Source organism: Peromyscus eremicus, chromosome 11 (genome assembly GCF_949786415.1).
Source record: "Peromyscus eremicus chromosome 11, PerEre_H2_v1, whole genome shotgun sequence".
Taxonomy (NCBI): Eukaryota; Metazoa; Chordata; class Mammalia; order Rodentia; family Cricetidae; genus Peromyscus; species Peromyscus eremicus.
In genome coordinates, this window is record NC_081427.1 from 4899184 (window position 1) to 5043362 (window position 144179).

At 44.2% G+C, this 144179-nt stretch overlaps 3 long non-coding RNA genes across 3 annotated transcripts; 2 read left to right on the forward strand and 1 right to left on the reverse strand.

The window, feature by feature from the left end:
- Nucleotides 1-20919: 20919 nt before the first annotated feature.
- LOC131922047 (uncharacterized) lies at nt 20920-92199 on the forward strand. The gene is made up of 3 exons (XR_009382166.1): nt 20920-21021; nt 84370-84489; nt 92027-92199. It is a non-coding gene; the product is annotated as an uncharacterized LOC131922047 (long non-coding RNA).
- LOC131922045 (uncharacterized) lies at nt 37116-47774 on the reverse strand. Its single transcript, XR_009382165.1, has 3 exons — nt 47219-47774; nt 43261-43474; nt 37116-37313 (listed from the first exon to the last, which is right to left on the reverse strand). It is a non-coding gene; the product is annotated as an uncharacterized LOC131922045 (long non-coding RNA).
- Nucleotides 48047-48795, forward strand: LOC131922048 (uncharacterized). Its single transcript, XR_009382167.1, has 2 exons — nt 48047-48154; nt 48500-48795. It is a non-coding gene; the product is annotated as an uncharacterized LOC131922048 (long non-coding RNA).
- Nucleotides 92200-144179: the final 51980 nt, after the last annotated feature.

Here is a 144179-nt window from a genome sequence, read left to right on the forward strand (position 1 = left end):
GCAGAATTCCTTCTTTTTTTTTTTTTTTTTTTGGTTTTTCGAGACAGGGTTTCTCCGTGTAGCTTTGCGCCTTTCCTGGAACTCACTTGGTAGCCCAAGCTGGCCTCGAACTCACAGAGATCAGCCTGGCTCTGCCTCCCGAGTGCTGGGATTAAAGGCATGCGCCACCACCACCTGGCGTTAGAATTCCTTCTTGCTGAGGAGAATGTAGCCTTTGTTCAGTCCAGGCCATTAACTGATCAGGTGAGATCACCTCTGTCATGGAGGTTCATTTGCTTTACTCAATGTTTATTGACAGAAAGTGTTCTCTCAGTCATAGAACACTGTCACAGAAATGGAGTGATATATTGTGTACCCTAATAAAACTTGCCTGAGGATCAGAGGACAGAGCCAGCCACTAGATTAGACATAGAGGCCAGACAGTGATGGCACACAGCTTTAATCCCAGCACTTGAGATCTCATGCCTTTGCTTGGGAAGCACACACGTCTTTTTTTTTTTTTTCCTCTTTTTTTAATTTTTTTATTTTTATTTTGCAATACAATTCAGTTCTACATATCAGCCACGGATTCCCTTGTTCTCCCCACTCCCGTCCCCCTCACCTTTCCCCCAGCCCGCCCCCCATTCCCACCTCCTCCAGGGCAAAGCCTTCCCCGAGGACTGAGATCAACCTGGTAGACTCAGTCCAGGTAGGTCCAGTCCCCTCCTCCCAGGCCGAGCCAAGCGATCCTGCATAGGCCCCAGGTTTCAAACAGCCGACTCATGCAATGAGCACAGGACCCGGTCCCACTGCCTGGATGCCTCCCAAATAGATCAAGCCAATCAACTGTCTCACCCATTCAGAGGGCCTGATCCAGTTGGTGACCCCTCAGCCATTGGTTCATAGTTCATGTGTTTCCATCTGTTTGGCTATTTGTCCCTGTGCTTTATCCAACCTTGGTTTCAACAATTCTCGCTCATATAAACCCTCCCAGAGATCCACCCGGGGCCTAGCCATGGATCTCTGCATCCAGATCCCTCAGTAGTTGGATGAGGTTTCCAGCACGACAATTAGGGTGTTTGGCCATCCCATCACCAGAGTAGGTCAGTTTGGGCTGTCTCTCCACCATTGCCAGTAGTCTGTTGTGGGGGTATCTTTGTGGATTTCTGAGCACACACGTCTTTAATTCCAGGAAGTGATGTCTTGGCAGAGAAAGGTATATAAGGCACGAGGAAACAGGAATTCACTATCTTTAGGCTGAGGATTTACTAGAGGTAAGAACTAGAGGCTGGCTGTTCTGCTTCTCTGATCTTTCAGCTTTCACACTGATATCTGGCTCTGGGTTTTTTATTAAAAGACCATCTAAGATTCAAACAACACAGAGACACCCAGAGGAATGTTTGAGAGAGAATCTGAACCATATTGTTCAGACAAGTTCAAACACAGAGTTAATTTATACACTCTTTCTTAAAAGCAGAGAAAGATTATGATGAGGACTTGGCCAATGAGATGTTCAAGGACTCCACAGCAGAGATACTGCCCACTCAGTGTCAGAGGCTCCCCCATTCCACAGCCCCCTTGAAGTCAGCAACCTTCTCATATATGAATCATTTCAGCATCTAAATGTCCTTGCCTTGGAGCAGGGACGTGCGGACAGAGTGGAGTTGAAAGATTGTTGCTCTTGGCATCTTCTGTGAAAAGGGGAAATAATTGCAATAATATAGAGTCACTGAGGTTTTAGGCATAACCTCTACTGTCCTGAACCAACACTTCCCAAGCTGTGTATGTGAGTGTGCATGAGTGTGAGTGTGCAGATATGCATGGGTTATACATCTTTCAGTATGCCTGTGTGTGCATGTGCCACATTTGCATGTATAGACTTTAGTGTGCACACATGTGTGCATAACTGTGTATGTGTGCATGTGCAAGAATATCTACACCTTTAAATGCATGTATATAACTCTGTGTGTGTGTGTGTGTGTGTGTGTGTATGTGTGTGTGTGTGAACATCTGCACATGTGTAAGTGTTTCTGACTGTGGAATTTTCCCTGAACCCTATATATTGGAGCTCACTCAGCAGCATCATAAAAAATCGTTTCAAAATAGGTCAGTCCCATTCACTATGGCTTCTCTTGCTGATTTTAATGGCTTTCTAGAGCTGCATTGTTTAACTTTTGCATGGCACAGTGTTTTGATGATCTAGAACACAAGGCAGTGTTGTTACGGGCTACCCTGGAAGTCACTTGTACAGCGGCCCTTGATTTCCTGCCTACATCACTCCTAAGCACCATCTTCCTAAGACAGATACCCCATGGGACCTGCAGTCACCCCCTTGCCCACGCATTTCATTAGTTTGGAAGGTGCTAGGACACTGACAGTTCCTGCCTTGTGGCATCTTACTGATGTAGCACCACAGAAGCAGCTTCCTGGGCGTGGATGGGAAGGGGCTCATAGCTAGTGTGTAGATGGTCATATTCGGGGCTGGCAGCTGACAGCAAGTACATACTTTTCCGCTCACTGGAGTTAGAGACATTGACCAGCATGATAAAGTGAAGAGAGATGGCAGGGTTTGGGGGATGGAGGACATGCCCTAACATCAGTGTGTTAGCCTCCAGAGTCAACTCATCAGCTTCACCACAGGCTTCACAGTTAGCTGAGCTAATAGGTCCCTTCTGTCACTTTGTTAGTTAATGGGGGGTTCTGTCACTCAACAAGAAGATGCCTTGACACTTATGGCAATGATCATTGGCCTGTGACCCACGATCTTCCTGTCATTTGCTGCTGTAATCGTGGGACAGCAAGGGCCAGAAAGCAGGGGGTCCTTTCTAAACAGCAGGCAGTGGTCCACTGTTGTGTGGCTGCTTCCTCTAAATCAAAACATTCTCTCTCAGAAGGAGGCTCATAAGGCTCATAAGACTCATGAAGCCAAGCAGACACACGCACAAGGCTCAGGAAGCATGAGTCACATGGTTCACAAAGTTTTACAAACAGTGACTGGGGAGAAGAGAGTCTTCTCCAGTGGAGCTGCTTGACAATTGAGTGGGGAGCCCTCAGGATGCCCTTGTCATGAGTCATTTACCACAGCAGGTTATCTTTGCAGTGATGCAGCCTCCTTTGGGTTGCCGTGCTCCTGTGAGCCACCCCGCTCCTGTGAGCCACCCCAGTGAACTCTTTGGCTACCATGATGGACTCCAGTGGAATTACTTCTTTGGCTGTTGTGGAAACCTGATTATGCACTGCCATGTTCTTCGTGAGCCACTCCCTATGAGCTTATGGGGGCCAATTATATTCAAACTACCACATTCCACTCCCTGGCTCCCATAAGCTTGTAACAATATCATAATGCAAAATGCATTTAGCCCAACTTCAAAAGTTCCCATAGTCTATCACAGTTTCAATACTTAAAAGCCCAAAGTCCACAGTCTCTTTTGAGATTCATGTAATCTTTTAACTGTAATCACCTATAAATCAAGATTAAAAAAACATATCACATACTTCCAACATACAATGGCACAGGATATTCACTACCATTATAAAACACTGGGAAGGGAGCATGGCAAGGAAATACTGGACCAAAGCAAGACTGGAAACATGCTGGGTAAACTCCAAACTCTACATCTCTTTGATGTCAAAACGCTTTTCAGATCTCCAAATTCTGTCAGCTCTGTTGTCTGCAACATACTTTTTTCTTTTGGGCTGGCTTTACTCCTTGTTAGCAGCTCTTTTCAGGTATCCCACAGTTCTGGCATCACCAACATTTTAGGGTCTCCAAGGCAATCCAGGCTTCAACTTCACAGCTCCATGCAATGGCCTCTATTTAGGGATACCCCTGACACATGACTGGCCTTAGCGGTTTTCTTTAGTCCTGGAGGGAGATTCCACAACCCTTTCCTTCTATCCTTAACTCTAAAGACAGAACCACATAGCTGAAGCTGCCAAGTTCTGCTGCTTGCTGGGGCTGGAACATGGCCCCTTGTTCAGTTACATCTTCACTAGCTTTCTGTTTTTGATGGCTACCTTCACTGTCTAAGCTTGGCTGTCCTTGAAATTCCTCTATATACCAGGCTGTTCCTCAAATTCAGGCACCAGCCGGTCTCTACCTCTGGAGTGCTGGGATTAAAGGCAAGCACCGTCACACCAGCTCTAAGCTTTTCTTTAATTCCTTTTCACAAGTTGGAAACTTAGCTGGGTAAGGTCTTGCCATGAAGTCACCACTACCTTTATTCTATTTCTTAATCCATTTGTTTCCTTGAACACAGGACTTAGCTCTATTCCACTTCCTGGTGCCCCCTTTCTCCTCAAATTGTACATTTTGTATTTTTCTTTGTTCAGCTTGCTCCTTTTCATTATAAATTTTTATAAGCATGAACACTAATAACCACACAACAGAGTCTATATTAGGCTGTTTTGAGATTTCTTCTGTCAATGGAATTAATCTAAATCTTTTTACTTTGGCCTCAGGCAGACTCTTCAGACATAGGCAAAAAATAGCCACATTCTTCACCAAAATATCACAAGAATGATCTTTAGGCAACATACTAAAATTCTTCTCCTCTGAAACCTCTTGAGCCAGGCTCCCACAGTTCATAAAATCATACCACCATTGTTGTCCATGTTCCTAATGGTATGGCCTATTAAACAGCACTTAAAACATTCAACTGCTTTTCTAATCCACAATCCCAAGGTCCATATTATTTCAAACAAAAGCATAGTCAGGCCTGTCACAGCAATACCCCAGTCCCTGGTAAATGGTATCTAAGACAACTTCTGTCTTAGGGTTTCAATTGCTGTGAGGAGATACCTTGACCATGGCAACTCTTATATAGAAAACATTTAATTGGGGTGGTGGCTTACAGTTTCAGAGGTTTAGTCCGTTATCATCATGACAGGGAGCATGGTGGCATGCAGGCAGACATGGTGCTGGAGAAGGAGCTACTACATCTTGATTCACAGACAACAGGAAGTAGACTGAACCACTGGGAGTGGCTTCAGCAAATATGAGACCTCAAAGCCCACCGCCACAGTGACACCCTTCTTCCATCAAGTCCATACCTACTCCAACAAAGCCACACCTCCTAATAATGACACTCCCTATAAGCTTATGGGTGCCAATTACATTCAAACTACCACAATGGGTTTAAGCACAAATGTTTAGAAGACAATTTGAAAGTGTGACCAGTTAGCAAAATAATAACAGCAGATTTTGCTCTAGGGACTATGACTTCCCAGTCATGGACTTTTGACAAGGATCACAGAGCAGGCATGAAATTCCCCTCTGTGGAACAGGCCTCCGGTCTAGTCAGAAAAGACTCAGTTGTAACAGCTGTACTGCTACTGTACAGTGGGCTCATCTTCCTAGCAGGTCAGTCTTACAGCATGCAAGGTTCAGCTCTGGGCAGGACCCGCTAGCAGCCTGCAAAGCACCTTCCAGCACCATGAAAGCTAGCCAGCATAGAGGAAGTTCCTGGCGCATTTGAGGTTAATTTGTCTTTATCCTGTAGCTAAACTGTCTGGTATCTTCAGCACATCATGTACTTATAGTGGATGACCAAGAGCAATGACAGTAGCCTGCAATGTTTTGGAGACCTCTGGGGCCTTCCTGACCAATACCTCATAGAAAGGTAAGTACTGCAATTTTTAAGTAACACCCTATGTCTTCTGGGTGTGGCGTTGCCTACCCATGCAGGGTAAGTCAATTTTAACTCTTAAAGTTGTATTTTGAAATTAGTTTACTACCTAGTGAGTTTACATAAGGCTTCTTAGTTTTGGTTACCTTCCCCCCACTACTTCCTTTCTTCCCCATCTCCACTTAATCCTTTAACCTCAGTGTCCCCCCCCCCCACACCCTTCTTTTTTTTATATGTGTTCCAAAAATAAGCTAAGGGAGAGTTTGTTTCTGAGACAAGGTCCCATTGTAGCTCAGGCTGGCCTCAAACTCAATATGTAGTTAAATATGGTCTAGAACTGTTGTTCTTGTGTCTACCTCCTAGGTGCTGGGATTACAGGCATGAGTTACCACACCACCTTCTCATTACAGTCTACTCTCTCTTTTTTCTGGCCATAAGAGTTAAGGGTCTTCTTCTGCTGAGCAGAGACATTTGTTTTCTGTCCTCAAAATCTCATAGAAGGCTTCCTGGCTCCCAGGTGACGTCATCCTGGACGAAGGAGGCAATGTCTCTCCCAAGCTTGGAGAATAAGTTGAGGTACTTTAAGATCTTCGAGCTCTCAGAAACTGGTTCTGTCCTCACACCAGAGTCCCTGACAAGGCGGCTCTCTTAGGGCACCAATGCCCACACTTGGGTATATACTCCCCTTTCATTACACATCCATTTCTTCCTTAAATCTAGTGCTTAAACTTATGCGAAGGTTTCCTCTTAATGAATCTGACTTTGCTTCACTAAAAAAGCCCCAAAGATTGCATAACAATCACCAGGGGTGACGTCCACAAAGGTGCAGGTGCTTTCTAACTCGTACACTAGGCAGGAGCTCCTGGAGGGAGGGCCAGCATGGGGGTGGCTTCACGAGAAATGCTGTATCCCTCTTCAGTTTCTTTGACTGAGTGTAGTCCCTTGAGAAGATGTTATGGAAGTGTCAGGAGAGAGATAATAGCTCCTCTCAATAGCAGGTGTGCCAAGCCGCCTTCTGACACACACAGATGAGCTTCTGTGGATACTTCTGTTCCATTAAATAAAGGGCCATCTTCTCCCTCATCCCTGTCCCTTAACTCTTGGTGGCTCAGTCCTGGCATCAGCCCATGGGGCTCGGGACCACGATGCCATGTTGTCAGGTGTCCCACTTCAAAGGAACTGGTCCATCCTGAGGAGTTGAGAGCAGGAAGGGACACTCAGGGTGCTGTCATCAAATGAGCCCTCCATTGTTTGGTCCCAATAATTAAATATTCTCAGACAGTAGCACCGGCTTTTATTCAAATGCAAATATAAATTGCCTTTCCTGGCCCAATCTAAGCAACCTTTTAGCATATCTGATTTTGAATTACCTGCCTCTCTTCTCTGGCATTAGTGGAGATAATTGAAAAATTGCAGTACTTATATTCATGTTTTAAAAACTGGTTTAGGAAGCATGTTTCTGTCTCCAGATTACCAGAGTAATTATTCTTGCAAATTATTCTTGCCACTTATTCTTGCAAAGAGGACTGAATCAAGCCATTTTTTCTTCCTTCCTTCTTTTTTTTCTCTTTTCTTTTTTCTTTTGGTGGAGAAAACATTTACATGTTTTTGAGTTGACACATAAAATAACATATATTATGGTATACCATTTTTTGTTTTTGTTAGTTTTTTTTTTTTTTTAGTCAGAGTTTCTCTGTGTAGCCCTGGCTGTCCTGGAACTCACTCTGTAGACCAAGCTGGCGTGAACTCAGAGATCCACTTGCCTCTGCCTCCCAAGTGATGGGATTAAAGTCATGTACCAACCACCACCTACCCCCTCCCCTTTTTTTTCTTTTTTTAAGACAGTGCTTCACTTAGTCACAAGCTGGTCTAGAACAAGCTATGTAGCCTAGCCTAGCTTTGAATTTGTGGGTATCCCTCAGCCTCAGACGCCCAGGCACTGAGATTACAGGCCTAAGTCATATGTGCCACCATAGTGTTCTGTTGCATGTATACACACAATATTCCAATCAGAGTGGACTCAGCAGGTTGTATTTATATATATTTGTGCATGTACATACATATATACATACACAAATTTGTATGTAACAAAACTAATCAAAGAAAAGGAGGCTGTTAATTTAAGGGTGGGAGGAGAGGGGAGAAAGTGATGTAATTCTATTTCAACTAAAAACATATTTTTAAAAAAATCCTCTCTGTCTTCTCTGGCCTCCCAGGAGACCCAGATGACTTTGCTCTGTGTCTGGGTCTCTCCTGCAGTATTGAACACAGGCTTCCTTTGTGTGAGGGCTACAGTGATTTACTGAACTGAGGAATTGTATTAGCTCAGTTCTACATGTCCTGTTGGTCCCCAGGGCTTGTGTCCCGGGAATGAAATATGGCAGTGAGAGCCTAGGCAACTCTGGAAGGCTCCTAGTTCCGTGACTGGAGGACCGTTCAGCCTGGGAGGGAGCCTGGCTTGGCTTGGCGCTGGGGTCATGGGGGGCTCAGAGAGGAACCCTTTGACTCTTCTGCCTAATGAAGCTTTGTCATGCTTTCAGACTAAAGCACTGAAGCCAGGAACTGCTACTAATTAGGGCTGATAAAAGCATTAAGGAAATCCTCAATCACTTGTTTTGGGTGGCGGATGTTTTCTCAGCCTGTCATCCATGGACAAGAACAGCTAGTGTTAATTGATCTGGCATGTCACGATTGCTAATTAGGAAGACCCTGTTTGCTGAGGTTCTGCAAGCCAGCCCACCCTGACAGATCTTCTGGGATGATGCTTGTCAATGTCCTGGCTGCTTCTGATCTGCCTAAAAGGAACCCCTCCACACCCTCCTCTCCCAGGAAGCCACTATTCAGAAGGACTTTTTTGAAAAAAAAGCCCCCACAACTGGTCATTTCTCTCAGGCATAGGAACTTGGATGCTTACGCTCCAATTCTTCTTTCTTAGAGTTCACTCTTCAATTGACCTTCTATTAATTGATTTAAAGTCCCCCCTCCTTTAAATATTTTATATTTCATTTCATATTAGCATGAATCTTAAAGGTACTTATTAATAAAATCAAACCTGAGGCCAGTTATTGGGGTGAATGCTGGAAGATCAGAGAAGCAGAACAAGCCACAGCTACCTCACCTTGCCAGTTCCTCAGCTGGTCCTGTTTCCTCAGACTGGATGCCTCTGAGTCCTTATCCAAATGGATCTCAGCTGAACTGCTTCTTGAAAGCCTGAATGCTTAACTGGTCAAAAGCTTCTAGTTTCTGGTCTTCACGCCTTAAATACCTTTCTGCTTTCTGCCCTCACTTCTTGGGATTAAAGGCATGAGTCACCATGCCCGGCTGTTTCCAATGTGGCCTTGAACTCACAGAGATCCAGAGGGATTTCTGCCTCTGGAATGCTAGGATTACAGGCGGGTGCTACCACTGCCTAACCTCTATGTTTAATATTGTGACTGTTCTGTTCTCTGACCCCAGATAAGTTTATCAGCGTGCACAGTATTTCAGGGAACACAGTACCACCACATTAGACCACAGTATAATGCTTTGAAAACTAATTTTAATTATCAAATGCTTTGCCCAACTTGGCTCTTCGAGTCATTTGGTACTCTTTTGTGTGTGTTTGTGTGTCTGTATGCCTCCCATGTGTGCAGCTGTGTGTTGAGGCCAGCACGGGGTATCCGATCCCCTGGAGTTAGAGTTACAGGTGGTTGGGAGCTGCCTGATGTGGGTGTGGGGATCTGAACTTGGGTCCTCTGGAAGAGCAGCAACTGCTCTTAATTAACCACGGAGCCATCTTTTCCGGCCTGGTATGTGATTTGGGAAACCGCCCCTGGGTTGGTTGCTGATGGAGGAATTCTGAGATGTTACCTGGGCAAAGGCAGGGAGTCGAGGTGCTGACAGTTTAACCATTGAGTCTGACAGTGACATTGGCTGTTCGGTCTCAGACCTGGTGACACCTTTGTCTGTACAGCTCTTAAAGGAGAGCTTTTCTAGTGTGGCTGGACTAATACTACAGGCGACCTGGACTCAGGTCTTTCTCGGCTCATCCACCTCCATTGCTCTAGTATCTCACAAGTCGGGGCTTTGCCAGAGAAATCATCCTGCTCTCTCCACGTCATTTACAGTCAGGTTGCCTGCTTGCCCAGTGTATTCCCGTCTTTCAAGACCTTGGCATAATTTTTCTTTTCTTTTTTTTTTTTTTTAAAGATTTATTTATTTATTATGTATACCATATTCTGCGTGCATGTATCCCTGCAGGCCAGAAGAGGGCGCCGGATTTCATTACAGATGGTTGCGAGCCTCCATGTGGTTGTTGGGAATTGAACTCAGGACCTTTGGAAGAGCAAGCAGTGCTCTTAACCTCTGAGCCATCTCTCCAGCCCTCTTTTTGTTTTTTTTTTAAGACTAGGTTTCTCTGTGTAGCTTTTGGAGCCTATCCTGGAACTCGCTCTGTAGACCAGGCCTTGAACTCACAGAGATCTGCCTGCCTCTGCCTCCCAAGTGCTGGGATTAAAGGTGTGCACCAACACTACCCAGCTGATCTCACATTTTTTAACTGAAAACCAGATGCTATAACTTCTTATGTAATTATTGAATATTTTATGCAAATCACTCAATGACTTTGATAGACTAAGTGGACTAACCCTGCTCTGGGGTGTATTTCCCCACAGGCATTGACTTGCCTATAGCTTTAGTATGGTGGGGAATACCAAATCGCAGTAAAATGCAGGCATGTTTGTCTTTGACAACCAGAACACCCCACCAGGATGGACAAGCTAAGGAACATTGTAGCGGCTTTGCCTTGTTTTCATGGTGTGCTGAAGCGTGTGTGCTCGTAGTGCTGAGAGTACAGTGTACTTCAGTACTGCCCCAGAGGGGCTGTTAGAAAGCACAGCGAAGTTTCCGGCTTTTTAAAATTCTCTGTGTTACATACACAGATTTGCCCATCAGAGGTCATTCCACCTCTGTCTTCCTACTCCCTCAGTACCAGCAAAACTCTAGTCCATCTTTGGTGAAGGACTTTGGAGGTGAGAGCCCAGCAGATGGACTCTGACAGGGCGGAGTCACCTATCAGTCCTACTTCTCTGTGTTAGCCCAGAGGACTGTGTGGTCATCTGCTGTATGTCCCAAGCTCCCTGAGAGCATGTGGCTTACCAACAGCTTCCTGTGTGGGGCTCGACTTGGTCACACATCAGGAAGCTCCTCCACATCAAGCAAACCTGGAGACAGTAGGGGCCAGGCAGGGAGGAGGCTCAGGTGGAGGTGAGTCCACCATCCTGCCGCCTTGCCTGGGAGCCCCATGACTTCATAGTACCCCTGCTGTGTGATGCATTACCACTAACTTAGGTGAGGCAGACAGCACCTGACAACATCTTAGCTTGAGCACTGTTACTGGGTCCTCTACCTCAGGTCCTTCTTGAACTAGACAGGGCTGGAATCTCACCTGAGCAGTGGTGAGGATTCACACCGCCTGGGATGTATAATCAACACAAACTCATTTCTCATAGTTCTGAAGATTCGGAAGCTTAAGATGCCAGTCTATGGGCAAGGCTTCTTGCTGTGCCGTCACGTGGTGGTGGGCAGAAGAGCAAGAGATGGGAGAGAAGGCGGCTGCACTGATCCTACTCAGGTGGGAACAGCCACTGTGCCCCCCTCTTAAAGACAATTAATTTCAACATGAATTTCTCTGGGGGACAAGCTTTAGCACTGTAGCCGGAGTTAAGTCAGGGCATCTGAGCGGAATGGAGGGAACCTGCACCTTGTGAAGGAGAGTCATGGAATCTACACACATTTGCAGGTCTTGCTCCTGGAGGGAGTTGGGGTGTGTTGTTAGCTCTTCCCTTCCCTTTCTTCCTGGATATAGTTCTGAAGTGAAGCCTGGTGCTACAGCCACCATCCAGCACACAAGAGACCACCTGGGTGAGGAACAAGGGCTTAGTACCTCAGGGCCCTCTGCAAGACGGAGGAGTACATCTGACCACCTGGGTGAGGAACAAGGGTTAGTACCTCAGGGCCCTCTGCAAGACGGGGGAGTACATCTGACCACATCAGCAACTGGTCAGCTCTAGATTTCTCACTGTAAGAAAAACAACTAAGGTTAAAAAATAAACAAACAAATTTGGAAGTAGCTGAAGACTCATAAGGAGTTGAAGAAATGGTCGAAAGCATGATCTTGTAGTGTCCTCTCCTCTCCCCTCTGAACTTCCATACCCAGGGTCCACTGTTCAAGCTGGGGAAGTGGTACCACAGCAGATCTGTTATTTTCTCTGCATGCCCAGCTCAGATTTCTCTATACCTCTCTGCTGGTAAATGGCACTACTGCTGAATTTGTCTCTTATCTGCAGTCCAAAGCATGCTTTTCTGCAATACCATGCAATAAATATACTGACACAGATAACAATCTTGACTGAGAAACTGGCCTCATGTTTTGAATCTCTTCCTTGTACTATCCCACTTTGGGCATCAACCAGAGATCAGATCGAGGTACTATTAACAGAAAATCTGAAGTTCTTGTACAATGATATTAGATACACTATTCCTTGATAATTTTATATCTGTTGATGATGAACTAAGATCTTATCTTCCCCCTGGTTTAGTTCCACAGTTCCTGCATGGCACCCTATGGGCTCATGTATTTGAATACTTGGGCCCCAGTTGGTGAAACTGTTTGGCAAGGATTAGCAGGTGTGGCTTTATTGGAGGAGGTGTGTCACATGGGGGGCAGACTTTGAGGTTTCAAAATCCCACAGCATTCCTGGTTAGCTCTCTCTCTGTCTTGTGGTTGTATTGTGAGAGGCAAGCTCTCAGCTATTGCTCCAGTTTCACGCCTGCCTGGCTGCTGCCATGTTTCCCACCATGATGGTGGTGGACTCTAACCCCCTGGAACTGTGACCACCCAATTAAACGCCTTCTTTTATAAGTTGCCTTATCATGGTGTTTTGTCACAACAACAGAAAAGTAAGAAATTCCCCTCTCAACAACGCCCCCAGCTTCATCTCCTCTTCCATAACCTTCTAAGTCCATTTAGCGCTGTCCCCATGTGCATGGGTATGGCTCTTCCACAGGAACGTGGAAAACCTACTTGTGGGCATCTCCCCAAAGGAATGCTTCTCTCTCCCCTAGTGTTATTAACGGCCAATAGTTCCATAGTTAGTGGCCACTATGTCCCCCCACCCCACCCATCTATTCTGGAGCTCTGACTGGCTTGATGTCATGCAGGTCTTGTTCATGTAGCCACAGCAGTTGTTGAGTTCACGAATGTCACTACTGTGTTGTTTCCAGAAGAAAGCTTTTCACAGCACCCATCCCTCTCTTTTCTGTCTCCCCCTTTTCAGTGTTCCCCGAGCCTTGATGGGAGAGGCATGGTGTTGATAAAGATATCCTATTTAGGGCTGAGCAATTTTTCTTAGCTCTTTGGGCAGCCATGGGTCTCTGCATTGATTGTTGAAAGCTGCGCAGAAAAGCCTCTCTGACCAGGTAGAGAGCTGCACAGATCTACGAGGTTAAACATCCGTATGTAGAAGGCAGTTTGACAGCATGACTGTTTAGCAAAATAACGACGATGGATTCTACCACAGGGTCCATGATCTCCCCATCATGGACTTTTGACCAGGTTTATAGGAGTAGGCATGATTTCCATCCTGTTGACTAGGCCTCAGATCCAATAAAAAGCTGTCCGTTACCCCATGATGTTCCTGCTACTGCTGCTCCAGGGGCCACATACTGCACGGCAGGTTGGTATTGTGGCATGCAGGGTCCGGTGCTGAATAAGTCCACTGATGTCTGTTTCCCTAACAACCTGCACAGCACCTTCCATCACTATGAAAGCTAGTCAGCATGGAGGAAGTTTCTCGGTGAGCTTGCGATTGATTTCTCTCCATCCTGCAGCCAGAGTGTGTGGTGCCTTTAGCAACAGGGTCTCCCTATGTAGCTATAGTGGGCAACCAGAAATAATGACAATAGCCTGTGCTATTTTGGAGACTCCTGTGACCTCCCTGATCAATAACTTATAGAGAGGTATGCCATGCCGTACACTGATAATTTTCATTTAATGATCCATGGGTTTGATAGTATCTAGTATTGTTCGAACTTTGTTTTGTGTGTGTGTGGAAAAAAAATGTATTTTGAAGTTAGCTTATTTACTGGTGGGCATCTATAAAGATTTTCATATATCCTTAGTTTTGCTTAACTCATCTATCGCCCCCTCGCCACATCCCCTCCCTTTCCCCTATCTCTGCTCAAACCTCTAGTCCGCAGTCTCCCTTCCTTTCTTTCAGACTGTGTGTGGTCTGCTATCCCTCCAGTTATATTTTTAACTGGGCTGCAAGATAGCAGACTTCTGTAGAGCTTTTGGTATGCCCTTCCCTCAGGCTACTTCTCCTCCTCTTCTTCTCTCGCACCCCTCCTTGGTTAAGCACTTCCTCCTGTAATAATCTTGTTATCAGTGTAAGAATAGGTCAGCTGTGGCTCAGCCACACAACGGGCCCCGTCACTACAGTTGTGTCCCAGGAGGGAGGGGGAGATGTGCCGAGGGCATGAGCACCCATGTCAGCTCTGCCTGGTAGGATCACCAGAAGTCCTCTCCAGACGTCACCCACATCCATTGTCCATACTTGTCCCATGAGCACATCTTACCATGTTGACCTGGAGAATGAAGTTTCTGTTCTGGCTGAGCAATGCCTGGTTCTGATTCCGTCAGAGCAAGGTTCTGAAGGAGGGCTGTTTGGAGTTGTTGCCTGGGAATTAAAGCCAGGGTATCATTCACAGACTTGAAAAAATTGTCTCTGTGCTGTAGAGCTTTATGTCAACTTGACACAAGATAAAGTCGTCTGAGAAGAGGGAACCTCAATTAAGAAAATGACTCCATAAGATCAGGCAGTAGGTAAGACTGTAAGGCATTTTCTTAGTCAGTGATTGATGGGGGAGGGCCCAGCCCATTGTGGGTGGTGCTATCCCTGAGCTGGTGGTCCTGGGTTCTATAAGAAAGCAGGCTGAGCAAACCATGAGGAGCAAGCCAGTAAGCAGCACCCCTCTGTGATCTTTGCATCAGCTCTTCTCCAGGTTCCTGTCCTGTTTGAGTTTCTGTCCTGACTTCCTTCAATGAATAGCGATATGGAGGCATAAGCCAAATAAACCCTATCCTCCTCAGGTTGCTTTGATGATGGTATTTTTAATACAGCCATAGTAGCCCTAAGTGGGATTGTCCCAAATTGTCAGCTCAAGGTGTTGCCCTGCTTACAAGCTCAGTGTCAGTTTGCAGCTATTTCATGGATGCTGGTTGAAGACTTGAAACTCCTGGTCAGAAAAAGGGAATTTTCTTGTCCAGATCACAGTCACTGTCAGAGAATTAATATTGTGTGCACACACAAGCCCCAATTCCTATAAGGCCGTGTGTTCAGGTGAGGGAGCCTGAACCCAAATCCGTTTGACAACGGTCAGTAGGACACCTATCCTTTGGTCTGGATGGAGATAATGGCCTCAGAACTCCAAGGCAACCCACCCTTGCAGGGAGGAAAGCCAGAGCCAAGGCATTTTGGAGTAGCCTTGCTTCCTTTGGATCACACACCCTGGGGTCTTCAGAATACCACAGAGAAGAGACAGCAAGGGGTAAAGCTGGAAGGTTTTTCAACTCCAGCTTCTTCAGTCTGTCATTGATGCTCCGGTCCTCATGGGTACGTACCCTTGCCATGGCCGGTATAGCTTCCTCCTTCCAGGAAGTGGTCATCAGCAGAGGTGAGGCAGGCACTTACGTGATGCTGTGGAAGGTATCATTGGTCTCTTTGGAGAATTGCTAATTTGGGGGTTTGTCTTTGTGAAAGAACAGTTTCCATTATACATGCACGGCTGGCAATGTCATCTATTTATATTCTTCCAAAGTAATGCAAGCATTTGCATGTCACAGTGTTCCTTTAAAGCATTTTCAAGGCCTAGTTCACCCAACAGAGGGGCTGTGGACACATTTCTCCCGGAATTCTGGCTTCACAGTTCTTTCCTTCTCCTCTCTGAGTGTCCCCATACACAAGTGCCATCCAACATACACACTTCGTTTTCTATGTCACCTATGAAGAAGGTAGGGTGAGCAGCCTTCAGCAGCCCCAGCCATGACCTCCTGGAATAGGATACAGGTGACACCACCCCATGACCACTACCTCTGACCCCGGCTTCACAGCTTCACAGTGGCAGTGGGGTGGCAACTCCCCTTTGTGTTTTCCACCCATTCACAGCCAGCCCCCGGCATCCAGACTGAGGAGCAGTCCCAAATTAGATGCTGCTGTTCTCCCGTGTGTCTGTTAAAAATAGCTGCACCTCACCCCTTCTGCAGCTCCCTGGGGGCTGTTTGCAGCAAATGTTTGTGACACAGACAGACGTCTGCTAGTTTGATGATGCCCGTTCAAGGGTAGATCTCTCTTCTACTTCAGGGAGGGACCCAGGGTGGCCGTGGTGGTGTTTCATTTGCACTTCTGAATTTGTAGGGTTTAGTGTGTTACAGAAAAACAGCAAAGGGAAGGAGGGTCTGCATTAACAGGACTCTGTTAAAGAGCCAATTAGACTGGGCTCAGTGGGAGGGAGGCATGGGGCCGCCCGCTGGGTGAATCTGATACAAAGGAAATCACCAAGCCTTCCATTCAGACAGCCTGAGCTCCATGGAGCTGAGCCACCTTGCAGTTGCAGATCTGTGGCTGCCCTCCCAAGGTCCTGAGTCTGTTCTCAGTGCCGGTCGCAGCCTTCAGTGTAATGGTTAAGAGGCCTGTGCTACTCGGATTCAGAGCTTCCCTGTATTCTAGCTGGGTGTGCCTGTGTGTGAAAGGGGGCTCCAGTGCCCTCCCTGGCGCTGTCCTGTCTCTGTCCTTTCTTCTCTGTCCTTTGTGCTTCTGTATCTTCTAAGCTCAGCTGCTGGAAGAGAGCCTGAGGTGATGCTAGGTTAGTCATGGTGTCTCCACATAGGTTAGGTCTGTTCCAGTAACAGGGACATAAAACTCTTTTAGGTTAAATACCAGTGTTAGAAATTTTAAAGGTCAGCTTGCCAGGAGTAGAGTCTAAGGGCATTTATCTTTCAGGCAGTGTGAATGCTGAAATGTAGATGGACTAGTCTATGTTATAATCTACCCCCCGCCCCCCCCCCCCAACAAAAGGCTGGTGAAGCTGGGTTCAGTGCCAGTGGTGGACAGCAGCAGCAGAGCCACGACAAGGTGGGTGAACTCCCTAGCAGCAGGCAAAGCCAACAGCTTTTCCCTTGGACCGCCCTCTCCTGCACCACACTTGAAGGTGCTGTTAGCCCAGAGGTGTGTGTCTTATTTGATCACAGATTCAATCAAGTGAACCATCAGGACTGACCACCCCAAGAGCTGAAATACGTTCAGAAGTTTGAGGATCCATAGACAGCAATATGGGCAGGAAGCCATTATTCATATTAAGGAAGGGGTGAGGGCTGGGGATGTGGCTCAGTGGGAGGGCGATGGACTAGCATGTTTGAGGCCTAGAATTGATCTGCACTCACACACACACACACACACACACACACACACACACACACACACACGAGAGAGAGAGAGAGAGAGAGAGAGAGAGAGAGAGAGAGAGAGATATATCAACCAGTCAATTAACCAACAGAAGCAGCAGCGTGTTGTCCTTCTCTGAAGAGTGTCTGTGGTGATGCTGTGGTGTGTGGTAGATTGGGTGGAAGATCAGGTCGCCCCTGTTGGTGGCCATAGTACATGGAGGAAAAAAAGTACCTCACACAGGTTAGTCCTAGACACATGATCCCTGAAGAGGTCACAAAGACGCTTCATTGTCCTCAAACTCTTAGTAATGTCTGTATAAGAGGCCCCACAATTTATTTTGGAAATTGTATGTTGGGTCTTGGCTAAGCAACAGCAAGGGCAAAATCAGAGAGTGGGGAAGTGGAGAACTGGATGGCTGGGAAGCTGGAGAACATGGATTTTAGTGTTTAGTAGATCAGAAGAGGAAGACCCAGAGGAAACAATGCTCAATGCTTTTATGTCACAAAGAAAACATAAATATCCTGTTAGGTGACTTCCCAGGTACTTGTGGTGAAAGATGTAATGGATCCAGGCAAATATTAGACCCAAGATTTGAGTGTGTGTCCAAAGGTATAGTAACTAATATTCTGTTGCAGTAACAAAATCAAGGCTCTGTTTGCTCTTTTTATAACATTTCCTGGGAAGTAACTGGATCATTGGGAGAACTATATCAATCCCTGAGTGGGGCTCTCCAATGTCCACCAGCCCCTACCCCCTTCAAGACCCTCAACAGCTCAACAGCTCCCTCCCATGGCTGAGTTTACAGTGCACGGAACCCTTACCAGATAATCTGTCTACACCCACACGGAAGCAGGCGGCCTTGCTGCACACGTGCTGGCGCCAATGCGTGTTCACTCCCAAGGTCATTTCTCTTTGTTTCCAGTAAAAGCCATTTAGCAGACTGTCTTCTTCAAACTCTACCTGCGTCTTGATCTTTTTCTTAAGAAAGATTTGTTTCCTAAATGGCAGGTGACAGAAGGCCACGCAGGCTCTCCATTACGTTTAATTCAGGACGGTCCCATTTTTCAGGCCTTCCTGCAAAGGATTCCAATTGCATTTCCTTTGTTCTCCCCTGGGAGTTTTATAGTTCCCTGATTTATACTAAGGTCAGGGGAAGGTTTTCAAGCTGTTGCAGAACATAACTCACTGAACCCCCTGACATAATGGTGGGGTCGCCAGAGCACGGTAGAATACATTAACAGAGGGGTAGATTAACGTGCCGTTAATGCTGATTTATTCCTGAGAAGGACTGCTTGAAGGCTCCCTCTCTTTCTGCTCATCAGGCCCGAGGCTGAGGCTGGGTCTTCTCCATATTCATCAGGGCTCTGCTGTGGCAGGCACAGGCACTGACTTGTGAGAAGCAACTCATTGCTGGTGGGAATAATTCAGGAGATAAAATGAGTTGGGAGGAAGTGAGTGATCTTTGCATCCCAGGGATGCAGTTATCAAGAACTCAGAGCATGTATTTAGCTCTCCTTGGCATACATGCTAGGGCCTGGGGAGATGCCTGGGTCTCCAGAGTCTGCACCCTGCTGGGAGAGAAGACTTGCTTGTATGTTATTAAGTGTCATTTATGGCTGATGGCCTGCTGGAGAGAGAGAGAGAGAGAGAGAGAGAGAGAGAGAGAGAGAGAGAGAGAGAGAGACCCTGTCTGCCAAATTCTTTTGGTTGAAGGGTCTTGAGTAGACCTTGAGAAAAGAGGCCCATGAAGGCGGCTGGAAAGGACTGGGGAAAACCTGGGAAAAGAAACTCTAGGCATAAAGGATATATATGTGCTCCCAGCCAAAAGGAGGGTGGGGTGAGCGGCCAGGACAAGCATCCAAAGGAGCCAGTGGGCATGGGTGTGGCAGGCTGGCATGGTGGGCACTGTGGGTTTGGTCAGGGTCTTTCTCTCTTTAGTTTGCCCAAAGTTGATCTTCCTGAGGGCGCTGGGATCCCCAAAGCCACTTCTGTCTCTCAATTCTAAGTTGGCACTACCACATTGAGGTCTTGGGATTTTAGAATGACATGTGCTGATGTCCCTAGTCTCTGAAGTCATGCGTGGACATGGTTCGACGAATTCAACCACACCTTTGGCTGACATTAGTAGCTTTCACCTGGGCTCCTTTGGGTCCCAGGAGATGAGCTGTGCATAGAGATTGAGAGGGTCTTAAAGCTTGTTATGTGGCCAAGATGGTGATCCGGATGGAGAGAGGCACAACCACCATGTTAGGATAAACGTCAGATGACCTCTGGGGAGGAAAGGTGACTGAGCCGGAGTCAGGTGAAGAGCTGAAGTGAAGGCCAGAGGGGTCTTTTGTTCTGCTGAGTCAGCGCCACAGGAGTCAAGTTACAGTAGACACCAAAGAGGAATCAAGGGCTAGTGGGATTGCTTTTGTTTTGTTTAAGAAGCTTGCCACAAAAGTGAGATATGATCTGAGGAGAAAACTGGTTTCACAAGTGTCCCATTGGATGAGAGGTGGGACAGCATTAACCCAAAAGACCAAAAGACCAAGTTACCCTCTGACCTGAAAACATGATTATAGCACAACACACACACACACACACACACACACACACACACACACACACACTTGCACACATGCATACACGTGCACTCGCGCGCACACACACGTATACACACGCACACACACGTACATGCTCACGTACACACTCACAAGCACACATATGCACACACACACACACACACACACACACACACACACACGCACGCACACACAGCCTTGGCTGGCCTGGAACTCACTATGTCTATCTGACTCCTGGAGGTGGTGAGCACATGGCTGTCTTCTGTGTGGCACGTTGGGGAGGGCCCATCAGTTTTCTGTGAACTGGTAATGTTGACACATCTGGAAGGAACACTGTAGACCGCCCGGGTTTTCTTGGCCTTGGTGGATCCTCTGTCCAAGGAAAAGTCTTCTTCGGAGGTCACAGGCACAGAGGAGCTGTGTGTAGACAGAAGGGAGACCAGAGGACAGGGGGGCGTGTCCTGTGGGCCCTCCCCGCCAGGGTTGGGGGCGTGTCCTGTGGGCCCTCCCCTCCAGGGTTGGGGGCGTGTCCTATGGACCCTCCCCTCCAGGGTTGGGGGCGTGTCCTGTGGGCCCTCCCCTCCAGGGTTGGGGGTGTGCCCTGTGATAGATTCTTGACTCTCAGCCTGTAGAACTCAGGGAGGAGAAGCCTCCGCTGCTTCAGCCACTCTGTCTATGTCTCCCTCACACACCTCACCAGAGAGGACTCAGTTTCTGCAATGAAGTGACCCACGTGAGCTGTCACTCAAAACTGTCTCCCGCCTAACTCACAGGAAGCATGAGAGGACTGGAGCTGCCGCACAGCGAGACCCCAGCGGTGGCGGCTTTCCCGTGTTTCCTGAGAGCCGTGGGCCGAGCCATCGTGAGGTCCCTCGTGTTACTCGTCTTCCTCCAGGTCCTGCTTTTGGCATGTGTGCAGCGCCCAGTGAAATCATGGTGACTCAGTACTTCTGCTCATGCCCAGCGTCTCCTCTTCTCTCTGGCCGATGGCAGCAGACACAACAAGGACCTTGACATCAGACAATGTCCTAGTCTGATTTTATTTTTAAATTTAAACTTAATCTAACTTTTATTTGTGTGCATCTGTAGTAGTTTGAATGTAATTGGCCCCCATAAGCTCTTGGGAATGGCACTTTTAGGAGATGTGGCTTTGTTGGAGTGGGTATGGCCTTGTTGGAGGAAGTGTGTCACTGTGGAGGCGGGCTTTGAGGTCTCATATACTCCCAAGTCATGCCCAGTATCTCAGACCACTCCCTGTTGCCTGCAGGTCAAGATGTAAGGACTCTCAGCTCCTTCTCCAGCACCACATCTGCCTGCATGCTGCCTTGCTTCCTGCTGTGATGATAATGGACTAAAACCTCTGAAACTGTAAGCCAGCCACAATGAAATGTTTTCCTTCATAACAGTTGCTGTGGTCATGGTGTCTCTTCACAGCAATAGAAATCCTAATCAAGATAGCCACTGTTTGTATCACACTGTGAGACCGTTCCTGTGGAGGCCAGAAGATGGATTCAGGCTCTAGCCTCTTGGTCTGTTTTATATAGGATGACTTCTTGCCTGTGCCCCTCTTTACAGAAGAAGATACAGACTTCATCGCTATGGTCTGGGTCCTTTTAGTTGAGGTGTTAGTTATTTTTCTCATTGCTGTGGGAAAATTCCCCACTAAAGCAGTTTAAAGAAGGAAGGGTTTATTTTGACTTAGGTTTGAGGATGGAGTCCATGTGTGGGGAGGGTACGGCAGGGGGAGCTGAGGCTACTGGTCTGGAAGCAGAGAGAGATGGATGTTGAACCTCAACCCATAGGGTGGTACTACCCACATCCAGGATGACTTTATAGTTCTCTAGAAGACCTTCGTGGAAACACGCTGTCAGGCTCACTCAAGTGTGTCTTCTAGATGATCCTAAAGCCAATCAACTTGACAGTTAAAATTAACTGGGAAGTCCCAGGTCAAGGCACCAGCAGATCTGGTGTCTGGCGGGTTCCCTGGTGGGTTGGTCAATGACTGTCTTCTTGGTGTCTTTGCACACCAGAGGGTGGTGAGCAAAGCACCCAGCTCTAGTCTCACCTTTCATAACGGCCCTAACCTGATTCGTGGTCTCTACTCTAAATAATCTGATTATTTAATCACTCAACACCACCACATGAGGGGTTCAGCCTTCCACATCTGAATGAGGGACACAGACATTAAATCCTCGTGAAATTACATAAGCACAAAGTCCCATTGGCATTTTCCCAGACCAAGTGAATGACCTGAAAGGCACCCTCTTCGCCTCCACCCTGGGCTCTGTACAGAGACCAGCATTCCTTCCAGAGATGGGTCCTGTTGTGTAGAGGAAACATTAGTAGAATCATTGTATCTATGGTAAACATTAGAATGAAATAGTTGCTTTCAGTGTGTCTCGGCAAACATCAGAATGAATAGTTGTTTTCTAGAAGTACTTAGACCTTGAGGAAGTCATTGTGGCAAACAGTGATTGTTTTCTGTTATCTGTACAGTTGTTTTTCTGAAGCAGTTTTCTGGCCTTTGCAAGACTATCCTGGCACAGATGGATATCTTGAATTCTTGGGTACTGCAGACAGTGCACAGTAAGAACTACAGTGGCAGGGTGTGATGGTTTCCTTCAGAAAAGTGTAGATTAGATCAGGGGCTTTGGGATGTGGAACTTGTTTTACCCAAACAACAACTTTTGTGTAACAATCAATAAATAAGCCTTTGCATGACTGTTCAAGGTTCAGTTCATAGAAACTGTTCCTCCCTGCTGCCAGAGAGCCCCAAATTCATCTTGGAGTGACCCTCTTTCTTCAACTGACACACACAACACAGAGCACCTGTCATTATTACTTCCTTAAAAGTGTATGCAACTAAAAAGAGCATGTCATCCACTTGTTTACACTTGGGCTTTCTCTACTTGTCTGAAGGATCAAGGCCCAGGGATAGATACCTTTCTCCTTTCTGCACCTACCCAGCCTCTCAGCAGCCTGCTGGCTCATTTCCCAGTGGAGGCTCCCCAGCTCCCCAGCTCCCCGCTCCCCAGCTCCCCGCGAAACCCCTTTCTTTTGTTTCTTTGCACATGTTCTACAAATAATATTTTGCCTGGAGTTATCTTGTGCAAGCAGGCAAATGCTCTTAATTTTGCCAATCTCTGAGAAAGGAATCTGTAGAAAATCCCCAAGCAGCTGAAGATGTGTGGTGGTTTCTTTAGACCCGAGCAAGTAGGGGCTCTGAAGCCTTCCATCCCCCCTCCCCCACCCCCTCCCATCTTGAACAGCAGATATTCAATTTTACTCAGCCTCTCTCCTTTTTGAGCCAGGTCTCTGCACAGCCCCATCACACTGTGCGACTTAAACAGGCTGACAAAGTGCCAGCTTTTTCCACTTAGTGATCTGTTTTATTGGTTTGTCCTTGTGCCAGCTGGGAGGGATTGCTGCTGAGGACAGCACAGACCATCCTGGAGGAATGCAAATGTCCACCAGGTCAGCAGCCATATGGAGACTGCTCCAGCTTGTGCTAGTTCAAGGCTTCTGTCTTTTTGATTTGTGCTCAGCTGTCATACAGGAACTGATAAAGCTCCCAACTGATAGAGGCTCAAAGGGCTGGGAATGTGGCCACACCCACACACCAGGGCTTAGCAGAGGTGAGCACAGACGGCCCTTTTTCCTTGGTGGGAAGCAGGGAAGGAAAAAAGTGCCTCAGTGGGTATCAGTGAGCACAGAGCTGATGGATGGAGGAAAGGAGTGTGAGAGGGGTGCCTGTCCCTTCTTTGGATTTCTTTGGGTACGACAGAAGCCCTGCTGCTATCATCTGGTGTCCCTGTGATACACACTGGACCCGCAGGGCCTGCCCACAGCAGCCCACCTCCTCAGAGCATCTGATTCTAACAATATCATTAATCAGTGGATGTTTGCACCACAGCAGCTACTCCTTGAACTCTCCTGTAAGTACCCTGTTTAACTCAGGTGACCTTCGGTGCTTGTGGAGGTCACTAAGCCTGTCATGCACTGTGCTGATGAGGTTATCTGTAACATGGAGAAGTGAAATAAAAGGCTTTCCTTTCGGGCTAGGAAGTGAGGAAGCCACTGCTGTGCCCAGGTGGCTGACTCTAAATCTCCAGTGAGATGCCTGGGGATGAGCCGTGCTAACACATTAGTCCCACTTGTGAATAGGTGTGAACACTGAGAGGTCACAGATCACACACACACACACACACACACACACACACACACACACACACACACCCACCCACCCCTGCTTCTTGTTTAAGTGACCTTGAAGCCTTTATGGGCTAAACAATCATGTCTGCTCCCAGCTAAAAGAAAAAAGAGAGAAATTACATGAAATGTCTCTGTCTGAGGGGACATGAAAGCCCCTATTGGGGCTTCATATAGTCAGTGTTCCTTAATGCACAGGAAGCCTTTATGATAAGAAGTAAAGCCTCATCCGTACAGTGTTCATAGTAAGCAGAGGGCTGGCATTGTGCGGTGGGCAATGAACTTTAGAGTCTTGGGGTCATCCTGGTGTGCTCCTCAACCTTCCTGGATCTCAGTTGTCTCCTCCATAGGAAGGCAATCATAGTCTCTACCCACAGAGTTGTTGAACAAGTACAAATGTAAGTGCAGTGCCCTTATCACAGAGTCGGCATTGTGTGATTAGTGCCACACAAAGTTTGCCACCGTTGATAACTAAGGCTCATTGCACCATCCCACCCAGAGTCTTAATGGAGGCTCTCTACAGCTACATTCTATTTCTGTTAGAAATTTATATCGTTTGAGCTCCACTCACCAGGAAGTTTTCCTGAACCTGGACCTGGCATGTGGTGTCTGCCGCAGCTGCTGGGAAGCAAAGGGGACACCTGATGTGGGGAGTCAGTTCCAAGGACTCACTCTGACAGTGAGAGGCAGAAGAGAGGGGTGAGTGTAAAGCTCATTTACTGCTTAAATTCCTGAAGGTCTCTGATGAGAGAAAGCCAGGTTGGTAATTGCTACCAAGAATCACTTCTGATTTTCTTTCTACAGTGCGTGTCTTTGCCCTTAAATACCTCATGCAACTTTGTAGGTCAAAAAGCTTAAATGTAAGGCATTTAAATGAGTCCTCTGTATTCTGCCTAACAATGTAGATGAAGGAAACCTCCAAAAGGAATACAAATAAAAACAGTCAGATCTCACTTCACCCACCCCACTTTATCAGTTATCTGTCATTGGTCTGTCTGTCTGTCTGTCTCTATCTCTCTACCATCCATCTATCATCTATCATAGATCTATCAGTCTATCAATCATCAATCTGTCATCTGTCTGTCTCTCAGTTACATATCTATCATTAACTGTCTAATGTACAGTCTATGTCATTTCCATTTCATCAATATGCATACTTACATTTATTATTTATTGCCATTTGCTGATTTGTGTTTGGCTTTGCTTTGCTTTTCTAGAATCTTGAGATGTACTTATTAAGTTATTTGAGAATGTTCTAGATTTTAACATAATTCCTTACATCTGTAACCTTTCTTCTTACAACTACCTTAGCTATATCCAAGAAGTTCTGGTAGGTCGTGCTTTCATTTTTGTTTTATTTTTGGAATTTTAAAGCTTACCTCCTAAGTTTTTCAGTCACCCATAGTTCATTCAAAATTGTATCTTTCCAGTTTCCTAGATTTTGGGGTTTCTCTTGATGCTGATTTCTAAATCCATTATTTTGGGATTTCTCTTGATGCTGATTTCTAGAGCCATTATTCTACTATGATCTGATAAAACAGAAGGGATTATTTCCGTTTTCTTGTATGTGTTAATGCCTGCTTTGTGGCCTGTAATGTGACCAGCTTTAGAGATGGTTCTGTGGGCTGCTGAGGAGAGTATGTGCTGTGTCTGCTGGATGGGATATTCTGTAGCTATTTGTTAAATCCAATTAATCTACATTGTAGCAGAGTTGTAAAGTCTCTTTACTTCTAGTCTAGAAGGCTCACCAAAGGCTGGGAACGGGTACTAATGTACCCACCGTCCTTGTGTCAGGGTCCCTTGACCTTTCATGACTTTCAGTATCCATTCTATAAAGTGGGGGGCTGAACATCTGGTGCCTAAGTATCTGAATTTTTATATGTTCTTGGTAACTTTGTCCATTTGATGTGCAGTGGGTTTCTCCATCTCTTCTGACTAGTGCTGATTTGAATTCTGCTTTATCAGATGGAAGACTAGAGGCTCCAGATTTTTTTTTGGCATCCGTTTGCTTGGTAGGTTGATTTTATTTCCATCTTTTGGTTCTGTTTGTGGTTGTCTCTTCCGGTGAGGTGTGTTCTTTGTAGGTGATGGATACTTAGATCCTGGTTTTTGAATCTGGTCTGCGTCTTTTAAATGGTGGGTGGAGGCTGTTTACTTACATTTAAGGTTATTCTTGGGAGGCCTTCTCTCCTTCCTTGGGTTATGTTGGTTGTTCTGATTTGGTGGATTGTGGCTGGTCCTTTTCTCCTCTATTAGTATGAAGGGTTTTCTGTGTCAGACATGATGAATTAATTGTTAGACGTGATGGATTAGTTCTGAGCTATCATTTATTAACCCATCCCCTTCATAAGATTTGTTTCTTGTACTCTCACGGATGCAACCGTTTTCTCCTTTCATTTATATTATTCCTTTAGGCATTTCTGAATTTCCGGGTTGGGTGTCGTGCATGGACTTAATTATCTCCAAATATTATTATTTCCTTGTCCATCTTAAAAGATAACTTTGCTGGGTCTGGGCTTGGAATATACCATTCCATGCTCCTTGGCTTTGGGGTTGTTGATGAGATCTGAAGTTATTCTGACATTTCAGCCTTTGGATGTGAGTTATAACTTTCCCTTTGAAACTTTGTATTCCTTTCCCTTCTGTCTCTCTCTATATGTGAATACATAAGAACATTGATTGACAATAATTAAATAAAAATGATTGCTGAAATTGGTTCTTAGAAAATTTCACAGATGTTCACAAGGCTTGCTGACCACTCTCATCCCCACTTCCAAACCACCCCAGTTCACTTTCCCACCTCTCCAAAAAATTGTTCTCTCATGTTTGTATCTATTCGTTTTATTTTGTGACCCACTGAGATTAAGCAGGGATGTCTGTATGAACATGGGTTTGGAGCAATCTGTGAGAGCCTATGGGCTCAGGAGTGGGTACACTCTTGAAGATAGTGATTTCCCTGCTGTGGGATGGTCCTTCTGTAAGCTGTGAATATGTGTTGCTCTCACTGGTTAATAATAAAGCTGTTTTGGCCAATAGCCAGGCAGGATAAGTTTATGGTGGAAAAACCAAACTAAGGAGGGCATGAAGCAAGGTGGAGTCAAGAGAGATGCAAGCCAACCACCCAAGAAGCCAGATGCTAAAGAACCGGTAAGGCACGGGCCGTGTGGCAATGCATAGGTTAATAGAAATGGGTTAGTTGAAATGTAAGAGCTAATTAGTAATAAGCCTGAGCCATCAGCCAACCATTTAAAATTAATAAAAGCCTCTGAGTGATTATTTAGAAGCTGCTGTGGGATGGGGTGGGACAGAGAAAAGCCTCTGTTTACATTTCCCTCTCAGAAACTCTCAATAGCCAATACTTCACATGTAAAGGGCCTGGCCCGTCAGCCTCTCCTCTTTCAATGACTGATTGTTGGTAGGGCTAGTCTTGTGTGGTTCCAGTGCAGACACTTACAGTTGTGATTTAAGATTGTAATGGTTGCACACATCTAGAGGAGAATGTTTTTGCAGCCCTTCATCATATCTTCCAGTTCTTGTATAATTTCTGTGATGTTCCTTGAGAGTTAGAGGAGGTGGTATAAATGACTAGTGTAGAGCTGGGCCCACAATAGCCATGTGTTCTCTGCATCTCAGGAAGCTGTAAATCTCTACATCCAACACTGTTTACTGCAGAAGGGGTTTCTCTGACTAGGGCCGAGAGGCTCTTATCTATGAGAAATGCCTTTAGAAGGCGTTTCACTGTGATGTTACTTTAGTTATTTAACTGAGTTTGCCACCTGGGCCTACTACCTCCCTAGACCTGGGTTGTGAGACAGGTTTACAGGACCTACCCTGGGCCAGCCCCCTCCATGGGTAGTATTCTTGAATCTAATCAGAAGGCAGTTGGTTATCCCCACAACAGTCAAGCAATACTGCACCAGAAGTGGAGGTTTCATTTGGTGATGAGAGGTGTCTAGTCAGGACTTTTTCCCCCCTGTTGCTTGGTGATTCCACATGTATATGGAATTTATATCCCTAGGAAGGGGAAATAGAGTTTATTTATGGATGAACTGGGGCAGGGCTTGGAATGAGAGGATAAAACAGGGAGGGGGAAGCAAGAGGAGGAGGGTAGGGAATACAAAGAGGGACAGCTAAAACTAAGGGCCATTTGAAAACCTAATACAGTAGAATGATCTATATGTACATACAAATACATGCATATATACATATACATGTATATATACACATGCAGCACAAATCTTAAAAGATCTTATTAATAAAAACAAACCTGAAGCCAGGTATTGGGGTGAATGCTGGAAGATCAGAGAAGCAGAACAAGCCACAGCTAACCTCACCTTGCCAATTCCTCAGCTGATCCTGTTTCCCCAGACGGGAAGCCTCTGAGTCCTCATCCAGAATGAATCTCAGCTGAACTGCTGTTCAAAGGCCTAAAAGCTTAACCAGCTCTAGTTCCTTGTCCTCATGCCTTAAATACTTTTCTGCTTCCTGCCATCACTTCCTGGGATTAAAGGCTCTTGTTACCACGCCTGGCTGTTTCCAGTGTGACTTTGAACTCACAGAGATCTGGATGGATCTCTGCCTCTGGAATGCTAGGATTAAAGGCGTGTGTGTGCCACCATTTTCTGACCTCTATATCTAGTGGCTGTTCTGTTCTCTGACCCCAGATAAGTTTATTTGGGTGCACAATATTTTGGGGAACACAATATCACCACATACACACATTTGTGTGTGTGTGTGTATATATATATATATATATATAAAATTCTACTATATTAGGTACATATATGCTATAGCTATATGTATGCTAATGTATTAGATTATATATGTATATATACACATCATTCTGTATTAAGTATACATACATTATTATTATAGGTATATATATTGCTGCATTAGGTATATATATATTAGATATATGTATATATATGATATATATGTATCTACATATATCATTCTACTGCATCATGGTCTACTGTATTAGGTATATATATTATATATACATATTTGTATCTTCCTACTGTGTTGGGTTTTCATATGACCCCCTTAAATGGCCCTTAGTTTTAGATGTCCCTCCCTGGATTCCCTACCCTTCCCCTCCTCTTCCTTCTCCCTCGCTAACTGATCCTGTCATTCTAACCCCCTGTCCCCATCCGTCCATAGCTATACTCTATTTCCCCTTCCTAGGGAGATCCATCCCTCCCCACTAGTACCTTAATGTATACCTAACCCCTGTGGTTATGCCAACTGTAGCTTGTAGACTTAACAAATGACATTCACATATAAATGAATACATACCATATTTGTCTTTTGGGGCCTGGGTCATCTCACTCAGGATGATTTTTCTAGTTCTATCCATTTATCTGCAAATTTCATGTTTTTTACTATCTAAGTAATAGTTCATTGTGTAAATATACCATGTTTTCTTAACCACTCTTCTGTTGACAGACGTCTAGGCCCTTTTCAGTTTCTGGGTATTATGCTGTTACCTCTGCTTTTTAAAGTAGGATTCTGACATATTTGTTTGGCATTTCCACCATTTCATTATCACTGGCTTCTAGTACTGAGGATCTGTGAGCCTGCAGAGGTGATTATTGGCTGCTGTCTTAATATTTTTTTTTATTTCTTTGCTGAGCTTTGCACATATTTTTGGGGCAGATATAGTTTATTCTCTCTCTCTCTCTGTCTCTCTGTCTCTCTGTCTCTCTCTCTGTCTCTCTCTCTGTCTCTCTCTCTGTCTCTCTCTCTCTCTCTCTCCATATATATCTTTGTTTGTTTAGCTTTACATGAATCCTCCTGGTGAGTTATCTTCTTTTGGACTTATGTTGCCTGCTGCTACATAGAGGAGAAATCAACTAGTAGAAGATACAGTGACTTAATGGTCCTAGTATGGATTAGAAGAAACTTGCAGACTTCACTCATGCCCTAAAAATGAGATCCAGAGAAAGCAGCACTGGTGAGGACGGCTGTGACATTTATGCATAGCTCCTCTCAGGCGACACAAAGGTCTTCTTTCATCCCAACTATCTGTGCTGTTTAGACTGTCCTTTTTCTGCACTGAGATAAGTGGAAAAGAATCCCAAATCTTTGTGGCTGTGCTTCACTGGAGGTATTAAAGAAAACCCATTTCTAGCTTTTATCTTTGTTTTCAAATTATATGCATATTCTTTTTTTTTAAATTAAGGAATGTTTTATTCATTTTACATACCAACCACAGATCCCCCTCTCTTCTCTCTTCCCGCCCCTCCAGTCTTCCCCTTCCAACCCACCCTCCAAGAAGATATGGCCTCCCATAGGGAGTCAGCAAAGCCTGGTACATTCAGTAGCGGCAGGTTCAAACCCTGTACAAGGTGTTCCACCATAGGAAATGGGCTCCAAAGAGCCAGCTCATGCACCAGGGATGGATCCTGATCCTACTGCCAGGGGACCCATAAGCAGATCAAGCTACACAACTGTCTCATTTATGCAGAGGGCCTAGCCCAGTCCCCTGGAGGCTCCATAGGTGTTGGTCTAAATTTCATGAGTTCCCACTAGTTTGGTTTGGTTGTCTCTGTAGTTTCTCCGTCATAATCTTGATGGCTCTTGCTCATAGAATCCCTCTTCACTCTCTTCGATTGAACTCTGGAGCTTGTCCTGGTGCTTGGTTGTGGATCTCTGCATCTGCTACCATCAGTTACTGGATGAAGGCTCTGTGATGACAGTTAAGGTATTCACCAATCTAATTACTGGGGTAGGCCAGTTCAAGCATCCTCTCCACTATTGCTAGTAGTCTAAGCAAGGGTCATCATTGTGGATTCCTGGAAACTTCCCTAGCACCCAGTAGTCTTGAACACATTGTCACAGGAGATCACTTTATATATATATATATATATATATATATATATATATATATATATATATATATATGTCACCAGTAGCACCAACACTGAGAGCAATAATTAATAAATGGGACCTCCTGAAACTGAGAAGCTCCAGTAAGGCAAAAGACATGGTAATAAGACAAGACAACAGCCTACAGAATGGGAAAAGATCTTCACCAATCCCACATCTGACAGAGGGCTGGTCTCCGATATATATAAAGAATTAAAGAAACTAGACATCAAAACACCGAACAATCCAATTAAAAAATGGGCTACAGAGCTAAATGAAGAATCTCAACAGAAGAATTTCAAATGGCTGAAAGACATTTAAGGAATTGCTCAACATCCTTAGTTACCAGAGAAATGCAAATCAAAACATCTCTGAGATACCACCTTACACAGAATGGCTAAGATAAAAAACACTGATAACAGCTTATGTTGAAGAGGATGCAGAGCAAGGGGAACACTCCTCCACTGTTGGTGGGAATGCAAACTTGTACAGCCACTTTGGAGATCAGTATGGTGGTTTCTCAGAAAATTAGTAATCAACCTCCCTCAAGTCCCAGCAATACCACTCTTGGGCTTACACCCAAGGAATGCTCAATCATACCATAAGGACACTTGCTCAAGTATGTTCATAGCAGCATTATTCATAATAGCCAGAACTTGGAAACAACCTAGATGCCCCTCAACCAAAGAATGGATAAAGAAAATGTGGTACATATACACAATGGAGTACTACTCAGCAGTTAAAAAAAAATGACATCATGAAATTTGCAGGCAAATGGATGGAACTAGAAAATATCATCCTGAGTGAGGTAACCCAGATTCACAAGGACAAACATGGTATGTACTCACTCATAAGTAGATACTAGATGTAAAGTAAAGGACAACCAGAATATAACTCTCAGCTCCAGAGAAGCTAGCTAACAAGGAGGACCCTAAGAGGAAAGCATGGATCATCCTGGGAAAAGGAAACAGATGAGATCTTCATGAGTAAACTGGAGATAAAGGGGGCAATGGAGAGTATGGTATAGGGGATGAGAACATAAGGGAATGGCATATTTGAGCTGGAACAGGGACAGAGTGGGAGAGCAATGAAAGAGATACCATGATAGAGGGAGGCATATTCTCTTTCAGTGGTAACAAGGTGCACACAGTATGATATTCCAAGCTTCTGACTTAGTAAATTTAATAATGAACACTGTCTTCTCTCCCTGCCACAAGCCTCCCACTTCACATTCCCATGCTGATCATACCTGCTACTGTGTTTCCTCCACCCTCCTGGAGATATTTGATGTCCTGTAACTGCCAGGGACACAGCACACTCACTGTTCTGGACTTTCTGTACTCTCTAATGACGAGTCTTGGGACTCACACTCTATAGGTTCACCGCGGTGCACAATTGCACATTCTCTCTTGCCCCTGTGCACACCTTGTAGCGGGAACCTCTTACCACTGTTCAGCGCGTCATTGTGAAGAGCCTTTGTTCTCAAGGGCCACTGTGAATATCTCTGCACACATAGAAGCATGCCTCCAGGACACATCCCCAGAGACAGACCTTCTGGATCAAAGTTACTTTGAGCAATGCTATGAATTTTTTAATTGTTCTCTGAAGAACTGGCCCCAGGTTATGTTCTGGCAATGTGTGGCCATGCCTGAATCCCCACTTGTCCACAATCATGCTGCTTTAGCCAGTATATTAGATTTTTGTGTTCTGATGGGTAAATAAAAATCATAGGGCATTAAAGTCTCAAATTGGAGTCCCTTATTCATGAGGTTCATTCCTTCATTTGTATATTTCTTCTATCGTTACCACCAGAGCACTTCTGGCCTCTCTACCTGTGGGTAGTCCTGAACCCATCAGTCGCAAGCTTTAATAGCCTTAATAGACTGGGATCTAAATAGACTGAGTCTTTGGGGAAGAGGGAATTCAGACTGCAGGTGCCGTTGACTATAGCTACAGCATCCTTGGGTCCTCTGGGAGTGCTGTATGCCTGTTTAGAGATCAGGCTATGAAACCTCCCTGAAGCTTCTGTCAGGTACTCCTGGGATATCTGCTGTAGGAATGATGCCTCAGACACCATTTGCCCTAGCAGGAGGGACAGGGCCACAGGGCCACAGGGGGCTCTGCTTAGCTGTCCTTGTTGAGGCCAGCCTTCAGGTCACTCTTGGTGCAACATCAGAGGAAAGAATTTCTGGGTGACTTCAGCCCCAACCTCAGGTTACTCTTGACCTTTGGATCTTTCTAGCTTGGACTCCAGATACCAGAAGAAAGAAGGGGGTCCTTGTCCAGACTGCCCAAATGACAGACACCCTGAAAGCTCAGCAATTTGGGAATGACCACTACTTTTCTGTGCTTAGTTTCAAAGCACGTTCAACCTTCTGACATTGTAGCTCAATCTTGTTGACTACAAAGAACAGTCACACACACAAAAAAATCATACAACCCCAAACTTTCCTACTGTTTTAAGTAAGTGTACGCTTTCCCATTGGCCCACATTCATAAGAGGCCCCACCCACTTCCCAGGGTTCATAAGTACATGCCTTCCTTCTGTTGTTGGTGCAAATCCTCATTTTAACTTCCTGAGCATAACATTTGGTTTTCTGTAGTTTATTCTACTCAAACCTTGAGAGCAGATCAGTTAACGCACATGTAAATGATGTTGGGCTGTGTGAAGCTTGGGGCTTCATGGAACACATGCTCTTGACAAATCACATATTCCTAAATGAATTGTGCACTTGTTTTATAAGCGTTCACTGTTGGGTGATTTGTATTGGGGACCAGTGACTAAAGGAGACTCAAACTGCCATGCTAGAAGGAGGTGTGAGTGGGGGACAGACTCCCCACTCCCTTGAGACTGGCTTATCATCAAGGACAGGCTGCAAGAGGGGAACTTCGGGTTTCAATAACTCTAACTTCAGACCATCACACCCGAGTGCTCCAGTTGCATTTCCTCTTTTTCTTGGTGATACTCTGAGCCCTAAAACTATAAATTCATACTTGTTCCACAATAAGAGAACCACGTCTCCAGCCAAGAATGGTAGTGCATACATGTATTCCTAACACTCTGGAGGTAGAAAGCAGGAGGATTAGAAGTTTAAGGCTAGCCTAGTCTACATTGTGAGTTTGAGGTAGCCTGGGATACATTTGAGTAGTAGTAGTAGGCTACATAAGACTCTATGTTAAAACACATAGATATAAGTCCCCAGTCCCCTATGATGGTTAGTGATAATTATCAACTTGACAGGTCTAGAACCCCTGGAAAATGGGCCTCTGGGTACTCCTGGGGATTGTCTTGATTAATTGATGTGTGAAGATCCCATCTTGGACTGTATTGAGCAGGGAAAGTGAGTTGAGGAGGAGCATTTGTGCATTCATTCCTCTCTACTTCCTGACTAGCTGTGATGGGACAAGTCACGTCAAGCACTGATGTTGCCCTAACTGCTCTGCTGTGATGGACTATCCCTTGCATTGTGAGCCAAGTGCTTCTCTCTTGAGTTGCTCATGTCGGGGTGTTTTATCACAGCAACAGGAAAAGAAGTGAAGGACCCCCTTGGACCAAAAGGATTTCTTCAGATAGGACAAGAAACTAAACAAGAGGAAAATAATGGACCCTTTGCTGTGGGATGTTCTGTATGGCATGTGTTGCTGATTAGTCAATAAATAAAACACTGATTGGCCATTGGCTAGGCAGGAAGTGTAGGCGGGACAAGGAGGAGAATAAAGCTGGGAAGTGGAAGCCTGAGTCAGACACTGCCAGCCACCACGATGACAAACAGCTTGTGAAGATGCCGGTAAGCCACGAGCCATGTGGCAAGGTATAGATTAATGGAAATGGATTAATTTAAGCTGTAAGAACAGTTAGCATGAAGCCTGTCATGGCCATACAGTTTGTAACCAATATAAGTCTCTGTGTTTACTTGGTTGGGTCTGAGTGGCTGTGAGACTGGCAGGTGAGAGAGATTTGCCCTGACCGTGGGCCAGGCAGGAAAACTCTAGCTACAACCCTTCATCATCTTTGTCCCAGATCTATCACAGTTGAGGTGTGCTCTGTGGTAATATATACCAAGGTTCTGTCGGAACTGTCATTGTGACCTTATTTCAAAATGGAGTCTTTGTAGATGTAACCAAGGCAAGATGAGGCCTTCTGAGATGGGGACTGGGAGCAGGGCTGAGTGCAGGGCCTGGTGTGCTATGAGCAGAGGCAGTTTGTACAAGAGAAGACCCCGTAAGGATCAGAGCAGAGACCAGAGTGACACCGGCACAGGCCTGGGGACAGAGCATTCCGAGGAGCCCTAGGAGGAGGTGGGCGTGTCCTCCTGCTGACACACACTCTTGCACAATGGCCTCCTGAACTGATAGAGGCTGACTGTGGGGTGTGGTGCTAGGGAATGAGGATGACGAACGCGTTCCAGAGGTCAACTTCAGAGGTCAGCGCGGTCAGGGTAAGGGAGACCCTGGTAGCTGGTAAAACAGTATTTCTCAGTGAATCTGCAAGAGTGTTTCTGGAAAGACTGACATTTCAATCAGGGTTTTAGGAAACATGTAAGCATGGAGCAGTTGTGAAGACTGATTTAAAGACCTTGAGGCAATGTTAACATTTCTGTTGATTTGACAGGGACCTAGACATCCCTGGGAAGTGGAAGTCTAAGTGGAGGAACTGTCTCCATCAGATTGGTCTGTGGTCACGTCTGTAGGGCATTTTCTTAATCTGATTGATGTGGGAGGGCCCAGACACTGTGGGCAGTTCCACCCTTGGCCAGGTGGGCCTGGGATATATAAGCAAGATAGCTGTAACAACAGTTAACAAAAAGAGATCATGAATTTGAAATAGCAGAGGGTGCATGGGAAGGGGGAAATGATGTAATTGTATTATAATCTCAAAAACCAAACAAAAAAAATAAACCAGACTTTTATTATTACTGGTGTGTGTGTGTGCATGGAAAATATATACATACAGCCTACTGAGTGAGTCTGTTTTTGTTGGTGGTGTGTATATGGTTTCAGGGCTGACCGCTCTGTATTGGACAACTGATAAGGAGATGTTAGTCCTCCTTCTCCCAGAAATAATTAGTTGCCTGTAATTCTCGTCTATATATGTATATAACAATAATAATAAGAGAAAGAGGCTATCAGCCTGAGAGGCTATCAGTGGAAGGGACTGGAGGGAGGGGACCTGGGAGGGGGCGGGAAGGAGGAAAGGGAAGAGGGAAGTGATATAATTCTATTTCAATTAAAACATAAGCAAAACAAAAATATCCAAGCAAGCCTGAGGAAGCACGTTAGTATGTAGAGTCCTTTTGTGGTCTTTTTCTGCCTCCATGTTCCAGCCTTGAGGACCTATCCTGACTTCCTCCAGTGATAAGCTGTGACCCGGAAATGTAAGCTGAAATGACCTTTCCTACCCAACTTGCTTTTGGTTATGGTGTTACCAGGGTAATAGGAAGTGAACTAGGACACGAGGTTTTGGAGAAATCTCTGAAGAAATACCAGAGAGGAGGTAGCTTAAGACGGCACTGTAGCCCGCCCAGCATCTGTCACCCAGCTGGCAGTGGCAGGACACAGGCCTCAAGTCCCCTGCCCCCATGTCCAGCCGGTCCCAGGGTCTGCCTCTGGCCTGTGATATATGATCCTGACTCCAGGCCACCGCTGACTTATCAGAGCCAGACAGCAGCACTAATGAGATTCCCTCCAGAAAGAGTCTGCAATTTGGGCTGGAGGAGCTCAGGGAATTGGATGCCCTGGGGTTGAGTGAGAACAGATCAGGAACCGGAGCACGGGCTCTTCCAGCAGCCCTAATGAGTTCACAGAAAGCAATTTCTTGGAATTCGAGTTTAAGAAATGCTAGAGATGCTTGTAAAGGGTGAGTACGGCCAAAGGGAAACACGAATGTGAGCTTTGCATTGACCTCTGCTCTGGAGTGGAGTGATGTGGGATGTGGGATGGAATCTGCTTCCTGTGCGGATGCCTTGACATATCAGTGAAGTAGTTCTTGCTGCCAGAGGACTGTGGAACCTCCATGGCTGTCTTTTCCCAGCATGCTTTGCAATCTGACACCATGCCTCTAGCCCTCCATCCTTCATTTGGTAGCCTTGGGTTCTCTTGGGCTGTACCCATCTTGGTGGGGCAAGAGTCTCTCCTGGCAGGATTGATATTTCTTCTGGCTCAGGAGTTTCATTCTCCACCAGTGCGGCTGGTTCAGTGTGAATAAACCATCAGTCGCCTTTCATGTGCTGATAGGAGCCTACAGTGTAGCTCAGGGGAGGGTTTGGCTGCAGTGGGCAGACAATCAAGTGCAGCAGCTTAATCAATGAACTTCAGTGCTCTTTATGTAACTGGAGACAGGAGCTGGGATGGTTCCAGGCTTCACAGCGCCAATGCCCAAGCTCCTCTCTCTTCTTGCTCCATGTCCGTAGGAGTGAGTCTCTTCCCCTTGGCCTTGGGACGCCTCCAGGGCCATGCTCCAGGTAGAGACGAGTCTGTCTTGTTAAGAAGTCAGGTGGCTTCCTGAATGTCACTTCTGTTCAGCGGCACCTATCTCCTCCGTGGAAATACGAGCAACCTGAAGGCATCCATCTGGTTTGGTCACACTGTGAGCAGAGACAGATCAAGGGACTGATACACGCATGCATCTTGGAAGCACATTAAATATGTGAGGGTCAGTGAGCTTTAGTGGTCTGGAGGGAGAACCCTGGACTGGAAATCCCCAACCTGAGCTCTCCTTCCTAGGGACATTGGTTAGAAGCCAGTTTGATTTTTTAAAAATTCTTCTATCATATATTACATCCCAAACACAGTTTCCCCTCCCTTATCCCCTCCCAGCAACCCCTGCCTACCTCCACTCCTCCTCCTTTCCCTTCAGAAAAAGGCAGGCCTCCCAGCGATATCAACTAAACATAGAGGCCAGGTGTTTGAACTCCTCATCTGCTGATTCTGCTTGTGGGGTCAGCAGGGACAGGCCCATCGTCTGGCATCTGGGAAACACTGTAGCAAGTATGTGTGCATGAGGTAAGTGTGAGACTGAATGTATGAGTATGTGTGTGCTTGGGTGGGTGTATATTGCCTAATCTTATATGTATGTGCGTGTCCGTGCCTAGGCATGTGTGCATATTAATGTGTGCACATCTCCGGACTGTGTGTCAGTACATGTGTATTTACATGAGTGCATGTGTTTGTGCGCTTGAGAGCATGTGTGCAAGTCTGCACAAGGGTGAGTGTGTATAGGTGTGTGTTTCTGCATAGGTGACTATGTGAGTTTGTGCGCCTGCCTGGGCACATATATTCATGAATGTGTTGTGTATGAGTGTGCATGTGTGCACATGTCTGAACACATGTGTGCATGAGTGGGTGAGTGTATGTGGTCAGGCTTTGATTCTGAGAGAACTGTGAAGAGATGATGATCCATTATTCTTGTTGTAACACGCAAGAAACTCATTCAGGGCCTCGAACAGAATGAGCTTTGTTTTTGTTTTGTTGTTTTGGTGTGTATGTGTGTGTGTGTGTGTGTGTGTGTGTGTGTGTGTGTGTGATTTTTTTTGTGTGTGTGTGGTTTTGTGTGTGTGTGTGTGTGTGTGTGTGTGTGTGTGTGTGTGTGGTTTTATTTTGTGGTGCAGAAGAATGGAATGCCAAATTGTGACTGCTCTGCCGGAAGCGTATGAAGCACAGCTTGGCTTTGGGAGGCTGTGTGCTGGGAAGCTCTCTCTGTGGCCACTGTTCATCTCAGCAGGTTCCGAGGTCAGCAGCTAATCCACACGGCTGGCAGCCATCCTTTGCCCAAATCTGCCAAGTGTGGCCAGGCAGCTGAGGAGGCTGTCCCGGGGCGTGGACCCCTTTGAAGCTCTGTTGTTTGTCCTCATGGTGGTTGGCACAGCACTTCTGCAGGAGCTGAGGTGACCCGGTTTTGATGACTGGACAACCGTTGGTCTAGGCTGTGTGTCTCCTCTCCTGCTTCACTATCACGGTCCCTGTCTAGCGACGCAAGAGTGGCTTCCATGGGTGGGCCGAGTTCCTGTTCCTATGAGCGTAGCAAGATGGTCCCTGTCACACCAAAGGGGTGCACAATATTGTCCTATTTCTTTTGTGGTTTGGCACCTGGCCGGTTCCCCACTTGTACTCCTTAGCTCCATAGTGCAGGGACAGGGCTGTTTCCCTAGAGTCACGATCACGTGTCCCGGCCCTGCTGGTGGTGCTGCACCCTTGCAGGCTATGGTCTGGCAGACAGAAGAACTGTCCAGGGCCCAGGGAGGGATGTGGTGGGATGTGATGGGAGATGACAGATTACAGCTTTATCACCGAGGTCTTGACTGGTGGGATGGATCCAGATGAACAGTTGCTCATCCATCCAGGCCTGGAAGAGGCATCCTGCCCATTTCCTGCCAGTGCGCTGACTTTTACTTATATCATGCTCTGATGGACTCAGAGGCTTTGCTTCCCATTACTGTTCATTTTGTACCTAATACAAAGGGGTTTTGCATTGGACTGGGCCCCAAATATTTTCTTTTGACATTTTTATGCACGTGTGTGTGGGGGGCATGTTTGCATGTGTTTCATCACACATGTGTAGATGTACTTGCATATAGGTGCATATATATGTGGAGGCTTGAGAGTATTACTGGGCATCATCCTTGACCATTCCTTCACATTACTCCTTGAGGCAGGATTTCTCAGTTGAACCAGAGCTTGCCAATATGACTAGTCTCCTAACCAGCTTGCTCTAGAGATCCTGTCACCACCTTCCTAGGCTGGAACTACAGGTCAGCCACCTCATGTCACCTGTTGTTTGATATTTACATGAGTTCTAGGAATCCAAACTTTGATCTTCATGCTTGCAGGGAAGTGAAAGCCCTGTAACCACTGATGTTTCCAGGCCGTGTTTACACACACACACACACACACACACACACACACACACACACACACGCACACACATGCACACACACACACACACACACACACGTATGCATGCATGTGCACGCGCGCGCACACACACACATGCATGCACACATGCATGTACACACACACATGTAGGCATGCTGGCACGCATACTCACACATGCATACACACACGCGCACACTTACACATGCATGCACACCTATTCATCTTTAAAAATATTTACTTTTGTAACTTTTCTGTGTGTAGGTGTAATTATGTGGGTATGTATATTTGGGTGCAGCTGCCCTCAGAGGCCAGAGGGGTTGGACCCTGAAGCTGGATTTACAGCCATCTGTGGGCTACGATGTGCATTCTGGGATCTGAGCTTGGGTCCTCTGAAAGAGCAACCAGTACTCTTAACTGCTGAACCATCTCTTCAGCTCCCTGTCCATCTTTTTTAACAATGTAGAAACCTGAGCCACAGATATGTGATTAACCAGATCTGGTACCAAAGCCCAGGCATTTGGAGCTCTAGGCAATGGATAATAGGTATGTGTTTATACTTATGTGCATATGAAATGTTAGTAGTATTGCTGATGTGTCTTAGAAAAGTAGGTCCAAGTTAATGGTGACAAGACATCCTTTTATCTCATATCACATGTATAGTGTAATTTGCTTTTTCATTTTCCTCAATATGTGTATTAACAACTCCGCAGCTTTTTGACAGGTTTTGGATTTGGAGGTAGACTTTGGTCTGAAGCATGTCACCTTCAATTACTCGATGGGGATACAGTGTGGACTGGTGACTTTCTTCCTCCCTCCTCCCCTCCCATGACTAGAGAATAGGGGTAGAGAAAGAGGCAGCAAGATAATCATTGATAACCAATTGGAAGATAGAATGTAAACTGTTCCCTACCAGGGCTACACGTTAGAAAACGGCACGATCCAGCAAAAGCCTGAGCATCTCACAGAGAAGGCGAGTGCTATGTAAAGGATCCATCACCCTAGGACATTAGGGCCACAGAGCCTAGTGTGACCTGGCCCAGCTCAAAGCCCACTTCCATCCTCAAGAGCACTTTTCTCTGTTGGATAAAGCCGCTCCATGTCCATCATGACCCCCGTGACTCTGGGGAACAAAAGCTCCCGAGGAGAGAAGCACCTTCCTTGAACCCTCTGCAGGGCTGGTTTGTCGAGGAGCACTTGAGTGACTGTGGGTAGGTTGGAATGCTGCAGGTCCAGAGCCCAACTACACTTTATCTTGGGCTGTCTTTAGCCCCCTTCATGAGCATTCCTGGCCATCCTCTGCATCTAACCTCACACCCTTGTGACCAACAGGTGAAAGCTATTAACTGAACAGACCACTGACTTCCCCCCACCAGGAGGCTAAGTGTGCCAACCCACAGCATCGGGGGCCTACGACAGAGTTCCCCTGCTCGGCTATAACACTCCTATCTCGTGTTTCCACCAATGTGTTTGAGGGCGTCTCTTGATTTATGACTGTCTTTGTTCTATTACTGTAAAAATCCCACCAAACGGTTACTACATTGAGACATGGAGTTAGATGTGATCTGAATCAGGGTTCCCAGGTCATGGTCACTCATATTTGGCTCCAGAATAAACTACCTCTTACCCCTCCGAGGTGAAAGCTGTGTTTTCACGGTGGCGTTTACATCCACACAAGCATCTGGAAATCTCAGCAATGCCTTCTGGACTCAGCTCCACCTGTAACATTTCTTTTTGCTTCCTCTTCCTCTCTTCTTGGTTTCATTTCATTTCATTGCTTCTCCTCCCTCTCCCATGCTTCTTTCTTCCCCCATGTCCATCTGTCCCTCCCCTCCCCTTTTTGGTGAGGAGCCCCTGACAGCCTTGAACTTGCTGTGTAGCCCAAGTGAACTTACACTTCCGGCTTTCCCGACCTACCTCCCAAAGGCTGGTGTCACATCTGACGCTTGGTTTGTACAACTTCTGTTTGAAAGAGGGGATTTGTGACTCAGTAGTTGAGGGCTCCCTCAGCAGGGCTCCTAATAGAATTCCAAGAGCTGTGTCTCCGAAGGCTTTCTAGATTGATTTCTCTTCTCTGAACTTAAGCAGCCACTGGCTGTGGTTTCACTGTGTAGGAAGGATTATTGGTAATCCTGATATTTAAAGTGAGCTTTTAATGGGCAAAAATCTCTAAAACATCTAGTATTTTGTGTTCTAATATCAAGTGGCTACATCAGAGTTCTCAGTAGACACAGGCTCCTTACCCCTCATCCTTGATGCTATTTCAGAAGCAAACTGTGTTTGTGATTTCCTCTGGCTTGGCTTCTTTTGAGAGCTTCCCCTCCGACTCTTGAGTTAGCTCAAGCCACCAACCACCTTTGCCTGTCTTTGTGTGGCTTCCTTCTCTTTTTAGTGTATGCCTTATGGGATCTTTTGTTCAGTTTCCCAGCATGCCAAGCTAGCACTTACTGGCCATGATGGTTTTACTACTGACCTCTGTAGGAATGCTGGTTGGGTTAGACCATAGTTTTGACCATTAGTTTAATAGCTATTCTTTATCACATTAAGCAAAATATTTAAAATGATTGTTTGGTTAAAATCTTATCTGTAATAAATGTTGAATCATATGACAATCTTAAGGAACTATGAAGGTATTTGTTTTATCCTGAAGTTATAGGTTAATAATGATTTAAACTCTTCACATTAAATTGTGTAAGGTATTTTGTTGTGATTGTGTGTGTGTGTGTGTGTGTGTGTGTTTGTACATGTGTGGGTATATGTTTGTACACAGCCAGAGGTCAAGGCCATCAGATGTGTTTCTCAGTCTTTCTTCACCTTATTTTTTGAGACAGGGTCTTTCAGGTGACCTGGCAGTGGTCATCAGTTCAGAATAGCATGTCACACTGTAAACCTCCCCAGAGGTGCCTCCTTTGGTGCTATGAGGGTGGCGAGGATTGTTCTGTATTTGGCATGTGACCTGCCATGACGTTAGTCAGTTGGGAAACGGGGCCAAGGAGGCCTGCAGTTGCTCCGGCCTCGAGTAGTGACTTTAGAGGTAGGCCCTTTACACCTGAGCCCAGACCCCTGATGATGGGCAGGACTGAGTCCCTGCTGCGTCACAGACACCAATGAAACCTGAGCTGAAATGGTCCTGAACTTTGCTGGGTCTTGTGATGACCGCTTTCCCCCATCTCTGATTCTACTGGTGACAAGTCTGAAAGTACAAAACCCTTAGCGTGGGGACACAGTTTATGTCAGTGTGAGAAATACACTAACAATGTTACATACATTTAAAGGCAGCCTATGTCAATAGTAAGCGGATATAGAATCTTTGTGTATGTTTTATCAACAACCAAGTATTTTTTCTTAATTGCCCAACACAGAAGCCTAGGCAGGTGTCAGCTGTCCTGCCATCAGGACAACAACGAAGCAGGAAAGATTTAGTTTGACTTGTTCTTTTAGAGGCTCCCTCCATGGTCACATGGTCATGTTGTTTCTGGGACACAGTGAAGTAGAACAGTATGGTGGGAATGTGTGGGTGGCAAAGGTGCTCCCATTATGGTGTGTGTGTGTGTGTGTGTGTGTGTGTGTGTGTGTGTGTGTGTGTGTGTGTGATCCTTCAAAGGTGTGCCCTTAGTAGCCTATAGTTTTCAACTAGGTCCATGTCTTAGTTGTCCAGCTTACCAGTAGATGAACCCATTGATGAAGTCAGTCTTCAGGACCCAGTTTCCTCTGAAGGGTCTACCTCGGAGCACAGCTGCAGTGAGGACCAGGCATTCATCTGAGGAGCCTTGTGCTGGGGATGCTTCATATCCAGATAGTAACATCAGGGTCATTTGGGGTGTGTGCTCAGGGTTGTAAGAGGTTGAAGCCAAGGGGTTGGTCCAATGAGGTTCTTCTGGAGGCACAGGGAAGAATTCCTTCAGGTTGCCAGCCAAGTTCATTTCCTTAAAGTTGTATGACTAAGTTTCTCTCTCATTCTAGGGTGTTGGACGGGTTTCCCTCAGCTCCTGGCATTCTACTCGGCTATTAGAAGCTGATCCTTCTCCCTTACAGTCACTCCCTCCCTAAAATGCAGCCTATTAATAGGACATTTGAGAATCAGGAACCAACTACCAATGAAAGGGTGGTTTGTCCTCCCAGTTTCCCAAAGGAGAGGGCAGGCCACGCCACACAGAGAGGAGTGTGAGTATTGGCAAGGAGGCAGAAAGGATGAGGGAGCTGTGGGCAGGAGCCTCCATGTGGGTTCCGTGGGAAGGAATGGGAGTTGAGTGCGAACCTGCTAGGGTGGGCAACCTTGAAGCATTTTAGCAAGTTTTCAGGTATAGGGACTGCCCCTGTTATCTGGTATTTGAGTGGTTAAGGCAGGTGCATGGCGGCCTGTTGTGTGAAGGCTCACTAAAACATGTGCTTGGTGTGTCGGCTCTGAATGGGTGGCTGTGCATTTGAAAATCATGCTCCAGCAAGCACTTTGGGAACTAGGGAGTCCCGGCAGGGCTAGTCCCTCCAGGGCCTCCAGTGAAGTCCCAGGTCTGCAACATCGGGCTACGGAGCAGAAATGAAAGGACATTGGGACAGAACACTGCAGTTTTCCCTGTTTTCAAACTCAGCCACCATTCAAGAATCATTCTCGCACTGCAGGTCTTCTTCTGTCTCCTGCAATGTGCCTCGGAGAGCACTTTGCTGTTCAGGGTTCCTGTGACTAGGGCAGACACACCTGCACCATGTCTGACCTGAGTTGTATAAAGTGAATTGGTTACTGACCTTAATTACACCCACAATATTCCCTTGGCCACGTATGCAGCCCCAGTGAGGTACCTCAGGGAGCCATTGTCCCAGGCTATAGGACCAGAAATCCTGATAGACCAGCCTAGAATCCTCCCTACAAATAAGATAGTGAAGTCATGTTTATTCATCGCTGACTGAATGGTTATAAAAAGAGAGAAAACCACAGAAGAAGATAAGAATTACTCACAATTTTATACTTATTAATATTTCTTTCATCTGTGGTTTTATCACCCATGCTACTTAATGTGTTCATAGCTATACATTCTTTTGAATTTCATAAAAATCCCCCATGACATTATCTCTGCAGTAATAATTGCCAGCAGCTGCATGGTGAGCTAGAACGGATCCTTTAATATTGGCCATGTAAGAGATTTCAAAGCTCTGCTAAGATTTACAATTATTTCCTTATGAGACTTTGCTAGAAATAGATACAAGCTTTCAAAATGGTTTTATTATTTGTACCGACAATGGTGGAATATCACATCTCTCCTCCTTCTTCCCTTCCCCTTCTGTTCTCCCTCCCTTTATTTCTTCTTTTCCTTCCTTTGTATCTCAGTCTTATGTAGTAAAATATGAAGGTGGAACATGGGCTGGTTGTTATTGTTATTATTATTAGTCAAATGGACACAGGCTAGAGTTATCTGGGATGAGAAACCTTGGAAAAATGCCTCCATGAGATTGCCTGTAGGCAAGTCTGTGGGGTCATTTTCTTTAAGAATGATTGGAGGGAGAGCTCAGCTCACTGTAGGTGGTGTCACCCTGGGCAGGTGGCCCTGGGTTTTATAGGAAAGCAGAATGAGCAAGCCACAGGAAGCAAGCCAGTAAGCAGCACTCCTCCATTGTCTCTGCCTCAGTTCCTACCTCCAGGTTCCTGTCTGAGTTCCTGCCCTAACTTTCCTTCAGTTGGACTTTACACTATTATCTGTAATAAACCTTCCCCTAGGCAAGTTGCTTTAGGTCATGGTGTTTTGTCACAGCAAAAGAAATCAAACTAATACAGGAAATATCCTAGTCTTTCCCCTTCCTTTCCTATAAGGGAGGAAGTCATTTTAAATCATTTTCCTGGTTTCATTTCTGCTGCTGTGAACAAACACCCTGACAAAAAGCAACACACACAAGGAGAGGGTTTGTTTGGTTTACAGTCAAGGTCACATTCCATCATTTGGGGATGTCAAGGCAGGAACTCAAGCAGCTGGTCACTTCAAAACCACAGTCAAAGAGAGAATATATACATGCTTGCTTGTAAGCTGCTAGTTTTCCCTGCTCTTATACTGTCCAGGACTCCCTGAGTAGGGAATGGTGCCACCCACAGTGGTTGGGTCTTCCAGTCCACCTCAATGAAGGCAATCCCTCACAGACAGAACCATGGCCATCCTGATCCAGGCACTTCCTTATTCAGGCTCTCTTCCCAGGTTGTTCTAGGCTGTGGCTAGTTAACACTTAAAACTAACCATCGCAGCCATCTATCTGAATCCCAGTTGCAACGAAACCTTTCAGAAACCCACCTGATTGCTTATCGCATCATTGGGATTGTGATGGAAGGAATACACTGAATCATGGGTTACCTAAAATCCCACGCATAGTTCTAACATCCTTCACCTGGATCACAGTGTTCCCTGGTAATCACTGCACACTCTTGCTGTGGCAATGGGACCTCAGCACTCCTATTCTGTAATCACTGTTCTCCATTCCTTCCTCATCAGCCTGTAGTTTTCCAGATGCACCCTGGGAGGATTAGAAATGTCTTATCTGAGTAGGTTACAGGTAAGAACTGTTTATCCCACCCTGAAAGCATTCAGTTATGGGCAGAGTGTTGTCTTCAAGGCAGAAACTTAGCCCACATGACAGATTCTGATGTTTTCTGTCATCTCTGTTGGAGACTGGGGTGTAGTTGGCAGGCAGACTCCTATGTAATGATGCATGTAGTGAATTAGCACACATGTTCATTAAGCAAAGCATGGGAATCCTGAAAACACGATTGTCATTGCTACTGGAGTGACAGTGATTTGGTACTCAAATTAGCTTTACTGTCTGGACAGGGCACTTGATATTTATCTATGACAAATACAAAGAGGAAACAAGGTTTTCTTACTTACTAAAATTTTACTACTCTTTGTGTTCCCCGAACACTGTGTGGGGAGATGAGCGCTGGGTTCCTGTAGAGTGTGAAGGTGGAGACCCTGGTGTGTAAGCTCTTTCTACATGGATCAGCCTAAGAAACTGTAGAGAAGGATGTTAGGAAATGTCCTTGCTGCACAGACTGCATCTCTCTCTGCAAAGCCTTCTGTTACTCGGAGGCCACCGTGCACAGCTAGAGATGGAGCTGTGGCCTGAGACATTAGTAAGAACAGCTAGCGGTTTCATTAATTGATTCATTAATTCATCAGTACTTCAATTATCAACTGCTTTTTGTGCGTCTGCTCCCGAAGCTTCCATGGCTCATTACTGCTGGTATTCTCAGAGAGGCAGTGCTTTGGAGGCATTGACTTTGTCCAAATGGCAGAGATTTTTTTATCTCCAATACACACTTGGCCTCATTAATATTTTAGAGTCATTGCAGTTCTCTTTAAGGCCCAGACCATTATTCATGCTAAAACTGATCACAGATCTAACACAAAGGGACAAAGTGACCATTGACTTAATTGATTCACTTTAAATTATGCTACAGTAAATTAATTTGGCTTGAAGTTTTAGGGAACAGTAATGAAAATCTGTTCACTTCTTGCCTGAACAGGCTTCACGTAGGACCCTAGCAATGGGGGAACAAACTTTGATTACGAGAACACTTTTGGGGTTGGGATGGTGCCATCTAGAAGCACACCTGCTCACTTCCATTCTCCTTCTTTCTGCTCACCTCATCCTGAGAATAAAAATCTTCCTGTACCCAGAAGCCTCTTCCAGCTGGTACAGAATAGAGGGGTCACGTGTTCTTTGTAGGTGGAACACCAAGTCAGGGAGAGGAGGGACTTCTCAGGAACACAGGCCCATAATTCATCTGAGAGAGAAGCCACTTTTCATCCTGTGTGGACAGTATAGGGGGTGGGCAAAACTCAGGGATTTTTCTAGGATCCTCACTGTCTGAAAACACACATTCCAGGCCTGAGAAGGTCTCTGTGATGCCCTCAGAGAGCATTTAGGAGCTGGCTGGTCACTGGTGTGGTTTAGAAAGCAGTTTGGGCAGCTGTTGTCCACACACGAGCTTTTCCTGATTCTGAGTTAGTTCATTCAGTCTGCAGCGCCTCTAAGATGGTTCATTCCCCTTTCCTCTTTCCCCTTTAGCCTCACAGCTGTATCTTATTTTTTACTGGCCTTAAGTGATCACATGACAGCATGTAGTAGGGTTTTCTGTGACAATCCTGTGCTTTAAACAGTTCTCAATGTCAGTGGCTCACAACGGTGGAATCTATCAGAGAGAGAGAGACAGACAGAGACAGAGACAGAGACAGAGAGAGAGACAGAGAGAGGAGAGAATGCTGAGAAGGTAGGAGAGGAAGCGGGCAAAGGCTGCGCTCGGTGGCCTACTTCCTCACTTCAGTAGCCCCCCTCTGGCTCCGGGATCAGGCCTGGGTTTGAATTTTCTCTGTAGATACATGAGCTAGACAGGTGATTCTTGAGTCATGACTGAAAAAAAAAACAAAACCCCAAACAAACAATGGAAATCGTCAGGTGATGTCACCGGGAACGGAATAGAATTCTACACAAAGGAGCCCCAAGGGATGAGACAGAGCAGCACATTTTGAGTATGGAGGTCTATGCAGTTCATGAAGAAGAACCAGAAATTGGCTGGGATGTGGGTTTGCGTACTTATGTATACATCTTTGTAGATTAGAAGATATCGAGGTTGTTTGTTGTCTCATGCGAAAGGTTCCAGGAGTTAGGGATATGAAGAGGCTCAGAAGAAAGTCCCCTGACTGGAGTGACATGTTGGTTGGTGAGGTAGGAAAACTTGAGGAACTTTCCAGATACAGAAGGGAGAGAATGCATTATTACCTGAGAGGTAGGGGGCAACAGTGTGCAAGGAGAGTGACAGGTTATGAATATGGACAAGTTGCAGAGAGTGGGGTGATGTCCTTGAGATAAGGAAGCATGGCTGACTCGGGACCCTAATTTATACATCTCTCCCTTTACCCATCAGTGCTCAGCTGCTGAATGTAGCTGCCAAGGAAGGATCTTGACTCCAACCTAGTTCATTCAGGGTCACAGGCAGTAGGCAGGAGCTGCTGTGGAAGGCCGGCTTTCAGATAGCCACCCCGACTGAGTGACTCAGCCCCTCAGCGTGGAACACCATCCACAATCCATCTCTCCTCGTCTTTTAGCATCTGATTCATCCTTCTTCAGATCTCAATACATGACTCTGGGGACCTGACACAAAGTTGAGAATCTCACAAATTAAGAACTGCAAGATGGGGACAGCAGCAGCCCACAAACTTCCCCTGCCTTCCTGTTCCTTCTCGGTTTGCATCTACTTCCCATTCTTCGCTTTTTTCTGCCACGCTTCGACCATGGGCTCAAAATCCACTTCATTTCTTTGTGCTTTCCCCAAGCCTCTGTCACAGTTGTTAGCATGGCCTTATCTTTTCTTGATTAAAATATACAGTAAATATGATGTCAAGTGAGAGCTCATGAATGAAGTGAGCTGCGCAAGGCCAGGTGTTCAGGAGAAGCCTTCAACCTTGTTTGGATCCACGACTGTGTCACTGTGAGGTAGTCACATCCTTGCTCACTGTCATCATGGGACAGACCAAGGGTGGGAACTGCAGGGGTCAGATTTGCCTCCAAGCCTGGAAAAGACAGGCAGCTTCACAAATTTTGGTGAAGTGACAGCCTTGACCTGAGGGATTCTATTTGGAGTCTAAGTGCCAAAAAAGAATGATACTGCATCTTGTCTTCATGAGCAAAAGGCCACCATCTACCAGCGGAGCAGCAGCACAGACTGATCATCTATTTATACCGCTGAATAAATAGCCACACCTGGAAATAGATCAGATCCCATTGGAAACACCAGACAAACGGGCTTATCAGTTGGACCAAGTATGGCCCCAAGGCCTGAGATGACAAAAGGATCTCTTCAAGGGAAAATGTGGCAGACACGCTGACTAGTTCAAGCCTCATCCAGGAAGATTGCCAGCGGAGATTCCTGCCTCTGTCCCCAGGCTCCTGCTGTCCTGCCTGTGACACCGAACCTGTCCCATGGCCCTCATCCCACAGGTCTGTGAATACTCAAGCCTCCTTACCTAGCCCCCAGCAGGCCCTCCTCTCTGCCTCTGTCAAGTTACATCCTGAACTCTGCACCTCTTTAACCATTTCTCAGCCATTCTGTGATTGTGTGAAGTGTGATGTTATGACCCGAGAGTTAGACTGGAATAAGAGAAATTGTGATTGCCGATGGCAAACTATTGGTAAAATCAGAAGGAGTTGGTGGATTGCAGCCCTTGGAACTGACAGAACTTGTGGATTTGTTGTCTAAAAAATTCCACTGTGGGGGCTGGAGAGATGGCTTAGAGGTTAAGAGCACCAACTGCTCTTCTAGAGGTCCTGAGTTCAATTCCCAGCAACCACATGGTGGCTCACAACCATTTGTAATGAGATCTGGCGCCCTCTTCTGTACACATAATAAATAAATAAATCTTTAAAAAAAATTCCTCTGTGGGACCATGGCCATATAGATTTCTTTTTAAACATGATTTTATTGTTGTGTGCGAGTGTGCATGTGTGTATGGCGTGCGTGGGTGTGTACATGCTACAGTTCATGGAAGGTAGACAGCAACTTTGTGGAATCAGTTCTCTCCTCCCTTTATGTGACTTTAGGGGATTAAAATCGAGTCAGTGTGTTTGTGTGACAAATACCTTTACCCACTGGCCATCTTGCTGGCCCTGGTCATTAATATCTTCGACACAAGATTACCACAAGGCCCAATAGTAGAGGGCGTCTAGGACAGACACTTGGGTAGAATGTGTCTAGATTACTTCTGGGGCCTTTCTTAGCTGATACCCACTTGGCTGGGCTTTGCTCATCAGCTCCAGGGAAGCTGATGCTGGGAGCCCAGTGCAGTCAGAACAGGCCCTGTGGATTTGTTTAACACAGGCGGAGGCTATCTTGCTGGGCCATCCTCTAGTGAGGGCCTGCCTGTGAAGTGCTGTGCACATGCCATCCACCATGCTATGTTCAGACCTTCTACCACAGTGCAGAGATGGTGAAAAAATCTTGAGAGGTGGGCAGGGTGCATCTCCTGTCTTCTCCCTTGAGACATGAGCAGGGTACATCTCCTATCTTCTCCCTTGAGACATGAGCAGGGCGCATCTTCTGTCTTTTTCACTTCAGTCCTTTCAAACACCAGAAATGGTGTAGCACAAAGCTGAGGGAAGTTGCATAGACACATTGGAGAGCTATGAAGTGAATATTCTGATCTTTTATGACCAGGTCATGACAGATGAGACAATCCTAGCATGTCTTTAAACATGTTGAAACATAACTGATCGCCAAGCGTGGTGGCTCACATCTGTAGTCCCAGCACTTGAGAGGCCAATTGTTCTGGGCTACTTAGCTCCAGGACAGCCTAAGTGACAGCTTGTGACACCCTCCTCAGCCCACCGAGGGACGGGGTGTGGGGATGGCTCGGTAGGTGTAGTGCTTGCTGTGCACAGGGATCTGATGTGTAGACACATGACAAGTGCCTGCAATCCCAGTGCTCAGCATGTAGAGACAGGGGGATAGCTTGAGCTAGCTGGCCAGCCAGGTTAACTAACCAGGGAACTCTCAATTCAGTGAGAACTACTACTGTGTTACAGAATAAGGTGGGACAGGACTTTAACCACACCACTCGGGAAGCAGAGGCAATTAGATCTCTTGGAAGGTCAGTCTGGTCTACACAGTGAGTACCAAACCAACCAGGGCTACATAATGAGACCCTGTCTCAGGAAACAACCAACCAAAAACAGACCCAAATTAACCTCCACATTCGTGTGTGCACACACAACCTCCACATTCATGTGAGTACATATAACCTCCTATATGCACAACTGAAAAAATAATATTTATGTGTAGTATATAATTTATATTCAAATGTTTCTTTTTTTTTTTTTGGAGGGGCCCTGCCACCCAGCTCCCAAATAAATCACACACAGAGGCTTATTCTTAATGATGAATGCCTGGCCTTAGCTTGACTTGTTTCTAGCCAGCTTTTTCTAACTTAGCCTGTCTACCTTTTGCCTCTGGGCTTTTCCCATTCTCTTCTGTAAATCTTACTCTTATTCTGTGGCTGGCTGTGTAGCTGGGTGGCTGCTGGTCCCTGGAGTCCTCCTCCTTCTCTGGCTCCTTCTTCTGTCCTCCCAAATTTCTCCTCCTATGTTGCAGAATATTATTTCAAGGCGTGTTACTTTTGTTTATGCTCTGGAACATTTATTTAATGATGCAAAGATGTATTTGATTAAATAAAATTCACCTGTGGTCAGGAGGCTGAGTCGGCAACTAGCTGACAGGAAGTAGTAGGGAGGAGCCAGGTGAGAAAGGGTTTATAAGGAGGGGCGAGGAGACGCAAGAGGGCTTCTGGGAGGATTCCAGCAAGGAGAGGAGGTGAGCTTCTTGCTATTCAGCCTCTGAAGAGCAGACTTCCACCTTAACCTTTGAATCTTGAGTTCTTTAGAGGGAGAGAGGTTTAGTTAAGTTCCCTTCATGGCTTTGCGAGATTCTGAGCCTGAGGGAACAGATTTCCCTGGGGCTACGGCCCCTGTAGCCTAACCAATGCTGGTAGTGGAGAAGCTGCATTTGCTGATTCAGACAGCTGTGGCTTAAAAGGCAGCAACCATTTAAATAAAGGACAACACTCCTATTTATTCTCTCTGCCTGCCAGCCCCACCTATCCTCTCTCCTGCCTTGCTATTGGCCGTTCAGTTCTTTATTAGATCATCAGGTGTTCTAGACAGGCAAAGTAACACAGCTTCACAGAGTTAAACAAATGCAGCATAAACAAAAGTAACACACCTTAAAATAGTATTATACATAAATAAATAACATAATAAAATAAATGTTCTTATAATGTGTTACATAGATATAAATACAGTACATACAATGCACATTGTAGTTTTGTATATGCTACATTATAAAATGCCATACTATGATGTAATAGAAGTTTCTTTAGGAGATAAAACCTCTATCATCTTTGGAGGATCCTAAGTAAGTAATGGAATGTTCTAGAATCTTCATGAAGTCAGTCTGCTGAGGTGATAATGGATGCGAAGCCTGGATTTCCTTAACCATGCAGCACCAAGGAGCCCAGAGCATGTCAAGGTCAGCGCTGCCTGTCTCCACATTTCCTTCTCCACTGTGTGGCTTTGTGACCTGAAAGGTAAACAATGACTGTCTCATTGTTATATGTAAAAACTGTAATGTTGTTTATCAGGACTGGTGTGAAGAGCCTGTGAGTTACCACGAAGGCCACATTGTTGTGTTTGTCTAAATCTGCTCTCTTCACTGCTAGGCAGGCACAGATGATACTGTGTTTCACCTGTTCAGGGTCTCCTGTTTGTGCACTCAGGGTAGGGCTGTGTGGAGTGCCTGTTTCCTTAAAGCGCATCTCTGTTTTACATCCTGGCTGGCTGTGCAATTGCATTTGGATTATATGATTAGGTATGTTGCCTGATTTCATAGACGTGAATTGGGAATATCATGGGTTAACAGTTTGGAGAGCTTTTATAGATTCTTATGTGGGGAAAATGTTCTGCGCCTATTAGAAGGTATTGCAATTGGGAAAAAATTAGGAATTAAGTATTGGCATGGCCACTTTTGGAATATGACCACTCATAAATGGAGGTGGTGAGCCTTGGTCACACAGAAGCATTTATACACTGTGCATCTTTCTTACCTGGAAGGTTAGATTCTGGCTTGAAGGTTAGAATAAAGTATCTATTTAACTGGCAATAAAATTTAGAGCAATTTAATAGGATCGATTCTTGTCATTGCTGTTTCTTCTTTTATTTTCTTTTAAAAAAATATTATGTACAGCTGGCTTTGTAGCCATCTGTTCGGGGCCAGTTTGTCTGCAGAAGAGCTAATTAGGGGGAAAAAGATTTGTCATGTTAAGGAATGCTGACAACTCTTACGGCTCTCGGGGGAGCGGAGTCTTGTTAGAAAAATGGTCTTGTTTTGTTGTTTGTGTTGCTGTTTATTTGATGTCTAATTTATACTCATTCTGCTGTGCCATCAGCATGGAAGTCAGCTTTCAAATAGCGTGTCTTCCTCAGAGTGGGGGCAACTCATTTCCGAGGGTCAGGTTTTCAGTTATTCCAAACATTCTCTTCTTGCTGTGGCCTGGTTTTCTGTCTTAGCGTATTGATTAATTTGTGCGTGTATATATTTGCATGTGCAGGTATTTGAACATGTGTGTTAAAGGGCTTGTGTGTGTAGGTTGGGAATTGGTTGTCCCCTCTGAGCCTGTGGGATGTGCAAATTGAACTCAGTGTCAGGCTCTATCCACTGAGCCGTCTTGCTGCCTCTATTGTGGCCAACTTTATTTCATTTTATTTTTATTTTTTTAGTGGTGGTTATATGTACATATATGCATGCATTTAACATAAAATTTGCCATTAAAACCATGTTTGAAGTATACATGCCACCGGCATGAAAACCATTCACAATTCTGTACAACCATCACCATTATCTGTTTGCAGCACATTGTCATCACTTAGTTACCAAGGACTGTTTCTGTCAGGAAGCCATGAGTCAACTGTGCACCAGGGGCCTCTGGATGTTGATCCCCTGGAGTGGCAGAGCCACTTGTGTTCCTTGAGGACAGCAGGGACGGGGTGGGAGGGGAGACTTCCTTAGGATTTTCATCCCATTTGCAAGGGATTTGGGATGGGCACCAGGGAGGGGCAAAGTTTTCTACAACACAAATGCTGTATTTTTGTGGAACACAGTGTGCTCTTCTGCACATTTCTTGGAGCTGGGGATCAAGTCAAATGTCTAATGCATACATCATTTTTCCATTTCATGGTCCCCCGGTTCTCCCATCCATTCAACATCTAACAAAACGTGGTTTGGCATGTTGGTTTTGGAGAATGGTAGTGAATTTTGGCCCCATTTTATCCTTGAGTTTCTGAGGTCCTTCAAATGGGGAGCTCTTGGCCATTCACGTGTGTTTTGGGGGTGACAATCAGGCGGACAAGAGGCTATGTTCTTTAAGGCCAATTGTTCCTTTTTGGTACAAATGTAGTTAAGTTATCATCTCATTGGTTCCTGGTGACAATTCTAACAAAAGCCGTGGGAGACCGTCTGCTTCATATTTCATTGGTAAAAAGTCTGTTAGCTGCGCATGCACACCACCTCCTTCAGCCTGGAGAGTTTGAAAATGAACCCTGGATACTTTAAAATCTCTGCTGCTTAAAAATTAATTAACCCTGCTTGTCCTGGTAAATTCCTTTAACAAGATGTTAATTAATATGAGGGCATAATGTACACTCTACTGTGTTATGTTCATTCGATATCTTTAGGAGTGGGGCCTCTATCTTAACGTTTTCTTCTCAGAAATGGTGGCCCACTAAGTGAGGTATTAATATTTATTAAGTGCTATGTGCTTAACACAATATTAACTTTAAAAAATTTTTTCAAGACAGGGTTTCTCTGTTTAGCTTTGGCTGTCCTGGAACTCACTCTGTAGATCAGGCTGGTCTTGAACTCACATAGATCCACCTGTCTGGCCTCCTGAGTGCTGGGATTAAAGGTGTGTGCCACCACCGCTTGGCCAATACTGACATTTTTATTAGAATATGTTTTGTAACAGAAATGCTAAGAGATTTTTTTTTTTTTGCTCTTGGAGAACTCATTTCTGGGGCACATTCATCAGTCTTGAGTGATATCTGTACCATAACCTTGGAAAGAAATTAATCAAGGTTTGCATAAGTCTACAGGAGGCAATGTGGTGAGCAATTGTAGGATTCTGAATTTACCCACCATGTGGAGCTTTGGGTAGACTTTGGAATGATACACTGTAAGGAGAAGAAAGGCCTGGGAGGTTATCATTCACGGTGGCTCTTGCTGTGACAGCCTGCCTTGTTCATGTCTTTGTTGCCAGTGGGCTCGGTTATCCACAGTCATCAAGAAGCAAGGTGAGTACCGTGACATTTGGAGGGATAGAAGGAGGGAGAGGAGGGAGGAGGAAGAGAAAGAGAATATTCACACTTTTATTAAAGTCTCATTATTATAATTTTTCTATTTTATCACAGTCCTCTGTCTACTACTGTGCCTAATTTAGAAGTTTTTTTTTATAATATATTTGCAGTAAGAAAACATAACACATGTGAATATATGCAGGTTGGTGCTTTTGACTGTTGCCATGGATTAACACCCTCAACATGACCCCTGTGGACACTGTTCCTTGTTTTGTCCGGTATTTTGTTGTAGTGACAAGATTAGTAACTAACACAAAGAGGAACTAGCACATTTTTAAAAACTTCCTTTCTATATCACCAGGGATATTAACATGGAGCATGGGCTTATGAAAACACAGTTGGGCTCAGGAGTGTAGAAATAATTCTGGAAACATGGGAAGAAAGAAAAGGAACAAAGAGGAGCAGGGCTCCAGAGACCTGGGCAGACCCGGGGACAGAAGAAAGGTCAGGTCCCCAGTGTGATAAAAGCCACTGTCGTGCTCAGCTGAAGCATGTCCCTCATGTATGCCACTTTGCTGGGCCATGCAAGCTCCTTCTTCGGCTGTCCTTCCTCCTAAGACTTGACCAGTACTGACTGGGCTCAGATGTGGAGTGTGTGGAGGCCCAAATTACTCAAGGTCCAAGAATCTGAGCTTGATTTACCCAGCAGGACTGCATAAGAGGATGATTTGACCATGGGCATCGTTACCAGGTGTTTGGAAGGGTCTACACTTGGCTGTGCGGTGTGCTTTGATCTAGCAAGGGGGAAATCTTTTGCCCCATGCCTTGGCATTGCCCTTTTGAATAGGCAGAAGGGGCCGTTGGGTTTTGATCCAGGTTTTCCTGAAGCTATCCTGTGTTTCTGTCTTTCTTATCAACTAGGTCTCTCTACCTAATATTTCTTATCCCTCTCTCCTCCTCATAGGAATTCTGGAGAAGGTGGGAGCTGGCCTCCTACAGGAGTGAAACCAGTCGAACTTGGTTTCTGGCTCAAGTGGAGCAGATACCACACACTATAGCAGGTTTTTTTCTTCAGAAACATGTAATTCATCAGCTGAAAATATCAAACAAGAGTGAGCATCACAGCCCAGCAGTAAAGTCCTGTTCACTCCAGTGGCTGTCTCCCCTGTCTCCCTTATGGTCCCCCGGGCCTTGCAGTTCCCTTCTGCAGTCCAGCAGAAGAAAGAAAGCACTGAACCACGTGTTTCTAACTCAGGAAAAAAGCCAAATTTATGGTTGGAAGTAGGGTTTCTTCTGCATACAACCACTTCAACACCACCACATATGAAACATTGTTAGCCAGACATGGTTCATCACTAGGAACTGAAAAATAAAATCAATGAGATTTTATCTTTGAGGATGATCATTGGTGTCTTTTTTTTTTTTAAACTCACGTTTTAGTGCTTTTTGTTTGTTTTTATTTTTTGAGACAGGGTCTCTTTATGTAGTCCTGGCTGGCCTGGAACTCACTCTGTAGACCAGGCCGGCCTTGAACTCATAGAGATCCACCTGCCTCTGCCTCTGAGCTCCGAATGCTGGGATTAAGGACATGTGCCACTGTTCCCAGCTGTGTCATTTTATCACGCTATATATAAATAAAGCTGATAGCATTTTAAAAGTCATTTAATTCTAGAATACATATATTAACAGAAATAATACATAATGCATTTTATCTAATTAGTATCTTTCATCTCTTAGAAGAAATATTATGTTTTCATCTTTATATTGAAATACCCTACATACCTAAAATAACACTTATTAATTATAGTCAATTTCTCTATTTTAAAGGTTAATTTGTCTTTATTATATAATACTATAATAAAAATATTTTCATTTAGATAAGTTGTGGCATTTGAAGTTGATCTATAACAAATCAGATTCTATTTAATTTCTAATATGAAGGATAACCTCTGAGATTCTAAAAATATCATTCTAAGCCATGAGCTGAAGGAAATCAGCAGTGTTCCCACCACCATATCAGAGCCCTGGGCTCTGCGGGTGTCACCCAGCCCTGCCAGGCACTCTGCACACTTTGTAATAATGTGCAATGTTTTGTTTTCTTTAATTGATTTATTCTAAATTTGATAACCCATGAACTTCAATTTTTGCTGCAGTATACTCCTGGTTGTGGGGCTAGCAACTGTCACCTGGTTGTAGACTTTTAAGGAAAACAGAGACTACCTCCCCTAGAAGCTATTCACTTTCCATAGCTGCTCCCTCAGGAGGAAGAACTTCTGGACCCCCTCCCACCCCAAGCTGGAATGCTGACTGGCTTGATCTTATGCAGACTATCATGGCCGCTGTGAGTTCCTGACATAGTGGTTGGTCATGTCCAGAAGCCACTGCTTCACTCTGGTCCTCCCTCACCTCTGGCTCTTACAACCTTTCCAGCCCCTCTTTTGCAGGGGCCATTGAGCCTTGGGGAGGGCTGTGATACAGATGTCCAGCTTGTGGCTGGACACTTCACTGAATACTTCACAGTATCCTCTGTACTGTGATCAGTTTCAGGTTTCTGCAATAACTGACTGACATCCACTGCACTCAGGAACTTCTCAGATGAGGTCTGAGAGCTGCACCAGGGAGATACAAATTTAGAGGGCAGTTTGATACTAAGTCTGTTTAGCACAATAATAGTGATAGATTCATCCCAAGGGCCTATGCATTCTCCACCCACCAGTTCTTGGCTATGTTTATAGTACCAGGCATCAGCTTCCTCCCATAGAGTAGGCCTTAAATCCAGCCAGGAAGCAGTTGGTTAGCTTTATAACATTCATGCTGCTCTTCCACCCATGGGTGTATCTTGCACATTGGTCGTTTATTGCAGTTCACAGCACTCATAGCTGGGCATAGAAGACTGCATAACACCTTCCAGGACTATGAGAGCTAGCCAATATGGAGGAAGCTTTCTAATAATTACTGATTCCCCCATGTCCTATGACCAGTGTGTATACCAGCATGACTACTGGACAGTCTACTTGCATGAGCCCCAATGGAAGCTTTGTTCATCCCCTTTGGATGGGATGCTGGAGATGAGGATGGCTTCTGAGACTGAGATTCCAAATGAAAGGTGCAGCTGTGGTGCTAAGTTAAGACTCAGGGCAGAGATGTGAACCAGGTGAGACTGAGTCAGATCTCAGTTCAAAAACCAGAGCTCTTGAAGCGTTATGGTGTCTGGGGTGGGAAGAGCTGGGGGCAGGAAGATCTGGAAAGGGTGAAATGGAGGGGTTGAGTTGGGCTTACGCATTTTAGACTGCAGTACTGGGCAGGCAGTCACAATTCAAGCTTATGGGAAGGTACTTGGAGAGTACAAGAGAGGCCACTGAGACCTGCGAAGCCACATGTTAGACTGTGGGGTATATTGAAATGCTCAACAGAAGGATGGGCTGCTGATGACCAAGAGGCCAATTGGGAGAAGAACCAGACATAGAGCAGTGTGGTAACAAGAACTGTCCAGAGCTACCACCTTATTGAGCCAGAAATTCCTCTGGACTTTTCAGTTCTCATTAGCTAGAGTCCCATGAAATACTGTGGAATATAGCTGCCTACTTACATGGGGACAGACGTCCTCAGACGATAACACATAACACGTAAGGAGACTTCTGAGTCCTGGTGTGTGGTTTGAGGAGTCATTTTTACCGAAATCATTCATTTATCTCTTGACTTGATCTAATTAAACATTAGGATGGTCACTCAGGATCAAGTCTGTATTTGAAGGGAGTGAGAGTAAGTCATGATATTAAAATGGTGCAGTGACCTCTGGGCCTGAGGTCATGCTGCTGGTGGCCAACAGGATCCCAGAGCAGGTGTGTGTCTTCTCCTGGGTGAGGGCTACTTAAGATGCCTTGAAAAAATAAGACAGAGGCCATGGCCCTGTAAATGACACTTGGGAGGAATGTCACAGGGTACAAGCATCTCCAAGGCTAAGAGAGCTCTGCCCCATGTCAGAGGACAACACCACAGACACAGGCGATGATGTTGGGCTCTGGATGGAGTTGGTTACTGGGAGTAGCAGTCAGAGGTGGGGAAGAGCTGGAACTTGAACATGCTGGCTAGGACCCTGAGGTCTGTCAGTGAGTGATGAGTGGTCCAGGACTTCTCTGAGCATTAGAGGGAAGATGGGGAACTGTCCTAGACACAACACTAGGGGGTTTGTGACTGTCCATTGCCATACATGCCAGGTGGCATTGTCTTGATACTTCTTGTTTCTCAAAAGGGTTTTCTCACAGTGCAGATATTCTGGTCTCTCCAGGATTTACATCATTCTACTTTTCTTCCATCTGAGGACAGTTAGAGATGCTTACGTGATCTTTCAAAGCATCACAATGGGAGACACACATTGATTCCAATCCTTGGTTCCATTAGGATTCTCAGCTTCTCAGGCTATGTCTCCCATTGTCTTCGAGATGGAATTCTTTGCCCAAGCAATCACAACACTATGTCTTTGTTAACACAAAAGGCTCTTAGAATTGGCAAGAGACCTCCTCCTGGTTGCCACAGAACTAGCCTACTTCACTATAGGAGCCAAATTGAAGCGTGTGGGTTCCATGGCTTGGAATATTTGAGCGTGCTTTTCGGCAGCTGTGTGTGTATACTGGAGAGTGAATAGTTCTGTTGAGAAACTATTCCCCTAAACCTGCATACTTGCTATATGTGGGCAGAGCTAATTTGTTAACTACTACTGAATGCCTTTCAGGAAGTACACAGGGTGGAAATGAAGAGGTGTGGAGAACAACCTTTCCCCAAACAATGTAACCATCTGTTAAAGAAAACATTTCAACAACAGGACACTTAATAAACATGAAGTCAGCGCTTCATAACCAGAGTGATGAGTTTACCGGCTTTCATACAGTCACGGTAACTTGATAGGACTCAGTAGTTTTAATTTGAAAAGCACGAGATGGACTCTACATCCAGAAACCACATCTCCCGTCCTCTCATCTTCTACCTTGGTTTCCTGGTGAGAAGGTTCAGGCAAGCCAGCCGTGCTGGGGATGTGCTTCTGCCCAATGCTAGTGTGTTGCCGCGTCCTGTAAGCCTGGCTTTATGATTGTTACCTGATGTCTCTGTGTAGCCTGGAAAATCCAATAGAGACATGACAGGACCCTCGGCAGCGCTCTGAGGGTGACAGGGGCAGGTCAGCTCCCTCCTCCAGCCACACAGCGACTGAGTACCAACTGTCCAAGCAGCCGTGTGTCCGGGGCTTTGAACTCAGCTTTCAGCGGTGTCTTTTCCAGAATGTGTGTGTGTGTGTGTGTGTGTGTGTGTGTGTGTTAATCAACAGTGGGGGTTGCAGAGGTGGCCCTTGATCTCTGGGGGGTTGTATTTTTCTCATGTGATGTACAAGGCAGCATCCTGACAAGTCCACACAAGGGAGCTGAGCCTTGTTTAACATCTCCAGGCAGCTGCACAGTAGGTCTCTTGTGGGAGAGACCACAGGCAACATCGTCACAGTCCCATCCAGTCCATTCCCAGAGGACACTGTCTGCCGATGTACTGGGTAGTACCGTGAAATCAAAGCCGAAGGCTCCGGAGAGCGGTACAGCAGGGAGGTCTTGTTCGAGGAGCATTCAGTGCTGTCTGGAGTGACAGCCGCTTCACACTACACTCCCTACTCTCCGGGTGTGGCCCAGGCATGGTGGACAGGCGTGGCCCAAACCCGGTGGGGTATTGAATCTGCACAGTGGGGCTGGCCTCTCTCTCCTCAAACCTTGTGGTTCCGCATTCTAATGGGTTCTCTTACAAGCGCCTACTGTCCACACTGCATGGATTACTGGGGGATGGATTCTCAGGCTCCCTGGGTATCTGACACTAGCCAGGCCCACAGCTGAGAAGGGCATAAGGGAGTCACAGATCTCTTCCCATTTTGATGTCATGACTGTGATGGCAACGGTGACCTCACAGCGAGGACAGCACTGTGCTCAGTGGGGAACAGACAGCACAGATGCTCAGCAACCTTCCTGTTAGACGCTGTCACAGTTCTGGTCCTGTGGGGGAATCCTCATTTCTTGGAGACCATTTCCAAATTGCACAGTTTCTTCTCCTATGTGGGGTTGTCTTAAGTGAGGATATTTGCTTAGGAATCATGCCAGTAAGTGGGTGTTTCTATAAAGGAAGGAAGGAATTCCCTCGTGGAAGGAAAATTTTCCTTTCTCTACAGTTAATAAGTTCTGTGTCCACACTGCTTTTTCCTCTAACAGGAAGTGCGTTATCTTCACACAGTGACACTTTGACATCTGCCTCTTCAATCCAATGAGTCATTTGATCTGTGGCTCTTTCTGGTATGAAATACTGATGCATGCCTCATTCCTAAGTGCAGCATTGAGCCCATCACCAGCTCACACACTGCACAGCCTCTACTTTGTGCCTCTGCCACGTGGAGGAGGCTGGAGGCCTCTCTTGGAATCCAGGTTTCTCACAGTTGTTTGCTATGTTTATATTTTTTTGGTGCTGAGATAGCAAAACTGAAGCAATTGTTCATCTGTCAATCAAGTTGAGTTCCTGTCAATCCAGCTGCACATGGATTTTCATCGCAGTTCTGGAGTTATCTTCGAGGGGGCATTTGACCTTTGGCTTCATTGGAAGATGTCATCCTTACATGTGCTAGGCGAGGCAGAACCATGCTTTGAACAATGGTGGAAATGATCTGGGTGAGGCCACTTCAGAACTATCTGCAGCAGAGCGGGTCAACTGGTCAACCTGGAAGGACAGAGGGGACAAGCTGGGGGCATCTGCTTTCCACCATCACCACAGCCTTGTCTGAATGGTGGTGTGAAAGAGACCATGTGCTGAGCTGGTGGTACAGTTGCCTGCTCTTCCTATCCCTCCTAAGAGGAAAGCGAAGACTCATCTAATACAAACAGTAGGTGTTTGCCTCTGCAGGAGGTCATTTACACTAAGTAGGAAGGATCAGATATCCATCAGCCCTCCTCACTGTCGGAAAACATGCTTCTTGCAGAAGAACAGTTTCACGGATTCCTGTGAGATGATTCTATGCTGTTTCACATACCGCTTCAATCCTGCCTTTATTACATTCACATTGTTTTGGGATTTAGGAGGGCATGTTTTGGGAGGAGCATTAACTTTAAAAATGTCTTTTATTTTTTGCAATTATAAAATTACATCATTTCCTTCTTCCCTTTCCTCACTCAAACCCTCCTATGCTCTTTCAAATTCATGGCCTCTTTTTTCACTGATTACTGAACATACATACACAGAGACAGACACACACATGGACACACATAGATGCACATACATGCACATACACACATATACACACAGACACACACAAAGACACATACACACATATACACAAACATACACACGAGCACACAGAGACACACATACATACAGATGCACACACACATATACTCACACAGACACATACACATATGCATACACATACACACAGAGGCACACACATTCATTAATACATAAATATAACCTGCTCACTTCCTGTAATGTTACTTGTGTGTACATTTCAGGACTGACACCTTGGTGTTGGATAACCAGTTGGCGTGCTCTTTCTGGGGCGACGACTTCTCACTCTCAGCAGCCTTCATTGCCTGTAGTTCTTTGTGTGGGTTGAAGCTTCATGGTCCTTCCCATCCGTCTTGGCATGTCTGTTGTTCTTGTCTTGTTCAGCTCATGTTTAGGCCGTCATGTGAGACTTCATGGGTGCAGCTTCTGACACTCTGAAGAGACACGGACTCACAGCAAACTCCCTGATCCTCTGGCTTTTTAGTCTTTCTGGCCCTTTTCCTCAACATTCCCTGAGCCTTCGATGTGGGAGCATTTGTAGATGTGTCCATTGGGACCAGGCTGCACAGCTCTGCATTTTGCTTGGTTGTGGTTTTCTGTGATGGTCTTTGTTGCAAAGAGAAGTTTCTTGGATGAGGGGTAGTTATGGTTTCTACTGCTGTGAAGAGACACCATGATCACAGCAACTCTTATAAATGAAAACTTTAACTGGGGCTGGCTTACAGTTTCAGAGGTTCAGATCATTGTCATCATAGTGGGAAGCATGGTGGCATGCAGGCAGACATGGTGCTAGAGAAGGAGCTGAAGATTCCTACATCTTAACCCACAGGCAACAGGATGTGAACTGTGACATTAGATGTAGCTTGAGCATAGGAGACCTCAAAGCTCACTCCCACAGTGACACACTTCCTCCAACAAGGCCATACCTTCTAATAGTGCCACTCCCTTGGGGGCCATTTTCTTTCAAATCATGATAGTGGTTTGAAAGAGTTACACCTATCTGTGGGTATAAGAATAAATGTTTAGACTGTAGTTAGGAATTATGTTGGCTTAGTAAAATGGGAATTGTAAGTTTTCCTCCAAGACCCCTGACTCCTAGCCCTGGGTAGTTGACCAGGTTTTCAGTACCAGGCATTGTTTCCCTCTTGTTGAGTGGATCCTGAGTCCAATTAGATGTTGGTTGCCAACAAGGTATGTGCGCCATTACTGCACCTCAGGATTATTGTGCCAGGCTGATGGCTATTGTGGCTTATGGGCATCATAGCTGGATAGAACTGTTTGTTGCTTCCCTTTTTTGGAAGTTTGCAAGGTGCTTTCTGGTTCAATGAAAGCTAGTTCCTGGAGAAGAGACATTCATGTCAGTTCCAGCTTTGGGGCCTCTAGGCCCTGTGTCCAAAGTTCATGGTGTCTTCAGCAGGGACTCACCTTTCACTTCTGAGAGACAGCCAAGGGCGATAGCAATAGGATGTATGTTAGGAGAGTCTCTTGGCCAGCCATGGCCAGCAACTCAATATAGGGCTTCACATGCCTGGTATTAGGGTTTTGTTAGGTGAGCTTTGGCTCTTGGAGGGAGCATGGTCAGCTCAGATGAGAAAATCTCATTTAAACTATATATGTATATTTATACACAGACTTACAGGTACTACAGGGTTTTTTTTTTGGTAGATAATAGTATGATTCCTTTTCAGGAATCCTTAATGTTATTTTACCCAAGGAGAGTTAACTTTTGAACCTGTGTGTGGCATTTTTGGTTGGTCATTTTGCTCTTATCGAATTTTCTAGCTTCTTTCATTTTGGGGGCACAACTCAGATTAGGAAGTGTTTCTCTGAGCTTCTAGAATCACCTACCAAGTGATGCCAAATGTCAACTCACCTGCTTTCAGGAGAATAGGATTATTATCTTGATATGCAATAGCAAAGACATGATGCTTGGGATGGGTTAAGATGAGGGATGGCATCATCTCCACCAACCATGAAGTTGTTGGTTGATCAACTTCATAAACCAAAGTAAAATTTTCACTTGGTCATCTGAGGCAGATCATCAGTTATGATAGAGGCTTTGGGTACCGTGACACATTGGATGTGCATTGTGTCACGCTCACATTCTTCTGACAAAGTCACAGTGGACATAATCATTACTCTCTGTCACCTTAGAAAGTTCATGTTATCCACAATGAGTGTAACAGACACCTTGTGGTAGTCTAACAGTGTCTAGAATTTTCTCTTGGGGTCTCTTTTGAAGTCAAAGATCTTAGTTAGTTGCATGAAACCCCTGGCTCTGAGGGAGCAGATTCTACCACACCATCTCCCCCTGCAAAGTATCTAATCCTACAGTCATAGGTGCTGTTCCCACAGCAGGCAATGACCCAGAGTACAGAGAAGTTATCTGCTTTTAAAGACTGTGTTAGAGGTTGTGGAGAGATGGCTCAGCCATTACAAGTACTTGCTGCTCTCTCGGAGGACCCAAGCCTGGTTCCCAGCACCCTCACTGGGCAGCTGACAACTGCTTGTAATTCCGTTCCAAGGGATATGGTACCCTTTTCTGGCCTCTCAGAGACTTGAACACACGTGGCATTCATTCACACAGGCACACACATACATTCATATAAATAAAAATAATAACATATATTAAAAAGACCTGTGTTAGAAACTGAAGCATGCTGGCATAACCAAGCGCATGACTAACTTTGTGAGATGTCTGAGGGAATATGTGTGTGGGAAGGTACTGCACTCAGGAAAAGATGAATCCATATTGGGTATTGCTTCACTGAAGAGTCTCTTGGCTTAGTTTGTTAAATATTTGTTAAGCGTCAGTTTACTTGCCACATATAATGCCAAACTGTGTAGTTAAGACACTGTGTGCTGTGAGAAGTTTTCTTAGTGTGGCGGGGTACCACTCAGTGAATAGAGTGCTCGCCTACCGCACACAAATCCCCGGGTTTGTTCCACAGCATTGCCAGAAACTGAGTGTGGTAGTGCATACCTATGATTTCAGTACTCAGTGGGGCCAGTGCCAGGAGGATCAGGAGTTCAAAGTGATTCTTATCTACTTATCAAGGTGAAAGCTGGTGTGGGTTCCATGAGACCCTGTCTCAACAACAGTGTTCTCGGTGGTGAAGATATGAGGGTGATGGTCATCACTATACAAGGAATAATGGGGAAGACATCTTGAGGGAGGAGGTGAGAGCTGGAAAAACCAATTACCATAAAGCACACTGAAAGAGGCCAGGGGACTGTGCCTTTACAAGAGGACAGATAGAGATGGACAATGGGGACAGATAGATTTTAATGCAGTAGTTCTCAGCCTTCCCAGTGCTGCAACCCTTTAATACAGCTCATGTTGTGCTGACCCCCAACCACAAGATCATTTCTTTGCTACTTCATAACTGTAATTTTGCTACTGTTATGAATTTTAAATATCTGATACTGTTATGAATTTTAAATATCTGATATGCAGGATATCTGATATGTGACTCCCAAGTTGAGAACCGCTGGGTGAGTTTGTGGGGTGCAGGTTACAGGGGCCTCCTCAGGGAAGGCAGTGATGGCAGGTTTAGCAGCCAGCAAGTGGTCTGTTGTTAAGGTTAAGATCTGCCCCTAGAGACTCAGGAGGGCATGTCAGGGTCAAAGTGGCTACTCAGATGCCATTTATCTCTTTTAACCAGGACAGCCTTCTTCTCACTGATTCTACTGCCTCTGTTCGTCAATATTATTAATGCTTTCTTTTTCCGAAAGAAGATTCTGCTTCAGACAGGCAGTGAGTGACAAGGATAAGGATAATTCCTTCATTGCTGCTGTCACAGCGATTTCCTTCTACCCTAAAAGGATTGTTTCCATAATAACCCCTGATTAATGATGACATGTAATTCTCTTGCCATTTCATGCTAATAGGGCCAAGTAGGAATTTTTATGATATGATTTGAAATTTCTTTTTTTTTTTTTTTTTTTTTTTGAGACAGGGTTTCTTTGTGTAGCTTTGCGCCTTTTCCTGGATCTCACTCTGTAGACCAGGCTGGCCTCGAACTCACAAAGATCCACCTGCCTCTGCCTCCGGAGTGCTGGGATTAAAGGCGTGCGCCACCACCGCCCGGCGATTTGAAATTTCTAAAAGGACTAAATTCCCAAATCTTTCCCGTAGAAGTACTTGACAGTCAGTAATAGTAATGACAACCAAGTTGATTGCCAACATTCAGGGCTCATCCGGTGCCTATCAGTTCTGATGCCATTGTAGCCGCTTACTGAGTGGTTTAATTTTGGAAGCCACCCAAGGCTAGGGATGTTGTTGCCCCCACCTGTTCGGAAGTGGAGGCTTGGAGGGGCCACTCATTTCACAAAGTGACAGAACTAATGTCAGCAGAGGTGGAACCTGAACTGTGGTGGCTGACCGTCAGAGCCCATGCCGTTAGCAGGGTGAGAAAGCTCTGTGGCCTGAACCTCCCCCCCTCTGCCTTGGCCTGTGGTCGTAGCTTCTGCATTGGGGAAGTGGCTACCAGGCCATTTTGCTCTCATTAATTTGTCGAAAGTTAAAACTAAAGTTAAAATAGCAATGAACCCGTTTTTCATCCATCCCTCTACTGAGTAAATAGGTATTTACAGAAGAAATGGAGTGTTTTAAACAAAATCCAACTCAGGGGTTAAGCTAAGAATATAGAGAAAAATAATATTGGGAAGTGATCCGGATAATTCTTCTGAAACTGTAAAATCAAAATATTAACCAATATGTGGGAGTAGAGAGTGAGCTGTAGTGTGTATTTGTGAAACCATGAAATGTGACGGGAAAAGCAATTATGAAATCCAAGTGTGGGCCAGCATGCTGGAGCAGCACGGGGGAAGGATCGTGGAGTGCCGCCTCTGTTCTTGTGGCTGTGGGGCATGGAAAAGGGATCGAAGAAGTGTGCCATTATTGTTGCTGCTGTAACGTCTATTCCGTGGCAGTTGCGCAGCAGGAGAGTAAGGAGTGGCTAACACATCCCCCGGATTGAGTCTCGGAGGATCCCAGAAGCCCGCAGAGGGATTCGGCTTTTCAGGGAGAGTTGACAGGAAAGCCCCTTAGCAAGGGCTAGATGCTTCTCTGCTGTCACCTTGTATTTTTTCTCATTGTATTTTATTTTGAAGACATGGTGCAGACCAGGCTGACCTCATACTCACAGCGGTTCTCCTGCCTCTGCCTCCTGAGTGCTGGGATTAAAGGTGTGCCCCCACTTTCCCCTCACTTTAGAAGATTTGACTGGCTGCAGCTCTGTGTCTAGGGCTGAGGCCCCGGGAGATTCCCCCTTCCGCATTAGCATGTCTGTTGTGCTGTCCAGGCTCAGGTCTTGTTTAGAACGCCATGATGATGAGATTTCATGGGTGCAGTTTCTCGGGCATTTCCAGGAGGTGCAACCTCACGGCAAACTTCCTGATCCTCTGGCCTTCCAGTCTCTCTGCCCCTCTTCCACCACGATCTCAGAGCCTCAGGTGCAGCTGTGTTGTAGATGTATTAGTTGGGGCTGGGCCTTGACATCATATACGTACAAGCAACATTGTATGCACTGAGCAAGATAAGTATACATACATACATACATACATACTTACATACATACATATATAATATATATGCAATAACATTAAAGAAATAGAGGCCATGAATTTGAGAGAGCAAGGGGCCATGCATGGGTAGGGTCAGAAAGGGGAGAGGAGAATGATATAATTACATTTTATTTAAAAAAAGCATTGAAAAAGATTTGAAGAGAGAAAGAAAATTTGTTGATGATAGAATTATGAAAACAATGGAACCCGGTGGCTGTCATGTTTATATTCACTCTTCCAGTGGCAACTCCTCACCCAGACCCCACCTGGGAAGCAAATACAGAGTCACCCACCCTCAGAGATTCCACTGTGGATGCCCCTACACCCTGGCTGCCAACGGCGTTTAGTAAATGGACATGTTAATGCTTAAACAAACCAACTAATTGTCTTCTAGCTTAACTTTGTGGTTACTATATCACCAGCAATATATCTTTTTTTTTCTTGCCATGAAAGTCAATATTTACTCAGTGCTCTAGGGTTCCTTTGTTTATGTTACCTGTGGATAGAGACTGGTAACTAACCATTGGTCACTGGCTTCCTCTCAGGAATACATCTTAGCAGCCAAAGAATAAGAGACAAAACATGTTGCCAGCACAGAGAGCTCAGCTGAGAAAATGAAATAAAATGTATCGGAAACCTGAGAAGGCAAGGTGTTTGTTCCCCACAGGAGGAAGAAATTGTACTGGGGACAGTAGATTACAGCCTTGCCTGGGAGACCAAGCCCTTTCCTCACTGTCCTCATGACTCTGGGTGAGGATGAGGTTGGAGCTGCAATACAGACAGGCCCAGCCTGCTATGTAAGGGGATACTCTACTTTTAACACGCAGACTTAGTAGATGGTCCTGTACAGGCTGGCAATCAAAACACTTGCCCACAAAAGCTACACTGATTTCCTTGTGCTGCCCAGAAGGCGCATTAGCCGCTATCATGGTGGCGGGGTGGTGGTGTTAGAAAATAATAATGCCAGCTAAAGGGAGAGGGTAATGATTAAGGGAGGACCTAGGTTATGGAGCCCTACCAGTGAGTAGAAGGTGAAAGAGGTGTGGGCCTGTATATATCTGTATCCTGTGTTTCAACTTTGCCTTACAAGTCATCCAGAGAATTGGCAAGAGAGGATGCCAGGACTCATGTCTGAGAGGAGAATGGTGCTCTGTGGGTCAGAAGAATAGCAGTTCTTTGTCCCAAGAGATGCCTCAATGAGTCTGTTCACACCTGCGCTTCTCCAGAGAAGTCAGAGTGCTTGGCCGGTCCCTGGCATTCTTCCACCCCTGGGGAGTAAGGACGAGTCCTCTGGGAACAGCTGAAGGACAAACAGAAAAGAACAACCTTGGGTAGGAAGACAAATCAACACTAGGACTAACATTTAAAACAAACACGGCAGGAATGCCCAGAGAGATGAGGTTGATAACCCAAGCAAATCAGATGCTCTCAAAGACAATGAAAATGGGAATATTTTAAAATAAAAATGCAAATAATGCAATACAAAGCAAAACACACAATGAACTGATTCTGTGGTCATGGTCAAATGAAGCACAGGTATTGGGCTGGGTGACTGGGAGTCAGTGCAAGGGATATGAAAGGGATGTGGGCATCGTAAACAGAAGAACAGAGTCATGGAAGAAAAGAAAGATGACTGGAAGAAACAATAGCCCAGTGGTTCTAAGAAGCCAAGAGACAGACAGCAATCAGTGTCCTCACAGAGAACCCAGTGGAAGAAGGAACAATAAACCCAGCTCATACCCCCTTACACACATTCCTGTGGAAACAGAACATCCAGACAGGGAGATAGCTACAGAGTTGTTCAGAGAGAAAAATCACATCTACAAAGAAATTCAAAAAGCAAGGTTGTTCTCAAAATGTCAGTAATGTAGATGGACACATGAAGAAAATGGGATAAAATATTCACATATTGAATGAAAAGAACTGAGTTGTCATTTAAATTACTGTGATAATACAGTCTAAAATATTTTAGGCATTTAAAAACTCATACAGCATATCCATGATCATTTATTAAAAATATCTTAGACCCATGATAGTAATAATAGAGATAAATCAAGAAGAAAACAACCAAGGAAATGGAACTATAGACGAGACGATACTCAGAAAAGGATACAGTTACCTAAATAAGCACTGAGCCCAAGAAGACATGAACACCATTAACAGACTTCAGTCACCTAGATACCAAAGTAATAATAGAGAGACACACGTTTTTCAAACCAACAGAAGAGGGTTTCCTATGTCAGATGGAAGATAAGAATAGAAAATCAGTAGGGGTGGAGGGGATTGCAAGGGACCCCACCCTACCCCTAGCCAGAGAACTTCAGGAAACTAAGAGATGCTGAGAGTGGGAGAAAGTCTTTCTCAGGGATGAGACCTCCTAAATAGTTAGCAAGTGGTCAGCTCTGAAATCATAGACATATAATCAATACTAAAAGACAAAGCAGGTTGTATTTATATGTGTAAGCATGCATGCGCACACCAATAACAGATAAACAGTGGCCATAATTTTGAGGAGGAGCAAGGGGAAGAGATGGGAGGGGTTGAAGGGAGGAGAGAGAAGGGGAAAGATATGTTTAATTTAAAAAAAATTAAAAAATACAGAATGAACATGGAAAGCTGAAAACGTGAATTATTAAAATAAATCACATTATGGGAAGATGGCTCACTGGGTAAAAGTGCTTGCAGGCAAGCCTGATGACGTAGGTTCAAATCCTCAGACCCTCCGAACCCGTGTAAAAGCTGGATGCATAGCACACATCAGTAACACCAGCTGCTCTTCTGGTGAGGTAGGAGTAGAGACAGGAGGATCTCCAGATGCTCCCAAGCCAGCTTATCCCCTACATTGTGGTCAGGAGACTCTGTCTCAGACAAGGTGGGGAGGCGAGGGAGAACTTAAACTAGGAGATTTTCTCTGACCTCCACACATCCACTGTGGCATGCACATGCCTGCACCCCATACATGAATAAGCATGCATACATACACATACATCACCATACAGAGTAAGTTATTGAATAATAATAATTATAGCAGATGTGTGTGTGAATGAAATACCCTTCTCAGAAGATGTATAGATTGAAGTTTGCAAAAGAGATATTAGAAGCAATGAATTAATTTTCATATCTAGACAGCAGAGACTGAACAAAAAACATACAAAAGTTAAAGAAAAGATGCAAAAAATGTGTAAAAAGTAGAAAAAAGCCAGCGTAGCAATTCCCATTTTTGACAAAGGTGGGCATCTAAAGAGAAAGACCCTATGAAGGAAAGATAAAAGCTATACATGGAGTTAGGAGTCTACACAACTGGTGTTCAGTTATGCTGCTGTAAAGAATCCAGAAAGTAAAATCAGAAGCCTATTGAAGTCAGGTAATATGGGATTAGATGCATAAGAACTGAGAGTCACTGGGAAGAACAGATAAATATTTGTAGTTAGAACTAACCTGTATTTTAAATGGTAGATCAGTGTATAATACCAGAGCAGAAATGTCGCATTGCCAAATTAAACAACAAAGTAGATTTGAAGAATTGTACTGAGTGAAAATGTCAAAAGCTGGTTCTTTACAAAGATTTAACATAGACCTTGGGCAAAATTGATGAAGTAATAAGACAAAAATATATAAAAAACCAAACCAAACCCTCTCACTGGAGTGGAATATATAGGCATTGCATTGCCCTATAACTCTCTCCTTTTACAACCTTGAAGAAGTCTGATCAGATTAGCAAGAGCTTGTTCTCTGCAGTAAAGAGGAGGGGCAGGAGCCCTGCTATAAGGGAATGGGTGTATATACGGTAACATGCAATGCAGACATTTATTATATATTTTTTAAAAACATATTTTTATTCTTTGAGAGCTTCATACATTGTATTTTGGTCATATTTACCCCCCTCTCAACTCTTCCTAGATCCAGCCCTTCCCTTACCTACTCAACTTCATGTTTTCTCTCTCTGTTTTTAAACACAGGGAGTCCAATTTTTTAAAAATTTATTTTACATACCAACCACAGTTTTCCCTCCCTCCTCTCCCCCATTCTCTCCCTCCACATCCTTTGTCCTCCCTCAATACCCCCTGCCTCCACCATCCATTCAACAAAGCACAGCATATCAAGTTGAGGCAGGACTAAGCTCCTCCCTTCTGCATCAAGGCTGAGGGAGGCATCCCATCATAGGAAGTAGGTTCCAAAAAGCCAGCTCATGCACCAGGGACAGATCCTTGTCCCATTGCTAGGGGCCCCATAAACAAACCAAGCTACACAACTGTCACCCACATGCAGAGGGTCTAGTCTGTTCCATGCAGGCTCCCTAGCTGTTAGTCTAGAGTTCATGAGCTCCCAAGAGCTCAGGTCAGCTGTCTCTGTGGGTTTCCCTATCATGATCTTGACATCCCCCAGCTCTTACAATCCTCCCTCTCTTCAACAGGACTTCTAGAGCTCAGCCCAGTGCTTGGCTGTGGATCTCTGTGTCTGCTTCCATCAGTTACTGGATAAAGGTTCTATGTTGACAATTAGGGTAGTCACCAATCTGATTCCAGGAGAAGGCCAGTTCAGACACCCTCTCCACTATTGCTGAGAGTCTTAGCTAGGGTCATCCTTGCGGATTCCTGGGATTTTCCCTCGCACCAGGTTTCTTCCTAGCCTCACTCTATCAAGATGTCTCTTTTGTTGCTCTTCCTCTCTGTCCTTCCTTCAACTCGACCATACCATCCCTCATGTTCCCATCCTCCATGCCCTCCCCTCTACCTCCTCCCCCTGCCCCCAATTTACCCAGGAGATCTCATCTACTTCCCCTTCCCAAGGTGACTCATGTGTCCCTCTTAGGATCCTCCTTGTTACCTAGTTTCTCTAGGGCTGTGACTTATAGCCTGATTATCCTTTGCTTTACATCTACTATCCACTTATAAGTGAGTACATACCATGTTCGGCTTTCTGGATCTGGGTTACCTCACTCAGGATGATTTTTTTCTAGTTCTATTTGCCTGAAAATTTCATGATGTCACTGTTTTTTTTTAACCGCTGAGTAGTACTCCATTGTGTAAATGAACCATATTTTCTTTATCCATTCTTCAGTTGAGGAACATCTAGGTTGTTTCCAGGTTCTGGCTATTATGAATACTTCTATTATGAACATAGTTGAGCAAGTGTCCTTGTGGTATGATTGAGCATTTGTTGGGTATATGCCCAAGAGTGGTATCACTGGGTCTTGAGGTAGATTGATTTCCAGTTTTCTAAGAAACTGCCACACTGATTTCCAAAGTGGCTGTACAAGTTTGCACTTACACAAGCAGTGGAGGAGTATCCAGGGAGTCTAAATTTATGTTGCACATGTTTATAAACTAAAACACATAGCCAACTGAAACCCTATGTGATAAATGTATGGCTTTTGGAAGGATATCTTGTCAATGAGAATGACTCCCAAGGAAAGATGGTTATACAATGATATTAAGGAATAGTTTAAAGGTGGGAAGAAATGTGCTAAAATTAAGCCAATGCTTTTCCATTTATCTTAACTCACAGATTGTGATCAACTAAATTTTGTGCTCCTTGGGGCTAACCTTAAAGAAAAAGAGAGAGGGGATGGATGAGAAGAGAAAAAAATGCCTAGATGTGTAAATTGTTCATCTGCCTCATTGACACACTGAAATTCAACATAAGCATATATAATATTTGCAACATATTTCTGAGGTGTCCTCCTTGAATATTTGGTGATAACTATCCCAATAAGAATAGAAGTGAGCATCCGTATTTTACCTTTTTTTAAAAATCCCAGCAGATGTTGGCATTGGGTTTTTGGAAAAACCAGCCAGCCAGAGTCATTGCTAAGCTCTCTTGTTGGTGACCTTGCTGAGGAGGAGTCAAGACTGAGGTTTAGGAACTGAGGTTTTCCAACACTGACCTGAAGCACCCCCTTTTCTTCCAAGGAGTGTGGTGGAACCCGCAGATTCAACCTTTGTTCTCTGAACTTATCCAAGAGGCAAGAACTTAGCTCTTTGCTGTAGTTTGAATTGTGTGTAGGTTCAATATTCCTCTCCGTCCACCTTCTACTTGTCTGCATATACATCTGTAAAAACGTTGTTTGTGCTAAGTTTTATTCAAATAAGGCTTATATAACAACTAACTCTGACTGACTTTTGTAAATGAGTGAGGTCCCCCTCCCATATGTTTTTTCATTTGCAAAACAAAGGTCTGGACACAGATCCATTCTGTGAACCTAAGAACATAATCTTGGAAATATTAAAGTTGGCCATCGTTTTTTATTCTATCCTGTGAAGTTTTTTTGAGTGTTTCAGTTCCCTGTGGATTCTGTACTATTATCATTTAATGTAAAAACAGCATGTTTCTGTGAGAACAAGAGGCCTGACATCGTGAAAAGAATCCTGGATTGTACTGCAATGTTCTCTGACTTCACTGAGCTCTCTGACAGACAGTTACTTAAGGGGTTGGAGGCTCTTTGGAAGCAGGTGCCTGGCCACCTGGCCCCGGCCCTTCTGTAACCACGACGGCCTGTTCTCACTGACCTTCCAGATGATCGCACATGGAGACATGTCCACTGGAGGCCACACTGCTAGCTGGAACTTGCCAGTATGAGGCATGCACCAAATGAGAATGAAGTTAACTGTCGGGGTTCTCCCGTGATGCCCCTCAACACTGATTTGTTGAGGGCTTTTGACACTGTGGCTTATTTGTGTGGAAATATGGGTGGCAGGCTTGAGTGGAAAACTAGCATTTCTGATGTAAACCATCTTTATTCCCCTTCTTTCACTTCACTCTCTCTCTTCTTGCTCACATCTTTCCTTTCTTTCCCTCTTTCCCTCCCTCCCTCCCTCTATCTCTCCCATCCTCCATCCCTCCTTTCCTCCCTCTCTTTTTCCTCCTTCCCTTCCTTCCTTCCTTCCTTCCTTCCTTCCTTCCTTCCTTCCTTCCTTCCTTCCTTCCTCCTTTAACCAAATGTAAGAAACAAACTTTAATTCATGCAAAGCAAGAGACCACTCCAGTCCTGTTAGCCTACATTTTTCTGGAGGATGTTTGTCTACCAAGAAAAGATTTACAATTTCGGAGCAGGGTTTATCCCAGTGGAATTCTGGTGCAGCCAAGGGACACTTTTCAGAATAAAGAAAGAGACTGGTCTCTAAGCTCCACAGCGGACTGTGGGGAGAGCTGGTGGCGCTCATGTTCATGTCTAAATATGCTGCTTACTGGTCATGTGACCTTGTCCAAGTCACTTTTCTAAACTGAAATTTTCCCATCTATTTAGGGCTTCCTTCCCAGAGGGGGCAGGAGGCTGGAAAAGTCCATACAAGGCATTTAGAACAATAGTTATTATTCACCAACCACTTAATTAATAGGGGCCTTCTTCATTTCTCATTATTGTGACTATGCTCTGTCAAGGGATGTGTTCCATGCTGTGGCAGGGTCATGAGACTTGCACACAATGATGCAAGATCTCCACCATTCCCAGTGACAGGCATCCCTTCTGATTTATTCCTTTATTTCTGAGCAATATTTCATAGTATGAGCATTCTGTAGTTTAGCTATTTAGCAGCTGAATGATATTCAAATTAAGTTTTGTGACTTAAAAAATTGTTGCTGTAAGACAAGATCTCATTTTTCGGCCCATGCTGGCTTAGAACTTAATATGTAACCCAGTTGGCTCTGGCTTCATGGCAGTTCTTCTGCCTCAACTTCCCAAGTGATGGCATTCCAGGCATGAGCACCCATGGTTGGCTTTAATTTCTTATTTTAAAATATAAGCACACAGAAAGTTACAGTGTGAGAATCTGCAGACTGTCTCCTGTTTCCTCTAAGAGTTACATCTCTCATTGCTCTTGAACGATGTCAAGACCAATAATTTTACATTGGCACACTGCACATGGATAGTGCTGTGTCACTTTCTTACATGGACAGGTTCTGGTGAGTACCACTACAGTGAAGACAAACTACTTCATTACCCAAATGTTCCTGTATTCATTATCTCTCTCCGCTCTGACCAAATACCTCACAAGAAGCAATATTGATATTCTACCCCTGGCTCCCATAGGCTCAAGATCATGTTTTTTGTTTGTTTGTTTTTTTGACAAAGTCTGGCCAAGGCTGGCCTGGAACTCACTATGTAGACCAGGCTGGCCTCAAATTCACAGAGATCTATTTGTTTAAATCCATTTATTTAACATGTTGATAATGCTGACCATGAATAATGGAGTTTCTCTGAAACACACACACACACACACACACACACACACACACACACACACTCACACACCCACCCCAGAGGCTGGGTTTGAACCTGACCTTGACATAGCATTGTTCTGTTCCACGGTCTCCATTCTGCTATTGTTTGTTGACAATAGTGTCACCACTCTCCCCTGTGACCTTCAGCTCTGCCCTAATATTCACACACGGTAATAAGTATCTTATGGGCAATTTAAGATGGAACTCAATTAGATAGTCGTCGTAGTTTCTTTATGACCTTCTGAGTAGAAACAAGGACACAGCAGAATGAATAAGACTATATTCCTACGAAGCTGCAAGTTTCCAGTTAATTATTAATACTAACTGTGAACATTTCTGCTCTGTCTCATGTCTTACTTTGCAAAAAAAAAAAAAAATCAGTACAATGTGGGATGTAGAATGACTTTCACATTTTCCTTTATATTGTGGATTTAAAAATTCTTGAGACATTCCACCTTTGTAAAAAACAGTCTTGTGGGTATTATGGTATGAAGTTCCTTTTCAAACTTATTTCACACAGGAATGCTTTATGCTCTCATTAGCATTAATAGACTTTGTGTGGCGAGGGCCATCTAGTGAGTACAGAGTTGTCCGTTTCCATGGTGGATTCAGAGTTGGGTTCACCATGAAATGTTAGCACGTCCTTCGTTTTTCGTGTGTGATCATCGTATCAGCTTTTACTCCTCAAGCCTTCAGTGCAGCTGCAGAGTGTGCATGTGCTTGCATGTATGTGCATGCTTTCAGTAGAACTTAATTTAAAACTGGTTTATCTTCATAGGAAAATGGGAAAAGAGTACAGAGCTCCTTCATGAGCTCCCTATCCATTCCATGTACATCCTATACACCCCTGACATCACCTGACTGATGTGTACTGACATCACCTGACTGTTGTCTACCGACATCACCTGACTGGTGTCTACCAGAGCAGTGACAAAGACACATTGGCATGCCATTCTGAATCCACAGTGGACATCAGGGTCATTTTATTTATCAACATGACTGTGTCACATAGGGTCACTCCACTCCAAACCCTCCTCTGCGCATGTTCATCCCTCTGCCCCCTCCCCTCATGCCTGGTACCACAGATGTCTTACTTTTTGATGTCATATGATTAGAGTCATGGTCTTCAGTTTTTTTCACTCAGTAATATATATTAGATTTTCTTTACCTATTTGTATCTCCTTTTTTTTCTTTCTCTTATCTTGTTGCTCTGGCTAAGATTTGAAGGACCATATTGAGTAAGAGTAGAGAGAGTCAATATTCTTGTGCCCAAGTTTTCAGGAAATATTTTTACTTTTTTTTTTTTTTTGAGACAGAGTTTCTCTGTGTAACAGCCCTGGCTATCTAGGAACTCAGTCTGTAGATCAGGTTAGTCTTGAACTCACAGAGATCCGCTGGTCTCTGCCTTCTGAGTGCTGGGATTAAAACGTATGCCACCACACCCAGCTGTGTTTTCACTTCGCATCTGTATAATGTGTACTGAAATTCTTCACATGATTTCTGTATTCACAAATCATTTTTAGGGCTGGGGAGATGGCTCAGTGAGAAAGAGTGCTTACTCCACAAGTGTGAGGCCCTCAGCTCAGATTCGAGCATCCACATAAAATGCTGAGCATGGCTGCACATGCCTGTAACCCCAGCATTGTAAGGGGAGACAGGTGGATCCTGAGAACTTGATGACTCTCTAGCCTGTGCCCTCCATAAAAACATTACCATCACCAACAAAAACAATGAAACGGTGAGCTCCATGTTCAGTGGGAGACCCTTCTCAAAGCAGTAAGGTGGAGAGCAGTAAAGACAGCTGGTGTCCTGCTCTGCCTTCTGTCTGTGAGTGTGTTGGCTCAGGCACCTATATACTCAGGTGCACATAACACACACGCACACACACACATTTTTGTTAATTCTTTAACAAATTAAAAAAGTCCCATTTTTAAGCTACTGGGGCTAGAACCTAGGGCCTTATGCATTCACTGTCTTTCTAAATGATTCATTTTTATAACTATGGATATTTAATATATGAGTAGCAGAAAGTGCTCCATTTAAAAGCCACTTTTCTTATTTTATAATTATTTCTGTTTGAGTTCATCTTATTCCTGCTGGTTGTGGTATGAGAAATCACTCTCGGTGACTGTGACCCTTGCTTTTACCTGCAGGTAGTATGGCCATTCCTTCCAAGCTCCCTCCCTTCTGAGCCAGCCCATCTGGTCACGTCCTGCTTTCTGCCATCAGATTTCCACAGCACACAGTCAAGACCCAGGAGCTGTCCCTAGTTGTCCCTGAATGTCTCTGATGCTGCCACAAAGCAGCATTGGTCCCCAGACTCCACCTGAGGCAGATCACTGCCTCTTGCCTTCTTGCTTCATGCCAGTTGCAGGGCACCTGAGAAGTGCCGTCTGAGCTTTAACTGAGGATGTTGGTTTTGGTCCTCAATGTCTCTCCTCACACAGCTCTGCCTCCAGCCATGCTCAGCCAGCAGTTAGCTTGGGATCAGCCGCCCTACCCACTTCCCCTTAGAGTGACAATTTCCTTTCTGGTTCACAAAGGGTCTTCCCTCATTTGTGCCCCCAATCTCCTTAATAACTTGTTCTCATCCATCCTTTCCTACTCAGCGGTGAATGGGGGACTTGAAGTTTGAACTCACCACAGTACCTGTGCGGGAAGTCCATGTGTTCCTCACAGAGCTCTACTGCAAACTCAAGCACTACTCCAAATGGCCTTGCATTACAAGGGAGATGAATCACAATGAATGAGAAAATACAGAATCCCACTGCCACCACTAAATCTCTGACTTTAGAAAATGTTCTGAAGACAGAAGGTTTTTCCTGATCCCTAACAGGAATTGAAGTCTGCAGGGATTAATACGGGAGGAGTATTAGACATTCATGGCTCTGGCTTGCTTCCGGAGACATCACAGCTTCAGGGAAACCTGTACTCTGATCAGTCTGAGGCTTTAGAGGGGAACTCTACAATGGCTGTGGAGTATCGGCAGAATTAGTGGCTGGCAATCTAGCATGGTTTTATTAACCCATTTGTTCCAACCGTATTCACTGGCATCAGTACCCAGAAAGGATGAAGATAAAGTAGCTACATGGAAGTTTAAAGGACTTCCGAGATTCGTCTGCCTCTTTCTTTGAGAGAATTTATATGAGGCTACGCCACTATAAAGTGTTCACTCACGAAACAGACACTGACATGTCTAATGTGTGCTGAGTTAGGAGACTCCAGGATACGAGAGGAAGGCTGAGCCATCTTCTCAGGCCCTGGGGTTCTTGTTCAGGCATCATACCTGTGCGTGCATATTTGTTTCAAGATTCAACCACATGTCTTTAAATTTGTGAGTCTAAATAAAAGCCTTGCACAGGACATGCCTAAGGGTTTCTTTTCCATTTTCCTATTCCTCCTTTTCTTCTTTCCCCTTCATCTTTTATTTCTTCTCACTTCCCTTTCCTTCTTCCTGTTCCCTTCCTTCTTTTCTCTCCCTCCCCTTTCCTCTATCCTTCCTTCCTTCCCTCTCTCTCATTCTCCATTTTTCATTTATTTTCCTTCCCTCCTTCTATCTTTCCTTTTCTGCTCCTCTCTCCATTTCTTTCTCTGATGTAGGATATCTTCCTATTTATGGTTGACTCTATAATGAATAAAACCTAAGGAATGGCTGCCTGTCTAAACGCAGGCTCCTTAGGTCTAGGTCTTATTCTGTCTCAGCTTTTCCCATCCCGTGTTCTTAGTTAATGAGACACTCTCTCATTTGAAGAGACTCCTTGGACTCAGAGATGAGGAAGCAGAGACAGAAAGACCCACATCTGGTACTCCTCATCTAACAACCCTTTTCTTAATTAGCTCCTTGAGATCCAGTGCTTGGCCTGACATCCTCTTTAACACTCCTGCTTATTGCTAGCTTCAGTTGCAGGGATGAGTAGTCATCAGGTGGAGAAAGAGCAGGAGGAAGCAGTGAGATGAGATGGTCTGCAAGGGTCTAACCAGCAGGCACAGGTGTGTGAGACGCTATCAGCAGCACTGCTGAGCAGTCTGCAGATGTGGAGCTAGGGTGCTGGCATTCAGAGCGTTTGAATCTCCCCTCTGAACTCCATCAGCATCTCAAGCCATGGACATGTGCTTTGTCAGCACAGTGATGTAGGGCTGCCAGCTCAGCCCTGTGTACAGACGGAGACATAAAGTACCCAGGGCAAAGACAGCATGGCCATGGGGCCAGACACCACATGAGTGACAGGTACGTAGGATGACCCCAGGTCGTAGGGAACAGGGACCTTCATTCTCACTCAGTGCTGCTTTATTCTGTAGAAAACAAGCAGTTTGGGCATTTTTCTTGAAGATGTTTGTGATGGTTAATATTGATTGTCAACTTCAGAGGCTCTTTAGTCACCATGGAAACAAACCTCTGGGTCTGTCTATGATGGAATTTCTAGATTGAGTTAATAGAAGTAGGAAGACCCACCCTAAATGCAGATGGCACCGTTTCTTGCTCAGGGGTCCTGGGCTGAGGAAATGGAGAAAAGGAGATGAGCACCACCACCCATCTGTCCTCTGTTTCCTGACTGTGGTATACAGCTCTGGTATATGTGTCTACTACCCAGACACAATCCCTGCCTGTGTGCAGTGATGGCCCAGCGGCCTGTGCCCACTACCCAGAGTGGTAGCTTTATAGGTTAGGGGTATCACCTCCTTTTCCTGAGGGCATGGACACATGAGGGAAGACTTCCTGACTTTTATTTTTGGATAACTCTCCATAGTTACCTATGCTCTGTGCCCTGCATGGTTGTGTTTACTGAGTTCCTACAGTTGCTGGCCTCAGATAACCCCCTTCCTGATGGCGATATAGCACATTTGTTTTCTCTGTGAATAAATGAGATCTAAAATGACCCAGCATCTGCAATGCTCTAGTTAACCCTGCCTTGCCCCCCTTCCCTGTCTTTCCCAGAATGAAATTAGTTTGCCATTTATGCTATTGATTCTGCCTTTTGAAATATCTATACACATGCTTCTTCCTAGAGAGTAAAGTCCCTGCTTTGTGGCATTATATCCAAAAAAGGCTGGGGCATGAACACTATGTGCAGTCCTGGACTATGTTAGAGCTTACACAAACTGCCATCTCCAGCCATAGCATAGATAATTTCCCAAACCTCTTAAGATCACAGGAAGTCACTGGGAAAATGTGGTGTACTCTTTAGAGAATCCCAGGATCAGGGCTTTGCTTATAAACTGTTGAATTTCTATGAAATAGGTAAAAATTTTCCCACCCCTAAATTTAACTGACTTTATTGTGCTTTCAAATATGTATACATATTGAACAACTGTTTAAAACATTAAAAACTGACATTTCGTTAAAATATCATCTGACAAAATTGGACATGGGCACAGTGGTGACTTCTGCACTAAGAGGCCTAGGAATGTTCCTTCCTGGGTATGTTGACTGTTGAGTCAGATATATACATAATGTATATCTGTATGTATTATATGTACGTGAGTGCATGTGTATATATAATTTCAGCCAGCTTTCCTCATCCCTCAAAATTTTACTTTTTGATTAGTGTTTCTAGTACACACACATTAGTGGTGTTTGGACTGGTATCTCAGCTTCCCCTCTCCCACCATGTCTGTAATTTGGACCCTGGGAGCTGCTCTGAGCACTCTGCCAGGTCCTCCCTGGACTGTGACAGGCTACTGGGAACTAGTCCGTGGAATGTCAGAACTTATTATTCTAAAGTTGTTCATATCCTACCATCTATTCTAGACTGTGAATCTTTTCTAATTATCCCTTGGAGAGGTGGAACCATTTTTTCCCTTCCCTCCTATGTAAACTGGACTCATTTACATTCTTGACTGACAGAATGCAGTGCAATAATGTCTTAGGACATCAATCACAACAGGATGAATGGCTTTGTTGGGACCTTTTCCTTGGGACTGTCTCTTCCATGCTCCAAGGAAGCCCAGAAACTTGCATGGAGGGGCTCATGGAGAGAAACAGTGAGGTTTCTGGCTCATTTGAGGTGGTCCCCTGATGAGTCTTTATCATCCAGGACACTGCAGTCATCCCATGGGTACAAGCTAAGAGCTCATTTGAACTGTGTTGACTCCAGATGAGGGAAACCTAGTAGACTACTTCCTAAATTCATGGACCCTCAGACTAAGGTCCCTCAGAGAGTGAATGGCTAGGATCCCAAGTGTGGGACTCTGATCTGAAAGCGAGCTCTACCACTGTACTGCATACTCATCAGCTGCAGGGAGAAGGGAGGCCGGTTTCAGGTTAATCAGGCCGTGAGTTGCTGTGTAGAGCTCCATCCATGGGAGGAGAGCACATTTGGTGCGAGGAATAAAACATGATCCAGATAAAAGGTACAGAGTAGGAGTCAGGTCTGGGGTGGCCCGAGAGTTTTAGAGGTGGGCACTGAGGGCAGAGCCACGTGTGGGCTGGTGGAGGGTTGCCCCTGTGAGCCCTCAGCTCTGGCTCTCAGCAGCTTTTCTGGGTGATCAATTGCTGACTCATATCTTTTGCCACCAAAAGGAGTTCAGAAACAGTAAAGGACCCTTGGTATCTCTGAGGGATGGAACATGTTGAGTCCTCGTGCTCAGGGCTCAGATGGTCACGGTGATATCTGGTTGGTTATGGGAACCCCGAGGGACGGGCTATGTCCATCCCGTGGTCCTCTTCTTCCAGCTGATGAATATAGAAGGAGAGGAGTCAGGTATCAGCTGGTCCTCCCCTCGGGCAGGGAGAAGCACCCACTCTTTTTCCGTCTGTGAACTTGTAAAGGCCACTGACCTGCCTCTGTCTCAATGCAAAATGGGCCAGAAGACATGGCTTTTGGCTCAGCAGCCATCCCTCAGCGGGTGACAATCTCTGTCTTCTGTAAGACATTCGCATCTAGGTTGGGAACCTCATTTAGAGGTCATTGCTAAGCCTTCTTCATGCCAAGTGTTCGTCATTGGCCACTGTTGATGAAGCTGGAACTGGTTGTTCTAATTCCTCTGTCACTCTGAATCCTCTTTTATTATTTTATTTTAAAAATTAATATAATATTAGATATCATTATGGAATTTTCAAATTACGTTTTGTATACCCTTCTCCCCACCCTTTCGACTCTTCTTCCTTTCCCCTGTTCCCTCTCTCCATCCTCCCCACTCATCTCCTCCACCCCCATCCCCTCTGCTTCTCCCCATCCTCCCCACACTTTCTCCCTCCTCCCCATTCCCTCTGCTTCTCCCCATCCTCCCCACATTTTCTCCCTCCTCCCATTCCCTCTGATTCTCCCCATCCTCCTCACACTTTCTCCCTCCTCCCCATTCCCTCTGATTCTCCCCATCCTCCTCACACTTTCTCCCTCCTCCCCATTCCCTCTGATTCTCCCCATCCTCCTCACACTTTCTCCCTCCTCCCCATTCCCTCTGATTCTTCCCATCCTCCTCACACTTTCTCCCTCCTCCCCATTCCCTCTGCTTCTCCCCATCCTCCCCACACTTTCTCCCTCTCCTGTTCCCTCTTTCTTCAGTCTCCTGTTTTCATGTTACATGGAGTCTACTTTCTCTTTTTTAAAATTTTTATTTATTGTATTCAATTTTTTGAGCATTTATACATGAGTGCTGTATTTACATAATTTCTTCCCTCCTCCTCCCATACAGCTCCTCTGTGTCCTTCTACTCCCTCTCAACTTCACGACCTTGTCTTTATTTATACATATGTATATAATGTAATTATAAATGTATAATACAATTATAAATGGACTCAGGAGGATATATATGTATATGTATATGTACATATATATATTCCATTTAGTGTTGCTTACATGTATATTTGTTCAGGGACAACAACTTGGGAGTGGATAGCCTATCCCTGGAGAAGACGGATTCTCCCTCTATCAGCAGTCAATAATTATAGCTCTTCATCTAGGAGCAAGGCCTTGTGAGATTTGCCTCATCCATGTGAGTATGCCAAATGCCATTGACATTGTTCAGATTTTGTTTTGACAACCATATTTTTGAGATTTCATGGGTGCAGCTTCCTTGTCATATGTATAAATCATGTTGCAGTAGGCACCCTGACCCTCTGGTTCTGACGATTTTTCTGTTTCCTCTTCCTCCGAGGTCTGATTCTTAGGCCTAGGGTTTGTATTGTAGATATATCAATAGGATTTGGGCACCATAGTCAGTATTCTCTGTTCATTGAATGGGTGTAGGTTATAGATTTTTGTAATGGTTTCTGTTTGCTACAAAAATAAGTTTGGGGGATGAGGGTCACATTTAATTGTGGGTGTAAGGATAAGTATGCAGAATGTAGTTAGAAATAATACTGGTTTAGGAAAGGGTCAGTAGTAGATTCTCCTCTAAGATCCATGACCTCACCAGCCATAGTTTGTAGCTAGAGTTTTTCTGCCTGGCCCACCTCAGGACAAATCTCTCTCACCTGCCAGACCCACAGCCGCTCAGACCCGACCAAGTAAACACAGAGACTTATATTGGTTACAAACTGTATGGCCGTGGCAGGCTTCTTGCTAACTGTTCTTACAGCTTAAATTAATCCATTTCTATAAATCTATACCTTGCCACGTGGCTTGTGGCTTACCGGTACTTTACATCTTCCTTGTCCTGATGGCGGCTGGCAGTGTCTCTCTCACCCAGCTTCCTGTTCTCTCAATTCTCCTCTCTGTTAGTCCCGCCTATACTTCCTGCCTGGCCACTGGCCAATCAGTGATTTATTTATTGACCTATCAGCAACACATTTGACATACAGACCATCCCACAGCAATAGTTGGTTAAGTTTATAGTACCAGGCTTGAATTCCCTCCTACTGAGTGGGGTGTGTGTTTCCCCTAAAGTATAAGTGTTACTATTGCACGCTGGGGGATATTTTGCCATGGTGGTCATCATGGTTCATAGACTTTATCCCCATCTTTAGAGCTCCTTTGTCTGATCCATCTCTGTCTCTTTTTATGCTCCTGGTTTCTGCTGTTACTCCAGGTTATAGAAACATATCTAAGGATTCAGAACCAGGGGCTACACATAAGAGAAAAATGTGGCCTTTTTCTTTCTGGGTCTGGGTTACCCCACTCAGTATAATATTTTCTAGTTCCATCTACTCACCTGAAAATTTTGTAATTTCACTTTTATTTACAGCCAAATAGTATTCTATTATGTGTGATATCACATTTCATGTTTTATCAGTTGAAGGACATTTAGGTTGTTTCCATTTCCCAGTTATAGAACAGAGCAGTAATGAATGTGGCTGAATCTGTGGAGTAGGGTCCCCCCCCAGAGCCTGTGGTCTGGCTCCTCTTCTCAGATGACCCGTCACTCTTGGCACACTGCTCTGAGTTACAGTATTCAGGCTTCTGTGTGTAGGAATTTCTACACTATGGCCCTCACCACTGCGGTCTGCTCTCCACTTCCCCACAATGGTCTTGTCTGCTAATAGGTTGCCTGGCTGATATGAAATTGCAACTTTCTGTTGAATTTGTGTGTTGTCGATGAGACAGAGCCCTCACCTCGACATCTCCACTCACTTTCTGAGCTCCACCAGCTGAGGAGACCCCTTAGGTATTTTGTGTATTAGAAGGGTGGCCAATCAAGTTCTTAGGTATTATGGACAAACCTCTGCCCTTAAGTGTCAGCTGCATCTTGGGCTGAATTCTGGCAGTATGTCTTGGTAACACTTAGATGTCTCATCACCCTGGTGACTCTCATGACCACTAACCAAGTCCAGGACTCTCTCTGAAGTTTCAAACAATGATGATTCTTATTCCAACATTTCTTTGTTTTAAGACCACATTGTCAGGGGACCATGTAACTTCTGGGGAGTCCTTGTCATCAAGGAGGCACCTGAGCTATGTCAAGAGACTTAGACAACTTCATGGTGATATCCAGGGAGCAGAGCAGGAATTCTGTGGATACAGGTTGCTGTATGACATTCTGGTGCACTCAGTCACCACCCATTTGGGTAAGCCAAATGAATGGTCAAGACAGATTTCATAGTAACCACCACTCAATAACTTCTTGATTTTCTTGGGTGCATCTAAGAATTTAATTGATTTTTCTGGTTTCTAATGCTTCCTTTGGTTCTTTTTTCTCTGTAAGAAGGATGAGTTTTCCACATAAGGTCACCTTGGAAGCTAATGAGATGTTTATGGAAGAAGAATGTGAAAATATCTTTTCACATTGTAAATGCCTTCACATTAATTTAAAATATTTTATACTGCACCAGAAGGAGATTCCCTACCTCCCTGCCCTGACAGTGACTGAGAAGACCAGTACATACATGGGCTAGACCAGTGGACCCCAAAATGTGAACAGCTCCAATTCAGTTCCCGTGTTTCACTGGCTTGTTAACTGCTGTTATTGTGCAGATCTTTTTAGGTGACCTCATGGTTGAGATTTCATGGGTGCTGCTCAGTGTCACAGCAGATGTCCTGGTCCTTTGACCCTTACAAACTTTCCATCCTCCTTTTCTCAATGTTCCCTGAGCCTTAGGTGAAGGGGCTGGAGTGTAGATGTATCGGTCAGGGCTGGGCTCCCTACAATCAGTTGTTTTCTACGTTTTGACCAGTTGTGGATTTCAGAGGTGGTCTCCACATTCTACAATAAGAAAAACAAATTAAGTTAGGATAGGGATTTGGAATGGACTTGGCTTAGAAATGCACTGGCTTGGGATGTGGCAGTAGCAGGTTCTCCTCTGGGTCCCATGTTCTCACCAGCCATGGGCAGTTGGCTAGATTTACAGAACCTGACATGAATCCCCTACTATCAAGTGGGCCTTAAGTCCGGTATGGTGGCTCTTGGGTTTCCTGGAGATACAATCGCCACTGTTTCACTCTTGGGTACCTGTTGCTGTGCTCATTGTTGTAGTTCACAGGATTTACAGCTGGGTGTGGCTATTGACTGCTTTTCTCCTTTGGCAACTTGCATAGCACCCTAGAATGTTATGAGAGCTAGTCCTTAGCGGGGAGGCTTCCAGGTCAGTTCCAGATCAGTGCCATGCCACACTGATTTTTAATTGTGGTTCTTGGGGCTTCCTTCTTGATGGCCGCCTTGAAAGTTTATTTAATGTTTATTAAGTGCTTTGCATGTGTGCCTGCAGAGGCCACAAAGAGGGCATTGGACCCTCTGGGACAGAGTTACAGATGGTTGTGAACCACTCTGTGGGTGCTGGGAGTAGAAATCTGGTCCTCTGGAGGAGCCATCAGGTGTTCTTAACCACCGAGTCTTCTCTCCAGCCCCAAGCTTCCTTCTTGATAAAGGGCGATTGTTTTAGTCTGTTTTTCTCTTGGGAAATGATGCTGGGGGAGGCATGACTTAGTGACTTTTCCTCCCACGTGCAGCAGGACCTGGGGAGACTTTGCTCTGAGTTCTGGTCGCTTGAGTGATTCTGGGGAGGCAGATTCTCTCCTGTGCAGGCTACTAGAGAGGCTGCCTTCTGAATAAAAGTGGAGAAAGCAGACATAAACTCTTTCTCCCTGAAGTTGCCTACAACATGTGCTGTGTCACAGTGATGAAAATTTCATTCAGCCGTTTTCTGATGCAGCGGTCTGTGGAACAGAGGCGAAGAGTCCTGAGGACAAGGGGTTTTCATGTTGATTTTACTCAGAATGTCTCCTCCAGCTCTCTCCATCTCCCACCCTTTCTAATACTGTTCAATCAAGGAGTTTGTAATCTGGTGCTATCATCAAGATAATCTCGTATGTTTTCAGTCACAAAAGAACATCTCAAGATGTACAACTTGATCAAGATTGACTCCAGAAGTCAGCAAGGGAAGAGGGCAGATCTGGTCACAGATGCTCCTCTAGGGTTACACTAACTCTTGGGTTAGGGTGAAAGCTCCTACACCCATTAGTACGAGTTCATTAGCTCAGGTCATCAGTTAGATGGCTTTATCTTCATGACAGAAGCCATGTCAAATACCCTGGGTCCCCAGAGCCTTGCTGATTGTCATACCCGAATGCAGGCTCAGGGACTCCTGATTGTTGATGTTTAGGGAAGGTACTCACTCCTGCTATTTCTTTGTTTCAAAATACATTTGTGAAAAACGTGACTGAATCCCCCAGGGAAGTCTGAAGAATCTTATGATTTTGAAATAAAGAGACATTTGAACCTGGAGAAAATCTAAATGAAACCTCCGCTATTTTGAAACATAGGGAGGCAAAAAACTCTAAGTCCTCACAGCACTGAACAAGCAGTCTTGGTGTTATTGGCCTTCTGCATGGAGGAGATTAAAGTCATAACCCTCTGAGTTTTTTAAAATAAAATTTCAATGTTTAGAGGCTGAACTTCTGATATCGAGAAAGCAAGCTTTTCCTACATGCTGTGATGGCATGAAGGTCAACAGAACTCTCCATATAATGTGCTTCAGGTAACTAATGTCTTAGCAAAACTGATCCCTTGAGGATGGCTCAGAGCTGGAGCCATTGTCTCTGAAAAGATATTTCAGTGTGAAAATTGGCCATTGAGAGAGAAATGCTGTTGCTTTGCATGTCTAGTGTCAGCTTCTCCAAGCTTGTTAGTTCATTGGATGCCCAAGGGACAGCCTTCATGATGGTGCTGGCTCTGAGGACCCATCCAGGCCTGTGTTCACAGGCACAATGTCCCCACCATGCCCAGGTCATCAGTGTACTCTGGATAGTGTACTCCATCATCCTTTACCACTGGCATCCACCAGGGACAAGTCCAAGTTCAGTTGGACTTTTACAAAACAATTCATATTTATCTAAACAGCACAGGTTTAGTTATCTAAAAGCCCACACACCAAGTGAGTCACACTGCCTCCCAGGGTGTGATAAATGGGTCCTTTGAGGCACAAGAAAACAAAACAACATTAAAGAAACAAACCCTTTCACTTCAGGCTTCAAAACAGAATACAAATAAGTTTAAAAATTTTATGAACATAAAAGCAATAAATTAAGAGATCTGGCATATTGGTGCTCTGCTTGAGCTAACACAAGATAAAGACATTAATTAATTATGCATGATTTTTGCTTAAACTATGAGAATGGCCCTCACTGAATCTTGAACCCAGCAGTAAATGATGCCTAGTTTACACTATAAGCAATGGTGGTCCTGTGGGTTGCTGTCATGGTCTTCAGAGAGGAGGGCTGGAGAAAATGAGTCCCAGCACAGGGTTCCTTTTTTCTGATGCTTCCTTGCTACGTGATTTGCCTTTCTGACAACCTGGCATGTCAACTGATCTGCTTCCTAAGACTCAAAATCTTTGTATATTTGATGTTTTTTTGAACAACACTACACGAGACTACATCCCTGGATGCCAGAATTAGAAACCACCCACCTGTCACTTAACCTTTTCTTGTGCCCTGATTCAGTACAGCAATTGATAGATCCACTGAGTGATAGCATTTTTGACCTCCATGAAATCACAGATGCCAAGTTCTACGTCTACACCTCTGTTTGACACCATGGAAGCCATCTTGATGCTCTTCATCTCTAGAAGGTTCTAGGGACAGACTAGAGATGAGAAGAAGGCCAGACTCACTCTGTCAGCTTCAGCCCTGTCATGTCCAACCCAGCACAGCACGTTAAGACTGGAGTCTTCCCATAGAAAGAGCTTATCACACAGCTTCTTGTTTTCTTACAACGCTTGTGTGTGCTTTAGCATACCTTTTGCAGAGCGACCCCAACACCTTGGAGGTCTAGGTTGTGGTTCATTGATGCCTCCTCTGTGTGCAGACACACCCTCATCTGGAGCCACAGTTTCAGTCTCGTGAAGCTTTTTTTCTCAAGCTTCCTGTTATGTGAACACAACAGACTATATTATTCAGACATATGGAAGAAAAGAAATTCATGTTTTCAGGAAAATAGATGAAAATTGAGATTATCACCTTAAGTGACATAAACCAGAGACAGACAAAAATCCACAGGCTTCGTCCCTTATGTGATCTTGAGAAAAAAAGACACAAAGGTAAAAGTTAGAGATATGGAGAGGAGATTCAGAAGGAAGAGGGGCAGTAGAGGGGGTGAGTTCTCAGGGTGTATTCTATATACATGGAAGAAAATGTCCTAGTGAAACATCACTTCGTATAACCAATACACACAGTACAGCCAGTACACAGTGCCTTGTGAACACAGTGGACTGTTATGCAACCGATGAACAGAAGAAAGCCTTCCATCTGCAACGATACAGATAGATGTGAAGGTACCATGCCAGGCTCCCATGTTTTAATAATTCAAGCCTGTACCTGTGTTCCCCTCAGCTGCGGGGAGATGACCGCTTTGTTTTAGGATACCTTGGTGCTCTCTTTCTATTTTTCTATGTATCTAGATGATTCTGTATTTTGAACTTTTGTGATATTTTCTCCTATGATTTCTTGTCCCTGACTGATACAGAAACCATAATACCAATTCTGAGTCAAATTCAGTTATCATTAATTTTATGGCTAATGAAAATGTAACTTTAAAAAAAAACTGCCCCAAATTCTATTGTCTGTTTGCTACAAAAGAACCAGAATAGGGTTCAAAGCTATTGGTGAAAGTGTATCACTGAAAACTCAAGGCATCAAGTGACAGAAAAATCTAACTTAAACAGAAAAGGGACGAGCTGGCTCATTAAGCAAGTGGCTGAGCCAACACTGGGCCCTTGAGCTGTAGGGGATGAGGTGGCACTGGAGCCCATTGTCCTCACAAGGACGTTGGGGCCTGAAGAATAGTCACTGGCAGGAAAGCCTGTTGCTTCAAAGGATCTGACCCTGTTTCCATTTCCACCGGTCTAAGGCACTCAGACCCACTGGGAACAGGGATAAATGCCGCCTTCAAGCATGGCTGGACCAAGTGGTTCAACATCTATTATTGCATCTTAATCTGATCTTCTCCATGCCGTTTCTGCTTTATTCTCAGGCGGCTCTTTCTGGTGACATCTAGCTTGCTACCAGCACGCTCAGCTTATTCTCTTACTTTTGGCAACCCAGCTGGGAGATACTGTGTGTGATGTCAACATATCCAGCTCTGACCCTGGGAAACCTACACCAAATCTTTTGTTAATCCTGTGTGGTGGGATGGATCATATTCTGATGATGTAGGGTCATACCAACACACTTGCTTGGGGAGAGGGAAACAGAATCATTTTTACCAAAAATAAATTAACTAGTTGTGGCTGTGGGTTTCCCAGGTATATCTGTGAGGAGATGAGAGGGGACACAAATATTGATGTCCCATATAGCAAAGCTGTGAACAAGGAGAGATACATGAGGAAGTCCATTATGGACCTGTCATATCTCTCCCCCAGGACCTGAGTTAGAGACATGGAAATTCACAGTGTCTAGCTGCTGTGTCTTTAGACATACTTCATGCTCCAGTTTATGACAGATGGTGGAAAACCAGAATCAGCCATTTCAGCTTGGCACAGTAATGGATGATTCTGGTCATCTGCTCTGCCTCTGTCTGTCTTTCCTTCCGTCTCTCCTTTCACAGGCATCAGACAATCACTGAACTGGCCACTCTGCCTTTCCATCCTTGTTCTTCACAGGTCTATTGTCAGACAGGAAGCACTAATCGGATGAAGTGGAATGTATTGTTTAAAAGAGGAAATCAATTTGGAAGAAGAACATGTTGGGGGAAACATGGTGGATATGCTCATAATACATGGTACTCATGTATGAAATCTCAAAGAATAAATTAAAATCCCAATGAGTTAACTAATCTTAAGTGGTCAGCCCTAAACAGATTTACATATGAGCAATCATAAGTGTACATGTATATGGATATATAAATATATATGTACATATGTATATATGTAATGAGGTCATGGATTTGGAGGTGGGGTGGTTCTGAGGAGAGGTTGATGGGACAAGGAGGAAGGGGGTAAAATGTAAATACAGTACTCCTGTATGAAACTCTCAAAAATAAAAAATAAAAAGTCTACAAACAGAAGTCTATTTTAAACATACCATTAATGAAACTGAAATTATAAAATGTGCATAATAAAAGACTCAATATTATAAAGTATATTTAAAAACTTCTTTAAGAGGTTGGTGTGAGAGGGGGTAAAAGAGGGTGGAGGAGGGATGCCTTGGCCAGATGTGTTATATGCATGTATGAGACTGTCTGAAGAATAAACTTTTTTCAAATAGATTTCATGGGTGAACTGGGAGTGGGTGGGGTTGGGAACAGGAGGGATCAAGTTAGGGGGAGGGAGAAAATACTGGGAGAAACAGCTAGAATTGGGGGGCATTTCATGGGTGAGGTGGAAACCTAGTGAAATGGAAACTCCAAGGACTCTATGAGAGTAGATTGAGTGTGGAGCTCAGGGAGTCCTGCAGAGGAAGAGGGAGGAAGGATCGGAGGAACCAGGGGCGTCAGGGACACCATGAGAACACAGCCCACAGAATCAATTGGCTAGGACTCATGGGGGCTCGCAGAGATCAGGAAGCCTGTAGGGGTCTGATCTAGGTCCTCTGCATATATGCTGTGGCTGAGTAGCTTGATCTTCTTGTGGGGTTCCTAACAATGGGAACAGAGGGTCATCTCTGAGTCTTTTGCCTGTTTGTGGGACCCTTTTCCTCCTACTGCATTGCCTTGTCCAGCGTTGATGTGGTGGTGGTGCCTGGTCTTATTGTAACATATTATGCTGTGTTTGGTTGATGTCCCTGGGAGGCCTGCTCTTCTGAGGGGAGGTTGGGGGAGACTGGGGGAAGAGGAGGGAGGAAAAATTGTGGTCAGGATGTAAAACATGAGAGAAGAATAAAAAGTACATAACAATAAAGAAATAATTTTTTTAAATTAAAAATAAAAGATTTTGGGCAATAAACTGGACTCTGATAATTAAAACTGACCAAATGAAAAGATGAAACAGATCTGAAGGTGCCAATGAAGTCACAGCTTCCATCTTATTGATGGATGCCATCTGCCATCGTCCTAGCTCCATCTAATGAGTCTCATTAGGAAATGAGTGGAAAGAGCTGGAAATGTTTTGACAATGAAGATGGAAAAGTTCACTCTCTAGGCTGAAAGAGTCAGACTCTTTCTCCTCTATGACCGTGAGGTTCTGCAGCCTGATGCCACATGGAAATTTCTTAGTGAAAAGCAGATGGTCAGTAACTCAGACTTCAAACTGCCACGCTCCACGTCTGCCGCACCAACATCTCCATTTCTTTCCCAGCCACCAGGACGCCCAGTGATTATTCAGTGCTGAGTTCTGCTGTCAGCAGCTGAGCTGAGGGTGAGTGAAAGTATTCCAGAATAAGTTAGTCTGTAATATCATGTGTCATTTGTCTTTATGAATATGTTGTCAAAACTTTAATGGAGTGTGGCAGATATACTGGGCACATTTGTTCAAGTCCAGGCTCCAGAATATATTAAAAGAAAAGTGTTTGCCTGTCTTTGTCTCTTGTTTCATTAAAAAAATCCTTAAGTTAAAAAATATTTTATGTGCATAGATGTTTTACCTGCATGTACATCTGGCATCATAAGTATATAGTGCCCATGGAGGCCGGAAGTGGGTATCAGATGCCCTAGAACTTGAGCTATAGATGTGAGCTGCCATGTGGATGCTGGGAATCAAACATGGATCCTCTGGAAGAGCAGCCAGTGCTTTTAATCTTAAAATGCTTAAAAAACATTGCAGTGTGTGTGTGTGTGTGTGTGTGTGTGTGTGTGTGTGTGTGTGTGTGTACATATGCATGGTGGAGGTCAGGGAATAACTTGAAGGAGTTTGCTTTCTCTTTCCAGTGTGTGAGTCACAGGGATATGACTAGATCCTTAGATTGGGCAGCAAGTACCTTTACCACTCAGCCATCTTGCCAGCCCTAGACTTGTATTTGAAACTAAGGTGGGTTCAATGTTAATGCTACAACTTTCATCTCTTCCAGGATCTTTATAAGACAAGCTTTCCAATGGCATTGCTTGTTTGTGTGTGTATATATATGTGGCATTTTTCCTCTTTTTTTTTTTTTTAGTTCTTTGAGAATTTCACACAGTATATTTTGGTCACTGTCACCCCCATTCTTCCAACTCCTCGTAAATTCACCTCACTTGTCTACCAGCACGACTTTGTGTCCTTTCTGTTTTTAATCCACCAAGTTCAGTTTCTACTGCCCATATAGTCTTGAGTGTTTGGCCATCCACTAGAGTATGGTTGATCTTCCAGGGACTACACTCTTAGAGAAAACTGGCTCTCCCTCTCCAGTAATTATCATTATCCATTGGCTTCTCACTTAAGGGTGGGACTTTGTGCCTGCATTCCCTCTCCATGATGGAATTTTGCAGCCTTTGAGTTTATACAGGTTTTGTGAATGCTATCATAGCTATTGTGAGCTTATATGCGCAATTGCCACCCTGGGTCTAGAAAACACCTTTTTTGTGGTCGTATACTGCCTCTGCTCTTACAAACTCTGTGCCCCCCTCTTCTGCAATGATCCTCAAGCCTGTGAGGAAGGGGCATGCATGACGTAGATGCCCCATTTAGCCCTGAGCATTCTGCAGTTTTATTCTCTGCATCTTGACCGGTTGTGGGTCTCGGCGTTAATTGCCCTCTACTGCAAATAGAAGCTTCTCTGATAAGGACTGTGAGATATATCGATCTATGAGCATAATGATACATTATTAGGAATCAGTTTAATACTATGTCTGCTCAGTAAAATAACAGCAGTAGGTTCCCCCTTAGGGCCTCACATTTCTAGTCTCGGATTTTTGGTTTGATTATGGTGCCAGGTGTGAGTTTCACCTTGAAGAGCGGGACTTAACTCTAACCAGAAAGTGATTGGTTGTTCACGTGACATTCATGCCACTTTTGCACTGGTGGGCGTGTCTTTCTAGTCTGATCATTGTTGTAGCTCGCAGTGTGCATAGCTGGTGGGTATGATGGATGATTCCTCATCTGATAGCATGTATAGCGTCTTTCAGCACTGTGAAAGCTAGCCATTAGGGTTGAAGCTTCCAGGTGAGTACATCAACAAGATGGTAAACATTTTTTTTTCTGGCTATAAGTAGCATCTCATTCAACATAAATGGATAAAATGTAGAGTAAATGTTTTGTCCTGTGCTTGTCATTTACTTGTCTATTGGAATCTGGGCACAGGCATTGGAACTCTCAGTGATGTGGTTTACAGTGGTAATTTGTTCCTTGATTTGATATGTCTGAAAAAGAATCTGTGGTTCTTAATAGTTGATTCCCTGCTGACAGTAAGACCAGGTTGGAGTACATGTCTCCCACCAGGCATCAGGTGCCTCTCAACTATGCTGTAAGTGAGTTGAGGACTATTTACACTCATGAGTGAGTTTCTGTGATGGCTATCACATAGCTGAGAAAGGGGTCCTTTGGGTCACATGGATTATGCGCCAGAATATTTCTTACCAAATGCCTTCTAGGGTTCTCATCATAACAAACAGAGCTCAGAGGTTTTGGTTCATGAGCTTTTCGATACCTCTTTAATGATTCATCTGTTGGTATTTAACGTGATTCTAATTGCCATACTTGTGCTGTGAGAAGAGCTAGACCAGACTGTCTTTGTCGTGCATATTATTTTGTGAATTCTTAAGTCATGTGCATATTAATGAAATTTCTCAATACTTTAAAGAAATATTTCAATAAGATAAGCTATGGATCAGTCACCAGTTATATGACATGTGAATTATGTAACAAAATTATATCAGTAAAAATGGTCGGGATCTCATGACTATGGGCTCAGCTCTCCTCAGGTCCCAGGACAGATGAGAGGAAGGGAGATGGTGGTGGAGGGACTTGTAGTTTCCTTTTGTGTCAACTGTTATTAGTCTTACAGAGAACTAGTAACCTGGATGTTTACCTGACTCCAAACAATTTTCAGTGATAATAATATGTCATTTTTTCCCCGTGAGTACTTTTTAATTTAACATTATTTATATAATTCTTATCTCATCCATGTACTTTATTTACAGATATGACAAAAGTGAAATGGCTCATAACTTGCTCTGAATTTGACAGGCAGACTTAGAATCCTTCCTTTATTCTTCATTATGTAGATTCTCATTCCCCATAGAGCATCCCTTAGCGAATCATGACTGCAGGAAGTCGCTTATGCAGGATCTGGGCCCTTCCTCTGTGCTCACTGTCCTCCAGGATGACAGAGACATAAGATGGGATATTTTTGGGAGTCTGTGTTTGCATGTGCAAAGAATCTCCAGTCAAGTCTCGCATAGAGCTCACCTTAATACGTAGTAGAATGTTTGTCCCCTCTCCTTAGAGATGCAGAACCTCGGTCTGTCCTCAGCTAGAACATCAAATCACAATGAACACAAAGTGAGGTGTGTGTTGAACTGTAACCTGTAACACAGTGAGATGCAGTACCTGGTACTAAGACTGGGAAGAGAACCGGCTGATAGCAAGGATGCCATGTGTCCAGGAAACCCTTCAAGACCAAAAATCAAAGGAATGCTGTCAACAAATGAATCATGAATTCTGTATGATGAACTCAGTAGAGCCAACAAGATTAAATAGTTCTAAGTGGTGTGTAGTATCTCTTCCAACCCAGATCTCTATGACTTTATTATAATTTATGTAGTGTGTCTCTGTGTCAGTCTGTCCATCTCTCTCACTCCCTATGTGTGTGTATGTCTCTCTGTCTCTCTGTCTCTCTGTCTCTGTGTGCACACGTGTGTGACAGTCTGTCCATCTCTTTCACTCCTTATGTATGTGCATATGTCTGTGTGTGTGTGTGTGTGTGTGTGTCTGTCTGTCTCTCTTTCTCTGTCTCTGTGTGTGTGTGTGTGTGTGTTTCTCAATTACTTTCCACCTTATCTTTTGAGACAAGTTCTCCCTCCCTGAACTTGGAGCTTGCTGATTCTGCTATACTGAGTGTCCAGTAAGCCAAAAGGATCTTCCCATCTCTGCTGCTTCCAGGCTAGAATTGCAGGCCACACCTCTGAACCCGAATTTTTACATGGCTGTTGGGGATTAGAACTCAGTTCTTCATGCCTACAATGACAAGCACTTTTCTAGCTGAACCACCTTACCAACCTTTTATAAAAGATGTTTTAACCAAAAACAAGACCTCCTTCTGGAGTACATAATTTTCCTGACAACTTAGACCCTGATGGCGCACCATGGAACACATAGTCGCTAAACACTTCATTTATTTTAATGCTGTCTTCTATCTACTACACTGATCAGCATCATCTGTATACTGTCTTTCCATCACCCTGATGCCAGATGTATAATACATGAATACCGACTTACTATGATATCTTTATCTTTAAATGGATACATGTGATTAACTTGTTCTCTGTTCTAGAACTTGCTGGGTCATAGAAAAGACAGTACAAAGAAGAGAAATTTGTGTAATTAGATATAGAGTTCATTGAACAATAAGATAAGGGTTTTATGGAATTATAGAAATCAAGAGGGAAAGGTGAATGGGTCAACTGTAGAAAATTCTGTCAAGAGATCCAGTGAGAGAAGACAGAGGTGTGACAGGTGGCCTGTGTGACATGAGGGTCATTGGTGATGTTGCATGTCAGTACAGTGTAGCCAAGTGATGGGCAGAGGAGAGCCGTGGAAATGAGCGGGAGGTGAAGAGGATGAAATGCTCTAAGTATGCGGTGAGAGAGAGAGGAGGCTGGGGCGGGCCCAGCGAGGGGCATATTTAATGTAGAGGGGTGCTAACAGACAAAGAGAAGCAACAGAGAAAAGGAAGTGGCGCTCTATAAAGTTGAGTGATGTAACTGGCATTAAACAGTGATGCGAACCTGAGTGAGAGAAGAGGTGGGGGATACTTCCTAAAATGTTTAATGTCTGGAACAGAAATTCATGATTGTTATAGAAATCACAGAAAAGCAGAAAACAATAAATCCCCAAAGAACAGGAATTAATCACTCATGAAATTTTAATTTTAATAATTTACTGGTTCCATTCTGCTTTCTTTAGTACAGTTCCACATTCAGTTTTAATATGGAGTAGGGGAAATACTCTTCATTAATCTTATAGTGTCTTCTTAATTATTTATGTTTATGTATCTTTCAGAAGAATTCCAAGCCCGTTCCACAGTGCTATAAAACATATTATTGGGATTGTGGGTGGGTTTGAAGACATCTATAAACAACTTCACAGCCATCATTTGCCTGTCGGCAGGCTTCATACTTTGCTATTTTTATTTTCCTTTTACTGATTTGTCTTTCCCCTACAAAGATTTTCCACATCACTTGCTAAGTTAGTCTTTGAGATCTTTGTTATCGTGGAATGTTTTCACTTTGCTGAATATCAGGATATGTGGTGATGTTTTACCTGTGTCCCCCAGTAAAGTTTATCTGAGGATCAGAGGAAAAAGCCAGCCACTATATTAAACATAGAAGTCAGGCAATGGTAGCACGTGCCTTTAATCCTATCACTCGGGGGCAGGGATCTGTCTGGATCTCTGTGAGTTCAAGCCCACACTGGAAACAGAGCCAGATGTGGTGGCACACACCTTAAATTCCAACACTAGTTAACCATAAAGGTCTGGAGGTCTGTACAGAAGACAGTGACAGAGCTGGGCTGGAAAAGGAAGTGATGTAGCTAGGCAGAGAGAGGAAATGAGATGCAGAACAGAAGGCATATAGGTGTGGGTATACAGGAAGTAGGTCTCTTTGGAAGCTGCAGAGTTGGTGAGGTGAGGTTAGCTGTGGCTTTTCCTATTTCTCTGATCTCTCAGGTTTTAACCCTGATATCTGGCTCTGGGTTTTTTTTTTTTTATTAATAAGACTGTTTAGCAATTCGTTGTTAACCACCAACAGTAGCTCGGGAGATGTCAGGGGAGTTTCCTCAAAGGATCACTCACCTCCTGAAAGCAACTCGAAGTTTGATCTAAGCATTCATTTGTGTAATTCCCCTAATATTTGCCTAAGATGAATGTTGTCTTACTGATGATTGACGTGATGCTCCATGCTTTGGGTCTGCAGCTGTACTTCATATAATGTAAAAGTGGGCAACTGCTTTGGCATAGCTCGAATGTCCTTACCTCACTTGCGTTTAGTCAAAACCCATGGTCCACATGCCTCCTTGACTCTTCCTCAAATTAATTTCTCAGGCATTTATTGTGTAGATTTTGAATTTACTGCTCTGCGGACTATAATTGCCCTTACTTCCTTTGTTATAGAGCTCATGCATGCTTTTGGCAAATATTCATTTTAACAACTTGTTTCTGAAGAACATATCCTGATGTGTGATGAAAGTGAATGAGACCAGCTGTGGCTTTCTTTTTGTCCTTTTCCAGTGTGAGAGTAGATATTTCAACACTGGAAAGAATAAAATATAACAAATGCAGTGCAATTCTGGGAGAGATTTGTTATAAACAAACCTTCAACTCTTTCCAGCTCTGATCCAGGTCCTTTTCTGCCATTGTGGTGGTGCCAATCTTGCCATTGCTGCCCTCATGGGTGTGTGGTTTATGAAGGCAGGCATGGTGCTTAGCACCTATGACGTCTTCCCACAACTACTTGCAAAGAATGAAATCCCTGACAGAGACTCACCCCAAATAAACAAAACAAATCACAAGGAGTTTGAAAAAGCATTTACATTCTTATGTCCTAGTGAATAATTCAAGACCTTTCATGTCCCAAAGCACTGCCAAACATTAAAACATTAAGTCAGAGAATTTACAAGTCAGCTATGGTGGAGTTGCTATGCATGTTTCAGAATGTTGAGGCCAGCTCCTGAAACATGATTCCGGTCAGGGTACTGGATAGAGCAATGGGGCCTGGGACCTGGGCCTGGACTAGGGATTAGATCCAACCACAATACAGCCTTGGAAAACTGTGTAAGACGAATTGCTAAACAGTCTTATTAATAGTGGGGGCCAGATATAAGATGAATTGCTAAATGGTCTTATTAATAAAAAACCTGGAGCCAGATATTAGGATAAAAACTGAGAGATCAGAAAAGCAGAAAAAAAGCCAGCTACATTCTTACCACTTTGAAATCCTCAGCCAAAGAGACCTACTTCCTGTATACCCACACCTATATGCCTTTCTGTTCTGCATCTCACTTCCTCTCTCCACCCAGCTACATAACTGCCTGTCTGTCTGTACAGACCTTCAGACCTCTATGGTTAGTGCTGGGATTAAAGGCATGTATCACCATGCCTGTTTCTGTTCCCCAGTATGGCCTTGAACTCACAGAGATCCGTGTGGATCTCTGCCTCCCAAATGCTAGGATTAAAGGCATGTGCTACCATTGCTTGACTTCTAGGTTTAATATAGTGGTTGGCTTTTTCTTCTGATCCTCAGATAAGTTTTATTAGGGTACACAATATATTGGGGGACACAATATATCACCACATAACTGCACACCTCCATCCTCACTTGTGGGACAGTCGTGAGAGATGGACTTTGCAGAGGAGGAGGTGATGGGCATCTAGGTCCCGTGTTTTAGGCCACAAGTCACTCATTTGGCCCTTCAGAACCAGCCCAGGCATTGTTGCCACCCCACATCTGCTGTGTAATGATGGAAAGCTGCTGTGCACTGGCAAGTTGACGGCCCGTGGGACAAATGCCTCCAAAGCGGAACATTGGTTCTTGAAGAGCTGCAAACCCTCTGGGTCTATATTATAGTTCAAGTTTCTCTCTTGTTAATGAAATAGAAAAAAGTCATTTTCACAAGGCTAGAGAGCTTCAAATATTGAGTTCTATATGGTACACAAAAACACATGATTATTTTGTTGGCAAGCTTAAGAAGAGAAATCATTTATATAATTTCATTTATTTAATTGATTAATTAAATTATCTTTGGGATGATGTCATGTTAAGTAGTCCTGGCTAGCCTAGTACTCAGGATATTGCTCAGGCTGGCTTTAGTCACATCCATCTTCTTGCCTCAGCTTCCTCAAAGCTCGGATTATAAACATGCCTACCACACCCCCCTTATATCAACGTGTTAACAATTTGGTGTTTGTACCGGACAAGAAGGGTTGCTTGATGTTTAGCTTTAGGCAAAGCAGGCCCTTCAGCCTTAGATTATCAGTTTTTAAAGCTGTAGTGTAGATTTTTGGAAATATGTTTTAATTAAAATATAACATCACTTAATTGTAGTGAACTCATAAATACAAATATTGCACTAGATTAGGGTAGCTACTCAAACAAACACTCACCCAACCCTGAACTCTACACATCTCTGTGAACAGCTATACAGTGAGTATGGCCACTTGGAAATGGAGCCTCACTTCAGGATTGATTGACACTTTCACTGTAAACTATGTGATGTTTTTATATACCACAATAAAGACAAAAAATAGAGTTGGAACCGGAAAAGCAGCTAACTCTATATCCTCTTTCATGACTTATGTATCCTTCTACTTGCTTTAAGTTGTTATATGAATAAGCTCAGCCTTGTGATGTGAATGCAGCAATTAAAGAAGTATCCCAAGTAGTGAAATGAGTGGGTATCAAAATGCAAACCATACATTTACCATCAGCTTGTTCCTTCCCGTTGTCTTTGCAAGTTTACTTTGATTGGAGCAGAGCAAAACTTCATTCCATCTTGGGACCACTTTTCTGAAGAAGGGCAATTGAAGGAGCAAGGTTTTTTTTTTATCTTTCAGAATCTTTGTGAAGTGTGCTCTCTCTGCAGCCTGTGTTTTTTATAGCCAGTGTAACTGGAGCTGTGCAGTGCGCAGTAAGCCCTCGGATGCCACATCTGGTGGTGTGGTCTCCTGTGCTTCCAGGAGTCACTACCACTTCCGTCCAAAAGAAATGAAGAAATGGAAGTTTGATGATGCTCGGAGACTCACACCCAAAGGAGGGCAAAGGTTGAGGTGGCATCTAGACCTGCTGATTAGAGCCCGGCTCTCACATGCCTCCTCCTCTTACCGCTCTTCCCAGCAACCTTGCCAACCAAACACTAATCACAGACAAGGCGGTCAAGTCCCTTTGTGGACAGCTTGTTAGTTTTTTAGCTGCGTTGTGTTCTTACCCAGCAAGGAAATGCCACGAAACACGACAGAATCCGCTAACAAAGAGTTTTATTAAAGATAAAGGGACAGAGAGTGAACAGGCCTGCGGGAAACACGTGTGTGGAGAAGGGGAAGCCAGGAGCATGGCGCCTGATTTTAAAGGCTGGGCGTGGACAGATCAGCGTCACTACTACACGCAAGCGCGTAGATCACATGGCCACGTTGCGCGCTTACGTGGCCAGTGAAACGTCACGCATCTCGGTCCCGCGAGATGCCCTGACCCGGAAATGGCTATCCTGACCTGGGCCTGGCTAGGCGGAAGTGTCCGCCAGGCATATGTGAACACGCCTGACCGTGGGGGCGTGTTGTAAATCTTTCACAGCTGACTCACCTCATTAGTGCCTTTTGCACTGTTGTGAGAAAATACCTGACCAAAACAACTCAAGGAAGGGTGGGTTTATTTTGGCTCACAGTTCGAAGCTGCAGTCCGCCACATCAGGAAGTCGCGGTGTTGGGAGTTTGATACAGCTGCTGACATTGCATTCTCGCTCAGGAATCAGAGAGAGATGCATGATGGGACTTCACTTATTCTTCCTTTTTCTCCAGTCCAGGACCCCAGCCCGTAGAATGGTCCAGTCTGTATGTAGGTGGATCTCCCCGTCTCAATTAGCACAGTCTAGACACTCCCTCCCAGACAGCCCCAGTTTACAGAAGGTTGTCTCTTAAAGTACTCCAGACCCTGTTAATGTGGATGGTATTAGTCATCACCAACAGTAAGTGTCAGTCTGGGCTCCTTTCCTAGGATTCCTAGATGTTCATTTTGACTTACTTTCCCCACAGGCTAGCCAAGTGGCCATGGTGGGATGCCACAGTAACCTTCCTCACTGCTTGGTAGTGCATGCCATTTCAACCCCGGCCATTCTGTGAGACTCACACATTCTCTTGTTAAGAGTTAATGTTAATTAACTCTTAACAATGTTAATGTTAATGTTCATCTTTGCTTGACCTAATTGTTGCAGTTTTAAACTATGAAAATGGGAGATAATTTTAGAGATGGTTGGTTGGTGAATGGTTTCATTTTGGTGTTTTGTTAAAATTCATCCTTGTTCTCTTTTGTATAAAATATTTCATAAAGCAGGGACCTGGCTGGAAGCCTGAGGCAAGCCTGAGGGCGGCAGAGGAGGTGTGGGAGGACAGTGCGAAGAGGCAGAGTTGGCCTGGGGTGAAGCCACAGCTCTGGGCACATAACTCCTTATGACTTTTCACCATCACCTATGAGTCAGAGTTGCTTGTACTTACAGAAAAGGGGCTGACATCCACATGGCTGTTAGTTTGCCAATTCATCCATGAACCTGCTGATACCAAGGTGAAAGAAACCACTCATCAGAGTCAGACTAATTGAGCCTAAGAAGCCCTGGGCTAGGGGAATTTGTGCTCTGCTTGTCTGAGACAAAGTGTTCAAGGACTTGCCAAGCCCTCACCACACCTCATAATTTACTTGCCTCATAGCGGGTGCACTCCTGGGAAGCCTTCCAAACCGCACAGCTCAGAGAAGATTCTCACAAGAGGACAGTAGCCCAGCAACAACACCCCTACCAACAAGCTGACGCCAACTCCTGCCGAAACGCACGCACACCTTTGTTTCTACTCAGCTTGCTTGAACTCCTTCTTTAGGGATAAAAGCTGCTTCATTAGTTCACCCTGCGTGTCTCTCCCTGCACTCACTACAGCTGCGCATCACATGACCATGCTTCCTGTTTACTGAGTGTAGTTTCTATATTTGAAGAGCTGTTTATCCCTTGTCTCTTTAATCTGATACCAACTACTCATCCGTCCTTCAGCAAGCACTTACTTGGCAATTACCATAAGTTAAGCCAGCATCTATTTTTCTGTTTTTCTTTACTGAGAAGCACCCACGATTCTTGATAACGCCACCATCCCCAGGCTTTGGCTGTGGTGTATACCATCTCTGCTACAGCAGTTTGATAGTATCCGAGGACTTCTTGGAAACAAAGGCTCCTGGGGTCTCTCAGACCTACTGTATGGCTTTTCAGAGCGATACTAACCATGCTGTGGTAAATGTAATGTGATGGATTAAACAGGAAACTCATATGTGTTTATCTTTAGGCAATTCATTCTTGATTAATATTTACAGATACTTTCTGTCAAAAGACAAGATTTTCTGAGTATTAGCCTTTCCTCAACAACCAATGTCTTTATGTTTATAATTTTCTTTTTGTTTAGAGCAAGTATTTTATAAAGCCGACTATGAGGCCAAAGCTCAGCCTGGGTGGGTGGCTTTCTCAAGAAGATGGAGCTCACACCTTATACACCAACACTAGAATGGAATCTTCAGTGACTCCTCTGAACTTAGGCTCTGCTGCTTAACCAGTGGGCCTGAATTCTAGGATGCAAGTTGTGTTAGGTTTCAAACGTTTTTAAATGTGTTTTACTTAACTTGAGACACATTTTACAAAAAGCAAACCCTGGGGAAAATCAATGAAAAGCGTTCTATTGATTTTAAGGATGGGTAAAAGGGCTGTGGTTCTTAAGCCAGCATGCAAAGGCATATTCTGGGTGAGCTTCCCTCCTCTCTCTCCACATCTTCCCATTGACACTTCAACAGACTTCTGAACCACACTATGAAGTCCTCTGGTTCTGTTCAAATGAACCCCTGAGAATTTTTAAAAATGGGTTCACAGACATGAAAGGATATTGCTCTTCTTTGACACAGGCTAATGAACATCCATGCTAGAAATTACAATAATTGCTCATTATCTGTTTGTTCTAAACCAATGTTTGTTCAGGACTGCTCAAAATTGCATAGTTTTCCTAGTCAGATGTCTGCTTCCTGAGGCAGTGTGTGGAACACACCCCACTGGGGTCCACTGTGCTGTCTTCCATCACCCTCGGGGCTGCCTTGGTGGATGCTTACAGTGTCTGGCTCCTGAACTAATGTGCTGCACACTTTAGTGAAATTCCTGTGCCAGCTACAGGTCTCACCCTAGAGTCAGCTTTGACTCTTCTGGATTGCCTACCGTATCAAGCAGTTATGCAGTACCTCATAGACCCGGCTGCTCACGAGGTTCTTGGGAACTTCTGGGAAACCTGGCAGGTTGTAGATCTAGATGCAGCATGCTCCTTTTTCTAGTGGTTTTAAGTCACATGTTCTTTCGTTTAGTTAGCTTCTGAGTTCCTGTTGTTGTATTTCTTTCTTCCTTACCTCTTACCTTGCTCCTATTTGATGTTGTTATGAAGTGCTAGAGGCCTTCTCCAGGGCCTGGTGGTGAGAGGTTGCTGCAGATTCCAGAGCAATCCAGAGTTGTCTTGGAGGGCTGTGCTGCTGTGCTCCGAGGGACCGCACCCCTGTGTCTCTCACTCTTTTGCAGTGTTCCTAGGAGAAAACGACCATGTTCTCTTGCCTGACTCTAAGGTGTTGTTGCTCTGGGATCTGGGTGGGGTTCAGGGCCCAGGATATGGATTTGCAGTTTGTGGACCTGTGTGTTTCAGCACTGGGACCCTCAGCCACATGCACTCATTTTCAGATCAAGTGGTGGAAAGGACTGGAATACCAATCAGTTTCCAGAGTTGCATTAGCAGCCTTTCAAGCATCCATGATTCACAATAGGCTCTTGAATAGTCTGCCAAGTTAGAGCCTTCCCATCACCTCAGCAGCTTCATCAGAAAAGCACCGGTCCAGACTTTTGCATCATTTTCAGGAAGGCAGCATGCCCTTGGCTGAGCCCAGTGCCTTGAGATTCAAATATGCCTTGTCCAATCTCTTCAGAAAGACAATGGCTGGGGTGGGCAGGTGTGTGTCTGCTCCTCCACAGGGCTCCTGGTGTCCTGAATCTGCATACTGCTGTCCCCAGGTGGCTCCTTGGTAGTTCCTTAACTTCACACCATGCTTAGACTGTCCCTCTGTGCCCTTAGAACTCATGCACCTCAGAGGTCCACCACCCTGATTTGGTTGCGTTTCCCACCTTCACTCTGCTTTGCTTTTCATTCAGCTGTTTGTCACCTAAGTCTCCCTTGCAGGGTTAGGAGGAATCACAGGTTGTGTGAGTTCTAGCCTCGACGTTTAAACTGGAAGGATTGTCACTTCTTCTTATCCACAGCAGAGGCTACAAGCCAGGAAGCAAAGCTGAGAACCTTCAGCATCCAGCAAGAGAAGGCGTACACTTACCACAGTTCTTGGCTGGAGCTGCCCTTCGCTTATGATCTTCTCTGAGCACAACAGAGGCTGAGCCTGGGCCCCCAGTTTCCTCCTTGTGTTGGAGATGGCAGCTCTCCATGCAGCTATGAACTTGGACCTGGGTCCTGCACATAGAGGAAACAGCCCTTTGTTGGTATAGTACCTCAGGCCTGGTGCCTTTCCCCCTTTCATCAAAGATGGACTTCTTTTGGATATGAGTAATTGTAAGAGGCATTTTCAAGTTTGGGGACTGTACCATAAGGACTGAACCATCCTATACTGGACATTTATTGAGCTGACTACTCATCTGAGGAGCATTTATTTAGCAGCTGTAGGTTTCTGGCCCATCTGTCAAAGTATTGATGAAAGTATGTGCAATCATTTTAGTCTGGTAACAAAGTTGTAGATGTAACCAACCGTCTTATTAAATAAGAAACACAGAGCCGATTCAGAGAAGAAAGCCAAGAGGTCAGAGCTAAGAGCCTTACCCTTTCTGCTTCAGCCAAGAGAGCTCTCCGAAAGGGGACCTACTTCCTGTGTGTATGTCTTTATATAGTCTAGCTGTTCTGCCTTCTCATTGGTTGTAAACCCAAACACATGACTGCCTCTGTAGAGACTTCCAGGTCTTCTATGGTTGGTATTGAGATTAAAGGTGTGTGTCTCCAATGCTGGCTGTATCCTTGAACACTCAGAGATCTACCTAGCTCTGTCTACCAAGTGCTGGAATTAAAGGCGTGTGCCACCACCACCACGCTCTTGCTATGGCTCTAATAGCTCTGACCCCCAGGCAACTTTATTTATTAACATACAATTAAAATCACATTTCAGTACAAGTAAAATACCACCACACAAAGTTTCTTTACAATAATCTATTTACTTATATATTTCAACAACTCTCTGTGGTGATATTGTGTTCCCCAATATATTGTGCACCCTAATAAACTTATCTGGGGTCAGAGAATAGAACAGCCACTAGATACAGAGGCCAGAAAATGGTGGCACTCACGCCTTTAATCCTAGCATTCCAGAGGCAGAGATCTGTCTAGATCTCTGTGACTTCAAGGACACACTGGAAACAGCCAAGCATGGTGACCCATGCTTTTAATCTCAGGAAGTGATGGCAGGGAGCAGAAAGGTATATAAGGCATGAGGACCAGGAACTAGAGCCTGGTTAAGCTTTTAGGCTTTTAGCAGCAGTTCAGCTGAGATCCATTTGGATGAGGACACAGAGGCTTCCAGTTTGAGGAAACAGGATCAGCTGAGAAGTTGGTGTGATGAGGAAGCTGTGGGTGGTTCTGTTTCTCTGATCGTTTAGCATTCACTCTAATGCCTGGCTCCAGGTTTGTTTTTATTAATAAGACCTTTTAAGATTTGTGCTACAATTCTCTGTGCTCTTTTTAGCAGTGAGTATAATATTACTAAAGCAGGGCTTAAACATGAGGCCTTGGATGACCCAGTCTGAAATGACTCAAACCTGAGAAAAGGCTTTTCCTCTAGGTCATTTCCATCCTGCATCTTACTTCTGCACTCAGCACCTTCTAGTGTGGTGTTCTCCCAAGGCATCCATATTCTTTCTCTCTCTCTCTTCCTGCTTCCTCTTCTTGCTCCGTCTTGGCCTGGCTTCTAGAAGGTGGCAAGTTACATAGTCTTGTCTTTGGCACCTATAGGTAGAATATTGACTACAGGGAATTTGCTCTGCCAGTGTTCACCGCTCTCACCTGCATCTCCACATGGAAACATTAAGCATCAGAGGGAAGCAGGGAGACCTGTCCTGTGGCTCTCAGCTCCAGGACCCCAGCCCCCCAGCCCTCCAGTCTCTTTATGGCCAATGCTGTCCCTCTGTCTGTCTCCTTGGGGATGCCGCCTCATTTGCTTCCCTCTCAGCCTCATTTTGTAGCACAGCTTCATTCTCTAGCCCGTATGCTCGCCCCAGCCTCCCTCAGTCCGTGGAGACTTCACCCTGTGGTTACTGTAGCGTCCTCTTCTTTATCATGGTTCCAGGTCCTCCCTGTGACTCCTTTCTGCTCTCCCTGCCACCTTCTGCTTCTGTCTCTAAGGCAGAACCTCTCCCAGAATTTATTTCCTTCCCTTAATCTTCCCCCGGAGCAGCTGATGCTCCACAGGTGACCTTTGCGTGACCTGCCAGCAGACCTCCATCCTTAGCTCTGGCCCATCCAGGGGACTTGCAGCAATTCTGCTGACTTTAGTCTTATGTGTTACCGTTATCTAAGTGCAGGTCATTTTCAAAGGCCCCTCTGCTGCTAACACCTTCTTAGTCTATTCAGGTTAAAAGTTTGTTCTTTTTGACTCTCCTGCCTCCTTCTTCCCACCATCAAGTCTTGATACTGCCTTCTGCCTCTCCCTTCCTTTCCACAACTTTTCAGCACAGGTTACAGCGACTCCAGCTCCTGTGATCTATGCCAATGGTCCTCTTACATGGATGCTTTATGAAGACATTATCTAAGCCTAAAATGTTTAGCACTTCCCTATTGTCCATGTAAGGATCAATGCCCTGTACTCCAGGCTCCCACAGCCCACCCCAGCCTCACCCCGAGCCCTCCATCCTTCCCTATTGTCCAGGTAAGGATCAATGCCCTGTACTCCAGGCTCCCACAGCGCACCCCAGCCTCACCCTGAGCCCTCCATCCTTCCCTATTGTCCATATAAGGATCAGTGCCCTGTACTCCAGGCTCTCACAGCGCACCCCAGCCTTACCCTGATCCCTCCATGCTTCCATGACTGTAATGTCCCGGGTACCACCCTCTAACGCTGCACCAGATTTTCCTAATCTTCTAGACTGTTGATCCTCTTTGCCCAGTTGAATATGAATTTCCTCTCACATCTTCCTCTGGTTGTATTTCCTTCTCACCATTTAAAGGTCACACATTTTCGCTGACTCTTACGCCGAGGATCCTTCCCAGCTTCTGCAGCCCTCTGTGGCCCTTCCTCCTCCATCTCAGGGTGAATATTCCCTTATCTCCCCTGTCATGAGATAGTTTTTCATTTCTTCTCTATTCTACTGTTCAGCATGAACTATTTGATTCTAAATTTCTTTTTGCCAATGAAGCCGGGACTAGATTTTAAACCCTTGGACTCAGAGTGAAGATTTATGTTTCTGTACTTGTCCTCGGGCAAATCAAATATATGAGCCAGTGAGAATTTACTGACAGTTTTGAGCGGAACCAAACAAATCAAATGTACCAGACAATAAAACAACCAGTAAATTTTCACTTTATCTAAAATATAGCTATAAAATCACTAATAGGATCAGGTGGAGAAGGTTTAATAATGCTAGTTCTAAATTTGATTTATTCCTTAAAACACACATCTCTTTGGAATGTGATCAAGTACAAGAATAATGGCAAAGCCATGTTGTGTTAAGATGAACGAAGTTAGCTTGGCTCTAGTAGGTCAGTGTAATCCTGTAAACTCATTCCCACATACTTTTGTTTCCTTCAAGAAAACTAAACAATTAAATTTTTTTAAAAAAAATTTCCTTTACTAATTCTGGACAAACGTGGTTAAGTGACCAAGGTCCTGTTTCTTTCCTTCTGCTTGAAGTTCTCTCCTCTTCATGGTGCCACCTGAAGAGGTGACTGGACTCTGTCACTGAGCTCTGTTTCTCCCTTGCAGGCCGCACTGGACTGGGTTTGAAGTGGTGTTTGCATGGCCATGTAAAACCTCCCATTGCATGATGGGTAGAAACGCTGACATCTTCCCTGCTGTGTAGTCACCTTGAACCACCTGTCCTCTGCAAACATGTCACATTCCTCCAAATCGATGCTGTTGTTCAGCCAGCAATTCCTATAGGTTAGAAAATTGGTGTGTTTGGGGGGCACACTAAGAAAAATCACAAGAGACTTCTCTCTGGAAACTTAAGCATGAAAGAGGAAAAAATTCCAACCAGAATAGTACAGAAGTACTTGCACTGTTGCCAGATTTTAATTCAGCCCAGGTGGGTGTTCCCATCACAGAAGTCTAGAAGTCGGAAGGTACAGAAGACTCAGCCTAAACACAGTGACTTTGATCTGAAAGCTAGGATCCTGCCAGCAGGGAGCAGACAAATCTTGTGACATTATGATGTCAGGGGTCACATTACTATGGCCCCAACTAAAAACCACTTTTAGCAAAATGAAGCCCACCAAACTTAGCCTAGTTTTAAATTTTTGTTTATCCACTTCAGACATTTTTATTGGACTATGCTCATAGCGCATAATGGTGTGTTTCATGAAGACATTTTTGTTTTTCTGCATGAGATCATGTGCTTTGTCCATATTTACTCTCTCCTTTCTGCCTCTTCCCCCTCCTTCCTCCTTTCCTTTCCCTCTCCCTCCTCCCCCTCCCTTACTCCTTCCCTGACCCTCCCCTTTCTCTCCTCCTCTTCCCTTACTCCTCCCCTCTCCTTTCTCCCCCTCCCTTACTCCTCCTCTGACCGTCCCCTCTCCCTCTTCCCCTAGTCTTCCTCATTATCCAAGTCTTGGTTCTACTTCCTTTTCACGTATGGAAGGGACACTGTGTATAGACATATTTATTTTCATGAGTCTCTGTGAAGCTGTGCATACTTATTCTGCTGAAGTTTGTTAGGCCCTTTCTTTAAGAAATGATTCCTCTAAAATAAAGCTTTTACTCAGATGGTGTAGTCCAGGAGGTAATAGTAAAATCCAGACTGTGCAGACCTGTTACCTAACTTTGATCTTTTTTCTGCATGATTATTATCTCTAGCATGATCTAAGAGCACTGTTAGAAATGAATATTCAATTTCGTGTTTCTATTCCTATGCACATTTTTACTTTAGTGACTCAGTGTATTTGTGAAGAGTTAAAAGAACCCTACCAAAAGGGATCTACATATTCAATGCAATCCACACTGAAATTCCAACACAAGTCTTCAGACACTGAAAAAAATTAAACTTCATACAGAAACATACAAAAACAGGGCAGTTAAATTATTCTGAACAACAACAACAAGAACTTCTGGGCATATCACCATCCCATATTTCAAATTGTACTATAGCAATAAAAAATCTACATGATACTGGCATAAAAACAGACACATTGATCATCAAGACAATTGAATCGGAGACCAAGACATAAGTCCACAAATCCGTGAACACCTGAGTGTTTCCAAAGAAGCCAAAAAAATGAATACTGGAGAAAAGACATCTCCAACAACTGGTTCTGGTAAATTGGATGGTTGCATATAGAAAAACAAAAATCGATATATTTACCACCCTGCCTAAAACTCAGCTCCAGATGAACCAAAGACCTCAACATAAGTCCACATGCCCAAAATCTGATAAAAGAAAAAATTATGAAGTAGGCTTGAACTCATGGGCACAGGAAAAGACTTTTTGAATAGGATCCTGGTAGTTCAGGCTCTAAGGACAGACTAATAAATGGGGCTCCTGAAGCGAAAGAGCTTCTGTTCGGCAAAGGACGCCATTATCTGAGCAAAGAGGCAACCTACATAATGAGAAAAAACTCTTTATCAATACATATGACAGAAAGTTAATGTCAACAATATATGAAGAACTAAAAAAACTGAACTTCAAGAAAACAAATAACCCAATTTAAAAACTAAATAGAGTTCCTAAAAGATGAATGCAAATGGCTAAGATACATGTAAAGAAATCCTCGGCCATCAGGGAAATGCAAATGAAAACTACTTTGAGATTTCATTTTACCCCAGTCAGAATGGCCAATATCAATAATAAAAAAAGGTAGCTTCCTTTGGAAGCTGAGAATTGATCTACCCCAAGATCCAGGCATGCCACTCTTGGGCATATACCCAAAGGACTCTACATCTCCTAGAGACATTTGCTTATCCATGTTCATTTCTACTCTGTTCATAGTAGCCAGAAACTAGAAATAGGAGATGTTCATCAACTGATGAATGGATAATGAAAACATGATATATTTATACAATGAATATTATTCATCTGTCAAGAAAAACAAAATTATGAAATTTACAGATAAATGGATGGGGCTAAAAACAATCATCCTGAGTTAGATAATCCAGACTGTGAAAGATAAACATTACTCTTTTATACATGCATGCTAGCTTTTAAGATTTAGATATGTATGTTTCATTTAGAATAACTACAAGGCTTGGGAGGTATGATGGCCAGTTTTATGTCAACTGACACAAGCTGGAATCATCAGAGAGGAGGAAGCCTTAGTTGAGAAATGCTGTAAGATCTGGCTATGGGCAAGCAAGCATGTAGGGCTTTGTCTTAGTGATTGATGGGGAGGGTCCAACTCACTTTGGGTGATGCTGTTCTGGGCTGATGATCCTGGGTTATATACCAAAGCAGATGGGCAAGTCAGTAAGTAGCACCCTCCATGGCCTCTGCATCAGCTCCTGCCTCCAGGTTCCTGCCCTGCTTGAGTTCCTGTCCTGACTCCTTTGATGATGAACAGTGCTGTGGAAGTATAAGCTGAATAAACTCTTCTCTCAACAAGTTGCTTTGGTCATGGTGTTTCATCATAGCAATAGAAACCCTACCAAGATAGACAGCTAGAAGGGACCTAAGGGGAGGAGGGAATCCCTCAAGGAGGGAAAATATAGTGTTATAAAGGGAGAAAGGTTAAAGGGGGTTATGAGAGGTTGGCCAAATTGTCTTTCTTGATAAATGTTGGAAAAACAAAGTGGGAAACTGGGAGACCCAAGGCAGCTGAGCACTCGAGTGCAATTTCCACAAGGCTTGTTTTTATTATTACAGCTCTTTTGATAACCGAGTTATGAGTTTATAGTTCAGTAGAGAAGCCTGACTCATAGAAAAGCATGTTCAAGGTTATATAAAGCACAAAAATGTTATTTTTCTTCAGAAACATGGCTGAGGTATGGGAACACCATCTACCTTAACTATTCTCTGGAAATTGAGGAGGTCACAGATATTCCTGTGTTCCTTCTCACATTTGTTAGCATTCCAAACTCTCTTAAGAAATATCCATGCCATGGAGCCTTTCAAGATCACTTGCTGAGGGACTTAGGCACACTGCTGTCCATATGTGCAGGTTTTCCCAAGGACAGTCTTGCTCCTGATTTCAGAGGACATTATCTCCTCCTCCACCCTCCACCTTCCAATTACTTGCTCTGAACCCAGAAACTCTGGCATCTTTCCAGTGACAGGAATTGAATTCTCCTTGTCCTAGCAAAGTCCGGGCCCTAAATACCCATGTATGCACTGGATGCCCCCCCTTTCTGCTGTCTTCTGGAACTTTGCTCCTGAACTTACATAATCAAATGTTAAATTTCTCTAGGTCCATTTGCATCAGTCTATAAGAGTGCTGTGTTCCCTCTCATTTAAATATCCCTCCAAAACAGAACCACTCCCCAGCTGCTACCCCATTTCACAGCTCCCTTTAAAGTCAATTTCCTAAAAAGAAGGCCTATTTCTGCCTTCCCATTCTCACCTCTCATTCTCTTTTGGGTACATATCGAGCACCACTTTGACCAGCAATCTTGTTGGCATTGGCTTCATCAAGGCCACCAACAACTTTCATTCCCCAGGTCCCATGGTCTAATCTGCTTCTCAGCAGCATTGGAGGGACTGTTTATTTCTCTGAGTCTGTGCTGGCTAGTTTTTGTCAACTGCGCACAAACTAGAGTCAAATGAAAACAGGGAACACCAACTGAGTGGTTTCCTCCTTCAGACTGGCCTATGAGTATGTCTATGGGGCATTTTCTTGGTTGATGATTGATGTGGAAGACCCCAGCCTACTGTGGGTGAGGTAAGTAGTCCTGGGCAAGTAGTCCTGAGTGCTATAAGAAAGCAAGCTGGGCAAGGCACGATGAACAAGACAGTAAATATATTCTCCCATGGTTTCTGCTACAGTTCCTGCCTCCAGGTTTCCGCCAGGAGTTACTTCTTGGTTTCCTTTGATGATGAACTGTAGCCTGCAAGTCAAATCAGTCCTTTTTTCTCCAAGTTTCTATTAAATATTGTTTTATCACAGCAACAGAGAAGCCAATGAAGACACTTGCAAATACCCTTTTCTTGTGTGTCTGCTGGATTTTCTCCATTCCTGCAGGCCTTTCATTCTAGTGCTTTTCAGTAGATTCTCTAACGGTCTGCACAGATTGAGAGCTGGTCCACCCTGACCACCTCTCTGTAGTTTCACTCAGATGCAGGGCAATAAGTTCCAATTCAAGCAGGAAGCTCTTTCAGTGTCCCCTTACCACTGATGTGGTTATCTCTCCCTGAGGTTGTGTTAACTCTTCTTTACCCATCTGTCTTCTCACACTGAAATAAAACCTCCACATGTACAAAAAGTAGTGCCCATTTGCTTATTGTTACATTTTTAGAGCTTAAGACAATGACTAGTTCACAAGATGAGTTCAATCAATATGTGTTGAGTAACAGGATGAAGGCATAAATAAATTAATAAATTTTGACCAAGTTGTTTCTTCCCGATTTCTCAGTTCAGAGTCATATAACTAGAGTGGACACAGCAGGCCAGTGGTGTTCTTTATAAATACTTAAAATTTGCTTATTTGTCTAGTTGCTGTTATTGAAATGCCATTGAAGACAAATTTGATGTGGACTCATGATGCATGTTTTAAGATAATCAATGTACGCCTTTATTTCAATGATTCCTGCTGTGAAATGAACCGTACCCTTCCTTCATTTCTCAAGTCCCTGACCTGTGTGTCTATATTTGGAAGTAGGGTCTTTCTAGAAGTCACTGAGCCAATGAGTCTAGAGTTCTTTGAAGAATGTCAGAGAACTGTCCCTCACTTGCCCCAAATCCATTCTAATCCTAATGTGCAGAGAGGATTTCCACAGCAGAGGCTGCAGTCCTTTCTACGTTCACCTCCCTTATTGCACGACAGCTTCCTCTCAGGAAGCTGTGTGCTTGCATTGCTCACTAGTAAGGCTATCTAGCACATTGCAGAGACTCAGTGTACACTTTTGAGTAGAAGAAACGGAGGGACAGATGATCACAAAAATGCTGAAATTTGTAAGCTGATTAGTTGGGGGGACATTGAAGATTAAAGCTGTAATTAGAAGTTACAAAAGGGAGTTTTCCTCAGGAAGCACTGGGGGTGGAATGGGCTTATGTTGTCCTGACATGTGGGCCACTTTCACATTGGCAGCAGAGATGATCCCCAGGAGCACAGGAAGTTGTGGGTTTGCCTCGTGATACGTGTAAGCCAGATTCACCAAAGGGACGTGGAAGAGTAAATTCAAGGCACAGCTCGTGAGGGTGCAAGTGAGAGAAGGAGAGGAAAGGCACGCACAGCTGCTTGATCGGCTGTGGAGGTGGAAAAAGAGAGATGGGCACCAGCGAAAGGACAAGGGGCAGGAGCTGCACTCAGTGCGGCTCTCTAAGCTCCTTTTGAACATCTGGAAACTTCCTGGGTGACCGTGGGGCATAGAACAGGTAAAGAAGAAAAAGCCTAAGAGACCAAGAGGAGAAACTCTCCAAGGCAAGTAGAGTGGGGGATGAAAGGACACAGAGAGAAGATGACCATGCACTCTTCAGGGAGATGGCAGCCACGGACCCTGCAGAGAAAATGGTCATGGGCTCTGCAGGGAAAGATGGTAATGTGATCTGCAGGGAGGAGATGGTCTTGTGATCTTCAAGGAGAAGATGGTCATGTGATCTGCAGGGAGGAGATGGCCATAGGCTCTGCAGGGAGAAGATGGTCATGTGATCTTCAGGGAGAAGATGGCCATACGCTCTGCAGCGAGAATTCAACCATAACAGTTATGTGTAGTCAGCACTATTGAGCTAAATGGTGACCTAGGGTAGGGGAGAGGAGTGGAGCGGAGTTACGGTGAGTCACTGTGCCTCAGCACAGGATGGGAAGGGAGATGTATTAGGCAGGACTAATTTGGGTATTCATTGAAAGTTGCTTTGGTTAAAGATTAGGCCATTGGAAATGTAAAAAAAAAATATATTTTCTTTTAATGAGTCAAAGCACGCAGTTCTATGTGGAAAGCCTGGATAAGTAGGCCTCTCATTGGTTAATGGGGAATTGTTGAGTAGAGAGACCAGGATGTGTCCACAGTGGCTAGAGTAAGAACTACCCATCTCCCTGCTTGAGTGGAAATGAACAAGTGACGTTTAATTATTGGGCACAAAATACCACATTGTGAATGTTCACGTTGATTCTTCCTAGGCACTCAACTCAAGTTAATTCTATGACATTCAAACAATGAACCAAGCACATTTAAACCATAAAGTCCAATTTTATCATTTGTAAAATGCTTTTTCATAGCAGAATACCTCATATTTGAGTGACTCACCACTACCACTCTATCCAGGAAATGAATGCGTGCTTTGATTTTTATTTTGTTTTACTCACATTTGAAAGATCAGTTTATAAGTGTGTTTTCCCTTAGGAGAAAGAGACCATTCCCTATGTCTAGTCACTTTGTATTGTGATATCTGACAATTTGTTGGGCTTAGATTTGGTGATACCACAGGATACAGTTCAAGCTGGGTACCCGTCTGACTGAAGAGTCCATCGTAGTAGGGACTGAGCCGTAGCAAGGGGAATAATTCATGCTCATTGCTTACTAGAGCTCATTTATCACATTTACACCAGTATTGATCAATCATGGAAGAATCTAGAAAACTTATTACAGCCATAACTTATTCCAGCAGACAATTTTGTTTTTAATGCAGCCTGGATCCTATGGGGGCCCATGCTCTGAGTAACCCCCAAGTAGGCATTTTGTCTGGTAACAATGGCCTCTTCCCTGCTGGCCCACGGGAGCATCCTAAGATTCTTGTCTCTTCAAATGACGTGTGAGGAAGAAAAAGGGCAGCAGATGCTTCCCCGGATTTAGACTGTAGAGAAAGCTGACATTCAAGCAGCGTTAAATGTCGGTCTGCAGCCAGGTGTGTGCGTCTCCTGCGTCAGCCACCACCCAGACGGTCTCTGCAGCAGAACTGCACATGGTGCTGAGATTCTGTCCCATAGGGTCCTAGGGCAAAGAAATCACCTGGCTTTGCCTCAGCTACTCCTGCGTGTATGTGGTGTGTATGTGTGTGTATTTGTGCAGTATGTGTGTGTGTGTGTACATGTGAGTAGGGTGTATATGTATTTGTGTAGTTTGTGTTTGTGGTATGTTTGTGTACGCATTTGTCTAGTGTATGTATATATGTGCATATGTATTTGTCTATGGTGTGTCTGTGTGCATATATGTCTATAGTGTGTAGCTTGACTTTTCCTGCCTTGCCCACAGTCAGGACAAATCTCTCTCACCTGCCAGTCCCACAGCTGCTCAGACCCAACCAAGTAAACACAGAGACTTACATTGCTTACAAACTGTATGGCCATGGCAGGCTTCTTGCTAACTATTCTTATCGCTTAAATTAATCCATTTCTATAAATCTATACCTTGCCACGTGGCTCGTGGCTTACCGGCATCTTCATATGCTGTTTGTCATCATGGTGGCTGGCAGTGTCTCTCTGACTCAGCCTTCCACTTCCCAGCTTTATTCTCCTCCTTGTCCCGCCTACACTTCCTGCCTAGCCAATGGCCAATCAGTGTTTTATTTATTGACTAATTAGCAACACATTTGCCATACAGAACATCCCACAGCAATAGTGTGTATGTGTATATATTTGTTCACACATGTGGTATGTTTGTGTGTATATTTGTGTAGTGTGTGTGTATGTGCATGCACATGTATATGCATGTGAGTGTATGGGTATTATTTATGTGTATATGTGTGCATGTGCTTGTGTTGTATATTGTGTGTGTGTATTTGTGTGAGTGTGTGCATGTGTGTGTTTGTGTGTGACTCAGATAATCTTGTCCAGGTATTTGTTCCTTTAAGATGCCAAGTGAAGAAAAGTGTTTCTGTCATAATTTTTAGTGACTAATCATCCTGGCAGTGTCTTATGAAAAAGGCAGAAGTGTGCATGGCATTAACTCATTGCATATAGGAAAGCAACCATGGGTCCCAAGTAAAGAAAATAAGCATGCTCCAGAATAGACCTCTCTTCCCTGTTCCCAGTGACAGAAATGAGCACACAGGAGAAGCTTGTGAAGTGAGCTACTGTGGAGGATGTACATCTGTTGATTCCAACGTTGAGATCTCATGGGCTTTAAATTCATTAGTCCCTCACGCCTGAATGTTTTTGGTGTCATAGGTTGCAGTTACTTGGTAGTAATTAGATATATAGAATTATGTATTTTATGTATGGATATATGTGCTCTTGCATAGATGTATAATATCTATAAAATATAAAAATATGTGCACCTCTTTATAATTAATGTCAAACATATATAGAGATACATGGATATCTATCCATCTCCATACATACTTAGTCCTCACATCACATTAATGTGGTTTTTATGTCCCAAGTTTGTGAATAACAGTTCTTGAGTGAAATATAGCCTGATGTCTGTATTGTCAATAAGAATTTGCTGATATTTTATACAGCCTGTCTCCTTTTGCACCCCAATTGGAACCGAGTATCTGTGGCAGAGGATACCCTGCCTGGGAGCCGATGGTGTTTACTCTCTGGTGCTTTGCAGATTTATTTTCACTCAGACTTACCCACACACTCACTCTTGTGTTGTTTCATCTCACTTTCCATTCTGTGCACATGTCTAGGACTACATCCCCTTTGACGACACTCTTCACTGTTTCTTCTGTGCAGGAGGAGGACCTGAGCTTGATCCACAGCACCCATGTGAAGAAGCCTGGTGTGGTGGGGCATGCTCAGAATCCCAGCTCTGGGGAGGTACAGGCAGCAACCCTCTGGAAGAACTCTCTGGCCAGCCAGCCAGCCTAGCCTGCTTGGAGAGTTCCAGGCCGGTGAGAAACCATGCCTTAATAAAAGGTGGCTAGCACCTGAGAGCACATGTGAGGTTGACTCTGCTCTGACTTCCATAAACACATACACACACACACACACACACACACACACACACACACACACACACACACACACACACGGTCCCTCTCTCTGAAAACATTTATTTTGGCTGTCATTTTAAATCTTCTTTTACTGGGCATAGACTTTTAGTCCAGCATCCATTCTTTAACTCGCCATCTCCTGTCTTCTACTTCTCTACTTAAAGCCGGTGTCAGACTTTTTGCTGCTCACTTGAAAGTGGTGAGGGGAGGGATGTCACTCCACCCCCAGCCCGGCTGCTTCAGGATCTCTGCTTCCTTCTTTTCAGATGGCTGCTTGGCTCTGCTCTGTCAAGGTGCAGTTTCCTCTGTATTTCCTCTGCTTGGTGGGTACGCAGCTCCTTGATCTGTGGCGTGACATCTTTTGGAAGCATTGGCAAATCTTCAACAAGCTCTCTTTAGATATTTCTTCCGCACTGTCTCTTGGCCTCTGGAACGAACACTGCTCTCGTGTTTACGCCTTACACGGCATTGCTGTATCTCCAGTACTTTCTCCTTCAACGTTCCCATTCCTGTTCCTCTTCGTGCTTGACTCCAGCTATTTCTCCAGCCCCGTATTTTCTACCCTACAGATCCTTCTCCATGTGCCTTGCCTGTTCTTCAGTCCAAGCATCATGTTCTGAGTTTTACTTATTATATATTTTTTCAGTTCTAAGAGATCAATTGATTTCTTATAAAGTCAAATTATTTTGCTAGTTTAGTTATATTTTATAAATTTCCCTATTTTCTTTTTCTGTGGGATGTATGGCAAATGTGTTGCTGATTAATCAATAAAACACTGATTGGCCGTTGGCTAGGCAGGAAGTATAGGCGGGGCAAGGAGGAGAATAAAGCTGGGAAGTGGAAGGCTGAGTCAGAGAGACACTGCTAGCCGCCACCATGACAAGCCGTATGTGAAGATCCTGGTAAGCCACGAGCCATGTGGCAAGATATAGATTTATGGAAATGAATTAATTTAAGCTGTAAGAACAGTTAACAAGAAGCCTGCCACGGCAATACAGTTTGTAACCAATATAAGTCTCTGTGTTTACTTGGTCGGGTCTGAGGCTGTGGGACTGGCAGGTGATAGAGATTTGTCCTGACTGTGGGTCAGGCAGGAAAACTCAAGCTACAAATGGTGTCCAACGTGGTGGCAAGAGTTTTCACCTAAAAATTGAGAAAAAAGATTCTAAAATGGAGCTAAAAACAGCTTCCTAATTGTCTCTCTCAAATGAGCGGCAGCTGCTGGTTTCAGCTACTGGTGGGTTCCTGGCGTGCGTGCTCAACCTGCAGTATGGCGGGAATCAGGCCTCTGCAAATGGCACATTAAGCTGCATGGTGGATTTAGACTTTGCTAGTACAAAACAAAGAAAGGAGGTTTCTGGGCTACACGCTGCTTGGATAAAAGCATAGATCCCCCGATAGCTCCCAGAGCTGGCGGTAAACGTACTGTACCATTGCCATGTTGGGAGGCTGAGGTGGGTGAAGCCAGCAGCCACAGCTGCTGCAGCTTAAAGCAATAGATTCACAATAAAACAGGTTCAGATATAATAGTTTACAATGTGTAAAAGATACGTAGGCTTGAAAGAGAAAAAAAGGTGATATATAGAGTTATAGAAACAAATACATAGTTTTAAAAAATAAAGTCATTAAAGAGACAGTAAAGGTAGTATAAAAAATAAGCCACGTAAAAATGGATATTACACAGAGAATCTGGATTGTGTTGTCTTTGGGATTTTTAACTGCAGAAAAACATTTGATTGTAAAAGCTGTTGAGTTATGCCAAAATGTATATTTTAGAGATACCTTGACTTCAAAATTTGGATATAAGGATATGTTACTTTGGAAAGGAGACTCTGCATTTGTTCCCACAGAAAGCCAAAGGCTATGGATTTGTTCCAGATTAAGATACATCAGGTTTGACCAGCCAAGACCCCCTGAAGGTCTCCAATGACACCATGGCCCAGATGATCCAACATCTAGAATGGTTTGAAAGCATCTGGCTCAGATGATACAGCCTCATGGACTATTCCATAATTCTAAAATTTTCTTTGTTTCCCCATAAGACACAGCGCCCCCCTCCAGCAGGAAGTAGTAAGAGAAGCTATGCCCAAATTCCCAAATTATATGTAATTTTACTTTGTTAAGGTTAAAACCTTCCTTTTTGAAACAAAAAAGGGGGAAGTGCTGTGGGATGTATGGCAAATGTGTTGCTGATTAATCAATAAAACACTGATTGGCCGTTGGCTAGGCAGGAAGTATAGGTGGGGCAATGAGGAGAATAAAGCTGGGAAGTGGAAGGCTGAGTCAGAGAGACACTGCCAGCTGCCACGATGACAAACAGCATGTGAAGATGCTGGTAAGCCACAAGCCATGTGGCAAGGTATAGATTAATGGAAATGGATTAATTTAAGCTGTAAGAGCAGTTAGCAAGAAGCCTGCCACGGCCATACAGTTTGTAACCAGTATAAGTCTCTGTGTTTGCTTGGTTGGGTCTGAGGGCTGTGGGACTGGCAGGTGAGAGAGATTTGCCCTGACCATGGGCCAGGCAGGAAAACTCTAGCTACAGTTGATATACCTAAGCCTATTTTGAAGTCCTTTTTATTGATCTACTTACCTGGTAATTTGTACAGCTGCTTCTCAAGTTCGAGACTTCGGGTCTCATCCACCTCACATGTGCCTCTTTGCCGGGTACTCTGTTTGGGAATTAGAGAACCAGCATGCTGCTGTCTCTTAGGCAGGGTCAGTGTCCACAGCAGGCACTGTTGTGGGAACTGTTGACAGAGAGTTAAGCAGGAACTGGGTCAGAGTTGAGATTCCCATAAGCCTTTGCTCACTTGTCCTGGAGCCCTGAGGCTAGGTATCAGCCTCCACTGGTCCCAGTGATAGCCTGAGTGTTTGTGGATGTTCTCTCCCTGTCTGTTCCATCCCAATGCAAATCCATATAAACTTTCAAATACTGTTCTGTTTGGGTGCTCAGTCTCACCGTCGCAGCCACATACAGTTTCTTGGGGATGAAACCTACTCAGGATCCCACTCTATTCTCTGCCTCTCATGGTTCACAAGGAGCCAGCCACTCCTCTCTCCCTTTCTGTCTCTCTAGCTTCATGGATGGTGGATACTTAAGCCCATGACCTTGTCTTCTGCCTCATGCCCTGCTTCTAGCACTGGTCAGACTTTCAGGTGATAGCAGATGTAAAATGTCTGAAGTTGCTATGTGGACTTTTCGGTATCAGTACATCAGTTCTCATAGGTCTTCAAAGATGTTACTCTTGTTTTTAAAAAATAAGGTTTTAGAACTTCATATATGAGCTGTATCTACATCACTCCCACCCCCTCTTCACATCAAACTCCTCCCACGCACCCCACCTTCCCAAATCCATGAACTCTTCTTTAATTATTGTTGTTAGACACATGCACACACATATGCGCACATGTGTATACAACCTACTGAGTCTCACCTCCTGGACAACTTACTCGGGAGCTTGTCCCTGGGGGTGGGGGTGGGGAGGGGAACTGACGTCTTTCTCAGCAGTCATTAACCACTTAGAGCTCCCATCTAGAGTGCCACAATGTGGCATTTCCTCTGCCCATGCTGACATGTCAACTGGTGTTTATCCAGGCTTTTAGTGATTCTTTCTGGCACATTGATCTATGCATTCCTTTTTAATATCTGTGAATAGGATTCCAATTCCTCCTTGAAATTCATAGTACTTAGTACTTGAAATATATTGATTGAAAAGCTTTCTCCCTTGATTAGTGTTAAGCATGACTTAACAGTTTTAATTGATTTTGAAATTTTCCTCCTGGATGAAGCATCTGATTGTTTCCATTAACATGACTGCTAAGGGTTGTTAAAAATAGTTTTATTTCCATTTTCTAATTTAACTACGCACTAAAACATGAAAGAATTACCTTGTCCTTAAATTATATATACTGAAAATTTTATTTATTCTAGAAAAGATATATTATGAGTATAGAATTTATGTGTAAAGAAGGTAAATATTTAGATCAATCAAAATATTCCAGTTAATTTGATCAGTTACATTTTTATACTCATTCTCAGGACAGACACACAGAAATTGACGTCAGGTTTAGCTCTGTAGATGTCTCAAATTAAGAAACTCCTCTCAGTTACTGGGTGCTCTCCATTGGGGTGCATTAGAATGCTGCACTCAAACTGTTCAGGTGAGCGGCCGTCCCTGGTGCTGTGCCGTGAAGGATGCTAAAGAGAGAAGGTCAAATTGCACAAAGAGGTGGCTGGCAGCTCAGAGGCAGCTTCGGATAGATTGCCAGTCCACTGTCCAGCCTGATGCAGCCCCGTGAAGGCGATTCATCACATAGCAATTGCCTGTGTGTCCTTCTGTGCTCACGAGAGAACCTCCGATTTAAAATGTTACTCCCCCGCAGACCTTTATATCTTGAAAAACAAAGAGAATAAGTACATGAATCTTGTTTAGTTTTCTAAAATACTCTTGGCCTCCAAGTATGTTGTTTTTGATAAGTCATTGTGTCAGAAGCAAGTGCATACCCTAAATTCTTACCATATCAATGAGTTTACATTGAGTTCTGAGAGCTTACCCTAGCAGTACTGAAAGATGCAGGGGTGGCCAGTATCAGAGGACAGTTTAGCCTTAGGTTAGAGACCCAGAAAAGAAGTTATAATACACAGAAACGACAGGAAGAGAAGGTTACCTTAGTTACTTAAGAGTTGAAGTAATGCTCTGGAAGGAACAACAAATTTACCCTAGTCAACAAATTTAGCCTCAAGTTCCAGAGAAGCACTCATGTGTTCTTAATCAAAACCACAGTCCTGGGGAACAAAAGATGGTAATGTAGGTTATATGATGCAAGGATATTATATCCTTTTTGTATTATATATAATACATATATATATAATCCATTTTATATTATATATAAAAATGTTATGATAAAGTACATTATTTTATAGTATAATATATTGCAAAAAAGGGTTATATATAATTATATATAATATATATTTGGATATATATATATATATATATATATATATGCACTTTAGAGAATATAGAAAAAATATGGTTCTTCAGTAGAAAATTTTCCCTTCAATTTTTTTGTTAACGAATGGTTAAATAGTTCTTCCATTCTATCTGAAGACTAAAATTAGCATAACCCCAAAAGACACATCCACTCTCCTGGGGCATTAGGTCCTTTGTGTCACACCACAAACTATAAAAGACCAGTCTCCTGGAAATAACTTTTGGGATGAGCTTAATGAAACCAGAGGACTTAGAGCAACAGGAAAGGCCGGAATGTGGAGACACAGACATTCCATCTGTGAGACCTCCGATATGGCTCCTCAGATTACAAATTAAGGGAACGACTGATAGCCTTGTGCGCATTTTCAGCCTCACTGTAGTACTGCACTGAGGAAAAAGCCATGGTCAAGATCAGATGGCATTCTATCTGCATTTCGTTAGCACTTGCTTACAAGTGGTAGTCTCGTGTTTCTAGCCGATGCCATCGTGTGGTCTGTGATGAATAAGACCAGAGTTTCCATATGGAGAACAAATTCCAAGGGGGGAGGTGTTCTGAATCTTCCATGTTTTTCTTTGACTGACAAATTATGAGAGTGCTTCTCTGTGGTTACAGTTATAAAACGTGTGTCCATCAAGGTTGTCCACCATCTCAAATACTCAAGTTCTTTATGATGAGAACATTCTAGCTGGTTGTGCAAGGTGGTATGGTCAACTATAATCTTCCCTCTTTTTGGTGAAACAACACCAGAACTTCTCCTATCTGGTACAATAGTTGAGGTCTTTAGAGTACGAGAGCCCTCAGTTCCCTTTGGGGGTCACTGAATTTTCCTCCTCCTCCTCCTCCTCCTCCTCCTCCTCCTCCTCCTCCTCCTCCTCCTCCTCCTCCTCTTCTTTTCTGTGTTGATTCTCTGAGAGCTGATACCAACACAGTCTTTACCTTTGATTATCACATGTGAAGTTTGTACCGACTTCTGCTTTCTGACACAGCGAACCGCTAGAATTGCTGATGGCATGGTTTGACTGGTCAGGTCTATGGAAACAGGAGGCAGGTATGGTGAGCTCCCAGTTCCAGGGACATGCTCCTCCGGTGGATGAGAGAGCCAACGAGAATGAATTAGTAGCTGTTTCTGATGCATGTCATTAGAAAGACGGGAAGCAGTTAGGGGAATAATTAGAGGCTGACAAAAGAACATCTGGTAACAGCATTTTATGATGTCCTCCCCCTAAGAACACTACTTGCAAACTATAGACAATGTAAGAGAGCTCGGTTTATGCTAATCCCCCAGTGTTTGCCTTCAGCTCCTGATCTGCAGTGCAGCCCTGAATAGTGGGACACAGTAAATGGCATTTCTGTTTCCAAGGGCACAATCATCTTTCTCCTTTCTACATCTAGCATGCCAGCAAAACCTCATTTCCATCCCACTTGGTGTTTTAGTATTGAGCAATTGAGCACCGTCACCACATTTAATCCCTTAGCCAGGTCAGTTGAAAACAGGAAATGACAGCAGCAGTGGCTCAGGATGACAGGTAACTCCCCAGAGGAGGCATGCACAGCAGCGTGGGATGGATGTGCACAGAAGCTGGGGTGTGTTTACAGGAAATCATAGAGGGAAAACAACACCGTGGGAAGAAAAGGCTTAAACAAGAACAAAGGCATGCTGGCTGCCTCACAGCGAAAGAAGGGGCAGGCTAGGAGGGATCTGTGTGGAAGAGGGCTGCCTGGGCAAATAGTCTACACTGGATGTAGAGAAGTGTGCCCGTCCACTCCCTGTGCTTCCGTCTTCATTCAGTCCTGGGGTACCTTTGCTAAGGCATGTATATATTGGTGGCTTCAAGTTTGAAATGTATATATCTTTGCCTTTTCTCAAACATTTTCATGAGCTCTGAGAACAATGACCTGCATTGTGCATGACGTAAGACCAATAGGACTCCGTTCCTCTTTTCTCAAGTGCAGGGCTGTCCTTCTGGCAGGCTGTTGAGGCACAGTGATAGCAATGGGTATTATCTTGTTCTCTCCAGTACTGACCTGTGGATAGAACTTGTAAAGGGTGAGATAGGCAGTTCTGGGAGCGTGAGGCTCCAGGATTTTGATTCCAACAGATGTTTTAAGGCTCTGGGTTAGTTTTAACTGTCACATTCATTAGAATCATCCCTAAGTAGTTCCAATCACCAGGCAAGGTGGATCTGAGGTTCATTGTTGGCACAGCTCGGGCCTGAGAGGAACAGAAAGATGAATTGTAGATGCCCGAACAGCAGACCCCAGATGCCAGGTGCTGCGGCTCAGATGTAAAATGTCACCCACGTACTCGTGTGTCTGAACACGCGGTTCCCAGATGGTGGTTCTGTTCTGGGAGATGTGGAAACTTTGGGAAGTGGAGCCTAGCTGGAAGAAGTCCATCTCTGGGGGTGTGAGCCTGACCCCATTTCCTATCTGTCTTTGCTTCCTGATCTGTGTAATGTAACAAGCTATGCAATATGCTTCCTCCACAGCAGTCAGAGCCCCAGCTGCTGTACCTTCCTCACCACGGATCTCAGAGCTAAAACAACTCTCCTCCGGCCCCAAATTGCTTCTTGTAGGGAATCCTAGAAGTGATAATGTTCAGCACAGTGGTTGTGTGTGGAATGAAACTCCAGGTGTCTACTCAGAATAGAGATGCTTTCCAAAGAAGGGTGGAGACCAGTCTTAGGGACAATGAGACCCTGTCTGATCTTCCATACTAAAACAAAAATACATTAGCTTCCTATATGGGAAGGTTGGCACAGCCAGAAATGCTAAGAACAGAGAAGAGGGTTGAGTGGAAAGTGTACACAAGGATCCTGGATTAGCTTGCTAAAACTGCTGGAACCTGGAACAAAACGCTATAGTATGTTGGTCTAGCCAGAGTGGACTTACTCTCTCAGCTCTGAGGCTGCAGGCTGAGAGCAAGGAGGTGGCCGGGCTGTTTCTTCCCAGGCCTTGCTTCCTTGTGGGTGGTGGACAGTCTTCTCACTGTGTCTGCTGCTCTTCTCTGCCCTCTGTGTCCTTCTCTAGTTTCTTGTAAGCTCACCAGTCACACTGGATTCATGTTCAGACTAAAGGCCAAATTTTAGTGGGATTACACTTGCAAAGACCTTCACCAATACAATGGTATTCTGAAATTCTGAGGCTGCAAGGTCTCAGGCTACAATCCAGCATAGCCCTGGCCCAGTGCTCCTCATGTAAGGAATCAAGAGGAAGAGCTGGGTTCAGATCTGCATGTAAGTTCCAGTGACTGCTTCCTCTACTACTCTCGCAGATCCTCATGAGCAGGGTTTTATCACAGAATGTCCATCTATGCCTTAAACACACGCTGTAGATGGAAGATCGGTAACCACAATTGTTAAAATAGAGGAGTCCCATCAGTCTGGGCTCGTCTTGACATGTAGTATCAAGAGTGAGAACTGGCGCCGGGAAGGCTGCATTTGGCTGCTCAGACTGTCTGGTGTAGGCTCAGCTTACAGGGGTAGAGAGAGACATTTTCTCCTTGAATAACTCTCAAGTACACAGGGCAGTCATGGGAGAGAAGTGGAGAGAGAACTTGGGCTAACCCTTGGAGCTAAGAGATGTCTAACATAGCACTTAAACCAATTTACTGGAAAATACAAGAAAAAATATGGAGACTATTAAATTTCTTTCAGTTGAAGTATCTAAATGTAGAGAGGATTTACTCTAATAAAAACATTAATTAATCCCAAGTCTGCCCCGAGCATCACAGTTGTGATTGCTTCTCATAATTATAGGTACGTAAGAAATACTTAGGCAAAGTTAGAAATCACAGAATTTAAAAGCAGCTTGAAAGGAAGAGTGAGTCCCTCTCTTCTTTTACAAGAGTCTCTTCTCTTTTTTTCTTATTTTGTTTTAAATTGACATGGTAATCATATAAATGGATGGGGTACAATGTGGTGTATGTGTGTATGCACATGCATGTGTGCAGGTGGCTATGTGCAGGTGCACATGCCATGCAGGCATGCATACCTGTAGCTGCACAAGCTTGTGGAGGGCAGGGGATAAACTCAGCTGCTCTTCAGATACTTCATGCTTTATTCTTGAGACAGGGTCTCTCATTGGCCTAGAACTTTCAAAGTAGGCGAGGCTGGCTCAGGGATCTGTGCATTTCCACTTGCCCAGCCACCATTTCCGTCATTTTTTTTTTAAATGCCTGGATTTCAGAGATCGAACTCGGGTCCTCATGCTCTCAGAGCAAGCATTTGCTGATTGAGCTGTCTCAAGCTTCACAGTGAGATGTCTTGCTGCATGTATGATGGCATCGTGATCAGATCATGGTAATTACATGTTCTAATTTAATTGAACAAAACTGTTCTTAGCTTCTTGAAAGTTATCCAGATGCCCTCAAAGTAGAAATTCTGCTTCTTGTTCTTGCTCGTGTCTCTTCATGTTTTTAGTACTCGTCTACCATCAGAACACACAAAGGCCCTGTCACTCATACTCTCTCCAACACTGACGTCTGCAGCGGCCACCACAAGTGACCCTGTCTTCAGTCACTGTATTCTTAAGTGCTGTCTGGATTTTCATGATTACAAGGTGGACAGAATACCTTTCCAAAACTTTGATTGATTGATTGATTGATTGATTATAGTATTTCAGATCCAACCCAGGGCCTGACATGTACAGGCCAACTCTCTACCAGTGAGTTGCATCTCTGGCCTCTTTGCAATGCTCTTTTTTTTCCTTTTCTTTTGAAAACATTTGTGTATGACTGTCTGACCTGCATTTGCATGTACCATGTGCATGGAGCAGGCAACGCCAGCAGAAGGAGGTCAGAACTGGAGTTACAGATGGTTGCAGGCTGTCGTGTGGATGCTGGGAGTTAAACCTGGATCCTCTGCAAATGCGGCCAGTGCTCTTAACTCCCGAGCCATTTCTCAAGCCCATCTTTCCCATATTTTTAAAAGCAAAAACCACACTTATTACCTTGACAGTAGATTGTCAGAACAAAGTTTAATTGTACTTAATAATTTTGATTTCTCATTTCAAATTCAATCCTAGAAATGTATAACTGTAAAGTCTCAAGAGCACACCATGAGAATGCTGTTTCCCTAAGCCCACATCAGCATTCTTTAGACTATCTAGTGGGCTAAAAAATGGTACCATTGTTACTTTAAAAAATGCTTTATATAATTTGTGTCTGTGGGTTTAGGTACATGCATGCCACAGTATGCATGGAATGCTTAGGTGCATGCCTGCTACAGTGTGCATGGAAGGTTTAGGTGCATACTTGCCATAGTATGCATGGGAGATTTAGGTGCATGCATGCCACAGTATGCATAGGATGCTTAGTTACATGCATGCCATGGTATGCATGGGATGCTTAGGTGCATGCATCCCACAGTATGCATAGGAGGTCAGAGGAAGACCTCAGATGCTGGACCTCACCTCCTCCCTTGTTTGAGACATGGTCTCTTGCTGTCCACCATTGCGTATCTCACGCTAACTGGACCACGAGATTGAGGGGATTCTCTTGTCTCTGCCTCTCATAGCTTCAAAGAACACTGGGGTTTCAGATGTGTGTTATGGTGCTAAGCTCTTATGTGAGTTCTGGGAACTCAAACTCAAATCCTTATGCCTGTACAGCAAGCACTTTGCCAACCAAACCATCTCCCCAACCCCATCATTACTTTTCATTTGCATTGCTTTAATTTTGAACGGCTAAAATTTTTATATCATATTTTTATTAACCCTTAGAGAATGTCATACAATGTGTCTTGATCATGTTCTCTCCACACTCCTCCCCCAAACTCCTCCCTAGATCCGCCAGACTCCCCGCTTGTGTTTTTCTTTCTTACAAGAGACTCTCTAGAAGTAGGTGCCATGCTCCTCTGACTTTCACTCTTTCTCCGGGTTCCCTGAGCCTTGGCTGTAGAGGCTGTGTGGGAATATATTTACTTGTGGGTGGACACCTCATGGCCAGTGGTTCTCTGCATTTTGACAAGTGTGTGTGCTTTTTTTAAAATCTCTATCTGCTGCAAAAGCTTCTTTGGTGAGAGTTGAGAGCTATACTTATCTGTGGGTATAAAATTAGATTTCGAATGCAGATAGAGGAGGTTGTCCTGACTTAGGATGGTGACAGTAGCAGGGTCTCCTCTAGGTGCAGAGACCACACCAGCCACAGGTAGGTGGCTAAGTTTACAGCATCAGGCACGAACATGGTCCTATCGAGCAGCCCTTACATCCAAGTAGGTGACTGTTGGTTACCCCAGGGTATAAATGCCACTATTGCACCTTTTGAAATATATTGCCATACTGGTCATTGTTGTGGTTTGCAGGCATTACAACCAGATAGGACTATTGATTGCTTATCTCCTGAAACTACGAGAGTCAGTCTTCAGGGAGGAGGGTCCCATTTCAGAACCAGATTAATTCCTGAAAATACTGTGAAGTGTGTGGTGTCTTAAACAATAGGGTTTCACCTTCTTTTGCTGGAATGCCCTAAGGGCAATGGCGATAGCCTATATTGCTTTGGGGGTATTTTGGGCTCCCCTTGGTGGCTGTGTGCATTAGCCTTTTTGTTGCTGTGGTAAATACTCGAGAGGATTACTAAAAGGAGAGACGATCACTTAGATTCATGTTTTCGCTCATGATTGATTCTACATGCTGTTGAACAGACCACCATGGCTGTGAATGCATATGGCAGAGCAAAATTGTATACATTATGGCATGCAGGAAGCAGAGAGAGGAAGACAGGAAGGGGTTACAGCAAGCTACCGCCCTCAAGGATACACCCCAAGTGGTCTGCTCCCAAACACGGACGCATGGGTTATCTATCCTTCAGTTCTTTCTTGACCTACTAGCCAATGATGTTGTGGTCTTCATTGGCCCCTGTGTTACCTTATTTATTTACCTACCCTTTTATAATCTGAGAACTTATGCCCAGTTCATCTTATTTATTGAATTTTAAACTATGAAATGTTAAATCATGAACAAAGATGGTCAGAAATTATTGGCCAGAAAATTTGTATACAGTTTCAATATAGACATTTAAAATTCTTTTTTAACTTTTAATTTGTATTTGCTGTGTGTGTGTGTGTGTGTGTGTGTGTGTGTGTGTGTGTATGTGTATGTGTATGTGTACGTACATCCCATGCTGTGTAAATGAAAGTCAGAGGACTTGCAGGAATCAGTTGTATTCTTCTACCATATGGGGCTGGGGGTTAAACATAAGTCAGTAGGATTTGTGGCAAGTGATTTTACCTGCTGAGCCATCTTGCTGGTCCTAAAAATTTTTGTAATATTAAATTTATTAGTGGGGCTTATGGATTGTGTGTTCTAGAAGCCTTTTTGAAATTAATATTATAAATAATTTATTTGTGTTTTTTTTCTAGAACTTTTGTGATGTCAGTTTTTTTGTACATTTGATCTCAAATGTATTTGTGTGGGATGAGGACAGGTTATATTTTCCTTCTACTCACAAAAACCTAACCATACTAATACTACCTATTGAATAATTCATCAGCTCATTTTGATCTAAAGACTCCCTTATCCTAAGCTGAATTCTTATATACCCAGGGTCAGTTTTGTACTCACTTTATTTTTAATGATTCAATTTATTTTCCAACAGTATCACATTAGTTTTGATTGTTTATTCCAAAAGTAGGGCTTCTGACTGAGGGAGGGTACATGTGTTAGGAGGATGTGAGAAGAAGTTGGTGAGGTGAAGAGAATGTTGTCAAAATCAGATGAAAATGCAAAAATATGAAGTGCAAATGCTGCAGTTCTAGACTTGGGGGTCTCAACCAAGGGGAGACATTATAAACATTGTAAATATTATAATTATAATATAATTATAAACCTTCCGATGAAGTGTTCCCTCGAGGAGGGTTTGTTCTCTCTGACTCTCTCTCTCTCTCTCTCTCTCTCTCTCTCTCTCTCTCTCTCTCTCTCACACACACACACACACACACACACACACACACACACACACACACACTGATTTTACTTTAGCAAACCATCACATATTTAGAAACAAGGAAAACAACGTTTTAGCCCACAGGTTTGGACATTATCTGTGAGTTTTCTTGGTATAATATTGAGTTTTCTATCACATCAGGTTGAAAATAAGAGGTTAAGTGTGTCCTCTCTGTGCTTCTTGACAATAAACCATGTCAGAGAGAATGGCAGGAGGACACAGGAAGACACGATTTCCCAGCTCCCCCTGCAGCTTGGCCACACTGATGATGAAGCAGGCACTCCCGACCCGAGCAGGAAGCTGCTGAACTTCATAAGCATCCTTGTTGACTTTGATGCCAACCATGGCAGAAGTATCAGAAGGAGCCATGCTGAGCTGGCAAATTCATCCCTGGAGAGGGAGCCTCTCAAACTCTGTTGGCCAATGAAAATGGGAGGGAAGTGCTGTCCACCCCAAGATCTGGACCAGGACATGTGTGCTGATTGAAGCCTCAGTCCTCCCAATGAAGGAAGTCTTTGGAAAGTCTGCATGTCTACACAGGTTTATGTGAAGGATTTGGGGGAGGAACTAGAAGCTGTGAACGGACTGCACTTCCAGGGGTTTGGGGGAGACACAGCTGTGAGTTCATAGAGTGACCCACGGTAAATAGGAGGGAATTCATTAGCATTAAAAGAGAGGTTGACTGCCTACTATAGCCTCACACATTCTTCCCCTCCTGCTCTGAGAGTCTTTGGGCAGAAAGAAAGGGGGAAATGATGGGCACCAATCAGAGCAAGGTTTCTGGAATCAAACAGGCACAGAACTCCATGTGCCTTTTATCTACCCTCCTCCTATCAGTCTTGGAGGCCACGCTTGCTGTGCATCAGCCTTGACAAGGAACCACCTGTGCCTGTTGCATAAATTTGCACCATTGTGTCCTTATTCTTATTAGGAGACTTAGAATATGTCACCCTTCACAAAAAGCCCTGGGGCACATAGTGATAGAAATCTCTAATTACATATGCAGAGTAAGAGGTGGACAAGCAGCTCCTCCCTCCTTCCCCCCCCCCCCCCGTGTGTGTGTGTGTGTGTGTGTGTGTGTGTGTGTGTGAGAGAGAGAGAGAGAGAGAGAGAGAGAGAGAGAGAGAGAGAGAGAGAGAGAGAGAGACACCCCTCATCTGCAAAGGAACCACACTGATTTACCAGCTGCAGCCACATTTCAGAACTTCAGACCCTTTGGAGTCATTTCAGCCCAAGAAATAGAAATCGATACAGATTTAACTAGATGTGCAACATTTGTAAATGATACAACGGGGTCATATCCTAGTGTCAGAAAATAAGGAAATGTTTTCAGAGAATATTACTTTATATTGTGATTTAGTATTTGTAGCTCAAAGAGAGTGGAAGCAGTTATTTTTAGCAAGTTCTCGTTGGAAAGTCAGCGATATTACAATGAGGAAGGGCACTTGGGGCTGGGGAGGAGGCCCAGTGGGCACAGCACTGGCCATGCCAGTTCACTGGACTCAAGTTCAGACCCTCACAACATATGACAGGTGTCTGTGATCCCAGTGCTCTGGAGGCAGAGACCGTGGAGCCCCCTGGTAAGCTGGCTAGCTAGACTAGGTGGAATTGTCAGGCTTTGGATCTACTGAGAGCTCCTCCTCCAGTAAATGAAGACAAAGGTAGTCAAGGAAGACGCCTGACATCAACGTTGGATCTCTATGTGCTTGCACACATGTGCATGTCCACTTGTGCATGTATGTTTGCCTATACATATGTTAACATACATATATGCACATGCACACACATCACATGCACACACACATGCAGGATAAAAAAGAAAACATCCCAAACTTTGGAAGGAGGAAAGAGGGAGCCTGCCTTGACTATTCAGGGAGGAGAGCTGTGATAAGTCTCTCCTTGTGTTGTTACCATTCCTTCCAGAGAGACTCCCAGAGTGAGTATAATCAATTATTATTGTTCTGTAGTATTTGGATAACTTACTGTGCTCATAACTGTGTGTGCATATTAATTTTGCTATTACAAAAGCCTTATTTTACAGGCTTAAATGTGAATACCGTTACTTAGGTATCTTGTTCAATTACAGTCCCTTGTATAATTGGTTCGGGCAAGCCCTGAGGGTTTGCATTCCTAGCATGCTCTCAGGTGATGCTACTGGTCTGAAAAGAAGCTCTTGAGTAGCAAAGCTGACAGTTGTGAATTCTTAGGTGGAGGCAGGAGCATTACAATCCCCTGGTCCCATGAGTCCTAGCTACATGGGCATGACTTCCAGGAGAGGAAGCATTAGCTTCCATCATAACCCATAAGAGGATTCATAGACATTCTACTAGAAAAATAAGAGTTTCTATCACAAAGGAGCACAGGAGAAGGGCAAATGAACAGCTGAATGGGCCAGGCCCAGCAGTCATGCATGCTTGCAGAGAAGATTGGAAACATGAGTTCAGCCATTGGCATTTGAGGAGAAAAGTAAATGTCCACAAGGCTTCCTTGGCTATGACAAAGACTGAAAAATGAAACAAGTTCAGGAAGAAATATATATAACTAGGGGCTCAGGTGGAGGGTGGGCCAGAGCTCCTTGGTCTGGAGGCAGCATGGATATACTTCCTACCAAAGGCTAGTCCTTGTGTACCCCAGTGGACATGTCTAGAATAGATTTGCCCTTCTAGATTCTTACTCAACATCCTTCACAGTCTGAGCTGAGAATCTTCATGCAGAGTGGGTGCTGGCTGAAGGAGACAGATACATCAAAGAACAGAAGGACCATTAAGACTGGATGTGGGCTGGGATTAGGAATGGATAGTCATAGTGCCACTAAGGGTCTGTCCTCCTTGGCTTTCTCTTGCTGTGATAAATATCATGACCTAAAGAACTTGATTTATTTAATTTCACAGTTTAGAACCCATCATGAAGACAAGTAAGGAAAGGAACTCAAGGCAGAAACTGAAGCAGAACCAAGGCTTGCTCAGTCTGCTTTCTTATACAACCCATTTGCACGGAGGTGGAATCACCCAGTGGCTTCACCCTGCCCCCATCAATCATTTATCAAGAAAATGCCCAGCTGGGAATAGGGGCATACAACTTTAATACCAGCGTTGAGAGGCAGAGGCAGATGGATCTCTGCGAATTTGAGACCAGCCTCGTTTACACAGAGAGTTCTATGCCAGCCAAGGTGACATATTGAGACCTTGGCTCAAAACACAAACACAAAACAAAAAGAAAAGAAATGAAACTGCCCAAAAGGCTGCCCACATGCCAGTCTAGTGGAGGGATTTCCTCAAGTGCAGTTCCCCCTTCCCAGATGACTCCAGCTTGTGTCAAGATGACAAAATCTAACTAGCGCAGGGTCCCCATGAGCCAGAGGTCAGGTCTTGTGAAAATACCGGTTTTCAGTGACAACCAGATGAGAACAAGGATTCTGGGGTAGAAAACAGGGAGTCCAGCAGACAGTGTGTAAGTAGGAGAGAGGGATAGCGTTATGTAGGATCAAGTGTCCTCATTCTGGGATTCTAAGGCGAGGGGCATCTCAGCAGGCTCCGAGCAGGAGCAGAAAGAATGTGTGGTGAGCCCACTCTCCAGTTCCATGAGAACAATCCTGGAAGCAGCCCAGGGCTGCATCTGAGCTCAGATTTGCCAGGGGTCAGAATGTGGATGCCTCTAGTGGCAGACATAGGGCTCTGCTTGCTCATCAACTTTTGTGGTTTCCCTCGCCAGGGTTAACACAGTTATGAAAGGGTATGCAGAAAGGACCTTTGAGGGTTCTGCTGCAAGAGGTTGTGCTGGAAGCAATGATATGCAAAACCCTGCAGTCTGACTCTTGGGCTTGTGCAGAGTGTGTGCCACACGGTAGGTCCTTTGGAGGAGCCACTTGGAGCATTTAATTCACTGGGGTCTCAAGCTCCCATGACTTAAGCAGCATTGATGATGACTATAGCCAGCAGGAGAGAAAGGTAAGGAAGGAGGAACTGAGGTCCTTCTCTAGTAGTTGGTGTGAAATAGCTTTAAGTTAAGGAATGTTGGGGCTAAAAATGGAAAAGCTGCATCAGTTACTGGACCAGCTTTAGGGTAGGATTGTGTTTTGGGATCTAAAGCAACATATCTGAGTCCATACTTAAACATAGGAAGACAATTCACTGAAAGAATTGTCTACCCTTCCAGGGCTTTGGGAGTGTCAGCTCTGCAGTCCATGGCCCACAGCTGCTCAAACAGGGAGAAAGGTATCTGATCAGAGGGACCTTTGAGCTAGGTTATGTGAAAAGTTCAAGGATTATACTGCAGAGGGGAAGTCTTAGGATGACCAGGGAGTCATTTCTCCATGACCTCTGAATGTCAGAAGCAGACACAAGGCTTTATGGAAGACTGCAGAATTCTGAGCACACAGCCCTCTTTTGTGTTAGTAGGATAGAATCTGTGTTAGTGAGGGTATCCATTTTGATGCATTTTATTCCCCTGTGATGTACAACACTCACACCAAGTTTATATGTCCTGCAGTCTGGTGTCCTGTAACCCTTCCCATGCTTTGACTCTGACTTTTTCATAATGCTCTCATGCCACACATCAGGCACTGTGTCCCCATCCTATTAAAAATGGCCAACCTCTTCTCTGCCACTGAGTAATTCCTCTAACTGTTTAGTCTTATCATCCAAGCATCATTTCCGAACCCTTCTTTTCCCAGAGTCTCCTTCCCTCCAGTTGAGTTTCCAAGAAGAGCAGTCTACACACTCTGGCTGTCGGTTGCTTTCTGCTCACACCTTGTGACTATGTCCCTGTCACTCTGAGCTCAGATGTTGACCCCACTTGCTTTAAAATCCCCATAGATTGCTTATAGCTCAATTTGCTGCCACACTGGGGCCTATTTTTCTTCAGTCTTGTAATGTTAGATGTGTATGGTTAGTCACTTATCTCTGAGCCCCTTCTAGACTGTCCTGGCTGGACTTTCTCCTGCCTTTTCAGTTTATTTTTTCTGTTTTATTCTTTGCATTCTGAAGGTAATTTTCTTCTTGTTGATCTTCAACATTCTGCTGGTTTCAATTTCCTTTTCTATATAGCTTTATGATTATGGTTGTCTTAAGTATGCATACTTTTTACTACTCATTTCTTCCCAGATGTCTTAATGACCTTTCCTCACCAAAGTGTGGTGATATATCGTGTACCCCAATTTATTGTGTACCCTAATAAACTTATCTGGGAATCAGAGGACAGAGCCAGCCCTGAATTAGACATAGAGGCCAGATAGTGGTGGCACACACCTTTAATCCCAGCATTTGAGATCCCATGTCTTTTCTTGGGAAGCACACACGCCTTTAATCCCAGGAAGTAAGATGGCAGGGCAGAGAAAGGTATATAAGGCATGAGAAAACAGGAACTTACATTTTTTTAGACTGAGGATTTCCTGGAGGTAATCTAGTAGCAGCAGCAGTTCAACTGAGACCCTCAGGGGTGAGGACTCAGAGGCTTTCAGTCTGAGATTTGTGGAAACAGGATTGGCTGAGGAGTTGGCAAGCTGAGGTTGGCTGTGGCTTGTTCTGTTTCTCTGATCTTTCAGCTTTCACCTCAATATCTGGCTCTGGGTTTTTTTTTTTTTTATTAAGACCTTTTAAGATTCATGTTACACCAAAGTAAACATCTTAACCTGTACCTTCAGCCCCAGAGATGTCTGCTTCTCCTCTAAGGTTTTCAGAGCACAGAGCTGGGATTATTCTTACACAGCCAAAGCACAGCCAGATCCTACTGACCCTAGCTCATATGAGTTACTCTGAGGAGTCAGGCATCCATGGTGATGACTGGCAGAACCTCCTTTAAGTTTCTGTTTATTTATCTGCAGTACTTGTGTACTGTGGGTTTGCTCAGCCTTGATTATATCTGGCTCCTTATTTCCCTAGTATCTGGCCTGCACTGAAAATGAAGGAAATGTCTTTTGAAAATACTTAGTGTTCTTCTGTGGTTTCCTATATACCCTGATACCAGCTATCTCCAAAGAAAACAGACAAATGAAAGAAGAGAGGGTAGACTCTTCAAGGGCATGCTCTGTTCTGAGATTGCCTGTTATTCCACCTCCTGGGAAAACTGCTTAGCTTCCGTTCATGCTGAGTTATGAATTAGGGCTTGGTGCAAGTTGACTGCTCATTAGAGGTGTCACTTTTTTTTATCCACTCCTCCTCCAGGCTGGTGCTGAGTAAGGTAAGCAGTCTCCCGAAGGAGGCAGACCGGGCCCCTGAACATCACAAGACTGAGGCTCAGTGGCTAATGAGAACACTTGTTCTTGACATATCCATGGAGTTTCTGTCAATAATGCCTTTGACGTGGTTGTCTTTACACTGAGGTCATTGTGACAGTGGACAGGTGATTTCTAATGATCCTGTGGCGAGCTGCTCTAGGGAAGGCATGCTCCAGTTGAGCAACATCCGTCAAGTGGAAAAACACCATGCCAGGATATAAGTACTATGGGGAAGAGGAGGGGCTTCTAAACTGGTGGGATTGTCTTCAAACTCAAGGATATGACAGTCTTACGGGGATGTGGGAGTACTCTCTCTCCCTCTCACACACACACACACACGCACACACACACGCACGCATGCACACACACACACACACACACACGCACACACGCACGCATGCACACGCACACACACACACACACACACACACACACACACAGGTACCATTGTACTGTATGTAGCAACTCTCAAATAATATTCACATAATGTTCCAGCCACATAAGGCAAAAGATCTGACACAGAACAACAGGTTTGAGAGTGTTCTCATAACAAGGAAACTGTCTTGAGGGTCTTCAGTGACTGGGGTCCATGTGGGAAGGGAGTGATGCACCACAGGTGGCGGTAACACAATCACAGATTAGGGGAAATATAAAATGAGTCCAGGAAAGGGAAAGTGGGCTTGGAATTTAGATTATTGTGGTGAAGGCATGAGAGACAGTGGGCTGAGATGAATGCCAGCCATTAGCCTGAGGAGCCAGCTGCAGGAAGTACATTTTGTGAAAGTTCATATTTTACCTTATGTCTTCACCAAGACACATCTATCTTGATTTTAAAATTTATTTCTATTGCTTATCAACTACAATGACAGAAACATTGGGCAGATGTTTGGCATGCAACGTGGTACTGGTGTGCACCTTAGCATGTTGTCATACACATCTGGGCAGTGTCTCCTTGATTTGAGAAACTATATATACAGTATGTATAGATGCTTAAAAATTGTCTGAAAAAGTCAATATATTACAAGTAAAAATAAACTAAATTTACAAATATATCAACTCTTTTTAATTGCAAAATAAATATTAAATAGACTTTTTTTTGTCGTCCCCGTGGTTCTGAGATGACAAAGTATTTGCCTGAGATCACATGTGTAGAAGGAGTAAACTGGAAGCTGAACACCACACTGAGTAGCTCCAGGGCACATGCTCTGCTGCCTACTATTATACCTCTATTAGTATAATAGAGAACTTTGAGATTTATTTTGGAAACTAAAATGAGTCATGCAGTTATATTAGTGCATATTTAATGAGTTTAAATTTGTTATTGGTATGCAAAAATATTTTCTTCAGCTGTTTATATATATATTTGACTATGCACGTACACAAATTGCAGGCTTAAATGGTTTGCCTTCACACTAATTATGACTTACACTGTGCTTGCCTTCTTCAGTAATTATAATTTTTTTTTACTACATATGTAATGGTAATTCAAAGGTAAATGCCATCCAGCAGACATCATTGGAACATGCAGTTGGTTACAAATGCAGGAACTGTACAACAGAGCCTGTATCTAAAAATGCAGGAAGGAGGTTCTCTAAGCCTACAGCTGTGGCCTGGAAGGCCAGTCCTTGAATACAGGACCCTTGCTTTCATGCTGTTCTCTGACATGATTCCTGGGGAGATGTAAAGAAACATCTACTCACCCCAGAGAGGAACCTGAAGACGGGTCAAAATAACAATACTATCATAGTCTAATTGGAGAACCAATGTGTTTATTGTGGGTGAGGGGTGACTTACAGGAGTAGAGATAGACACAAAGGCAGCTGTATCACCCAAAGCCTGTCCCAGCATAGGTAACATGAAATCTGGAACCCTAGAGCTTTCTGTGCACCTTGCAGGCAGCACTGAGGGTGAGGAAATCTCCTACCCTCAGCAGTTCTGACTATCCAGATAACCTTGGGGAGGAGGGTCCTTGTGAATTTATTGAATCTTAGAGACTTCCTAAGACTTCTGAGATGTTTACTTCCCGGGTCTTAATTATCTTCCCTCCGGGACAGAAAATTTCAACACAGAGGAAATGACCACATAATTTGTGCCCACAGGAGGTTACTCATAGGTCACATTCCCTGATGAGAGACAAGGTATGCTCCAATTCTGATTGTCTAGAGAAGGTGTCAGGGGATGGAAACATGGTCATCATAGCCCAGACATTTTGGACATTCTGTATATGTAAGCTTGGATAAAGGAGCTACCAGTAGCTCATGCCAGCCCAGCATGGTTTCTGACTGGAAGGGCAGGCTTTGGACTGTAGGTTCTAATGCCTCTGTCTTACTTAGGGTTTCTATTGCTGCATGAATCACCATGACAAAAAGCAGCTTGTGGAGAAAAGGTTCTATGTCATCTTACATTTCCAGGTATCAGTCCATCATCCAGGGAAGTCAGGGCAGGAATCTAGAGGCAGGGAGAGGGAGAGGCTTTGGACAAGTACTACTTACTGGTTTGCTTATACAGCTTTCTTATGTCACTCAGGGCTACTTGTCATGAGGTGTTACCAATCACTGTGAGCTGGGCCCTCCCACATCGATCACAAATCACCACAGGTCAGTCTGTTGGGGGCATTTTTTCCCCATTTGAAGTTCCTTCCTTCAAAATGACTCTAGCTTGTGTCAAGTTGACATGAAACTAGCTAGCACAGCCTCTGAATTCCTCACGACACTGACCTTGTCACTTTCCTTGATGAGATCTCATTCAGTGATGACCTCTTGCTTCCTCCATGCCGCTCAGAAAGAAGCAGAAAGTGTCCACGTGAAGCAGTGAGGACTTGCAATTCTCTTGTTGAAAATTCCACATCATGCGAAAGCCCCAGACATGTTGTGTGTTTGTCATTGAGTACAGCTGAAAAAGATTTATCCTTCCTTCCCTGCACAGACACTTCAGACATTTATTGTAACTCAGGAGCTGTTCAAGGTGCTGAATGTGGGAGCTGGAGGCAAGCCACACATAGCCACAGTTAAGTCAAATATAAACTGTAAGATGTTAACCATTGGGATGTAAAAATGTGAAGACTATATCCAAGAGTATGATAGAGACTTAACCATGGACTGAGGACTCACTGAGCAGAGCAGACAGGAGGCTTTGATCTGCAGCTGAGATCCCAGAGACAAATATGTGAAGAATCAGAGCAAAGAATATGAGGCACACAGAGTAGTAGAAAGGATCAGGCATGTTTGAAGGGAATCTAGGACAGTAGGCTGGAGGGTCTAGAAGATGTCTAGGTTTTGTAGAGGCAAAGACTTGTGTTGTAGATTTTTCCCTGTTCCTCAATAGAGGATTTTGAAAATTACTGTCTTTAGGGGTATCTTTATAAATTTGAAGATTACTTTTTAGACTATCTTTTTGAAGTAACAACAACCCATGGTCATTTTTCTAATTATTTTTTATTTGTAATTAGGCAACAGCAAGACTTTACATCTGAGTGTTTGGCTGAATGACTACATTCATTTTGTTTCACTCTTGAAAATTAAAAGTTAATGCTTTCAAATAAGTGACAGTAGATTGCTAATGTCACCTTAGACAGTGTCACAAATTTGAGAAATGTGACAAGAACAATCCAATTCTCATTAATAGAGATTGAGAGAAAGAAAAGGAGCAGTTCAATATTAATTCTCACCTTGGGGCGATGAGTGTTCAAAAACTAAGCCTCAGTCTACAGACTACAGAACACAGGGGGAGCAAATGGACCCCATGGACAATTTGTGATCAGACACAATCACCAAGCCCAGGGATCAGGCTCCTCTTTGTAAATAATTCTGCAGAAAATGCAACATCAGGGTTAGGTAATTGAGTGCCACAGGCAGTGAGACTCTATTCTCTCATCAGTCACTCTGAGTTTTTAAGATGTAGGGCACTGAGGCGCATCAAAGTGTCAAATAAGTTTATGAGAGGCCATTGATTTGGACTGGCTTCATACTCTAGACCTCAAAAGACTAGACAAAACGAGGATACAGTTAACTTGTGCTAAGTACCACATAATCAAACTGAAATTTGAGATAAGACAGCTTTCTCAAAGTAAGAATCATAGCCAGCAGTCCTTAGGGAACAATTTTACCTAGAAGCATGATAAGAAATAATTTTTTTCTGTTTTACCCTATAAGCAAAACAACTATTCAGTTATCAATAGCTCCATGTTCCTTATATCTATTTTCTCCAGTCCATTTTTATTGTCTATAAAGATAATTTTATCTACTAGCTCATTGGAACACACCTTAATTTGCAGAATGAGGTGTGGCCTGATTCTAGAATTCAAATGAACCTCAACCATATCTTCAAATGAACTTTGTTTTGTCTTTTGACAAAGGCACACTGTGCTCCATGACTGGCCTGGATAGTTCTCTAAGGAAGCTAGACAGGAACACTTATTGTACTTCAAGACTCCCATCGTGCCTTTCTGAATTAATGTATATAGCCTTTCAGCAAAAATTTCCTAGTTCACTTGAAGCTGTAGAAGCTGTGTTGTCCATTCTGGTTTCTGGACCAAGGTGAAGGTACTCTAAGAGGCTCAGTAGCTTGTGTTCACTCTGACATACACAGAGTCACTGTGGTGGTTTGAAAGAACATGGCCCCCAAAGGAAGTGGCACTATTAGGAGGTGTGGCCTTGTTGGAGTAGGTGTGGTCTTGTTGGAAGTGTGTCACTATAGAAGCAGACTTTGAGGTCTCATACATGTTCAAGCCATGCCCAGTGAGACAGACCACTTACTGTTGCCAGCCTATCAAGATGTAGAATTCTCCAATACCATGTCTGCATGCACACCAGCATGTCCCACTATGATGATGATGGACTGAAACTCTGAAACTATAAGCAAGCTCCCTCAACTAAATGTTTCCTTTATAAGAGTTGCTGTGGTCATGATGTGGCTTCACAGCAATAGCAACCCTAACTAAGACTGTCAGATTGTATGTTTTTACTTATGTCATCTTAGATGTATAAACATGGGGTACCAAGAAGAAGGAGTGTGCAGCCAGAAATTTGTGTTTGATATCCTGCATTGTGTCAGAAGAAGAGCGAGCATATCACATGGATGATGATCCTTAATGATCCCAGCCATTTAGGGAATGAGACTGGAGCCTCTTTTGTTTTTACATAGGAGAGTGTTATGCATCTTGTTTAAGATTTTATAACCTTTATGCAATGGAATTCAAGTCATTTTGATTCTAGAGTTTATGCTCATCTATTTATGAACTCAGGTAACAGTAAAATCTTAAAAGTTTAAACAGATTTTTAAATTTATATGTGACCAGGGAATCTCTTTCAATGTACATTTCACAAACTTCAGAACCTTAGGTATATATTAGGTATCTCATAATCAAAATATTTTGTTTGAGAGATACTATCTTTGTGGGTTATACATCTCGTGAATGATTGACAGTAGAACAGGGTTTTCTGCCCATTTACTTGTGAGTGTGAGAACTGGACTTGCATGCTGGCATCCTAGCATTTTTAAGTGCACAGTGAAGTACTAAGCATAATCACAACTTGGTTACACTGTGTCACTG